At 50.2% G+C, this 116,659-nt stretch overlaps 6 protein-coding genes and 1 long non-coding RNA gene across 7 annotated transcripts; all 7 read right to left on the bottom strand.

Moving 5' to 3' along the window:
• Positions 1 to 3,102: 3,102 nt before the first annotated feature.
• On the bottom strand, positions 3,103 to 13,589 carry LOC310634699 (DLA class II histocompatibility antigen, DR-1 beta chain-like; the record flags this gene model as incomplete). Its single annotated transcript, XM_083353233.1, has 6 exons — positions 3,103 to 3,116; positions 3,626 to 3,649; positions 10,025 to 10,108; positions 10,277 to 10,558; positions 12,575 to 12,847; positions 13,505 to 13,589. 6 exons carry the CDS (start codon positions 13,587 to 13,589, stop codon positions 3,103 to 3,105), a joined length of 762 nt encoding a protein of 253 aa, XP_083209359.1.
• Positions 13,590 to 17,718: 4,129 nt separating this feature from the next.
• Positions 17,719 to 42,210, bottom strand: LOC310634132 (rano class II histocompatibility antigen, A beta chain-like). The gene is made up of 6 exons (XM_083352208.1): positions 42,098 to 42,210; positions 39,654 to 39,926; positions 19,079 to 19,360; positions 18,813 to 18,926; positions 18,558 to 18,581; positions 17,719 to 18,106 (listed from the first exon to the last, which is right to left on the bottom strand). Exons 1-6 carry the CDS (start codon positions 42,180 to 42,182, stop codon positions 18,093 to 18,095), a joined length of 792 nt encoding a protein of 263 aa, XP_083208334.1. The 5' UTR covers positions 42,183 to 42,210; the 3' UTR covers positions 17,719 to 18,092.
• A 9,001-nt stretch (positions 42,211 to 51,211) lies between these two features.
• Positions 51,212 to 62,338, bottom strand: LOC310634698 (H-2 class II histocompatibility antigen, E-S beta chain-like; the record flags this gene model as incomplete). The annotated part of the gene is made up of 6 exons (XM_083353232.1): positions 51,212 to 51,225; positions 51,733 to 51,756; positions 52,290 to 52,403; positions 52,575 to 52,856; positions 61,318 to 61,590; positions 62,254 to 62,338. 6 exons carry the CDS (start codon positions 62,336 to 62,338, stop codon positions 51,212 to 51,214), a joined length of 792 nt encoding a protein of 263 aa, XP_083209358.1.
• A 5,982-nt stretch (positions 62,339 to 68,320) lies between these two features.
• On the bottom strand, positions 68,321 to 83,835 carry LOC310634697 (DLA class II histocompatibility antigen, DR-1 beta chain-like; the record flags this gene model as incomplete). The annotated part of the gene is made up of 6 exons (XM_083353231.1): positions 83,741 to 83,835; positions 81,335 to 81,607; positions 79,078 to 79,359; positions 78,798 to 78,911; positions 78,536 to 78,559; positions 68,321 to 68,535 (listed from the first exon to the last, which is right to left on the bottom strand). The coding sequence occupies exons 1-6, from the start codon at positions 83,823 to 83,825 to the stop codon at positions 68,321 to 68,323; spliced, it is 993 nt and encodes a 330-aa protein (XP_083209357.1). The 5' UTR covers positions 83,826 to 83,835.
• A 4,396-nt stretch (positions 83,836 to 88,231) lies between these two features.
• Positions 88,232 to 98,720, bottom strand: LOC310634696 (DLA class II histocompatibility antigen, DR-1 beta chain-like; the record flags this gene model as incomplete). Its single annotated transcript, XM_083353230.1, has 6 exons — positions 88,232 to 88,245; positions 88,755 to 88,778; positions 95,155 to 95,238; positions 95,407 to 95,688; positions 97,705 to 97,977; positions 98,636 to 98,720. The coding sequence occupies 6 exons, from the start codon at positions 98,718 to 98,720 to the stop codon at positions 88,232 to 88,234; spliced, it is 762 nt and encodes a 253-aa protein (XP_083209356.1).
• A 4,440-nt stretch (positions 98,721 to 103,160) lies between these two features.
• On the bottom strand, positions 103,161 to 104,350 carry LOC310634133. The gene is made up of 3 exons (XR_014491158.1): positions 104,242 to 104,350; positions 103,989 to 104,012; positions 103,161 to 103,537 (listed from the first exon to the last, which is right to left on the bottom strand). It is a non-coding gene; the product is annotated as an uncharacterized lncRNA (long non-coding RNA).
• Positions 104,351 to 104,462: 112 nt separating this feature from the next.
• On the bottom strand, positions 104,463 to 113,550 carry LOC310634695 (H-2 class II histocompatibility antigen, E-S beta chain-like; the record flags this gene model as incomplete). The annotated part of the gene is made up of 3 exons (XM_083353229.1): positions 104,463 to 104,788; positions 109,507 to 109,779; positions 113,286 to 113,550. 3 exons carry the CDS (start codon positions 113,548 to 113,550, stop codon positions 104,463 to 104,465), a joined length of 864 nt encoding a protein of 287 aa, XP_083209355.1.
• Positions 113,551 to 116,659: the final 3,109 nt, after the last annotated feature.

Raw genomic sequence — 116,659 nt, 5'->3', positions numbered from 1 at the left:
TTTGAGGAAAGAGAAGGTGGATTATTCAAGGCCGGTGAAAGGATTTCAGCTCAATCAATTTTGCCAATAATTTACATTGTGAGCAGGATAGAGGCTCAGTTCCTGCCCTTGGCTGCGTGCCAATGAATTCAACCTTTTGACTGGCAGGAAGGGAATTTTGGGGGAAAAGGAATCAGCCCCGGGACTCGGTCCTCAGGATCAAGAGACTCGGAAGTTAACTCCGTTCTTCCGGATGGGAGTGGAAGGAAACGTTTTGCCCAAAGAGGAGAAGAAAAAAATCCACCCCCGTGGACGTGGACAGGATGGATGAGAGGATCTGATCGGAGTTTCTTCCTTGGAAAAGTTCTCAGCGTTGAAGGAGGAGGGATGGACGGGGAGTTTATTGCAGGAAACGATGAATTTGGAATTTATAACGTCCTGCAATTTGAATAGAAATTCTGTGGACTTCGGGAATCCCTCGCCTTCAAGTATTGGATTACAGGCTTCACCATTAATGTCTGAAAACCTTTCTCTGCCCCCCCACAACTATCCCCCCCCAAATAAAAGACTTCCTGTTTCTTCTCTTTCCTTACATCAATAGAAAACATTTTTTTTCTAGTCTTCTGCGGAGATTCGGGTTGTGGCGAGTTACGCAAAGGCGGGTCAGGCAGATCCTCAATTCCCGACTCTCTTCAAAAGAGCTTTGGGGGGGGGGGGGTCCAGAGGGGCCCTGAATCCTTTCCTGGAATGGGGGGAGGGGGCTGGAGGGGGTCAAACTCTCCCCCCCCCGGCCCAGCACCAGCCCCGGCAGGCCAGAGCCGGGTTCCTCCCCCCCCCCCCGCAGCCGAAGGAGGCGGCAGAGTCCGAATCTGCCCCCCCCCAGTTGTGTATCTGGACACAGCCAGTCGCACAAAGTCTGTCCCGGATCCAGGCAGCCTCTGGGGGGGGCATCGCTCATCTGACCCAGGCAGAACCTCTGGGCTCCTTTCATGCTTCCCCCCCCCCCAGCAAATATTGTGAATTTCCCAGAGTTCTCCCTGCCACTCCCAGCCCCCCACAAACACGCACACACAAACACAGCAACTCCTTTCCACAAACTCCGAAGAGGCGCTTGAGTGCCGCTTCCTCCCCCCCCCCCGCCCCCGGCCTGAAGCGCTGGGCTCCCCCGAAGCGGACCCGAGAAAGCGACCCTGATCCAGCAGGCAACAAGCCCGGGGCAGCTGTCCTGCTCCACCCCATGGCTGAGTCTCCGGGTGGGGCGGCCCCCTCGGTCCCCTGCCTTTCCCCCCCAGGAAGAGGCTGGGGGGACCCTCCCGACCCCCAAGGAGACCCCGGACAGCCCAGGGAAGAAACGATGGAGGGCTGGAGAAACGTCCCCGGAGGCCCAAAGGACCCAAAGGCTCCGATTCTCCCCTTCAGACGTTACAGGGAGACTCAGCTCTGGGGGGGGGCACTGATGGGTGGGAGAGGAAAAGGAGGACCAGGATGGAAGGGGAGGGGCTCAGTTGCAGTGGGGGGGATCCTGAGGGCAGACTTGGAGGAGGGGGATGGGGAGGGTCCCCCCCTCAGAGCAGGAGGGGGAACTATGGCAACTTTACCTCCTCTGGAGTCAGGATTGAGTCTTCCGCCCTGGACATGAAGGGGGCCTGGGGGGCCCTCAAACTGTGGAAGAAACCTTGTTCTCTGGGTCTCCCCTGCCCAGAGGGAGGGGGCTTCAGGCCCAAAGGCAGGAAGGGCTGTGGGGCAGCAGTGGGGCCAGGTGGGCAGTCCTCGAAAAGTCCTATGGGGTGACTGAAGCCCCCCCACACCTACTTCCACCTCCTCTGCTGCTTCTTTGAGGGGGGTCTGTGTGTGTGTGTGTGTGTGTTGTGGGTGCAGGTGTGTGCTGAGACACCAATATTTTGGGAGAGTTGAGTTTGCCCCATTTTCCCCTCGCCCCCCCCCCCGCCCACCAGACGGGAAGCTCTCTGCCCTCCCCACATCTGTGAAATCACCCCTTTTCACCGTCCTTCCCTAAGAGGAGGAGCCATTTATTTGGGGGGAAAGAGGCTATTGAAAGGCTGTGACAGAAGCTGCTGACTGGGGGGGTTCCCCACAACTCCCAAAGCCCCCCAGAGCCAACAGCCTCCCACAGGGGAGTTCTAGTCCTCGCCCTACCCAGCAGCTGGATGGGTTGGACTTCATCTGGAGGCGGCTGTTCATACAGAGTTGATAGAATGTGAAAGAAGTTGGAAGGGACCTTGGAGGTCATGTAGTCCAACCCCCTGCTTGAGCAGGTGAAACCCTTTACCATTTATACCATCATGCAGGAGAGTCTGTACCATGAGAGCCCCAAAAAGGGAGGGGGGAAGGGAGGGAGGCGTTGGGAGGCAAAATGGGGCAGGACCCTCCAGTGCTGAAGAAATGGCTGAAATGGCTTGGGGAGTGTAGGGGGAGTCTCAGATGCCCCCCGAATGGCTCCCCACAAGAGCTTGGGGAGGACCGTGGCTGATGGCATCCTAGTCCTCAAAATTGGGCTTGAGGGGAAGCAGAGCAAGGGGGGGTCCGAGTAGGAGGGGGGTCCTGCCCCTTCCCCTCCCTGAATCTGGCCACCCTCCTCCCAAACCAGTTCTGGCTTCAGACCCAAAGCTGCTGGGGTGGTCCATGCAGAGGCAGTGGAGACCTCAATCTGGAGAGAGGGAGGGGAGAAGGGAGGACCCACCTGGAGGGGGAGGAAATAGGAGGAGGAAGAGGAAGAAAGGAGGAATTCCAGAGTTTTCCTACAATGTTTATTCTTTTACATCAAAGCAAAGGGAAGGGAAGGGATTCGGAGGAAGAGTGATGCAGATGAAGCTGCTGTGGATTCAAAGCAGGGAGAGATTTGGGTGTCTGGAATGACAGGCAGGCCCAGAGTCCCCAGAGTCAGTCTACATGGTCTGCACCCCTACCTCCCAAGAAAGGGAGGCCCTGAATGAAAGATGGGGGGGGGCTCTCAGCAGGAAAAGCTCCAGGCTGCCCTTCTCCTCTTCTCCCTAATCTAAAATCTTGAGACTCCATTTTTCAGAGGTTGCAAAAAAGCCAGAAATTCATCAGCTACTGAAAAAAAAATTCCTTTTCCATCAGGAAGCAGGAATGACGGCAGGATTAATTCATGAGGGCTGTAGAGAAAAAAAGATGGGGAGAAAATGAGAATATAAAGTTAAACCTTCAGTGTAAATAACTTATTATTCCTCCCTATCAGCCCCCCCCCAGACAGACCCACACTGCAGGGGGGTGGTTGATAGGCAGGGGCGGAATGAGGGAAAATCTCCCACCCCCACCCCCATTTCAGGGAGGAAAGGGATGCAAAGGACCAGCAATTCATTTCCCCAAAGAAAATTCATTCTTATGGAATTTTCCCCAAACGACATAATTGCAGCACTTAATCAAAAGATTAAGTGCTCCCCGCCCACCACGTTGGAAAAAACCTGGTCAATATTTTACTATTTGTGGTGTGTCTGTATTTGTTTTTGATTCCAATGCATTTTCAGGTCTCTGTAAGGAAAAGCTGCCCAAAATTTCAAAACTTTCTTTTATCCACAGAAAGGAAGTTTTCTTCAGATACATTTTTTTAAAGGAACAATTAACGAATGTTGAAGTAACATCTACAACTTGAGGAGAAACTCACCTGCAGGAGGCTGGATGGGAATTGCTGGAAGGAGAAAAAGAGCCAATCAGAATTCTTCATGGGCTGGAGGATTCAGGGGGTCTCCCTCCCCATCAATAGCCCATAATACAGAGCCTTGGTGGAGCAGTGGGCTAACGCCTCCTTAAGTAACACCAGCTGCCTGCAATTAGTGCAGGTTCGAGTCCCACCAGGCTCAAGGTTGACTCAGCCTTCCGTCCTTCCCAGGTAGGTAAAATGAGGACCCAGATTTTTGGGGGCAATTAAGCTGACTTTGTAATAATGCCACTTGGGGGGGGGGTGAAAGCCCTAATAAGCAGGCATATACATAGAATGAAGGCTACTGCTAAGCTTGTAAGCCGCCCTGAGTCTTCGGAGAAGGGCGGGATATAAATGGATTTTTTAAAAAAAAAAGGTTGCAGGATGCTCACTTATACAGCAGACTCTCAAAGAACAGAATTTCCCATGCAAATTTCCAAGGGAGCCTTCTTGCCATCTGAGAGGTCCCCCCCCCGGATGGTCCCCTCCCCACAACCTCTTATCCAGCCCCCAGACTCACCTTTCTTGCTCTTCAGGTAGAGGGAGAGCCCCGTTGTCAGGACCCACCTCAATCCACATCTTAGGAAATAAGAACTCTTGGATGCAAGTTTAGTCCAAAAGGAAAATGTTTACTAGGAAGGAATTGATTGTGGGAATACAAGACGGAATCTGAGAAAAGTTACATTTCAATCCTATATAAACCATTCCCATTCCAGCCCCTCCCCTCATCCATTTGGTCAGGCTGTCGTCAGTTGCTAGGTGTCAGGTTCTTCCATGGGAAAGGGAACTCTCCTTGGTTTTATGGTTATTGCTTCCCTTTTTTCAGTTGTAAATGAAGACACAAACCATATCTGTCTGTCCCCCTCCCTTCCCCCGTTAAAACATCCCCTGTTGTTTGAAAATCGCTTTAGTAACCATCCTCTCCCCCCCCCTCGGAGAGATGGCAGAATCCCCAGTAATAGCACGTTGTTCTACCTATACAATTATGAAATGTGATATAAATGGATTCTGACATTCGGCTCTCCTTTCAGAAAAAAGATGAGTCCATCTGTGGGGAAAGAAAACATATAACTGTTAGCCTGGTTTGTTTGGATATTCTGTATGAAACCTCTTAAGCAACTTAGGTGCTTTAACATGGAGTTTGTTAACCCATTCGTTTTCTGAGGAGGGGAGGTGTTTCCATGCCACTAAATATTGTATCGTTCCATGGTGTTTTCTGGAATCTAAGATTTCTTTCACTTCAAAATGTTGTTCTCCTTCCACCATGATGGGGGGTGGTGGTGGTGGGATTTTTTCTCGTAGTGGAGATTGTTGTTCTCTCTTTAATAGACTGCAGTGGAAGGTTGGGTGTATTCGTCTAAGATTTTTGGGTAGTTCTAATTCAACTGTTACTGGGTTTATGATTCTTTTAATTGGAAAGGGTCCAATATATTTTGGTCCTAGTTTTTTACAGGGTTGGAGTGATTTCAGGTATTTTGTGGATAAATATACCATCTCTCCTACCCTAAATGGTGTGGGATCGGTTCTTTTTTTGTCTGCCTGTGTCTTGTATGCTTTTCTGGCATCTTCCAACGCTTTCCTAACGATTGGCCATGTATTTTGTAATTGAGCAATCCATTCCTTCAGGTCAGGGATAACCGGTTCTTTTGGGGTTAGTTCTGGTATTGGGTTGAAACTCTGGCCTGTAGCTACTTGAAAAGGAGTGTAACCTGTGCTTGAGTGGACTGCATTATTATATGCTACTTCTGCAAAAGGCAGTAGGTCCGTCCAGTCGGACTGCTGAAAATTAATATAGCATCTCAGATATTGTTCAAGTATATTATTAAGTCTTTCAGAAGCTCCGTCTGTCTGAGGATGGTGACTAGATGACAGTCCTTGGGTGGTTCCTAAGAGGGATAAAAATTCTTTCCAAAATGCCGACGTAAATTGCACCCCTCTGTCAGATATGATGCGTTGTGGTACCCCGTGCAATCTGTAAATATGCTGTACAAAAAGTTTTGCTAATGCTTTTGCAGTCGGGATTTTTTGGCAAGGTATGAAGTGTACTTGCTTAGAGAACAGATCTGTGACAGTCCAGACTACGGTGTTTCCATTACTTTCAGGCAGTTCTACGATAAAATCCATGGCTATTTCTTTCCATGGGGCTGAGGGGTTTGCCACCGGTTGTAACAGACCTGGCGGTTTCCCTTGCAGTCTTTTGGCCATCGCGCAAATTTGACAGCTACCCACATAGCTTTCTATGTCCTTTTTCATAGATGGCCACCAAAATTGCCTTTTAGTTAAGTGTAAGGTTTTTACAAAGCCAAAGTGTCCTGCTGATTTTGTATCATGGCACAGTTGCATGAAATTGATTCTCTGTGTGGCAGGTATATATAGCTTCTCCCCCACCCACGGTAGTCCATCTTTAATTGTGCACACATGTTTATTTTTCTGGAACCATTCATCACTTTCCAAAGATTTCCTGAATTCTATTCCAGTTTGGCTATCTACCTTCGGCTTCATTTTTTCTTGTGCCCTGGTGGTGACTGGTGCTGCCAGTTGTTGTTCCGGTACAAGTGGTTTAAAGTCAGTAACTCTTGTGCTGTTATATTGGGGCATGCGGGATAATGCATCTGCAAGGAAGTTCTTTCCCCCCGGTAAGTGTTTGAGAGTGAAATTGAATCGGTGAAAATGTTGGGACCAGCGGGCTTGCTTAGGAGTGAGCTTCCTGGGCGTTTTTAGTGCTTCCAAATTTTTGTGGTCTGTCCAGACCTGGAAAGGTATTTTATTTCCTTCTAAAAATTGGCGCCATGTTAGTAATGCCCACCTCAGCGAGAATGCCTCTTTTTCCCATATTGGCCAGCGTTGTTCTGTTTCTGTGAGTTTTCTGGATGTGTATGCGCATGGTTGCAATGTCCCCCCATCATTTTCTTGTAATAGTACGGCTCCTACCGCTACATCACTCGCATCTGCCTGTATTACAAAAGGTTTGTCGGGATCTGGGTGTTTTAGGACAGGTTCAGCAGAAAAAAGTCTCTTTAGCCTCTCAAATGCTGCTTGACATTCCATTGACCATTTCAGAGGCTGGCTGGGTTTCACGGGTGACCCCCCCTTCGTTTTCAACAAATTTGTGAGGGGCATGGCTATTTGGCCAAATGCGGGGATGAATTGGCGGTAGAAGTTTGCAAACCCCAGGAAACTTTGCAATTGCTTCCGTGTGCGGGGGGGTGCCCACTCTAGTACTGCTCTGACCTTCTCAGGGTCCATTTCGATGCCCTCTGGAGATATGCGATATCCCAGGTAGTCGATTTTTTCCTGATGGAATTCACACTTCGATAATTTAGCATATAAGTGGGCAGCTCGCAACTTCTTCAGGACTGCTCTGACTAGTTTGATATGTTCCTCTTTAGTTTCTGTGAAGATAAGGATGTCATCGAGGTAAACCAGGACCCCCTTATATAGGTGCTCTCTCAGCACGTCATTAATTAATTGCATAAAGACTGCGGGTGCCCCTTGCAGTCCGAATGGCAATACTTTGAATTGATAGCACCCCATTGGGCAGTTGAATGCAGTCTTCCATTCGTCTCCTTCCTTAATCCTAATTCGGTAGTATGCTTCCCTCAGGTCTAGTTTGGTAAAAATCTTTCCTTTCGATAGGTGGGATAACATATCCTTCATTAGGGGAAGGGGGTACAGATTACATTCACTAATTGTGTTCAAATTTCTATAGTCCACAACCAAACGAAAGGATCCATCCTTCTTCTCCCTGAACAGAACCGGGGCGGCCACTTTGGGTTTGGCAGGCTCAATAAATCCTCTTTCTAAGTTTTTCTTTATGAATCTCTCCATTTCTGCCATTTCCCTTGGGCTCATGGCATACATCCTGGGTTTTGGGAGTTTTGCCCCAGGTTTGAATTCTATGGTGCAGTCTGTGGGGCGGTGGGGGGGAAGCTCATCTGCTCTTTCCTCACTGAAAACCTCAGCCAGGTCCCTGTATTCCTCTGGTATCTCTGGTAATCCCTTCTCTTTCCCCACTGCTGCTGTCTCCTCCCTCTGGGTTGGGGGGGTGCTTTTGGAGTCTACGTTCTTCTGCCCCCCCTTTGGGAAGTTGAGTTCTGCTGTCCTCCAGTTTATCCCGGGGTTCCATTTCTTCAGCCATTCCAGTCCTAGGATCATTGGGCATTCCATGCCTGGGGCCACTATAAACGTTATGTCCTCCTCATGGGGCCCCAGTGATAGGTGGATTGGTAAAGTGGCTAGGGTGGCTGGTCCTCCCCCTGCTATTGTCCCATCTAATTGACTAAAAGAGATTGGATGTTTTAGCCTCCTCACTGGGATGCTCAATCTCTCCACCAGCGTTGGGCTGATAAGGCAGCGGATGCACCCAGAGTCTATCAGAGCTTTTATTTTGGCTGCTTCAGGCATAGGGGAAGCTAATATAGTCACTGTCTTAAGCATGGGTGGAAGGGGTCCACTTACCAATGGTTCTCCCTCTGAGCTGTCTTCCGAGTTGTCCACCGTCCCTGCGGTGCAGGCCGGAGTCCAGTCCCAGTTCCTGGCAGGAATTGTGGACTCTACAGCCTCTGTCCCCTTCATGGAAGATTCTTTTGTGTTGCCTTGGGGCTTCCCCGGCTTCTTGGAGGATGATGCCTCTGGTTTTCGGGGGGGGGGGGCTTTTGAACGACATTCTGCAGCACGGTGGCCCTCTCTCCCGCAGTTGAAACAACTTGTTGATTTTTTGGCTGTGGCTGGTGGTTTTTCCCCCTCGCGTGTTTGCTCGGGTGGCAGGCGGCCCCATGGTTTTCCTCTGCGGTGTCTCTTCAGTAGGTCTATTTCCACTTCCTCCGCCAGGATGTACCAGTCGTCGAGGTGGGGTGGGTCTCCTCGAGGCAGGCAAGCATCATACAGGTCGTAGTTCAGACCGTCTTTGAAATGGCTAAGGAGGATGTCTTCTGGCCAGTTCAGCTTGCTGGCAATGGCTCGGAATTCTTGGGTATAATCAGCCACTGTTCGCCTGCCCTGCCTCACCGTTTTGATTCTCTCCCGGGCCTTACGGTCAGCCAAAGGATCCTCGAACCGTCGCCTCAAAGATGACATGAATCGGTTGAAGTCGTTGAGTTCTGGGGCGTTGGAGTCATGCAAGTTCACCACCCAGTCTGCAGCCATCCCGTCCAGGGCAGATTGCACAATTCGGATGCGTGTTTTGTCACTGGGGATGTCCCGTCCGTACTCTTCCATGTAGCTGAGGACTTGGGTTAGGAAAAATCCCAGTCGTGATGGCTCCCCCTTGAATTTGACTTCCAGGGGCGGGAGTCTTTGGCTGGAGCGTTGTCTGCGCCGTGGCCGGTATCGCTCCTCATCCTGGTCCCCATCTGTGGTTCTGGGGGGGTGGGTGGGTACTGCTGAGGCAGCAATTCCTGTTCCATTGGATGGCCCCGGGGTTTCAGGTGTTGGATCCCCTCCGTTACCTTTCCAGTTGCGTCCCCAGGCGCTGCCTCGGTTGCGATTTTCAGCTCTCTCCTCCCTCAGTGAACTCAGGGTTGCTTTCATCAGATCAATGGCCTTTTCCAGGATCCGCTCCTCCTCGCTGGCGTGCAGGGAACTCTCCATCTCTTGCCTCCATTCCGGTTGGTGGTTACTACGCCTCAGGGTCTTTTCTCCCGAAGCCTTTTCCCACTCACTTTTCCTTCCAACGCCCATCGACCACCGGGGTTTTCGGTCGTACTGCTCCACCGCTTCTTCCCCGGGGGAATATGCTGCTTCAGTTTCCCATTGTCTCTGGGATTCCATTTGGGGGGAAGACTCCCCCTCCATGGGGCTTCCCTCCTCTCTTGCTTCGTCGCCAGACATTTGTATTTGTTGCAAAGTCCCCCGGTAAGGTTTTCCCTTCCAGGTTGACTCTTAAAGCAGATTCCGTCTACTGTCAGGACCCACCTCAATCCACATCTTAGGAAATAAGAACTCTTGGATGCAAGTTTAGTCCAAAAGGAAAATGTTTACTAGGAAGGAATTGATTGTGGGAATACAAGACGGAATCTGAGAAAAGTTACATTTCAATCCTATATAAACCATTCCCATTCCAGCCCCTCCCCTCATCCATTTGGTCAGGCTGTCGTCAGTTGCTAGGTGTCAGGTTCTTCCATGGGAAAGGGAACTCTCCTTGGTTTTATGGTTATTGCTTCCCTTTTTTCAGTTGTAAATGAAGACACAAACCATATCTGTCTGTCCCCCTCCCTTCCCCCGTTAAAACATCCCCTGTTGTTTGAAAATCGCTTTAGTAACCATCCTCTCCCCCCCCCCCTCGGAGAGATGGCAGAATCCCCAGTAATAGCACGTTGTTCTACCTATACAATTATGAAATGTGATATAAATGGATTCTGACACCCGTGGCAAAGAAGATCACCCCGATCAGGGCCCCCATAATCCCCGTCCAGAGCTTGCTCCTGGCCGAGTTGGAGGATCGGGGCTCTGGGGAAGGAGAAGGAGCCTCCCCTGAGCAGGAGGATCAGGGCCAGCTTCCCCCCCCAGGAGGGTCCTTCCTGGCTCCCCCCACAGGGAGGGCCTCTCTCCCCCCTCAGGACAGGAGGGTGTCCCCAGAGCAGGAGGGGAGGAAGGGGATGGAGGGGAGGGGCTCACCCCACTGGATGGTGATGGGGGCCTCCAGGCTGGCGTGCTCCACCTGGCAGGTGTAGACGTCCCCCCGCTGGGGCTGGGTCTCCAGCATCACCTGGAGCTGGTAGGTCCAGTCTCCGTTCTGGAGCTCCTCCGTGAAGGCCACGCCCTCCTCCTCCGGCCGCCCGTTCTTCAGCCAGCGGACCTCGATCTCCACGGGGTAGAAGCCCCTCGCGGTGCAGAGGAGGATGGTGTGGGGGGAAGCGGGGTCCAGCTTGGTGGAGGAGATGGAGACGGTGGGCTTGGCTGGAGGGGAGGAGGGGGAGGAGGGACACAGGGGAGACACAAAGACGGCCAAGAAAGGGAGACCAAGTTGGTTAGTTCAGACCAAGATCCCTTTTCACTCCTGAAAATATTATTTGTTTCACGTCATTTCCAAAGCAAATTGCAGCAAAAAATTAAAGGGGATCCTGGAAGATGGAAAAACATAAATCCTTTTAGGGCCTCCCTTTTTCCTTGCTTTTGAGGCGCTGACTTTTAAAACTCCACAAAAATTAAAAGCATCATTAGGCTAGAATGATTAGAAATAAAAAGCATTTTTATTATTATTATTTCACAGCTCCCCAAAGTAGGGCTTGTTTGCCAAATGCAGAGGCCTCTGTTCATTATTTACTTTATTTAGCTTATTCCGTTTGTTTTGAATGTCGATAGAATTAGTCTAGGGTGAAGCTAATCACGTACCCAGAGGCTTGACTGCCTTGATTTATTGATGGGGTTCGGTTCAAGACGCCTTATCTGGAAATAGGGCGGTGACTTCCACATAGGGCCATGATCTGTTGACGTGATCAACACCACGTGGGTTTGTTTACTTTGATGACGTCACTGATCAAAAGGGCTGATAATTTTCATTAAAAAAAGGTATACACTATAACTACTTTCATAGATCCACTCCAGCTCAGAGACCTTTTGCTAACCACGTTTTTCTCCCTTGAGGGATTCTCTTACGAACAGCTAATTATATCATGTTTAAGAACATGCAATTTTTAAAGGTTTGCTTATTTGCAATTCAATCCTGGGATCTGGTCGGGATTTTTTTTTATGAACAGTGAATTATCCTCCTGGGTTTGCAGGGAAGAATTTAGGTGTAAGAATGAATTCCAGACTGAACATGCAGAGAACAAAATCTGCCTCACTTCCTCTTACATTAGTAAGAAGAATGACATGTATTGACTAACTGATAGTTTTTTATTATCGTTTATTACATTCTCTACAGATATCTATTACTATATTAACTATTGTTAATTGAACGTATGTACCAGGACAACAGCCTGTTTGCTAAAGATAGAAAATGTAATTTGGGGAACATCCCAATGTTGACCCCAACCCCACCCTAAACCCTAATCCCTATCCCGATCCTATTTTATCCCTAACCCTATAAAATTCAATAAAATCCTTTATTTAAAAAGTGGATAAGTCAATCAATAAATATTATTGATTTATTCATATAAAATATATTGAAATATTATATAGGATACAGATTATATTGAAATCTATCTGCGTACCTCGCAAGAGAGAGACCTTGCTGGATTCCTCCTCCCCCAGAAAAATATAATATTTTGTATAATATTCTGGAAAGAAGTTTTTTGGACCTGGGGAAGAGAAGGAAGATCGTGGGACGAAAGGGAAGGAGAGAAATATATTTCTTCCCTTTTGCATGTTTAATTGTCATAAGTTGTAGAATTTCTAACATTTTAAGGGTAATTTTTCCCCCCACATTTTTATTTTAGGGGGATGTTATAATGGTACCCCCTCCAGATCCGCGCTTTGAGGGAGGGAGGGGGGTGGCTTAGGAGGATCAGTAAATATCAATAAATACCAATGAGTAAATTTCTTAGATTGGAGAGCAAAGAATAAATAAGGGGCAAATCTTTATCTGGGAAATTTTTTTTAATTTTAATTCCATTTATATCCCGCCCTTCTCCGAAGACTCAGGGCGGCTTACAAACTTAGCAGTAGCCTTCATTCTATGTATGTGCCTGCTTATTAGGGCTTTCACACACACCCCAAGCGGCATTATTACAAAGTCAGCTTAATTGCCCCCAACAATCTGGGTCCTCATTTTACCTACCTCGGAAGGATGGAAGGCTGAGTCAACCTTGAGCCTGGTGGGACTCGAACCTGGACTAATGGCAGGCAGCTGGTGTTACTTAAGGAGGTATTAGCCCACTGCTCCACCAAATCAATTCCCTAATCAATGAAATAAAAGGGGGGGGAGTCCCCGCATTCACACACACCCCATGGAACTCCCCCTCCCCCACTCACCTCTCCGGCCAACCACGGAATTGCTCTGGGAAACCTCGTAGTTGTTTCGGCAGCCGGAATCCACTCGGGCCTTCTGGTACTGCAGGAGCTGCTTATTCCTGTTCCAATACTCCGCATCCACCTTCCCGAACTCCGTGACGGCCTCGAACTCCCCGCGGTCGCTGTCGAAGCGGGCGAACTCCTGACGGTCGTAGAACTGGCTGTACAGGTATCTCACCTGCTGCGTCCCGTTGAGGAAGCGGCACTCGACCTTCTCCTGGACCAGGAAATGGGCTGCGGGAAGGAGGAGGGGGGGCGTCAGGAGAGACTCCGGGACCCATGGTCCCCAGCGGGTACTGGAGGAGAGGCCCACGTGGGGAGGGGGAGAGGCGGGAGACCTGCTGCGAGGGACTGACGGAAGGCGCCCCCTGGAGGAGGGAGGGGGAACCGTCGGTCCCAGCGGGACTCCCCCTTGGTGGGGGGGTCTGGAGGGGGGGAAATGGGGGAGGGGGAAAGAGCTTCCATCTCCCCAGGGTGGGAAAAGGCAGGCAGAAGTTCAGCCGGTCCAGACCTCCCTCTGTCTGCAGGGAACGCTGGATCCGGGGGGGGGGCCTCTTTGCCCCCCCCCAAACCGGCAGGAAGTATAGGGGGAGAGAAGAGACTCCCCCCCCCCCGGCTGAGGGAAAATAATATCCAAACTTCTCTCTCCCTCTTCCTTTTGGGAGCACAGTAAGGATACCCACACCCATGCTCCTGCGCTCTCCCCTCCCTTCCAGCCCCACTTTCTCTCCCCCTCCCATCTTAAGCCCCACCACGCGGAGATCGAGGCTCCTGCAGTCTCCCGCCTCTCTTGCCCTCCACCCCTTTCCCCACTTCTGGGGTCCCAGCCCCATTCTTCGCCCCCAGAAACACTGAGGGCCCCTCCCCTCCCCCGCCGAGCCCCCTCCTTACCGGGGGTCTCCTTCCCCGCTTCTCTCCCGGGGATCCGGGCCAGCGCCCCCACCAGCAACAAAAGGGGGACCCCAACGGAGCCCATGGATGCTCTCCACAAGCGCCCCCAAAGGGAGGGGAGAGAGACGCGGAGGCTCCCAGCCCAGAGGCGGAATCGGGGGGTCTGGCTTGGGGGGAGGGGCGGTTTCCTCGGACTTCGGGATTGGGAGGGGCCAGGAAAGCGGAGCGACCAATGGGAATTCTCCCTTCCTCATCGTCATCGGTCTCCGGGCAGAGTCTGCCTGAGTTCATCCACAAGAGGAGATAGTGCCGAGAGAGAAGCGGAGAAAGTTGGGGGAGGGGAATCCCTTCAGTCTGGGGGGACTGCATTTTAGGGGGGCGTTTCCTGCTAGATCCGGAGGGACCCCCCCTCTGGGATGGAAGGAAAGTAATATCCATGCTTCTCTCTCCCTCTTCCTTTTGGGAGCACAATAAGGATACCCACACCCATGCTCCTGGGCTCTCCCCCCTTCCAGCCCCCCCTTCCCTTTTCCTCCCCTCGCTCCCATCTTCAGCCCCACAAGCTGCCTCTGGATGCTTTTCGAGGCCTCTTTCCTGTCCCCCCCCCCGCCCAAGTAGAGCCCCTGCAGCCCCCCAAGACCGTCTGAAAGGGAGGGGCTCCAGACCCCCTCGCTAAAGGGAGGGTTTTGGGGAGCCAATCTAGGGGAGCAATTCAGACCCCCCATATCCTTCCACCACCTTCTTTTTGAAGAGCTCCAGGGATGGAGAACCCCCCCCCCCAAATTCCAGGTTCCATTGGTTCTCACGGCTAGGAGATCCCTCCCGATCCCTTCCAGGTCGGATCCCCTTCGGAGGCTCCGGACGGTCCCATCTTCCCTCCCAGGCTGACCGACCTTCTCCGGGCTTCGCCTTCGGTCAGCGGGGGGGCGATCCCTAGCGAGGCTGCCCCCCCCTCCGGGATCTGTCGGTGAGATCCTAAAGGCAGCGAGGGAGATCCCAAGAGCGGGTCTCCACTCGGTCTCCTCCTCCAGGAAGGGCCGCGACTGGATCTGCGCCCCCCAAGAAAGCCACCCGGGACCCCCGTTCCCCCCCCCCCCCGCTCCTCTCCCGGCAGAAGCCCGGAATCCGGGAATCTCCCCCGGTGGATCCGCGGCTCTTCCTGGCTCAGCCCGGCCCGATCCTCCGCTTCAGGCGCAGCTTTTCCTCCCGAGGGGAAGTTCTGAGTGGGTTTTCCTCCACAACCCTCTCCGGCTTCCGTGTGTGTGTTCGTGCAAAGCTTCTTTTGAACAGAAATATCTCAGCTTTTCCCGCCTTCCCAGATTTCTCCTCTTAATTCGGAATAAACATTAACGAACTCCCTGACACGAAGACTTTGAGGAAAGAGAAGGTGGATTATTCAAGGCCGGTGAAAGGATTTCAGCTCAATCAATTTTGCCAATAATTTACATTATGAGTAGGATAGAGGCTCAATTCCTGCCCTTGGCTGCGTGCCAATGAATTCAACCTTTTGACTGGCAGGAAGGGAATTTTGGGGGAAAAGGAATCAGCCCCGGGACTCGGTCCTCAGGATCAAGAGACTCGGAGGTTAACTCCGTTCTTCCGGATGGGAGTGGAAGGAAACGTTTTGCCCAAAGAGAAGAAGAAAAAAATCCACCCCCGTGGACGTGGACAGGATGGATGAGAGGATCTGATCGGAGTTTCTTCCTTGGAAAAGTTCTCAGCGTTGAAGGAGGAGGGATGGACGGGGAGTTTATTGCAGGAAACGATGAATTTGGGATTTATAACGTCATGCAATTTTAATAGAAATTCTGTGGACTTCGGTGATCCCTCGCCTTCAAGTATTGGATTACAGGCTTCACCATCAATGTCTGAAAACCTTTCTCTGCCCCCCCCCACAACTATCCCCCCCCAAAAAAAAAGACTTCCTGTTTCTTCTCTTTCCTTACATCAATAGAAAACATTTTTTTTTCTTCTGCGGAGATTCGGGTTGTGGCGAGTTACGCAAAGGCGGGTCAGGCAGATCCTCAATTCCCGACTCTCTTCAAAAGAGCTTTGGGGGGGTCCAGAGGGGGCCTGAATCCTTTCCGGGAATGGGGAGGGGGCTGGAGGGGGTCAAACTCTCCCCCCCCCGGCCCAGCACCAGCCCCGGAAGGCCAGAGCCGGGTTCCTCCCCCCCCCGCAGCCGAAGGAGGCGGCAGAGTCCGAATCTGCCCCCCAGTTGTGTATCTGGACACAGCCAGTCGCACAAAGTCTGTCCCGGATCCAGGCAGCCTCGGGGGGGGGCATCGCTCATCTGACCCAGGCAGAACCTCTGGGCTCCTTTCATGCTTCCCCCCCCCCCAGCAAATATTGTGAATTTCCCAGAGTTCTCCCTGCCACTCCCAGCCCCCCACAAACACGCACAAACACAGCAACTCCTTTCCACAACCTCCGAAGAGGCGCTTGAGTGCCGCTTCCTTCCCCCCATCCCCGGCCTGAAGCGCTGGGCTCCCCCGAAGCGGAACCGAGAAACAGGCCCTGATCCAGCAGGCAACAAGCCCGGATTCTTCCCCGGGGCAGCTGTCCTGCTCCACCCCATGGCTGAGTCTCCGGGTGGGGCGGCCCCCTCGGTCCTCTGCCTTTCCCCTCCCCAGAAAGAGGCTGGGGGGGCCCTCCCGACCCCCGAGGAGACCCCGGACAGCCCAGGGGAGAAACGAGGGAGGGCTGGAGAAACGTCCCCGGAGGCCCAAAGGACCCAAAGGCTCCAATTCTCCCCCTTCAGACGTTATGGGGAGACTCGGCTCTCTAAGGGGGGGGCTCTGATGGGTGGGAAAGAGAGGAAAAGGGGGACCAGCATGGAAGGGGAGGGGCTCACCTGCAGTGGGGGGGGGGACCCTGAGGGCAGACTTGGAGGAGGGGGATGGGGAGGGTCCCCCCCTCAGAGCAGGAGGGGGAACTATGGCAACTTTACCTCCTCTGGAGTCAGGATTGAGTCTTCCGCCCTGGACATGAAGGGGGCCTGGGGGGCCCTCAAACTGTGGAAGAAACCTTGTTCTCCGGGTCTCCCCTGCCCAGAGGGAGGGGGCTTCAGGCCCAAAGGCAGGAAGGGCCGTGGGGAAGCAGTGGGGCCAGGTGGGCAGTCCTCGAAAAGTCCTATGGGGTGACTGAAGCCCCCCCACACCTACTTCCACCTCCTCTGCTGCTTCTTTGAGGGGGGTCTGTGTGTGTGTGTGTGTGTGTTGTGGGTGCAGGTGTGTGCTGAGACACCAATATTTTGGGAGAGTTGAGTTTGCCCCCATTTTCCCCTCGCCCCCCCCGCCCACCAGACGGGAAGCTCTCTGCCCTCCCCACATCTGTGAAATCACCCCTTTTCACCGTCCTTCCCTAAGAGGAGGAGCCATTTATTTGGGGGGAAGGAGGCCATTGAAAGGCTGTGACAGAAGCTGTTGACCGGGAGGTACCCCACAACTCCCGAAGCCCCCCAGAGCCAACAGCCTCCCACAGGGGCCCTCAAGCGGCGGGTGAAGGCGGCTTTCCCCTGGTCTGAATGCAGCTGAGGTCAGACGTCAGGAGGGCCCTTCCCTGGTCACGCGTGTTGTCTGAATGTAGCCACATCTTGACACCCCTCCCCCTACTTCCTAGAGATAAGGGGAGTTCTAGTCCTCGCCCTGCCCAGCAGCTGGATGGGTTGGACTTCATCTGGAGGGGGCTGTTCATACAGAGTTGATAGAATGTGAAAGAAGTTGGAAGGGACCTTGGAGGTCATGTAGGTCATATACCATTTATACCATCATGCAGGAGAGTCTGTACCATGAGAGCCCCAAAAAGGGAGGGGGGAAGGGAGGGAGGCGTTGGGAGGCAAAATGGGGCAGGACCCTCCAGTGCTGAAGAAATGGCTGAAATGGCTTGGGGAGTGTAGGGGGAGTCACAGATGCCCCCCGAATGGCTCCCCACAAGTGCTTGAGGAGGACTGTGGCCGATGGCATCCTGGTCCTCAAAATTGGGCTTGAAAGGAAGCAGAGCAAGGGGGGCTCTGAGTAGGAGGGGGGGTCCTGCCCCTTCCCCTTCATGGATCTCCCCACCCTCCTCCCAAACCATTCTGGCTTTGGACCCAAAGCTGCCGGGATGGTCAATCCAGACGCAGTGGAGGCCTCAATCTGAGGAGGGGGAGGGGAGAAGGGTGACCACCCTGGAGGGGGAGAAAAGAGGAGGAGGAAGGAAGGAGGAATTCCAGGGTTTTCCTACAATGTTTATTCTTTTACATCAAAGCAAAGTGAAGGGAAGGGATTTGGAGGAAGAGTAATGCAGATGAAGCTGCTGTGGATTCAAAGCAGGGAGAGATTTGGGTGTCTGGAATGACAGGCAGGCCCAGAGTCCCCAGGGTCAGTCTAGATGGTCTCCACCCCTCCCTCCCAAGAAAGGGAGGCCCTGAAAGAAAGATGGGGGGGGCTCTCAGCAGGAAAAGCTCCAGGCTGCCCTTCTCCTCCTCTTCCTAATCTAAAATCTTGAGCCTCCATTTTTCAGAGGTTGCAAAAAAGCCAGAAATTCATCAGCTACTGAGGAAAAAAAGAATTTCCTTTCCCATCAGGAAGCAGGAAGGACGGCAGGATTAATTCATGAGGGCTGTAGAGAAAAAGAGAAGGGGAGAAAATGAGAATATAAAGAGACCCACACTGCAGGGGGGTGGTTGATAGGTAGGGGCAGAATGAGGGAGAATCTCCCACCCACACCCACACCCATTTCAGGGAGGAAAAGGATGCAAAGGACCAGCAATTCATTTCCCGGGACTTATGGAATTTTCCCCAAATGACATAATTGGGGCAGTTAATCAAAAGAGGAGTCCTCCCCACCCACCACGATGGAAAAAACCTGGTCAATATTTTACTATTTGTGGTGTGTTTGTATTTGTTTTTGATTCCAATGCATTTTCAGGTCTCTGTAAGGAAACGCTGCCCAAAATTTCAAAAATTTGTGTTATCCACAGCAAGCAGGTTTTGTTCAGATACATATTTTTTTAAAAAAGGAAATATTAACGAATATTAAAGTAAAATCTACAACTTGAGGAGAAACTCACCTGCAGGAGGCTGGATGGGAATTGCTGCAAGGAGAAAAAGAGCCAATCAGAACCTCTCATGGGCTGGAGGAATCTGGGCCCCCCCCTCCCCATCGATAGCCCATAATAGGTTGCAGGATGCTCACTTATACAGCAGACCCTCAAAGAACAGAATTTCCCATGCAAATTTCCAAGGAAGCCTTCTTGCCATCTGAGAGGTCCCCCCCCCCCCGATGGTCCCCTCCCCACAACCTCTCATCCAGCCCCCAGACTCACCTTTCTTGCTCTTCAGGTAGAGGGAGAGCCCCGTGGCAAAGAAGATCACCCCGATCAGGGCCCCCATAATCCCCGTCCAGAGTTTGCTCCTGGCCGAGTTGGAGGATCGGGGCTCTGGGGAAGGAGAAGGAGCCTCCCCTGAGCAGGAGGATCAGGGCCACCTTCCCCCCACCAGGAGGCTCCATCCCGGCTCCCCCCACAGGGAGGGTCTCTCCCCCTCTCTCAGGGTAGGAGGGGGTCCCCAGAGAAGGAGGGGAGGGGCTCACCCCACTGGACGGTGATGGGGGCCTCCAGGCTGGCGTGCCCCACCTGGCAGGCGTAGACGTCCCCCCGCTGGGGCTGGGTCTCCAGCATCACCTGGAGCTGGTAGGTCCAGTCTCCGTTCTGGAGCTCCTCCCCGAAGGCCACACCCTCCTCCTCCAGCCGCCCGTTCTTCAGCCAGCGGACCTGGATCTCCACGGGGTAGAAGCCCCTCGCGGTGCAGAGGAGGATGGTGTGGGGGGAACCCGGGTCCAGCTTGGTGGAGGAGATGGAGACGGTGGGCTTGGCTGGAGGGGAGGAGGGGGAGGAGGGACACGGGGGAGACACAAAGAGGGCCGAGAAAGGGAGACCAAGTTGGTTAGTTCAGACCAAGATCCCTTTTCACTCCTGAAAATATAATTTGTTTGAAATCATTTCCAAAGCAAATTGCAGCAAGAAATTAAAGGGGATCCTGGAAGATGGAAAAACATAAATCCTTTTAGGGCCTCCCTTTTTCCCTGCTTTTGAGGCGCTGACTTTTAAAACTCCACAAAAATTAAAAGCATCATTAGGCTAGAATGATTAGAAATAAAAAGCATTTATTATTATTATTATTTCACAGCTCCCCAAAGTAGGGCTTGTTTCCCAAAAGCAGAGGCCTCTGTTCATTATTTACTTTATTTAGCTTATTCCGTTTGTTTTGAATGTCGATAGAATTAGTCTAGGGCGAAGCTAATCACGTACCCAGAGGCTTGACTGCCTTGACTTATTGATGGGGTTCGGTTCAAGACGCCTAATCTGGAAATAGGGCGGTGACTTCCGCGTAGGGCCATGATCTGCTGACGTGATCAACACCACGTGGGTTTGTTTACTTTGATGACGTCACTGATCAAAAGGGCTGATAATTTGCATTAAAAAAGGTATACACTATAACTACTTTCATAGATCCACTCCAGCTCAGAGACCTTTTGCTAACCACGTTTTTCTCCCTTTAGGGATTCTCTTACTGTAGGAAACCTGTGATATTTCCACCTTAGGCTCACATAAAATGGCGCAGGTCTGGCTCAGGGCAGAGACAGGTTTCGTTTCTGTTCATAAGTTGCAGTTTACCAGAAATGAGATGACCTTGCTATGTGCAGATGGACAATCCCGTTGGAACACGTACAAGAAAGTAACACATACAAGAAAGTTACAGGAACAAAGACATTCCATACAGGGCTATAGCTGAAATGTAACCATTAGATAATTGCTTGTTGCTTGTGCGTTGCTGGTATCTCAATAAAAGAGAGCTTGGGACTTCCGTCTTGGCCCTCATCCCGAGAACGCTCAGAGAGACGTGTCCTCATTTATTGGCAAGTTCATGAGGAGCCCGCCGGGTGCGAAAAACCCACACTTACGAACAGCTAATTATATCATGTTTAAGAACATGCAATTTTTAAAGGTTTGGTTATTTGCAATTCAATCCTGGGATCTGGTCAGGATTTTTTTAAATGAACAGTGAATTATCCTCCTGGGTTTGCAGGGAAGAATTTAGGTGTAAGAATGAATTCCAGACTGAATATGCAGAGAACAAAATCTGCGTCACTTCCCCTTAAATATTCCATAATTTCCGGAAGGAGCAAATTCCCAGCATCTCCCCGTAAAATGCGTTTTTCTCTTGGGATCTGGCGGTTTTCCTCTTGTGGAACAAAGATCTTATTTAATTCTTTGGTAGCGTATTATTTTTGCAGACACCAGCAACAACAAATGGCAACAACTGCAGATGAAACATTGGTTTTGCACAATGAAACCTTATCGGTTGATAGAAATATATAAGGTTTTTTCAAAATATAAGCAAATAAAACTAGAACAACAAATGTAGGCAATTTGCCAGGAATCTGGAAGAGGGAACTAAACAATCCGAGGCTTCCAAGCTGAAGGAATCCCCGAAATTCAGTTTTAATATTTGTGGGTGTTTTTTGAATCTTTGCCCCCAAACGAGGAACCTTCCCAGGTAGGAAATGAGAAGCGATTCGGCTGCAGGTGAAGCCGAGTCTGTGACCGAAAAGGGGGTCTCAAGGGGGGCTTTTCTCCCAGACCCCCAAAACTGGATGAACAAACGACTCTGAATAAAGAATAAAAAGGACTAAAAGATGGACGGGGCACAGCAGACAAAACTTCCCTAATTCCCTTTTCCAGACCTTTGGAAGTTCACTTTTTATCCTAAAATCCCAAATGCCCCAGAGGGGAAGGGAGCCCCTCCCCCACTCCTGGCCTTCTGGAAATGGTGGGGGGGAAATGGTGTCTGGGGCTTCGCTTGGGGGGCGTAGAGGAGGAGGCAGAAGTGGGGCCAGTCAGCATCTCGAAGCCCTCCCCCTTTTAATAATATTTTTATCACTGGAGTTTAATCATCCTTGCCTTTTAAATCTTAAATTGTACATAGACTATTTTGGTGGTTTTATATTTTACGTCTATGCCATCCAAAGTCCCTCTGTGTGAGAGAGAGAGATGGTTTTAAAAGTTGATACGGGAAGAATAAAACGCAGAGATACTTTCAAAGCCACCTTACAAGGAATCTACTTCTTTGAGATGGGAAAGAATAAAGAAGAAAATCTATACGAAGCTACCTGAATGGCTTTCAACAATGGAAGCTTTTGCTTACCCAAATTTAATTCATTATGACAAAGTCGTTGACTTAGAAAGATATCTTGGATAACGAAGGGAAATTGAAAGATAGAGAAGATTTACAGCGACAAGGTATTGATTTAGCATGGTGACCATATTTGCACATTCAAAAGAGATAAAGAGAACAGGATTCCATAAAGAACAGACAGAATTCAATCAAAGATTGTTAAGAACAGTTGAAAACTTGATTAGGAAAATCTATAGATTTCTGCTCAATTTAAAGATGGAAGAAGAACAAGTAAAAGAAACAATGATAACATGGACAAAAAACTTTGGATATTCTACAGACTTGGAAGACTGGCAGAAACTATGGGATAGAAATATCAGATCGACTAAAGCAGTCTCATATAAAGAAAACTTGTATAAAATGTTTTAGAAATGGCATATGACACCAGTAAGATTACCGAAAATCTTTAAAAACACTTCAAATAATTTCTGGAAATGTAAACAAAGGCCAGGTACTTACTATCACATCTTGTGGACAGGCCTTAAAGCAAAAAAGTTTGGGGTTAAAATACAGACATGGTTGGAAAAGATGAGTAAAGACAGAATTTAAGCCAGAATTGGTTTTGTTAGGAATATGAGGATCTAATTATGAGAAGGATAATGAATATTTAATATTGCACGTACTGACAGCAGCGAGAATAGCATTTGCCCAATGCTGGAAAAATGAAAACTTATCAACTGAAGAGGTTTTAATTAAGAAAATCTTAGAATGTGGAGAAATGGATAGATTGACGTTAGAGATTAAAGAGAAAGAAGATTCAGTTTATTATAGAACATGGGATAATTTTTACCAACGGTTAGGAAAATGAACTAGCGAGAAATGAATGTGATACGTTATCTTGAATATATACTGCTCAAAAAAATAAAGGGAACAGAAAATAAGATATCCTACTATTAAATGTGATGGGAGCACCCCGATACTCCCATATTACACCCCTCCTGCGTGAGCTGCATTGGTGACCGGTTGTCCTCCGGGTGAGATTTAAGGTGCTGGTACTTACCTTTAAAGCCCTACATGGCTTAGGCCCGGGATACTTGCAGGACCATCTGCTGCCGGGAACGAATTCCCATCGCCCAGTGCGCTCACACAGAGAAGGCCTCCTCAGGGTACCATCGGCTAGACAATGTCGGCTGACGACCCCCGGGGGGAGGGCCTTCTCTGTGGGAGCTCCAGCCCTGTAGAACCAGCTCCCCCCTGAGCTTCGGATGGCCCCGGGTCTCCGGTCCTTTCGCCGCGGCCTCAAAACACTCCTTTTCCATCAGGCTGACCTGATTTTTAATTATGTTTTAAATTTTTTAACTCTAATTTTTAATTTATTTTAATTTTAATTTATTGTACAGAGGCCTTTAATTTTAATTTTACCTTAACTTCTGTATTTATTGTATGTTATTGTTGTTAGCCGCCCTGAGTCCTTCGGGAGATAGTGCGGCATATAAGTCCCAATAATAAAATAAATAAATAAATACAGTACATTGTGTTGTTTAAGTGTTCCCTTTATTTTTTTGAGCAGTATATATCAGTAGGAAGAATGAAATGTATTGACTAACTGATACTGTTTTTGATTTATCGTTTATTACATTCTCTACAGATATCTATTACTATATTAACTATTGTTAATTGAACATATTTATCCGGACAATAGCCTGTTTGCTAAAGATAGAAAATGTTATTGGGGGATAACCCCAATGTTGATCCCAACCGTGTCCTAAACCCTAATCCCTAACCTGATCCTATTTTATCCCTAACCCTATAAAATTCAATAAAATCCTTTATTAAAAAAGTTGATAAGTCAATCAATAAATATTATTGATTTATTCATATAAAATATATTGAAATATTATACAGCATACAGATTATATTGAAATCTATCTACATACTAGGCAAGAGAGAGACCTTGCTGGATTCCTCCCCCCCCCCCAGAAAAATATAATATTTTGTATAATATTCTGGAAAGAATTTTTTTGGACCTGGGGAAGAGAAGGAAGATCGTGGGACGAAAGGAGAGGAATATATTTCTTCCCTTTTGCTTGTTTCATTGTCATCGTTGTAGAATTTCTAACATTTTAAGGGTCATTTATTTTTTACACATTTTTATTTAGGGGTGATGTTACAATCCTACCCCCTCCAGACCCCCGCTTTGAGGGAGGGAGGGGGGCGGCTTAGGAGGATCCGTAAATAGCAATAAAAACCAGAGTAAATTTCAATAGATCGGAGAGCAGAGAATAAATAATGGGCAAATCTTTATCTGGGAGATCCCTAATCAATGAAATGAAACGGGGGGAGTCCCCGCATTCCCCCCCCATTGGAACCCCCCCTCCCCCACTCACCTCTCCGGCCAATCGCGTGGCCCCTCTGGAGAACCCCGTAGTTGTTTCGGCAGAAGTAATCCACGGCGGCCTTCCTGTCCTCCAGGAGCTGCTTATCCCTGTTCCGAGCCTCCGCATCCACCTTCCCGAACTCCGTGACGGCCTCGACCTCCCCGCGGGCGCTGTCAAAACGGACGAACTCCTCCCGGTCGTAGAACTGGCTGTACAGGAACCGCACCTGCTGCGTCCCGTTGAGGAAGCGGCACTCGGCCTTGGTCTGGTGGAGGAAATGGGCTGCGGGGAGGAGGAGCAGGTCAGGAGGGACTCCGGGGCCCATGGTTCCCAGCGGCTACCGGAGGGGAGACCCACGTGGGGAGGGGGAGGGACTGCCGGAAGGCGCCCCCTGGAGGAGGGAGGGGGAACCGTCGATCCCAGCGGGATTCCCCCTTGGTGGGGGGTCTGGAGGGGGGAGGAAAAGGAGGGAGGGGGGAAAGAGCTTCCATCTCCCCAGGGTGGGAAAAGGCAGGCAGAAGTTCAGCCGGTGCAGCCCTCCCTCTGTCTGCAGGGAACGCTGGATCCCGGGGTGGGGGGGGCGGCGGAGGAAGTATAAGGGGAGGGAAGAGACACCCCCCCCGCTCTGGGCTTGAGGGAAGATAATATACAAGCTTCTCTCTCCCTATTCCTTTTAAAAGCACAACAAGGACACCCACACCCATGCTCCTGGGCTCTCCCCTCCCTTCAAGCCCCACTTTCCCTTCCCCACCCTCACCCCCATCTTCAGCCCCACAAGCTGCCTTTGAATGCTTTTCGAGGGCTCTTTTCTCTCCCCCTCCCAAAAGACCCCCCTGCAGCCACCTGAAAGGGAGGGGCTCCAGCCCCCTTCACTAAAGGGGGGGTTGGGAGGAGCAACTCAGACCCCCCCAATATCCCTTCCAAGAGAAGCAGAGAAGGCGAGGGAGGGGAAGATTTTCACTCTTGGGGGCTGCAACTTCAGGGGGGTCTTCAGGATGTGTGTGGACTTCATTTTGTGCCCCCCCATGACTCTCCACCGCAGTCTCCCTTTCTCTTTCTGCCTGCAGGGGTGGACTAGATGCCCCTTTAAGCTCCCTTAAGACCCCCCATCAAGAGTCCAGGCTGCACTCAAGGAGATTTTCCTCTTTGTTCTCTTGCGTTTCCATAGCGGTCTGGTTATTTTTAATATCTATTGTGCAACTGCACCTCCTCTTTCATTAGGTCTGTTTCCATCTTATTCGTTTGTTTAATATATAAAAAACAAAGAAAAACAGAAATGGGAAATTAGGGGAAGGAGAAAGAGAAGGGAAAAGAAAGTGTGAGATGCAAGAGAAAAAAAGAGAAAAAAGGCGTTGACATCTGACTCCTTTTAGCACAGTACAAGACTAATTAAATAAACAATCCAACCTCAACTTTTTGCTTTTATACATTACTGTATAACTAGCCATTTCTGTAATGACAGATTTAGGTAATCGACAAAACCAAAGTCATATCAGGTCTGTTTCTTTTGAACACTTTAAATGTTAAAATATTAAATTTAATAGCTGGAAGAGGAAAGTGTACAATGGTCCAGAACACAGCCTTGTAGTTGAGTGAGGGCGGGCTCCTGCCTGAGGCAATCTGTGCTTTGATTGGTTGCTGCGGCTGTAAAGGGGGCGTTTCCCTTTTCTCCCGCCTTTTTCTTCTGTGTGCTCTGTCTGCTCTTTTGTGATTTACCTCAGGATTTACCTCACGATGGAGTGATAGGCCTGACTATTTTATCTGCTGTAAATATAGATGTTAAACATACTTATTGAATTAAAACTGCAAATTTGGGTCAGCGTCTCCCACTTCATCTGGACAGCCGCTGCTCAATTCCTCCACATTAAATCTTTTTAGTTCTGCCTTCCAGTCCTGGGTTTCATCCCACTAAGTTTCAGGAATTGCAACAAGGAAAGACCTGCCTTTGGCTTTCGAGTTCTCCCTGCTTATTCCTCGTACTTTGAGCGTTGGTGTGTAGAGGCATCTGAGTCCCTTTTGGCTGACCCTCTATTGGGTTTCCACATCCCAGTGTGGAAGAGCTCACTTCTTTTGTGCCCAAATTCTTTTTGGCCCAAAATTTCAGAAATCTGTTGTATCCACAGCAAGGAGGTTTTGTTCAGGCACATTTCTTTTAAAGGAACAATTAACCAATATTAAAAGAGACATCTATCACTTGAGGAGAAACTCTCAAGGCAGGAGAGGGTCCCAGGCAAGGAGGGGGGAGGGGAGGGACTCCCCCCACCACACCACAGTTGTGTATACACAGCCAGTCGAACAAAGTGGGCCCCAGATCCAGGCAGCCTCTGATCAGAGCAGAACTCCTGCCCTCTTTTCATGTCTCCCCAGAGAAATTTTGATTTTCTCTTGAGTTCTTCCTACCTCCCACCAGCCCTCAACACAACCCCACACAAACACACAGAGGAACCTTGTTTGTTTCTGCAACCCCCAACAGCTGGAGAAGTGCTGGACTTTCTCTTCCTTCCCCTCCCCGCCCCCAGCCTCAAGCGTTGCGCTCCCCCGAAGCGGAACCGAGAAACTGGGCCTGATCCAGCAGGCAACAAGCCCAGATTCTTCCCCAGGGCAGCTCAGGGACTATCTGGCTCCGCCCCGTTGCTGAGTCTCTCAGTGGGGCGACCCCTCGGTCCTCTGCTACCCCGAGGAATAGGCTGACGGGCCCCTCCCGACCCCCGAGGAGACCCCAGACAGCCCAGGGAAGAAACGACGGAGGGCTGGAGAAACATCCCTGGAGGCCCAAAGGTCGCAAAGGCTCTGATGCTCCTCCTTCACACGGGGAGACTCAGCTCTCTAAGGGGCGGGCTCTGATGGGTGGATAAGAGGGAAGGGAAGAGAGGAAAAGGGGGACCAGCATGGAAGGGGAGGGGCTCAGTTGCATTGGGAGAAAGACCCTGATGGGAGACTTGGAGGAGAGGGATGGGGAGAGTCTTCCCCTCAGAACAGGAGGGGGGAATTATGGTAACATAAGTCCTGTGGACTCAGGATCGAGTCTTCCACCCAGGACATGAAGTGGCGGGGCCCCCTCAAACTGTGGAAGAAACCTTGTTCTCCGCGTCTCTCCTGCCCAGAGGGAGGGAGGGCTTTGGGCCCAAAGGCACGAAGGGCTGTGGGGGCAGCAGTTGGGCCACGTGGGCAGTCCTGGAAAAGGCCTCTGGGGTGATTGAAGCCCCCCACCTCCTCCCCAGCCCCCCACGGCCTCCTCTGCTGCTTCTTGGGGAGGGTTCTCTGTGTGTGTCTGTGTGTTGTGGGTGCAGGTGTGTCCTGAGACACCAATATTTTGGGAGAGTTCAGTTTGCCCCATTTTCTCCTTAATGCCCCCCCTGCTCCGAAGCTCCCTGGATCTCTCCATCCTCCTTCCGAGCCCGTTCTGGCTTGGGACCCAAAGCTGTTGGGCTGGCCAATGCAGAGGCAGTGGAGGCCTCAATCTGGGGAGGGGGAGGGAGAATGGTGGACCCCCTTAGAGGGGCAGGAAAGAGAAGGAGGAAGAGGAAGGAAGGAGGAATTCCGGGGTTTTCCTACAATGTTTATTCGTTTACAGCAAAGGGAAGGGATTCGGAGGAAGAGTGATGCAGATGAAGCTTCTGTGGATTCAAAGCAGGGAGAGATTTGGGTGTCTGGAATGACAGGCAGGCCCAGAGTCCCCGGGGTCAGTCTAGATGGTCTCCACCCCTCCCTCCCAAGAAAGGGAGGCCCTGAAAGAAAGATGGGGGGGCCTCTCAGCAGGAGAATCTCCAGGCTGCCATTCTCCTCCTCTCCCTAATCTAAAATCTTGAGACTCCATTTTTCAGAGGTTGCAAAAAAGCCAGAAATTCATCAGCTACTGAAAAAAAATTCCTTTCCCATCAGGAAGCAGGAAAGATGGCAGGATTAATTCATGAGGGCTGTAGAGAAAAAGAGAAAAGGAGAAAATGAGAATATAAAGTGAAACCTTCAGTGTAAATAACTTATTATTCCTCTCTATCAGCCCCCCCCCAGACAGACCCACACTGCAGGGGGGTGGTTGATAGGCAGGGGCAGAATGAGGGAAAATCTCCCACCCACCCCCATTTCAGGGAGGAAAAGGATGCAAAGGACCAGCAATTCATTTCCCGGGACTTATGGAATTTCCCCCAAATGACTTAATTGTGGCACTTAATCAAAAGAGGAGTCCTCCCCGCCCACCACGTTGGAAAAAACCTGGTCAATATTTTACTATTTGTGGTGTGTTTGTATTTGTTTTTGATTCCAATGCATTTTCAGGTCTCTGTAAGGAAAAGCTGCCCAAAATTTCAAAAATTTCTTTTATCCACAGCAAGGAGGTTTTCTTCAGATACATTTTTTTTTAAAAAAGGAACAATTAACGAATGTTAAAGTAACATCTGTAACTTGAGGAGAAACTCACCTGCAGGAGGCTGGATGGGAATTGCTGGAAGGAGAAAAAGAGCCAATCAGAACTCTTCATGGGGAGGGGGACTGGACTCAGGGGGTCCCTCTCCCCATCGATAGCCCATAATAGGTTGCAGGATGCTCACTTATACTGCAGACCCTCAAAGAACAGAATTTCCCAAGCAAATTTCCAAGGGGGCCTCCTTGCCCTCTGCTAAGCTTGCTGAGAGCCCCCCCGGATTGTCCCCTCCCCACAACCTCTCCTCCAGCCCCCAGACTCACCTTTCTTGCTCTTCAGGTAGAGGGAGAGCCCCGTGGCAAAGAAGATCACCCCGATCAGGGCTCCCATAATCCCCGTCCAGAGTTTGCTCCTGGCCGAGTTGGAGGATCGGGGCTCTGGGGAAGGAGAAGGAGCCTCCCTGAGCAGGAGAATCAGGGCCAGTTTCTCCCCCCAGGAGGGTCCATCCCGGCTCCCCCCACTGGGAGGATCTCTCTCCCCCCTTCTCAGGGTAGGAGGGGGTCCCCAGAGAAGGAGGGGAGGGGCTCACCCCACTGGACGGTGATGGGGGCTTCCAGGCTGGCGTGTTCCACCTGGCAGGTGTAGACGTCCCCCCGCTGAGGCTGGGTCTCCAGCATCACCTGGAGCTGGTAGGTCCAGTCTCCGTTCTGGAGCTCCTCTCCAAAGGCCACGCCCTCCTCCTCCGGCCGCCCGTTCTTCAGCCAGCGGACCTCGATCTCCACGGGGTAGAAGCCCCTCGCGGTGCAGAGGAGGATGGTGTGGGGGGAACCCGGGTCCAGCTTGGTGGAGGAGATGGAGACGGTGGGCTTGGCTGGAGGGGAGGAGGGGGAGGGGGGACACGGGGGAGACACAAGATGGCCGAGAAAGGGAGACCAAGTTGGTTAGTTCAGGCCAAGATCCCTTTTCACTCATGAAAATATTATTTGTTTGAAGTCATTTCCAAAGCAAATTGCAGCAAGAAATTAAAGGGGATCCTGGAAGATGGAAAAACATAAATCCTTTTAGGGCCTCCCTTTTTCCCTGATTTTGAGGCGCTGACTTTTAAAACTCCACAAAAATTAAAAGCATCATTAGGCTAGAATGATTAGAAATAAAAGCATTTTTTATTATTATTATTTCACAGCTCCCCAAAGTAGGGCTTGTTTCCCAAAAGCAGAGGCCTCTGTTCATTATTTACTTTATTTAGCTTATTCCGTTTGTTTTGAATGTCGATAGAATTAGTCTAGGGTGAAGTTAATCACCTACCCAGAGGCTTGACTGCCTTGACTTATTGATGGGGTTCGGTTCAAGACGCCTTATCTGAAAATAGGGCGGTTACTTCCGCGTAGGGCCATGATCTGCTGACGTGATCAACACCACATGGGTTTGTTTACTTTGATGACATCACTGATCAAAAGGGCTGATAATTTTCATTAAAAAAAGGTATACACTATAACTACTTTCATAGATCCACTCCAGCTCAGAGACCTTTTGCTAACCACGTTTTTCTCCCTTGAGGGATTCTCTTACGAACAGCTAATTATATCATGTTTAAGAATATGCAATTTTTAAAGGTTTGGTTATTAAATTTGTAATTTAAATCTGGGATCTGGTCGGGATTTTTTTTTATGAACATTGGGTTTGCAGGGAAGAATTTAGGTGTACGAATGAATTCCAGACTGAATATGCAGAGAAAAAAAATCTGTGTCGCTTCCCCTTAAATATTTCATAATTTCCGGAAGTAGCAAATTCCCAGCGTCTCCCCGTAAAATGCCTTTTTCTCTTGGGATCTGGCGGTTTTCCTCTTGTGGAACAAAGATCTTATTTAATTCTTTGGTAGCGTATTATTATTGCAGACCCCAACAACAACAAATGGCAACAACTGCAGATGAAACACTCGTTTTGCACAATGAAACCTTATCGGTTGATAGAAATATATAAGGGTTTTTTTCAAAATATAAACAAATAAAAGTAGAACAACAAACGTAGGCAATTTGCCAGGAATCTGGAACAGGGAACTAAACAATCTGAGGCTTCAGGGCCGAAGGAATCCCCGAAATTCAGTTTTAATATTTGTGGGTGTTTTTTGGATCTTTGCCCCCAAAAGAGGAACCTTCCCAGGTAGGAAGAGAGAAGCGATTCGGCTGCAGGTGAAGCCGAGTCTGTGACCAAACAGGGGGTCTCAAGGGGGGATTTTCCCCCAGAGCCCCAAAACTGGATGAACAAATGACTCTGAATAAAGAATAAAAAGGACTAAAAGATGGACAGGGCAGAGCAGACGAAATTCCTTTTTCCAGACCTTTGGAAGTTCATTTTTTATCCTAAAATCCAAAAGGCCCCAGAGGGGAAGGGAGCCCCCCCATTCCAGAATTTGGTGAAAATGGGATATGGGGCTTCGCTTGGGGGGTGCAGAGGAGGAGGCAGCCATGGGGCCGGTCAGCATCCCGAAGCCCTCCCCACTTTTAATGATTTTTTTTATCACTGGATTTTAATCATCCTTGCCTTTTAAATCTTAAATTGTACATAAACTAGTTTGGTGGTTTTATATTTTATGTGTGTGCCATGCAAAGTCCCTCTGGGAGAGAGAGAGACGGTTTTAAAAGTTGATACGGGAGGAATAAAACACTCAGATACTTTCAAAGCCACCTTACAAGGAATCTACTTCTTTGAGATGGGAAAGAATAAAGAAGAAAATCTATACGAAGCTACCTGAATGGCTTTCAACAATGGAAGCTTTTGCTTACCCAAATTTAATTCATTATGACAAAGTCGTTGACTTATAAAGATCTCTTGGATAAGGAAGGGAAATTGAAAGATAGAGAAGATTTACAATGACAAGGTATTGATTTAGCATGGTGGCCATATTTGCAAATTCAAAAGAGATAAAGAGAACAGGATTCTATAAAGAACAGACAGGATTCAATCAAAGATTGTTAAAAACAGATGAAAACTTGATTAGGAAACTATAGATTTCTGCTCAATTTAAAGATGGAAGAAGAACAAGTAAAAGAAACAATGATAACGTGGGCAAAAAAAACTTTGGATATTCTACAGACTTGGAAGACTGGCAGAAACTCTGGGATAGAAATATCAGATCGACTAAACCAGCCTCATATAAAGAAAACTTGTATAAAATGTTTTATAGATGGCATATGACACCAGTAAGATTACCTAAAATGTTTAAAAACACTTCAAATAATTTCTGGAAATGTAAACAAAGGCCAGGTACTTACTATCACATCTGGTGGACAGGCCTTAAAGCAAAAAGGTTTGGGGTTAAAACACATACATGGTTGGAAAAGATGATTAAAGACAGATAAAATTTAAGCCAGAATTGGTTTTGTTAGGAATATTAGGACCTGACTTCTGCTAGCGCTGCCGCGCCGAATAGCGGCGTTCTGAAGCCGCCCGATCCTGGGAAGCGTCAAAGCGCTCAGAGGCAGCGAAAATCAGCTGTTCTGCGGCGCTGGAGCTTCTCCCTGGGAGAAGAGGGAGAGGCGAGCCTGCCTGGGTAGAGGTAGAGCTCCCCTGCGATTCTCCCATGTAGTTTGGGGGATAACAGGGTGAGCCCCCTCGGAGCCCAGGCTTTCTCCGCTCTCAGGACGTCTTCGCTCCGAAAGGAGTGGAACAAGACGCGACAACTGCACCTGCTGCTTAGAGGGGACTGTGAGTATTTTGTTTCTTTGAGAAGCAGGCAGAGCAAAGCAGGAAGATCTGAATTTTCAAGTTGGATTTTAACTTTAACTCAGTTTCATTATCTTCTTCAAGTTTCAAGTTTGAAATGGAGTAAAATGGCGCTGGAATGTTTCTCTCCTGTGTGAAGTGACTGCATTGGAAAACTGTTATATTTTGCTACATAGCAAGAGATACAATTTGCAACTGACTTCACCCAGTACCGGATTTTGTTTATTTGAAAGCCTGTTCTCTTTTTTCCTATTGAAGGTTAAGAACTTTGGGAGAATTTTTATTTTATTTTTTTCCTTCCCCTTCCTTTCCCCCCCCCTTTTTTCTGAACTTTGATTCTGCTGGGTGAAAGAGGAAATCGAAACCTAAGAGATGGCTGCGAGACGTGGGGGAGGGCCTCCAATTTCCAAGAATGTTATTTCCTCACCTATACCACAAGCTGCAGGGCAGACCTCGATGAAACCTACAGTACAACCACCCTCCCCCCCACCTCCTGCATTTACACTGACAGACATTCAGCGAGTTGTGATGCAGTCAACACAAGTTTTGCAGCAAGAAATAAAGGAAACAAGGGAAGAATTTGTTAACCAAAACAACCAGATGAGGGAAGATATAGTGCTTGCACTCCAGGGTTTGGCTGCACATATAGAACGCCTGGATGTTCGTGTGGACTCAGTTATGGAGTATGTGGAGAATTTGGAAAATAAAATCATTGATGCTGAACAGAAGATTGATAGAGCAGAGGCCAAGATTGACAGAACAGAGGACGAGGTTACTATATCACAATATAAGAACATGGAGTTTGCTTTGCGTATCAGAGGCCTCAAAGAAAATCCTAAAGAAGATTTGGAATGGGAAATAGCACAAGCAGTGGCTCCTGTTTTGAAATGTGAACCTGAAGAACTACTTAAAGAAATGGATAAGACATTTAGGGTTAACTCCTGGATTGCAAGGCAAAAAAATTTACCTAGAGATGTAGTGATTTATTTTTCCAGGAGATTAACCAGAAATTCTATTATCCAGGCTTTTTATCGGGAAAAATTTCAAATTGCAGGCCAAGACATTATGATTTTAAAGGAGATACCTCCAAAAATTCTTAGAAAAAGGAAAGATTTTGCCTTTCTGTCCGATGAGCTTAAAAAGTGACAAATCCAGTTCAGATGGGAAATACCTAATGGAATTGTGGTAAATTATGCAGGGACCAGATACAGATTGGATACAATTTTAAAAGCAAAAGATTTCTACACTAAGGTCCTGAAAGCAGGCTCACCACCATCTCCTCGAATCAAAAGAACAGAAGCGAGACAAGAAGATAAACAATTGAGTGAAGGGGCAATATCATTGCCTCTTGAGGAGATGAGGAAGGCAGAGGCTACGGAGCAGAGTTTGGCATTAAAGGAAGACCCAAAAGAACAGAGGATGACAAGAGCTGCATGTAAGCGTATGGAAAAAGAGCAAAAACAAAAGCCTGTATCTGGTCCAGCTACGCAAGATGTGGCTGTCTCAGAGCCTGTGGGAGGAGCACGTCCTAAGAGAGCAACAGCTGATCTTCAGGCCATGTTCCAAAGGCTCATGGTCACCAGAGATGGTGAAGTTCCTGACATGGAATGTTAATGGCTTAAATTCACCACAGAAAAGAAAGAAAGTATTTTTTATTTGAAACAACATAAAAATGACATTGTTTGCTTACAAGAGACACATATTGTCTTAAAAGACCAAAAGTATCTGATTAATTCCCGATTGGGAACACATTTTGCATCTTTTGCTCCGGACAAGAAGGCTGGAGTGGCCATTTATCTAAGAAAAGACTTTTCGGTAAGATTGATTGAATCAGATAAACAAGGGAGATATGTTAGTATTGAATTAATACTACAAGGAAAGAAAGTTCTTCTTATTGGATTATATGCTCCAAATCAACAACAGCAAAAATTCTTCAAATTTTTACATCAGAGACTAATTGAACTGGATTATAAATCTGTTATTATGATGGGGGACTGGAATGGAGTTTTGGTGCCATCTGAAGACAAGAAGGGATCCTCCAAAAACTTTTTTAATTCGAAATTGCCTAAAGCTTTTTTTGATTTGAAGGAAGATCTGGAATTAAGAGATGTATGGCGGGAAAGGAATATGAGAGACAGAGATTTTACCTTTTTTTCGGATAGACATAAATCTTTCTCCAGGATTGACTTTATTTTGATTACTACTGATCTTTTTTCTTCGGTTAAGAACGTTAAGATTTTTCCTAGGACAATGTCTGACCATAGTCCTGTTTGGTTGGAGTTTTTTGCTGAAGATGGTAGTAGAAGATCCTGGAGGCTGAATGAGAATTTATTTACAAATGACTTGTTCTTGCAGAAATGTAGAGAACATATGAAAGAATTTTTTTGTTACAAATATGCATAAAGGTACACCAATGGAAATGGTTTGGGATGCTAGTAAAGCTTATATGAGAGGGGTTTTGATTTATATGAACAATGCTTATAGGCGTAAGCAAATGCAAAAACATTTAGATATTGAGGAAGAGATTAAATCTAAGGAGAAAAAGCTTATTTTGAATCCATTGGATAATAATTTAAGGATATCAATACATTTATTGAAAGAACAATTTAACATGCTACTGGCTGATCAAGTAGCAACTAATTTGCGCTATGCTAAACACAATACTTTTTGCAACGCTAATAAGCCTGGTAGATGGTTGGCTTATCAATTAAGGAAGAAACAGAAATCACGTACTATAGATAAAATAGAATATAAAGGAAAAGAAGTCTACCAACAAAATTTGATTAAGAGGAGTTTTTTAGATTTTTATTCAAAATTATATTCTAAAGAAAATATACAAGCTTTAGATATAGACAAGTATTTACAGGGAGCTCATTTTCTGAGACTCTCAAAAGAACAACAACTTGAGATGAATTGCCCAATTACATCAGAAGAAATTTCTTTAGCTATTAAACAGTTGAAATTGGGCAAGGCTCCGGGAACAGTTGGATTAACAGCAATTTACTATAAAAAGGTGTTGCTCGAAATGATTGAACCCTTAAAGATTTTGTTTAATGAAATTCAGACTGGAGGCGCAGTTCCTCCATCATGGAGGACAGCTTTTGTATCATTGATTCCAAAGGAGGATCAAGACCTTACTCAACCTAAAAATTATAGACCTATATCGCTTTTAAATACAGATTATAAGATTTTTGCTAAAGTATTGGCTAATAGATTAATGCAAGTTTTGAAACAAATGATTCATAGTGATCAATCGGGATTTATATCTGGAAGGTATATGAAATATAATGTAAGACAAATTGTAAACTTGCTTGAATATTTGGATAAGAACAACCAAGTCTCCGCAGCATTGATATTTTTGGATGCAGAGAAAGCCTTTGACCAATTGAATTGGCAGTTTTTATTAAGAGTTGTTGAGGAGATGAATTTTGGAGAAGGTTTTTTACATGTTATTAAAGCTATATATCAACAACAAACTGCACAAATTATAGTTAATGGGGGGCTAATAGAGACTAGATGAATCAAAAGTTGGAATTAAGGGCTAGATGAATCAAAAGTTGGAATTAAGATTGCCGGAAGAAATATCAACAATCTAAGATACGCAGATGATACCACTCTAATGGCAGAAAGTGAAGAAGAACTAAAGAGCCTCTTGTTGCAGGTGAAGAAGGAGAGTGCAAAACTTGGGTTGAAACTTAACATTAAGAAAACCAAGATCATGGCATCTGGCCCTCTCAATTCCTGGCAAATAGATGGGGAAGAAATGGAGGTAGTGACAGATTTTATTTTCCTGGGCTCCAAGATCACTGCAGATGGGGACTGTAGCCAAGAAATTAAAAGACGCTTGCTCCTGGGGAGGAAAGCCATGGCAAATCTAGACAGCACACTAAAAAGCAGAGACATCACCCTGTCAACAAAAGTGCGTATAGTCAAGGCTATGGTCTTTCCAGTTGCAATGTATGGTAGTGAAAGTTGGACCATAACAAAGGCTGAGCGCCAAAGAATTGAGGCCTTTGAACTGTGGTGCTGGAGAAGACTCCTGCGAGTCCCTTGGACTGCAAGGCGATCAAACCGGTCAGTCCTAGAGGAGATCAATCCTGACTGCTCTTTAGAAGGCCAGATCCTGAAGCTAAAACTCAAGTACTTTGGCCACCTAATGAGAAGGAAGGACTCCCTGGAGAAGAGCCTAATGCTGGGGAAGATCGAGGGCAATAGAAGAAGGGGACGACAGAGAATGAGGTGGCTGGATGGAGTCACTGAAGCAGTAGGCGTGAGCTTAAATGGACTCCAGAAGATGGTAGAGGACAGGAAGGCCTGGAGGAATGTTGTCCATAGGGTCGCGATGGGTCGGACACGACTTCGCAGCTAACAACAACAACAATAGAGACCTTTAAAATTGAAAAAGGTACAAGACAGGGTTGCCCCCTATCACCATTATTGTTTGTTTTAACATTAGAGATTTTATTAATTAAAATTCGAGAGTCCTCTATGATAAAGGGAATTAAAATAAAACAGAATGATTATAGATTGAGAGCTTTTGCTGATGACTTGGTTGTGACAGTATCTCAACAGTTACAGTCGGTTATAGACTTGATGGAAATTATAACTCAGTATGGTAAAGTTTCTGGGTTCAAGATGAATAGTAATAAGACTAAGATATTATCTAAGAATTTATCTATGAGTGAAAGGGATATGTTATCTAAATTAACAGGTTTTGAAATAGTGAGAAAGGTTAAATATTTAGGAGTATATATTGCAGCTTCAAATGTAAAATTGTATAAGAATAATTATGAAACACTGTGGTTGAAGGTACAAAGGGATTTAAATAATTGGAAAAAATTACAATTATCATTACTGGGAAGAATTGCAGTTGTTAAAATGAATGTTCTGCCAAAGTTTCTCTTTTTGTTTCAAATGATACCTATATTGAAAAAGGATGCCAACCTTGATCAATGGCAGAAGGGTATTAATAAATTTATTTGGGCGGGGAAAAAACCAAGAGTTAAATTTAAGATTTTACAAGATGCTAGGGAAAGAGGGGGACTCAAGGTGCCGAATTTGAAATTGTATTATGATGCGGTTGCCTTGACGTGGGTTAGTGATTGGATTAATTTAACTAATAAGAGAATACTTCATCTTGAGGGATGGGATTTGGTATATGGATGGCATGCATATTTGCTTTACGATAAGAAGGTGGACAGGGCTTTTAAATCCCATATTCTTAGAAGTGCTTTATTGCGTGTCTGGAAAAAGTATTATTATAAGTTAAATTATAAAATACCGATTTGGGGAATTCCTGGACATGCGATAGAGGGCGTATCTATGGGAGTGAGTATGGATATAGTTTCTTATAAGGAACTACTTAGATTGCAAGGGAATGATTGGCAACTTAAATCATTAGAGGAGTTAAGACAAGAAAACATAAGTTACTCTTGGTTTCAATATACCCAACTGAAAGCTAGGTGGAAGTTAGACCAAAAGGTTGGCATCACAATTACAGATCAAAATTTAGTAAAACAAATTAGAGATTTAAATTGTGCACATATAAAGAGGATATATATAATGCTTTAATTGAATTGGATTCGGAAACGGAATTAGTTAAAGATTGTATGATAAAGTGGGCACAAAATATTCAGGAACCAATTTTGTTGGACACTTGGGAGATAATTTGGGTCAGAAATGTTAAATTTACTCAGGCTCAAAACTTAAGAGAAAATTTTTATAAAATGTTTTATAGATGGCATCTGGATCCCAAGAAGTTGTCTAACATGTATCCTAATGTACAGTCTAAATGTTGGAGATGTGGTAGTTTAGAGGGCACCTATTTTCATATGTGGTGGACTTGTAGAACTATAAAAGCTTTTTGGATTAAAATTTGGTGGAACATTCAAAAGATTTTTAAGAGGAAGATAAAGTTTTCTCCGCAAATGTTTTTATTGAGCATTGTTGTAGATTGTGATGTTAAAGAAACTAATTTGATGTTGAATATGATAACAGCAGCACGGTTACTGGTGGGACAATATTGGAAGAAGGATAGTTTGCCTACTATAGAAGAATGGGTGTTTAAAGTTTTGAATCTTGCAGAAATGTCTAAGATTTCTGCTTACTTGAAAGATCATTCACAGGAAAGATATATTTCAGTTTGGAGCAGATGGATAGATTATATTCAGAACAAATATGGGACTAAAAAGTACCATTTAGCTTATGAGTAGATTTTAGTGGGATATTGTTATTGGTACGTTGTTGGTAGTTATGTTAAAAGAGAGTTAAAGGGCATTATGAATTTGGTTAATTGTATATTATGCATAATTTTTTATTTAGAATATGATTATTATAACTATAATCCTGTATTTAGCTCTGGGAAGTGGGGGGGGGGAAAGTGGGCGGGTTTGGGGTGGGGGGGATCTGGGGATATATTGTAAAATTTTGTTTTTGTAAAACTCTTTAATAAAAAAAAGGAATATTAGGATCTGATTATGGGAAGGAGAATGAATATTTAATATTGCATGTACTGACAGCAGCGAGAATAGCATTTGCCCAATGCTGGAAAAATGAAAACTTATCAACTGAAGAGGTTTTAACTAAGAAAATCTTAGAATGTGGAGAAATGGATAGATTGACGTTAGAGATTAAAGAGAAAGAACATTCAGTTTATTATAGAACATGGGATAATTTTTACCAACGGTTAGGAAAAGGAACTAGTGAGAAATGTTATCTTGAATATATATTAGTAGAAAGAATGACATGTATTGACTAACTGATACTGTTTTTGATTATCGTTTATTATATTCTCTACAGTATTATTATATTTACTATTGTTAATTGAACATATGTACCCAGACAATAGCCTGTTTGCCAAAGATAGAAAATGTTATTGGGGGATAACCCCAATGTTGATCCCAACCCCACCCTAAACCCTAATCACTAACATGATCCTATTTTATCCCTAACCCTGTAAAATCCAATAAAATCCTTTAGAAAAAAAAGTTGATAAGTCAATCAATAAATATTATGGATTTATTCATATAAAATATATTGAAATATTATACAGCATACAGATTATATTGAAATCTATCTACCTACTGGGCAATAGAGAGACCTTGCTGGATTCCTCCCCCCCCCAAAATATAATGTTTTGTATAATATTCCAGAAAGAAGTTTTTTGGACCTCGGGAAGAGAAGGAAGATCGTGGGACAAAAGTAGAGGAATATATTTCTTCCCGCCTTTTGCATTTTCATTGTCATCCTTGTAGAATTCCTAACATTTTAAGGGTAATTTCTTTTTTACACATTTTTATTTAGGGGTGATGTTACAATCTTACCCCATGCAGACACCCCCTTTGAGGGAGGGAGGGGGGCGCCTTAGGAGGATCAAGAAATAGCAATAAATACCAAAGAATAAATTTCCTAGATCGGAGAGCAGAGAATAAATAATGGGCAAATCTTTATCTGGGAGAGTCCCAATCAATGAAATAAAAGGGGGGAGTCTCCGCATTCCCCCCGCATGGAACTCCCCCTCCCCCACTCACCTCTCCGGCCAACCACGGAAATTCTCTGGGCAACCCCGTAGTTGTTTCGGCAGTAGGAATCCACTTGGGCCTTCTTGTACTGCAACTCGCTCTTATCCCTGTTCCAATCCTCCGCATCCACCTTCCCCAACGCCGTGACGGCCTCGAACTCCCCGCGGGCGCTGTCGAAGCGGGCGAACTCCTGCCGGTCGTAGAAGTAGCGATCCAGGTATCGCACCTGCTGCGTCCCGTTGAGGAAGCGGCACTCATGCTTACTCTGGTAGAGGAAATGGGCTGCGGGGAGGAGGAGGGGGGGAGAGGGGCGTCAGGAGGGACTCCGTGGCCCATGGTCCCCAGCGGCTACTGGAGGAGTGGCCCACGTGGGGAGGGGGAGGGACTGCCGGAAGACGCCCCCTGGAGGAGGGAGGGGGAACCGTCGGTCCCAGCGGGATTCCCCCTTGGTGGGGGGGGGGTCTGGAGGGGAGGGGGAAATGAGGGAGAGGGGAAAAGCTTCCATCTGCCCAGGGTGGGAAACGGCAGGCAGAAGTTCAGCCGGTCCAGCCCTCCCTCTGTCTGCAGGGAACGCTGGATCCCAGGGGCCTCTTTGCCCCCCAAAACCTGCAGGAAATATGGGGGGGAAGAGACGCCCCCTCTGGGCTTGAGGGAAAATAATACCCATGCTTCTCTCTTCCTTTTCGGAACACAAGGGAAGGGTGGGGGGTTCACAACAAGGATACCCACACCCATGCTCCTGGGCTCTCCCCCCCCACCTTCAAGCCCCGACATCCCTTTCCCCACCCTCACCCCCATCTTCAGCCCCACAAGCTGCCTTTGGATGCTTTTCCAGGCCTCTTTTCTCTCCCCCTCCCAAATAGACCCCCCTGCAGCCCCCCAAGGCCACCTGAAAGGGAGGGGCTCCAGCCCCCTTCACTTAAGGGGGGGTTGGAGGAGCAACTCAGACCCCCCCCAATATCCCTCCCAAGAGAAGCGGAGAAGGGGAGGGAGGGGAAGATTTTCAGTCTTGGGGGCTGCAACTTCAGGGGGGTCTTCAGGATGTGTGTGGAATTCATTTTTCTCCCCCCCCCATGACTCTCCACCGCAGTCTCCCTTTCTCTTTCTGCCTGCAGGGGTGGACTAGATGCCCCTTTAAGCTCCCTTAAGACCCCCATCAGGAGTCCAGGCTGGGTCTGGGGAGACTTCGGAAGGGCCGAGGGGAGCCGGGGGTCTCTCCGGAGAGTCTCCCCCTCCGGGTCTCGCTTGGCCCAAAGGGGCTTTTCCCAAAGGGAGCAGGAATTTCCTGGGTTTTCCCTTGAAGACGTTTCGCTTCTCATCCCAGAAGCTTCTTCAGTTCTGACTGAATGTTGGAGGACGGGAAGACTGATATTCTTTGGGGTCCTTTTGAAAGTCGGTCCCTGGTTCTCTGAGGGGCCTCGAGGAGCCCCAGGGATTTATCTGGGCCCTCTGGGTCCCCTGAATTGGGGGGACAAAGGGGTGGGGAGCCTTCCTGGGGCTGCTGAAAGGACCCTGTTGGAGGCAGGAGATGGGGGGTCCTTTCCCTCCCCCCTCTGTTGAAGGGGGGCTGCTCAGGTGTGACCTAGATGGCCTGGGGGGGCTGGGGATCCTGGGGAGAAGGGAACCCCCAAATTCCCTAGATATCCCCCAAATTTTCTCCCCCCTCGCAACTTCACTCCTACTGGCTGCCTTTGCCTGATTTGGGGGTTGAGCCCTCTTTCCTGTCCCCCTGCAGTCCCCCCAAAACTATCTGAAAGGGAGGGGCTCCAGCCCCCTTCACTAAAGGGAGAGTTTTGGGGAGCCAATTTAGGGGAGCTATTCAGACGCCCCCCCGAATATCCTCCCTCAGTTCCCCCCTCCCCTCCAGGTCCCGATTCAGCAATGGGGGATTATGGGGTGGGGGGTTCTGGGTCTCCTCCCCAAATTCAGAGTCTCCCCCCAGAAGGAATCCAAGCTCAACTCTTCCTCCGCCTTAAAAAAATGGAGATTCAGAAGAAAAACTGAGGTTGCCAAAAAGCGTCTTTTTGTTATACATTTGCTGATCTTTGTGGATTCGGCTCTGAAAATGCCTCAGTTTCCCCCTTTCGCTTTCGCTTTCCGTCTCCTTCCTCTTTCGGTGCCAGAAACTTCGGGGCTCAGGCGCTAATTAGGGATCCGCAAGGTCCCCCTCCCACCCAGCCACGGGGGGGGGGGCGAGAGAGGGGCCCCGGCTGCCTCTTATCCCACCTCGGCTGCCTTCCCGCGACCCCCACCCACCTCGCCCGCAAGCAGGGAAGGGGGGGCTCCGTCTCCGTCCTACGGGGGAAAATGCTGAGAGGGAGGGGTGGAGACCACGCGGAGATCCCGCCTCTCTTGCCCTAGACCCCTTTCCCCACTTCTGGGGTCCCAGCCCCATTCATCGCCCCCAGAAACACTGAGGGCCCCTCCCCTCCCCCGCCGAGCCCCCTCCTTACCGGGGGTCTCCTTCCCCGCTTCGCCTCCGGGGATCCGGGCCAGCGCCCCCACCAGCAACAAAAGGGGGACCCCAACGGAGCCCATGGATGCTCCCCACAAGCGCCCCCAAAGGGAGGGGAGAGAGACGCGGAGAAAGTTGGGGGAGGGGAATCCCTTCAGTCTGGGGGGGCTGCATTTTAGGGGGGCGTTTCCTGCCAGCTCCGGAGGGACCCCCCCCCTCTGGGCTGGGAGGAAAGTAATATCCATGGTTCTCTCTTCCTTTTGGGAGCACTATAAGGATACCCACACCCATGCTCCTGGGCTCTCCCCCCCTTCCAGCCCCCCTTCCCTTTTCCTCCCCTCGCTCCCATATTCAGCCCCACAAGCTGCCTCTGGATGCTTTTCGATGCCTCTGTCCTGTTCCCCCCGCCCAAATAGAGCCCCCTGCAGCCCCCCAAGACCGTCTCAAAGGGAGGGGCTACAGACCCCCTCACTAAAGGGAGAGTTTTGGGGAGCCAATTTAGGGGAGCAATTCAGACACCCCCGAATATCCTTCTCCCTCAGTTGCCCCCTCCCTCGCCAGGTCCCGATTCAGCAACGGGGGGATATGGGGTGGGGGGTTCTGGGTCTCCTCCCCAAGTTCAGAGTCTCCCCCCAGAAGGAATCCAAGCTCAACTCTTCCCTCCCCTTTAAAAAAATGGAGATTCGGAAGAAAAACTGAGGTTGCAAAAACCCTTTTGCCAAAAAGCGTCTTTTTTCTTATACTCTTTGCTGGCCTTTGTGGATTCAGCTCTGAAAATGCCTCAGTTTCCCCCTTTCGCTTTCCGTCTCCTTCCTCTTTCGGTGCCAGAAACCTTCTATGGGGGGACTGCGGACACACGTACACACACACACACACACACACACACACACACACAAAGAGTCCCAAACCCCTCAGGCAGCCGATACCAGATGTTGTATCAGAAGCGTTGCACCGCATCCCCCACAAATCCTGGATCAGCGGGGAAGTTCCCGAGGATGGGAAAGGGCTGATGTGGTCCCCACCTTCAAGAAAAGGGGGGGGGGGGAACGGACCCAGGAAACTCCAGAGCGATCAGTTTCACCTCAATACCTGGGAAGATCCTGGAAAAGATCCTCAAAAAACAGATCTGCCAACAACTAGAGGCAAACAAAGTCATAACCAGCAGCCAGGAAGGGTTTCTTAAAAACAGATATTGCCAAACCAATTTCATTTCCTTCTTGGATAGAGTGACTGAACTAGTAGCTCAGCGAAATGCTGAGGACGGAGCAAACTTAGACTTCCCTAAGGCTTTGGATGAAACAGACCACGACCATTTCATTCCATTCTATTTTCTATTCCATTGCATTTTATTCTCTGTTCTGTTCTGTTCCGTTCTGTTCCCTTTCATTCCATTCCATTCCTTATTCCATTCTGTTCCGTTCCATTTCGGTCTGTTCCCTATAAACTGACCCCAGGGACTCTGGGCCTGCCTGTCAGTGCTGAACCCCAAATCTCTCCCAGCTTTGACCCCCACAGCAGCTTCATCTCCATTACTCTTCCTCCGAATTCCTTCCCTTCCCTTTACAATTAAAGAATAAAATTTAGAGAAACCTTGGAATGAATTCTTCCTTCCTTCCTTCCTTCCTTCCTTCCTTCCTTCCTTCCTTCCTTCCTTCCTTCCTTCCTTCCTTCCTTCTTTCCTTCCCTCCTTCCTTCCTTCCTTCCTTCCTTCCTTCCTTCCTTCCTTCCTTCCTTCCTTCCTTCGTGCCGCGGGTGCTCGAGGACCGGGCTGGACGTTTGACCTCTGCTGCCCAGGGCTCCGGCCACCCCGCGCCACCATCCAGCCCCCCCTTGCATGGCCTGAGAGGACCAGTGAGGCTCCCCCAGTGGACCAGGCCTTGGCACTTGCCCCGTCCCACCCCCTTCTGCCAGAGACCCTCTGCTCTGCCCCACTCCTGCCCAGGCCCCCACAGGCCCCCTGGGCGCCAACGATGTAGCTTTCCACGCCCACCCAATAGGTGACGCCCACCCTGGCCTCACCCACTCGCCCACCCCACCCCCCCCAGGGCCATTGCAACGCTGATGCGTCCCTCAATGAAATTGACACCCCTGGCATAGGAGGATTCCCGCTCTCCCCCCCCCCCACTGATTTCCTCCCCACGGAGATCCACAAGAGCCATTCCTGAACCAAAACCGACCTTCTATTTCCGGCGGGTCAGAAAACCCCACTGTGCTGGGGGCCAAACCTCCCCCCCCGTCCGCCCCTTCGCCAGGGACGAAAAGGGTCCAAGCCGAGGCTTTTTGGAGGGGGGGACACTGACCCCAGACGGGTGCGGGGTGGGCAGTCCCACCCAGGACGGAGATCTGGCCTCTTCTTTAATGCGGGCCAGAGAACGCGTGTCTGTGTGTCTGAAGGCGCCCGAGGGCTCCCCAGTCAGCCCGCTCAGAGACACCCCCCCAAGCGCCCCCCCCTGCCTTCCCCTGCAGCCCCACTCCCCGCCAGATCAAGGGGGAGGGCAAGCGGAAGTCCAGAGACTCCCCTGCAGGGCTGGCCTGAAACCCCCCCCCCCGCCCTTGAGCTGCAGCCCCCCAAGACTGAAGGGATTCCCCCCCACTTTCTCCGCTTCTCTCTCTGGGCCCAACTATCTTCCTCCGTCGGGTGAAGTCAAGGCAGGCTCTGCCCGGAGACCGATGACGCTGCAGAAGAGAGAATTCCCATTGGTCCCGCCGCTTTTCTGGACCATCCCAATTGTAAACTTGGAGGAAAACGCCCCCGCCTCCTAATCCACACACACACACACACACACACACACACACAGAAACAAAGACACATACATACACACACACACACACACGGATTCCGCCTCTGGGGGTGGTCGCGTTTCTCTCCCCTCTCTTTGGGGGCGTTTGTGGGGCAGCATCCATGGGCTCTGTTGGGGTCCCTCTTTTGGTGCTGGTGGGGGCGCTGGCCCGGATCCCCGGAAGCGAAGGGGGGGAGGAGACCCCCACCGGAAGGAAGGAGGGGGGTCTCACCCTGCAGGTGAGTTTCTCCTCTTCTTCCCTCGTCTCAAGCCCCCACCCCACCCCAAAACAGCACCAGCGGTGAGCTCCACGCGCAGCTTTTCCTCCCGAGGGGAAGTTCTGAGTGGGTTTGTCTCCCCAACCCTCTCCGGCTTTCGTGTGTGTGTGTGTGTGTGTGTGTGTGTGTGTGTGTGTGTTCGTATAAAACTTCTTTTGAACAGAAATATCGCTTCCCAATACAGGCAGCTTTTCACGCCTTCCCAAATTTCTCCTCTTAATTCGAAATAAACATGAACCAACTCCCTGACATTGAAAAGACGTTGAGGAAAGAAAAGGTGGATGATTAGATTCAAGGTCGGTGAAAGGATTGAAGCTCAATCAGTCTTACCGATAATTTACATTGTGAGCAGGATAGAGGCTCAGTTCCTGCCATTGGCTGCGTGCCAATGAATTCAACACTTTGACTGCCAGGATCGTGGCAGAAAGGGAATTTCATGGGGAGAAGAATCCCCCCCCCCGTAGTGATTACGGGTGGAGTTGAAACAGCCTACAGGGGGGAGGGGCAAAAACTATCCCTGTGGTGTTTAGAGAACAACTTGCACCTGAACATCGGCAAGACGAAAGAGATGGTGCTAGACTTCCGGAGGAAAAGAGAGGAACCTGCCCCACTTTACATGGGGGGAGGGGCTGTGTGGAGAGAGTTTCCTCCTTTAAATTCCTGGGAGTCTGTGAAGATCTTACCCGGAAAGTCAATGCAACCAGGTGGCCAGAAAGGCCCAACAGAGACTCCACTTCCTCAGGGTCTTGCGGAAGAACAGGGTAGAACAATGGCTTATGACCCTCTTTTACCGGCCTACTATAAAGAGGAAGATATTACAGAGGGTGGTGAGCCCAGCACAAAACATCGTGGGCTGTCCCCTGACACCACTGGATGACCTCGCCAGGGCCCGCTGCCTTGGAAGAGTGAGGAAAGTCCTCAGGGGCGACTTACACCCTGGTCGGGACCTCTTTACTTTCCCACCGTCGGGGAGGAGATACAGGAGTATCACCAGCCGCTTCCCTCCATGGGCTGTCAGTCTCCTGAAGGGGTGGGGGAAATAACTCTATGTATGACTGACTTGCGAGGCCGGAGTGTTGTGCAATTAGCTCACATGGTGTAACAAGGTGGTGGGTTTGTTGTCACCGTGAGTTGTGTGTGTGTGTGTGGGGGGGGAAACGAAAGGGGGCTCAGCCAATCTCAATGTATACATGTTGTCCTTTGATAATAAAGGTTCATTCATTCATTCATCCGTCCTAAGGATCAATAGACTCGGAGGTTAACTCCGTTCTTCCGGATGGGAGTTGAAGGAAACGTTTTGCCCAAACAGAAGAAGAAAAAAACCACACCCATGGACGTGGACAGGATGGATAAGAGGATCTGATCGGATTTTCTTCCTTGTAAAAGTTCTCAATACTGAAGTAGGAGAGATGGATGGACAGTATATTGGCTCAGATAGAGAGAGAGAGAGAGAGAGAGAGAGAGAGAGAGAGAGAGAGAGAGAGAGAGAGAGAGAGAGAGAGAGAGAGAGAGAGAGAGAGATGCTGAGATCAGAGCCTTGGAGAGGGAGGGATTTTCACCTGCTGACAGGGAGCCTTTCCTCTCTAGATAATGCGAAAAATTCTCTTCAAAAGTTCTTGAAAACAGCCTATCCGTAACAAGACTACAAAGAAGGAGCTGCTTCTTCTTTACTCCTCCTAGTATAAAGTGTGGATTTCACCTTCCAAAATACGTTTTTCTTGTGGCTCACCGATCAAAACGAGTGAAATAATCCATCCCTCTTTTAAGGCAGCCTGGGACTCTGAGGGAGGTTGAAGTCCAGCGGGGATGATCCTCGAGGTCCCTTCTCCACTTTGGGGGAGAGAAAGTTCTCTGCGAGGTCCGTCAGGATCCTGCTTGATCCCCCATTAGACGCAGAGCTTCTCCCCCAGTTGAGCTCAGGGCAGTCAGAGTCCCCCATTGCTATCGTGGTCTGCTTCCTCCATGCCCTGGCTAGCTAATTAAGAAAAAGTTCATCTGTTTTCTCCGTTTAGTTTTGGGGTTACCATATATGCACCCCTGGCTCTGTCCGTCTTTCCCCCTTTCACGTTAACCCAAATGCACTCAAGGAGATTTTCCTCTTTGCTCTCTTGCATTTCCATAGCGGTGTGGTTATTTTTAATATCTATTGTGCAACTGCACCTCCTCTTTAATTAGGTCTGTTTCTTTCTTATTGGTTTGTTTGTTTAATATATAAAATACAAAGAAAAACAGAAATGGGAAATTAGGGGAAGGAGAAAGAGAAGGGAAAAGAAAGTGTGAGCTGCAAGGGAAAAAGAGAGAAAAAAGGCGTTGACATCTGACTCTTTTTAGCACAGTACAAGACTAATTAAATAAACACTCCAACCTCAACTTTTTACTTTTATATATTACTGTATAACTAGCCATTTATACAATGACAAGTTTAGCTAATCGACAAAACCAAAGTCATATCAGGTCTGTTTCTTTTGAACACTTTAAATGTTAAAATATTAAATTTAATAGCTGGAAGAGGAAAGTGTACAATAGTCCAGAACACAGCCTGCTAGTTGAGTGAGGGCGGGGTCCTGCCTGAGGCAATCTGTGCTCTGATTGGTCGCTGCGGCTGTAAAGGGGGTGTTTCCCTTTTCTCCTGCCTTTTTCTTCTGTGTTTTGTCTGCTCTTTTGTGATTTACCTCAGGATTTACCTCACGATGGAGTGATAGGCCTGACTATCTTATCTGGTGTAAATATAGATGCTAAATATACTTATTGATGTAAAATTGCAAATTTGGGTCAGCGTCTCCCACTTCATCTGGACAGCCGCTGCTCAATTCCTCCACATTAAATCGTTTTAGTTCTGCCTTCCAGTCCTGGGTTTCATCCCACTAAGTTTCAGGAATTGCAACAAGGAAAGACCTGCCTTTGGCTTTCGAGTTCTCCCTGCTTATTCCTCGTACTTTGAGTGCTGTGTAGAGGCATCTGAGTCCCTTTCGGCTGACATAATAATAATAATAATAATAATAATAATAATAATAATAATAATAATAATAACAACAACAACAAGAACAACAACAACAACAATAATAATAACAATAATAATAACAACAACAACAACAACAACAATAACAACAACAACAATAACAACAACAACAATAACAACAACAATAACAAGAAGAAGAAGAAGAAGAAGAAGAAGAAGAAGTAGTTGGAAGGGACCTTGGAGGTCATCTAGTCCAACCCCCTGCTCAGGCAGGAAACCCTATACCATTTCAGGCAAATGGCTGTCCAGTCTCTTCTTAAAAACCTCCAGTGTTGGAGCATTCACCACTTCTGGAGGCAGGTTGTTCCACTGCTTAGTTGTTCTAACTGTCAGGAAGTTTCTCCTTAGTTCTAGGTTGCTTCTCTCCTTGACTAGTTTCCATCCGTTGCTTCTTGTCCTGCTTTCAGGCGCTTTGGAGAATAGCTTGACTCCCTCTTCTTTGGGGCAGCCCCTGAGATCTTGGAAGACTGCTATCATGTCACCCCTCACCCTTCTCTTCGTTAAACTACACATACCCAATTCCAGCAACCCAGTGTGGAAGAAGTCACTTCTTTTGTGCCCGAATTCTTTTTGGCCCAAAATTTCAGAAATCTGTTGTATGCACAGCAAGGAGGTTTTGTTCAGGCACCTTTTTTTAAAAAAAGGAACAATTAACGAATATAAAGAGAGACATCTATCAGTTGAGGAGAAACTCTCAGGGCAGGAGGGGCTCCCCCCACCACACCACAGTTGTGTCTACACAGCCAGTCGCACAAAGGGGGTCCCAGATCCAGGCAGCCTCTGATCAGAGCAGAACTCCTCTCCTCTTTTCGTGTCTCCCCAGCGAGGTTTGGATTTTCTCTTGGGTTCTCCCTGCCCCCCCAGCCCTCAACACCCACCCACCCACACACACACACACACACACACAAACACAGAGAGGACCTTTGTGTGTTTCCCCAACACACAACAGCTGGAGAAGTGCTGGAGTTTCGCTTCCTTCCCCACCCCCGGACAGAAGCGCTGGGCTCCCCCGAAGCAGAACCGAGGAACCGGCCCTGATCCAGCAGGCAACAAGCCCGGATTCTTCCCCAGAAGAGGCTGGGGGGCCCCTCCCGACCCCCGAGGAGACCCCGGACAGCCCAGGGGAGAAACGAGGGAGGGCTGGAGAAACGTCCCCGGAGGCCCAAAGGACCCAAAGGCTCCGATTCTCCCCCCTTCAGACGTTATGGGGAGACTCGGCTCTCTAAGGGGGAGGGGAGAGGGGAGAGGGGAAAGGGGGGACCAGCATGGAAGGGGAAGGGCTCAGTTGCAGGGGGGGGGAGACCCTGATGGAACACTTGGAGGAGGGGGACAGGGAAGGTCTCCCCCCCCAAGAGCAGGAGGAGGAACTATGGCAACTTTACCTCCTCTGGAGTCAGGATTGAGTCTTCCGCCCAGGACATGGGGGTGGGAGGGGGGCCCTCAAACTGTGGAAGAAACCTTGTTCTCCGGGTCTCCCCTGCCCAGAGGGAGGGGGCTTCAGGCCCAAAGGCAGGAAGGGCTATGGGGGGCAGTGGGGCCAGGTGGGCAGTCCTGGAAAAGACCTCTGGGGTCTCTGGTGACTGAACCCCCCCTCCTCTGCTGCTTCTTTGATGGGGGGCTGTGTGTGTCTGTGTGTTGTGGGTGCAAGTGTATTCTGAGACACCAATATTTTGGGAGAGCTGAGTTTGCCCCATTTCCCCCTTAAAGGCCCCCCCTGCCCTCCAGGAGGGAAGCTCTCTGCCCTCCCATCTCTGAAATGACCCAATTTCAGGTTCCTTCCCTAAGAGGGGGAGCCATTTTTTTGGTGGGGGGGGAAGCCATTGAAAGGCTGTGAATGAAGCTGCTGGAGAGGGGGGTCCCCCACAACTCCCGAAGCCCACCAGAGCCGACAGCCTCCCACAGGTGCCCTCGAGGGGTGGGTGAAGGCGGCTTTCCCCTGGTCTGAATGCAGCTGAGGTCAGAGGTCAGGAGGGCCCTTCCCTGGTCACGCAAGTTGTCTGATTGTGGCCACATCTTGACACCCCTCCCCCTGCTGCCTAGAGATAAGGGGAGTTCTAGTCCTTGCCGTGCCCAGCAGCTGGATGGGTTGGAGTTCATCTGGAGGGGGCTATTCGTACAGAGTTGATAGAATGTGAAAGAAGTTGGAAGGGACCTTGGAGGTCATGTAGTCCAACCCACTGCTTGAGCAGGGGAAACCCTTTACCATTTATACCATCATGCAGGAGAGTCTGTACCATGAGAGCCCCAAAAAGGGAGGGGGGAAGGGAGGGAGGCGTTGGGAGGCAAAATGGGGCAGGACCCTCCAGTGCTGAAGAAATGGCTGAAATGGCTTGGGGAGTGTAGGGGGAGTCTCAGATGCCCCCCGAATGGCTCCCCACAAGAGCTTGGGGAGGACCGTGGCTGATGGCATCCTAGTCCTCAAAATTGGGCTTGAGGGGAAGCAGAGCAAGGGGGGGTCCGAGTAGGAGGGGGGTCCTGCCCCTTCCCCTCCCTGAATCTGGCCACCCTCCTCCCAAACCAGTTCTGGCTTCAGACCCAAAGCTGTTGGGGTGGTCCATGCAGAGGCAGTGGAGACCTCAATCTGGAGAGAGGGAGGGGAGAAGGGAGGACCCACCTGGAGGGGGAGGAAATAGGAGGAGGAAGAGGAAGAAAGGAGGAATTCCAGAGTTTTCCTACAATGTTTATTCTTTTACATCAAAGCAAAGGGAAGGGAAGGGATTCGGAGGAAGAGTGATGCAGATGAAGCTGCTGTGGATTCAAAGCAGGGAGAGATTTGGGTGTCTGGAATGACAGGCAGGCCCAGAGTCCCCAGAGTCAGTCTACATGGTCTGCACCCCTACCTCCCAAGAAAGGGAGGCCCTGAAAGAAAGATGGGGGGGGCTCTCAGCAGGAAAAGCTCCAGGCTGCCCTTCTCCTCTTCTCCCTAATCTAAAATCTTGAGACTCCATTTTTCAGAGGTTGCAAAAAAGCCAGAAATTCATCAGCTACTGAAAAAAAAATTCCTTTTCCATCAGGAAGCAGGAATGACGGCAGGATTAATTCATGAGGGCTGTAGAGAAAAAAAGATGGGGAGAAAATGAGAATATAAAGTTAAACCTTCAGTGTAAATAACTTATTATTCCTCCCTATCAGCCCCCCCCAGACAGACCCACACTGCAGGGGGGTGGTTGATAGGCAGGGGTGGAATGAGGGAAAATCTCCCACCCCCACCCCCATTTCAGGGAGGAAAGGGATGCAAAGGACCAGCAATTCATTTCCCCAAAGAAAATTCATTCTTATGGAATTTTCCCCAAACGACATAATTGCAGCACTTAATCAAAAGAGGAGTCCTCCCCGCCCACCACGTTGGAAAAAACCTGGTCAATATTTTACTATTTGTGGTGTGTCTGTATTTGTTTTTGATTCCAATGCATTTTCAGGTCTCTGTAAGGAAAAGCTGCCCAAAATTTCAAAACTTTCTTTTATCCACAGAAAGGAAGTTTTCTTCAGATACATTTTTTTAAAGGAACAATTAACGAATGTTGAAGTAACATCTACAACTTGAGGAGAAACTCACCTGCAGGAGGCTGGATGGGAATTGCTGGAAGGAGAAAAAGAGCCAATCAGAATTCTTCATGGGCTGGAGGATTCAGGGGGTCTCCCTCCCCATCAATAGCCCATAATACAGAGCCTTGGTGGAGCAGTGGGCTAACGCCTCCTTAAGTAACACCAGCTGCCTGCAATTAGTGCAGGTTCGAGTCCCACCAGGCTCAAGGTTGACTCAGCCTTCCATCCTTCCAAGGTAGGTAAAATGAGGACCCAGATTTTTGGGGGCAATTAAGCTGACTTTGTAATAATGCCACTTGGGGGGGGGGTGAAAGCCCTAATAAGCAGGCATATACATAGAATGAAGGCTACTGCTAAGCTTGTAAGCCGCCCTGAGTCTTCGGAGAAGGGCGGGATATAAATGGATTTTTTTTAAAAAAAAAGGTTGCAGGATGCTCACTTATACAGCAGACTCTCAAAGAACAGAATTTCCCATGCAAATTTCCAAGGGAGCCTTCTTGCCATCTGAGAGGTCCCCCCCCCGGATGGTCCCCTCCCCACAACCTCTTATCCAGCCCCCAGACTCACCTTTCTTGCTCTTCAGGTAGAGGGAGAGCCCCGTGGCAAAGAAGATCACCCCGATCAGGGCCCCCATAATCCCCGTCCAGAGCTTGCTCCTGGCCGAGTTGGAGGATCGGGGCTCTGGGGAAGGAGAAGGAGCCTCCCCTGAGCAGGAGGATCAGGGCCAGCTTCCCCCCCCCCCAGGAGGGTCCTTCCTGGCTCCCCCCACAGGGAGGGCCTCTCTCCCCCCTCAGGACAGGAGGGTGTCCCCAGAGCAGGAGGGGAGGAAGGGGAGGAAGGGGAGGGGCTCACCCCACTGGATGGTGATGGGGGCCTCCAGGCTGGCGTGCTCCACCTGGCAGGTGTAGACGTCCCCCCGCTGGGGCTGGGTCTCCAGCATCACCTGGAGCTGGTAGGTCCAGTCTCCGTTCTGGAGCTCCTCCCCGAAGGCCACGCCCTCCTCCTCCGGCCGCCCGTTCTTCAGCCAGCGGACCTCGATCTCCACGGGGTAGAAGCCCCTCGCGGTGCAGAGGAGGATGGTGTGGGGGGAAGCCGGGTCCAGCTTGGTGGAGGATATGGAGACGGTGGGCTTGGCTGGAGGGGAGGAGGGGGAGGAGGGACACGGGGGGGACACAAAGAGGGCCGAGAAAGGGAGACCAAGTTGGTTAGTTCAGACCAAGATCCCTTTTCACTCCTGAAAATATTATTTGTTTGAAGTCATTTCCAAAGCAAATTGCAGAAAGAAATTAAAGGGGATCCTGGAAGATGGAAAAACATAAATCCTTTTAGGGCCTCCCTTTTTCCCTGCTTTTGAGGCGCTGACTTTTAAAACTCCACAACAATTAAAAGCATAATTAGGCTAGAATGATTAGAAATAAAAAGCGTTTTTTATTATTTCACAGCTCCCCAAAGTAGGGCTTGTTTCCCAAAAGCAGAGGCCTCTGTTCATTATTTACTTTATTTAGCTTATTCCGTTTGTTTTGAATGTCGATAGAATTAGTCTAGGGTGAAGCTAATCACGTACCCAGAGGCTTGACTGCCTTGACTTATTGATGGGGTTCGGTTCAAGACGCCTTATCTGAAAATAGGGCAGTTACTTCCGCGTAGGGCCATGATCTGCTGACGTAATCAACACCACGTGGGTTTGTTTACTTTGATGACGTCACTGATCAAAAGGGCTGATAATTTTCATTAAAAAAAGGTATACACTATAACTACTTTCATAGATCCACTCCAGCTCAGAGACCTTTTGCTAACCACGTTTTTCTCCCTCGAGAGATTCTCTTAGGAACAGCTAATTATATCATGTTTAAGAACATGCAATTTTTCAAGGTTTGGTTATTTGCAATTCAATCCTGGGATCTGGTCGGGATTTGTTTTTATGAACAGTGAATTATCCTCCTGGGTTTGCAGGGAAGAATTTAGGCGTAAGAATGAATTTCAGACTGAATATGGAGAGAAAAAAATCTGCGTTGCTTCCCCTTAAATATTCCATAATTTCCGGAAGGAGCAAATTCCCAGCGTCTCCCTGTAAAATGCCCTTTTCTCTTGGGATCTGGTGGTTTTCCTCTTGTGGAAGAAAGATATTATTTAATTCTTTGTTAGCGTATTATTTTTGGACACCCCGGCAACAACAAATGGCAACAACTGCAGATGAAACATTGGTTTTGCACAATGAAACCTTATCGGTTGATAGAAATAAAGAAGGGTTTTTTTTAATATAAGCAAATAAAGCTAGAACAACAAATGTAGCCAATTTGCCAGGAATCTGGAACAGGGAACTAAACAATCCGAGGCTTCAGGGCCGAAGGAATCCCCGAAATTCAGTTCTGATGTTTGTGGGTGTTTTTTGAATCTTTGCCTCCAAACGAGGAACCTTCCCAGGTAGGAAGTGAGAAGCGATTCGGCTGCAGGTGAAGCCGAGTCTGTGACCAAACAGGGGGTCTCAAGGGGGAATTTTCTCCCAGACCCCCAAAACTGGATGAGGAAACGACTCTGAATAAAGAATAAAAAGGACTAAAAGATGGACAGGGCAGAGCAGACGAAATTCCCTTTTCCAGACCTTTGGAAGTTCATTTTTTATCCTAAAATCCAAAAGGCCCCAGAGGGGAAGGGAGCCCCTCCCCCACTCCTGGCCTTCTGGAAAGGGGGGAAATGGGGATATGGGGCTTCGCTTGGGGGGCGCAGAGGAGGAGGGAGCCGTGGGGCCGGTCAGCATCCCGAAGCCCTCCCCACTTTTAATGATTTTTTTATCACTGGATTTTAATCATCCTTGCCTTTTAAATCTTAAATTGTACATAAACTAGTTTGGTGGTTTTATATTTTATGTGTGTGCCATGCAAAGTCCCTCTGTGTGAGAGAGAGATGGTTTTAAAAGTTGATACGGGAAGAATAAAACACAGAGATACTTTCAAAGCCACCTTACAAGGAATCTACTTCTTTGAGATGGGAAAGAATAAAGAAGAAAATCTATAGGAAGCTACCTGAATGGCTTTCAACAATGGAAGCTTTTGCTTACCCAAATTTAATTCATTATGACAAAGTCGTTGACTTAGAAAGATATCTTGGATAAGGAAGGGAAATTGAAAGATAGAGAAGATTTACAATGACAAGGTATTGATTTAGCATGGTGGCCTTATTTGCACATTCAAAAGAGATAAAGAGAACAGGATTCCATAAAGAACAGACAGGATTCAATCAAACATTGTTAAAAACAAATGAAAACTTGATTAGGAAACTCTATAGATTTCTGCTCAATTTAAAGATGGAAGAAGAACAAGTAAAAGAAACAATGATAACATGGGCAAAAAACTTTGGATATTCTACAGACTTGGAAGACTTTTTTTTTGACCACGCCTCCAGAAAAGATGGCTGCTCGCAGCTGATCGCGGAGATCAAGGGGAGCGAGTTTGGCATGGGGCCCTGCATGGGGCGTTCCCTGGCCCGGATGGGTGACAGGACCCTCCGAGGCTTCGGTGGACCCCGTAATGAGTGCTGGCGATGACGGCAGGGCGGTGCTGGAGAGGGCGGCGGGGCAGCGAGGCGGCAGGGCTCCCAGACATCAAATAGCCGAGCAGAACGGCTCTATCGGGCAGATGGACAGGTTACAATGGCCGGCGGCAGCCGATGGCACCCCACGGCAGCCTGTAAAGCGGCCGGCGATGGGCTGGCTGCAACATACGGCGTGCGGCTTTTGCTGGTTCATTCGGACCGGCAGAGAACATACAATGGCCAGCGGCGGCCAGTGGCATCTTGTGGCGGCCTCCAAATCAGCTGATAGGCGGCCTACTGTGAAGCGCGACGTGCGAAAGCCTGCAATGGACCTGCAACGACCTGAACGATCTTTCTTCAACAAACAAATGGTCCGGTCCTGCAGCCGCCTACGGTGGAGCTGTAACGACCTAGGGCTGCCTAGAAAGGTAGTCCGGATGGCGAGGCTCCAGAATTTGTGGCTGCTGACCCCATCTACCCTTCTGTTAGAGCAGCGAGCTTGCCCCCCGATGGAGATCCTTGGGATGATGGCCGCCGTCCGATGGTCTGAGCGCCATTTAAAACCCTCCTGGACTGGTCTGGAGGGTGGAATCACCAGGGACCACTTGAAGCTAAAAATGGAGACTTATTACAGCCCCTGGGTCGTGATGATATCTAGGACATGGAGATAGATGAACTACCACCATTCATCACTGGAGCTGCGAAGCTCACCACCAACAGACTATTCTAGCAACCCCTGGACTTTCTCTCCTCCTGCGACCTACCCAGGGCTGGATAGTGGTTCCCTGAGATCCTGGTCACTGTGAGAGGGTGACCATGTTTTCAAGAGCCACTATTTCAGCTCTGTGGATTTAATATGCAGTTTGTTCCAGCCAACTCATCCTTTGTTCCTAATTCCATCTTCTAATGACTTACACCAGAAACGAGCTACTTGCCCTAAGAGCTTCCCCCCTCTCTCAGATATGGCCATCAAACCTGCGCCGCCGTTTCCTTAATGACGGGTCCTGGGACCCCGAGAGGTGGCATGGCGCCAAAAAGAGGCTTTTGGGTTTTCTTTTAAAATTTTTTGAAGGGTTAGGGAGGGGGAAGGGTAAGGCCCGGGAGAATGAGAGGAAGATCCTACCGGACCTGTCTCAGTCTAGGTTGGCCAACGGCCGCGGCAATATGAGGGCCGGGGAGAGTCTTGGGACCCAGGGGGATGGGATAGGGATACCAATCCCCACGGTAATTGGGAATGGCAGCAGATGGATGAGCAGAGGGCCATATCATAATCTGAGATCACGCCCCCGCTATCTTCTTGCTGTGGCGCGCTCCGACCCTCTGGCTCTCACCTGCTGTCCTGGGGAAGAGGGAGGGCAGACACCTGAGCTCAGGCTGATCTATTTTAATGCCAGGTCTGTTGTGAATAAAGCTCCCCTCATCCATGATTTGATCGAGGAGGAAGACGCAGACCTGGCATGCATCACGGAAACCTGGTTGGGCCTAGAGGGAGGGGTCCCTCTGACTGATTTATCCCCTCCAGGTTTCCGTGTGCTACATCAACCTCGAGCTCAGGGTAGGGGAGGTGGTGTGGCGGTCATTATCAGAGAAACCCTCCATCCGCGGGAGGCCACTGCCCCTCAGATAGATGGATGTGAATTCCTCCTCCTAAGATGCGGTCCTGGTGGTCAGTTGGGCCTACTTCTGGTATACCTGTCTCCAAGCTGCGCAGCAACAGTTCTACCCAGGCTACTTGACGCCATCTCAGGATTGGCGGTTGAATTTCCAAGACTTATGGTTCTGGGAGACTTTAATCTACCTTCCCTGGGCAGTGCATCAGAGGTGGCCTGAGAGTTCATGGCTTCCATGACGGCCATGGACCTGACCCAAATTACTCAGGACCCGACTCACGAGGGAGGAAACATGCCTGATCTTATTTTTATCTCTGGGCAATGGCTTAATGGACTGGGTGGGGTTACTCCAACATCGCAACCCCTTTCATGGACAGACCATTATCTCCTGCGGTTGGGCCTCCGTCACGTCACCCCCTGCTGTCAGGAGGCGGAACCGACCAGATGGTTCCGCCCCAGGCGCCTGATGGACCCAGATAAATTCCAGATGGCGCTTGGACTGATTCCCACCTCCCTCTCCCACAGCCCGGTCGAGTCCTTAGTTAATGCCTGGCAACAAGCTGCTTCGGAGGCTCTCGACCGCGTTGTCCCTTTGCGGCCTCTGACCCGGCGCAAGTCCCGACTCGCTCCTTGGTTCTCCAAGGACCTGCGGGAGATGAAACGCCAAAGAAGGGGCCTAGAGAGCATTGGGAGAACCAGTCGGTCCGAGTCTGACCGAACACAGTTAAGATCCTTTTCTAGATCTTATCTTGTGGCAATGAAGGTGGCAAAGCGCGCTTACTTCACCACCCTCACTGCGTCTGCAGATAACCGCCCGGCTGCCCTATTTAGAGTGGTCCGCTCCCTTTTAAATCAAGGGACGGGAGAGGACCCCCTACATGGACGGGCTCAGGAATTTAGTAAATATCTGGTGGACAAAATTGCTCAGATTCGGGCTGGTCTGGACTCTGACTGGGCAGTATCTGACGAGAGGAAAACGATGAATTTGGCCGAGTACATTTGGGAAGAGTTTGATCCTGTGACTCCGGATGAAGTGGACAAGATCATGGGGAAACTAAGTGCCGCCACATGTTTGTTGGACCCGTGTCCCTCCTGGCTAGTCTATGCATCTCGGGAGGTTACACGAGGCTGGCTCCTAGCAGTTATCAATGCCTCACTGAGTGAAGGGTACTTCCCTGCCGCCTTGAAAGAGGCGGTGGTGAGGCCCCTCCTCAAGAAACCAGCATTGGACCCAGCTATTTTAAACAACTTCCGTCCTGTCTCCAACCTTCGCTGTCTTGCGAAGGTCGTTGAGAGCGTGGTGGCACGACAGCTCCCTTTGATCCTGGAGGAAGCTGAGTATCTGGATCCATACCAATCGGGTTTCAGACCCGGGTATAGCACGGAGACGGCATTGGTCGCACTGGTGAATGATCTCTGGCGGGCCCGAGATAGAGGTTATTCCTCTGTCCTGGTCCTATTAGATCTCTCAGCGGCCTTTGATACCATCGACCACGGTATCTTACTGTGTCGTCTTGAGGGGTTGGGAGTGGGAGGCACTGTTCTGCGGTGGTTCTCCTCCTACCTCTCGGACCGTTCGCAGACGGTGTTAGCAGGGGGGCAGAGGTCAAGCCCTAGGCCCCTTAGTTGTGGAGTGCCTCAGGGATCGGTGCTGTCACCCCTCCTGTTCAACATCTATATGAAGCCGCTGGGAGAGATCATCTGTGGCTTCGGGGTGAAATATCATCAATATGCTGATGATACCCAGCTATTCATCTCCACCCCGAACCAACCCAGTGATGCCCTCGATGTGATGTCCCGTTGCCTGGAAGCGGTACAGATTTGGATGGGAAAGAACAGGCTTCGACTCAACCCGGCCAAGACTGAGTGGCTCTACATACCGTCATCTCGTTTAGTCCAAGAGGTTCCATCTTTGGCTATAGGAGGAGAGATGCTACCTCCCATTGATAGAGCACGCAATCTGGGCGTCCTCCTAGATTCACGACTCAGTTTTGAAGATCATATTGGAGTCGTGGCTAGGGGGGCATTTGCCCAGATTCGCCTAATATACCAATTGCGCCCCTTTCTGGACCAATACACCCTACGTACAGTCACCCACGCACTCGTTACCTCCCGTATTGACTACTGTAATGCTCTCTACATGGGGCTGCCCTTGAAGACCACCCGGAGGCTTCAGCTGGTGCAGAGTGCAGCTGCACGGGTAGTGATGGGAGCACCCCGATACTCCCATATTACACCCCTCCTGCGTGAGCTGCATTGGCTACCGGTTGCCCTTCGGGTGAGATTTAAGGTGCTGGTACTTACCTTTAAAGCCCTACATGGCTTAGGCCCGGGATACTTGCAGGACCATCTGCTGCCGGGAACGAATTCCCATCGCCCAGTACGCTCACACAGAGAAGGCCTCCTCAGGGTACCGTCAGCTAGGCAATGTTGGCTGGCGACCGCCAGGGGGAGGGCCTTCTCTGTGGGAGCGCCAGTCCTATGGAATCAGCTCCCCCCTGAGCTTCGGATGGCCCAAAATCTCCAATCCTTTCGCCGCGGCCTCAAAACACTCCTATTCCACCAGGCTGACCTGGACTGAAAGGCATTTTAATTATATTTACAATTTTTAATTTATTTTTAGTTTTTAATTTTAATTTATTGCACAGATGATTTTAAATTTAATTTTTATCTTAATTTCTGTACTTATTATATGTTTTGTTGTTAGCCACCCTGAGTACTTCGGGAGATAGGGCGGGATATAAATCCCATTAATAAATAAATAAATAAATAAAGACTGGCAGAAACTATGGGATAGAAATATCAGATAGACTAAAGCAGTCTCATATAAAGAAAACTTGTATAAAATGTTTTACAGATGGCATATGACACCAGTAAGATTACCGAAAATGTTTAAAAACACTTCAAATAATTTCTGGAAATGTAAACAAAGGCCAGGTACTTACTATCACATCTGGTGGACAGGCCTTAAAGCAAAAAGGTTTGGGGTTAAAAGACATACATGGTTGGAAAAGATGAGTAAAGACAGAATTTAAGCCAGAATTGGTTTTGTTAGGAATATTAGGATCTAATTATGAGAAGGAGAATGAATATTTAATATTGCATGTACTGACAGCAGCGAGAATAGCATTTGCCCATTGCTGGAAAAATGAAAAGTTATCAACCGAAGAGGTTTTAATTAAGAAAATCTTAGAATGTGGAGAAATGGATAGATTGACGTTAGAGATTAAAGAGAAAAAAGATTCAGTTTATTATAGAACATGGGATAATTTTTACCAACAGTTAGGAAAATGAACTAGCGAGAAATGAATGTGATATGTTATCTTGAATATACATTAGTAAGAAGAATGACATGTATTGACTAACCGATACTGTTTTTTATTATCGTTTATTACATTCTCTACAGATATCTATTACTATATTAACTATTGTTAATTGAACGTATGTACCAGGACAACAGCCTGTTTGCTAAAGATAGAAAATGTAATTTGGGGAACATCCCAATGTTGACCCCAACCCCACCCTAAACCCTAATCCCTATCCCGATCCTATTTTATCCCTAACCCTATAAAATTCAATAAAATCCTTTATTTAAAAAGTGGATAAGTCAATCAATAAATATTATTGATTTATTCATATAAAATATATTGAAATATTATACAGCATACAGATTATATTGAAATGTATCTACCTACTGGGCAAGAGACGGACCTTGCTGGATTCCTCTCCCCCAGAAAAATATAATATTTTGTATAATATTCTGGAAAGAAGTTTTTTGGACCTGGGGAAGAGAAGGAAGATCGTGGGACGAAAGGGAAGGAGAGAAATATATTTCTTCCCTTTTGCATGTTTAATTGTCATAAGTTGTAGAATTTCTAACATTTTAAGGGTAATTTTTTCCCCCACATTTTTATTTTAGGAGGATGTTATAATGGTACCCCCTCCAGATCTGCGCTTTGAGGGAGGGAGGGGGGTGGCTTAGGAGGATCAGTAAATATCAATAAATACCAATGAGTAAATTTCTTAGATTGGAGAGCAAAGAATAAATAAGGGGCAAATCTTTATCTGGGAAATTTTTTTTTATTTTAATTCCATTTATATCCCGCCCTTCTCCGAAGACTCAGGGCGGCTTACAAACTTAGCAGTAGCCTTCATTCTATGTATATGCCTGCTTATTAGGGCTTTCACACACACCCCAAGCGGCATTATTACAAAGTCAGCTTAATTGCCCCCAACAATCTGGGTCCTCATTTTACCTACCTCGGAAGGATGGAAGGCTGAGTCAACCTTGAGCCTGGTGGGACTCGAACCTGCACTAATAGCAGGCAGCTGGTGTTACTTAAGGAGGTATTAGCCCACTGCTCCACCAAATCAATTCCCTAATCAATGAAATAAAAGGGGGGGGAGTCCCCGCATTCACACACACCCCATGGAACTCCCCCTCCCCCACTCACCTCTCCGGCCAACCACGGAATTGCTCTGGAGAGCCTCGTAGTTGTTTCGGCAGCCGGAATCCACTCGGGCCTTCTGGTACTGCAGGAGCTGCTTATTCCTGTTCCAATACTCCGCATCCACCTTCCCGAACTCCGTGACGGCCTCGAACTCCCCGAGGTCGCTGTCGAAGCGGGCGAACTCCTGACGGTCGTAGAACTGGCTGTACAGGTATCTCACCTGCTGCGTCCCGTTGAGGAAGCGGCACTCGACCTTCTCCTGGACCAGGAAATGGGCTGCGGGAAGGAGGAGGGGGGGCGTCAGGAGAGACTCCGGGGCCCATGGTCCCCAGCGGGTACTGGAGGAGAGGCCCACGTGGGGAGGGGGAGAGGCGGGAGACCTGCTGCGAGGGACTGATGGAAGACGCCCCCTGGAGGAGGGAGGGGGAACCGTCGGTCCCAGCGGGACTCCCCCTTGGTGGGGGGGTCTGGAGGGGGGGAAATGAGGGAGGGGGAAAGAGCTTCCATCTCCCCAGGGTGGGAAAAGGCAGGCAGAAGTTCAGTCGGCCCAGGCCTCCCCCTGTCTGCAGGGAACGCTGGATCCCGGGGGGGCTCTTCCCCCCCCCAAAACCGGCAGGAAGTATAGGGGCAGAGAAGAGACCCCCCCCCCGGCTGAGGGAAAATAATATCCAAACTTCTCTCTCCCTCTTCCTTTTGGGAGCACAGTAAGGATACCCACACCCATGCTCCTGGGCTCTCCCCTCCCTTCCAGCCCCACTTTCTCTCCCCCTCCCATCTTAAGCCCCACCACGCGGAGATCGAGGCTCCTGCAGTCTCCCGCCTCTCTTGCCCTCCACCCCTTTCCCCACTTCTGGGGTTCCCCCCTTTCTTTCTCTCCCCTCCCAGGAGCACTAACGGCCCCTCTCATCCTCCTACCCCCCCGCCCAGCCTCCTCCTTACCGGGGGTCTCCTTCCCCGCTTCGCTTCCGGGGATCCGGGCCAGCGCCCCCACCAGCAACAAAAGAGGGACCCCAACGGAGCCCATGGATGCTCCCCACAAGCGCCCCCAAAGGGAGGGGAGAGAGACGCGGCCCAGAGGCGGAATCGTGGGGTCTGGCTTGGGGGGAGGGGGCGGTTTCATCGGACTTCGGAATTGGGAGGGGCCAGGAAAGCGGAGGGACCAATGGGAATTCTCCCTTCTGCAGCGTCATCGGTCTCCGGGCAGAGTCTGCCTGAGTTCATCCACAAGAGGAGATAGTGCGAAGCCGAGAGAGAAGCGGAGAAAGTTGGGGGAGGGGAATCCCTTCAGTCTGGGGGGGGGGGCTGCATTTTAGGGGGGCGCTTCCTGCTAGATCCGGAGGGGAGAGGAAGCGGCAATCGATCTTCCTCTGCTGCAGGAAATGGGTTGTGGGGAGGGGGAGGGGGAGGGGGAGAAAGAGGGGCAGAAGGGACTCCGGGTGTCAGAATCCATTGATATCACATTCATTAATGTATGGTTAGATATTGTGCCTACCGGGATTCTGCCATACTTGTAGAAGGAGGGAGGGATTGTTTATTCAGTCTATCTGTGGCTGCTTTCAAAGATCTGGGGAAAAGTGATCTGTCTGTTTGGGGCTGTAGGAAGAAGGCGATCTACCAAGGAAGGCAGGAAGTTCCTTCTTCCCAGGGAAGGACCTGACAAGCAGGAATTGAGGGGATCCTAACCAAATGGAGTTTTGAGGGGAGGGGGTTGAACCGGGAAGGCTTATATAGATTTGAAATGCGACTCAAGACCAGATCCTGTCTCATTTCTCCACAACCAATCCTATCCTTAGTAAACGTTTTCCTTTTGGACAACTCGGCTCCAAGGGTCCTTATTTCCTAAGATGTGGATTGGACTGGGTCCTGACGCGGGGGCCCATGGTTCCCAGCCTCTCCCAGAGAAGGGACACAGGCTTGTCAGAGGAGGGGAGGGAAACCTGCCGCAAGAGGCTACCGGAAGACGCCCCCTGGAGGAGGTATGGGGAACTGTCAGTCCCAAGGGCTAATCCTCCTTGGTGGGGGTGGGGGGGGGAGGGGAGGAAAATGAGGGAGAGGAAGAGACTCCTGAGGGACCCCCTCCATCTTCCCAGGGTGGAAAAAGGCAGGCAGAAGTTCAGCTGGTCCAGCACTGGGTCTACCTGTCTGCAAGGAATGTTGGATCCTGGTGGGGCCTCTTTGTCCCCCCCAAAATGGCAAGAAATATGGGGGGAGGTAAGAGACGCCCCCCTCTGGGCTGGAAGGGAAGTAATATCCGTGCTTCTCTCTCCCTCTCCCTTTCGGGGGACATAAGGGCTGGAGGGTCACAATAAGGATACCCACACCCATGCTCCTGGGCTCTCCCCCCTTCCAGCCCCCCCTTCCCTTTTCCTCTTCCTCCCCTCGCTCCCCTCTTCAGCCCCACAAGCTGCCTTTGGATGCTTTTCGAGGCCTCTTTCCTGTCCCCCACCCAAATAGAGCGCCCTGCAGCCCCCCAAGATGGTCTGAAAGGGAGGGGCTGCAGCCCCCTTCACTAAAGGGAGAGTTTTGGGGAGCCAATTTAGGGGAGCAATTCGGACCCCCCCGAATATCCTTCTCCCTCAGTTCCCCCTCCCTTCCAGATCCCGATTCAGCAATTGGGGAATATGGGGTGGGGGTTCTGGATCTCCTCCCCAAATTCAGTGTCTCCCCCCAGAAGGAATCCAAGCTCAACTCTTCCCTCCCCTTTAAAAAAAATTCAGAAGAAAAACTGAGGTTGCAAAAACCCTTTTGCCAAAAAGCGTCTTTTTCTTATACATTTGATGGCATTTGTGGATTCAGCTCTGAAAGTGCCTCAGTTTCCCCCTTTCGCTTTCCGTCTCCTTCCTCTTTCGGTGCAATAAACTTCGGGGCTCAGGAGCTAATCCGGGGTCCGCAAGGTCCCCCTCCCACACAGCCACGGAGGGGACGAGAGAGGGGGTACCTCTGCCTCTTATCCCACCTCGGCTGCCTTCCCGCGACCCCCGCCCACCTCGCCCGCAAGCAGGGAAGGGGGGGCTCCCTCTCCGTCTTGCGGGGAGAAATGCTGCGAGGGAGGGGTGGAGACCACGCGGAGATCCAGGGTCCTGCAGTCTCCCGCCTCTCTTGCCCTAGACCCCTTTCCCCACTTCTGGAGTCCCAGCCCCATTCTTCGCCCCCAGAAACACTGAGGGCCCCTCCCCTCTCCTCCCCCCGCCCAGCCCCCTCCTTACCGGGGGTCTCCTTCCCCCCTTCGCCTCCGGGGATCCGGGCCAGCGCCCCCACCAGCAACAAAAGGGGGACCCCAACGGAGCCCATGGATGCTCCCCACAAGCGCCCCCAAAGGGAGGGGAGAGAGACGCGGAGGCTCCCAGCCCAGAGGCGGAATCGGGGGGGTCTGGCTTGGGGGGAGGGGCGGTTTCCTCGGACTTCGGGATTGGGAGGGGCCAGGAAAGCGGAGGGACCAATGGGGATTCTCCCTTCTGCAGCGTCATCGGTCTCCGGGCAGAGTCTGCCTGAGTTCATCCACAAGAGGAGATAGTGCGAAGCCGAGAGAGAAGCGGAGAAAGTTGGGGGAGGGGAATCCCTTCAGTCTGGTGGGGCTGCATTTTAGGGGGGCGTTTCCTGCCAGCTCCGGAGGGACCCCCCCCTCTGGGATGGAAGGAAAGTAATATCCATGCTTCTCTCTCCCTCTTCCTTTTGGGAGCACAATAAGGATACCCACACCCATGCTCCTGGGCTCTCCCCCCCTTCCAGCCCCCCTTCCCTTTTCCTCCCCTCGCTCCCATCTTCAGCCCCACAAGCTGCCTCTGGATGCTTTTCGAGGCCTCTTTCCTGTCCCCCCCCGCCCAAGTAGAGCCCCCTGCAGCCCCCCAAGACCGTCTGAAAGGGAGGGGCTCCAGACCCCTTCGCTAAAGGGAGAGTTTTGGGGAGCCAATCTAGGGGAGCAATTCAGACCCCCCCATATCCTTCTCTCTCAGTTCACCCCTCCCCCCGTACCGAATCAGCAATGGGGGGATATGGGGTGGGGGGTTCTGGGTCTCCTCCCCAAATTCAGAGTCTCCTCTTCCCTCCCCTTAAAAAAAATGGAGATTCGGAAGAAAAACTGAGGTTGCAAAAACCCTTTTGCCAAAAAACGTCTTTTTTCTTAGACTCTTTGCTGGCCTTTGTGGATTCAGCTCTGAAAGTGCCTCAGTTTCCCCTTTCGCTTTCCGTCTCCTTCCTCTTTCGGTGCCAGAAACTTCGGGGCTCAGGCGCTAATTCGGGGTCCGCAAGGTCCCCCTCCCACCCAGCCAAGGGGGGGGCGAGAGAGGGGGTCCAGCTGCCTCTTATCCCACCTCGGCTGCCTTCCCGCGACCCCTCTGCGTCCTTCTGAGGGAGGGGTGGAGACCACGCGGAGATCGAGGCTCCTGCAGGCTCCCGCCTCTCTTGCCCTCGACCCTTTTCCCCACTGCTGGGGTCCCCCCTTTTCTTTCTCTCCCCTCCCAGGAGCACTGACGGCCCCTCTCATCCTCCTACCCCCCCCCCGCCCAGCCCCCTCCTTACCGGGGGTCTCCTTCCCCGCTTCGCTTCCGGGGATCCGGGCCAGCGCCCCCACCAGCAACAAAAGGGGGACCCCAACGGAGCCCATGGATGCTCCCCACAAGCGCCCCCAAAGGGAGGGGAGAGAGACGCGGAGGCTCCCAGCCCAGAGGCGGAATCGGGGGGTCTCGCTTGGGGGGAGGGGGCGGTTTCCTCGGACTTCGGGATTGGGAGGGGCCAGGAAAGCGGAGGGACCAATGGGAATTCTCCCTTCTGCAGCGTCATCGGTCTCCGGGCAGAGTCTGCCCTGACTTCGTCCATGGAGGAGATAGTTCGGCGCAGAGAGAGAAGCGGAGAAAGTGGGGTGGGGGGTTTAATCCCTTCAGTCTGGGGGGGCTGCATTTTAGGGGGGCGTTTTATGCCAGCTCCGGAGGGGAGGGCGGACTTCCATTTTCACCCCATCCACCCCCATGATTCCCAACCAGAGCCTCCTTTTCTCTGTGTGTCTGGAGGGGTGGACTAGATGCCCTCTCAGTTCCCACAGGGAGCCTAGTGGAGGGCTTTTGAACTTTTTCACCCACTTTTAGGATGTGGCGACATCCGAGGACCACCAGTCGCCTAGCAAGGTGTCCAGAACTTGATGACCAAAAAGAAAAACAAAAGGAAAAAAGTGATGAAGAGCAGGTAGTTTGAGCCCCCCCACTCCCCCCCCACTCCCCCCCCCCATGTCCTGGGCGGAAGACTCGATCCTGACTCCAGAGGAGGTAAAGTTGCCATAGGTTTTTTTATTATTTTAATCCCATTTATATCCCGCCCTTCTCCGAAGACTCAGGACGGCTTACAAACTTAGCAGTAGCCTTCATTCCATGTATATGTCTGCTTATTAGGGCTTTCACACACACACCCCAAGCGGCATTATTACAAAGTCAGCTTAATTGCCCCCAACAATCTGGGTCCTCATTTTACCTACCTCGGAAGGACGGAAGGCTGAGTCAACCTTGAGCCTGGTGGGACTCGAACCTGCACTCATGGCAGGCAGCTGGTGTTACTTAGGGAGGCATCAGCCCACTGCTCCACCAAGGCTCCCCCTCCTGTTCTCGGGTGGGGGGACCCTCCCCATCCCCCTCCTCCAAGTCTTCCCTCGGGGTCACCCCCACTGCAAGTGAGCCCCTCCCCTTCCATGCTGGTCCCCCTTTTCCCCCCTCCCCTCTTTCCCGGCCATCAGAGCCCCCCCCCCTTAGAGAGCCGAGTCTCCCCGTAACGTCTGAAGGGGGAGAATCGGAGCCTTTGGGTCCTTTGGGCCTCCGGGGACATTTCTTCAACCCTCCGTCGGTTTCTTCTCTGGGCTGTCCGGGGGTCGGGAGGTGCCCCTCAGCCTCTTCCAGGGGGGGAAAGGCAGGGGACCGAGGGGGCCGCCCCACCCGGAGACTTAGCCATGGGGTGGAGCAGGACAGCTGACCCGGGGAAGAATCCTGGCTTGTTGCCTGCTGGATCAGGGCCGGTTCCTCGGTTCCGCTTCGGGGGAGCCCAGCGCTTCTGTCCGGGGGGGGAAGGGAAGCGAAACTCCAGCCCTTCTCCAGCTGTTGGGGGTTGGGGAAACACACAAAGGTCCTCTCTGTGTTTGTGTGTGTGTGTGTGTTTCTGTGTGTGTGTGTGGGGGGGGGTGTTGAGGGCTGGGGGGGCAGGGAGAACCCAAGAGAAAATCCAAACCTCGCTGGGGAGACACGAAAAGAGGAGAGGAGTTCTGCTCTGATCAGAGGCTGCCTGGATCTGGGACCCCCTTTGTGCGACTGGCTGTGTAGACACAACTGTGGTGCGGTGGGGGGAGCCCCTCCCCTCCCTCCCCCCTCCTGCTCTGGGGACCCCCTCCTGCCCGGAGAGTTTCTCCTCGAGTGATAGACAGACGTCTAGACCGTGCTTGCCATTACACGCGCAGGCGCACACACGGCTCCCTCCTCCTCAGCGGAGACCCCCATTCACAGCAGCCGCTGCAACCATCCAGTCGCTTATCCGGAATAGCGTCGGTTCTGCTTGGGGTGGGGAGGGGGGTGGGGAGGGGCTGGACTAGAAGACCTCCGAGGTCCCTTCCGTCTCTATTCCCTTCTCAAAAAAAATCTGCTTAACTCCAAATCCTCCTCCGCCCTCAGCCAAGGCCACCAGATCCGGGAAGATCCCCAGACGCCCCAGATCTAGCAGCCCCCCCACAACCATATTTGTGTCTTCAGCTGAGGCTCTGCTGAACAGGCATGCAGGTGTACAAACACACACACACACACACACACACACAAAGAGAAACTCTTCTTAAAGGGGCAGCAGCGAAGGAGTCACCTGAGGCCGTTTCCAGGACTGCCTGCTCAGCCCCACAGCCGCCCCACACTCCGAAGCCCCCTCCCTCTGGGACAGCGGAGACCCCAGACTCTTGCAGGGCCCGGGATGCTGCTGAGGACCCCCACTTTGTGTCCAGGGTGGGGGGCCCGGTCCTGGCCCCTCAAAGCGCCATGCGTGGCCCCCCCTATAGAGTTCCCCCCCTGCTCAGAAAAGGGTTCGAGCGATTCTGCGGCCGGTGGCTTTGATCTTTGGGAAGGGGGCGCAGATGTCCGTCTCTCTGGGCCGGGGGCTCCTGGGCGGGGGGCCCGGGGGGGCGTCTTCCTGGGGGCCCCTTGGGCCGGAGCAGGAAGTCCAGGCTGAAACCGTTCCTGGCATAGAAGACGTTGGCTAAGACCAGCTCTGCGGGAGAGAGGGGGGGAATCAATGGGGGGAGCCCCCCCAGGAAGGCCCTGCCCTCCTCCCCCAAACCCCTTTTGTTTTATTCTATTCTTCAATCTATTTATTCTATTCTGTTCTTCAATCTATTATATTCTATCCTATCCTACCCAATCTTATCCTATCCTATATTCTATTCTATTCTATTCTACTTTCTACTCTAGTCTATTCTTCAATCAATTTATTCTATTCTATTCTATCTGTCAATCAATCAATTTGTTCTATTCTATTTTTCAATCAATTTATCCTATCCTATCCTGTCCTATCCTATCCTATCCTATCCTATCCTATCCTATCCTATCCTATCCTATCCTATCCTATCCTATCCTATCCTACCCTATCCTGGATTCTATTCTATTCTATTCTATTCTATTCTATTCTATTCTATTCTATTCTATTCTATTCTATTCTATTCTATTCTACAGTATTCTATTCTATTCTATTCTATTCTATTCTATTCTATTCTATTCTATTCTATTCTATTCTATTCTATTATAATATTATTTAATTCTATTCCATTCTATCTATTCTATTCTTCAATCTATTCTATCCTATCCTATTCTATTCTTCAATCAATTTATCCTATCCTATCCTATCCTATCCTGAAAGGGACGTGGTGGCTCAGTGGGTTAGAACGCTGAGCTTGTCGATCAGAAGATCGGCAGTTTGGCGGGTCGAATCCAGAGTGCCGCGTAGCAGAGTGAGCGCCTGTTAGTCCTCCCAGCTTCTGCCAACCTAGCAGTTCGAAAGCACGTAAAAACGCAAGTAGAAAAATAGGGACCACTCCGGTGGGAAGGTAACAGCGTTCCGTGCGCCTTTGGCGTCTAGTCATGCCGGCCACATGACCACGGAGACGTCCTCGGACAAGCGCTGGCTCTTTGGCTTTTCAGTCAATCAATTTGTTCTATTCTATTCTTCAATCAATTTATCCTATCCTATCCTATCCTAGATTCGATTCTATTATTCTATTCTATTCTATTCTATTCTATTCTATTCTATTCTATTCTATTCTATTCTATTCTATTCTATTCTATTCTATTCTATTCTATTCTATATTCTATTCTATATTCTATTCTATATTCTATTCTATATTCTATTCTATTCTATCCTATCCTATCCTATTCTATCCTATCCTATCCTATCCTATCCTATCCTATCCTATCCTATCCTATCCTATCCTATCCTATCCTATCCTATCCTATCCTATCCTAGTTCATACAAATAGCCCTCAATTTACAACCTCAATGGAACCCAACATTTCGGTCGCTAGTTAAGTGAATTTAAGTCCCATTTTATGATCTTTTCGGCCACAGTCGTTAAGTGAACCTGTGCCATCGTTAAGTGAGTAACATTGTTGTTAAGTGAATCCGGCTTCCCCAGGGAGGTTTGCTTGTCAGAAGGTGGCAAATGGGGGTCAGACGAAGCCCCCGGGACTCTGCCACCGTCATAAATACCAGTCAGTTGCCAGGCGTCTGAATTTTGATCATGCGCTGACCACGGGGAGGCTGCGACGGTCGTTAAGTGTGAAAAACGGTTGTAAGTCACTTCTTTTGTGCCCGAGTTCTTTTTGGCCCCAAATTTCAAAAATCTGTGGTATGCACAGCAAGGAGGTTTTGTTCAGGCACATTTTTTTTTAAAAAAAGGAGCAATTAACGAATATTAAAAGAGACATTTATCACTTGAGGAGAAACTCTCAGGGCAGGAGGGGTCCCCCCACCGCACCACAGTTGTGTACACACAAATCCACACAAAGGGGGTCCCAGATCCAGGCAGCCTCTGATCAGAGCAGAACTCCTCTCCTCTTTTCATGTCTCCCCAGCGAGGTTTGGATTTTCTCTTGAGTTCTTCCTGCCCCCCCAGCCCTCAACAACCCCACACACACACACAAACACAGAGAGGACCTTTGTGTGTTTCCCCAACCCCCAACAGCTGGAGAAGTGCTGGAGTTTCGCTTCCCTTCCCCCCCCGGACAGAAGCGCTGGGCTCCCCCGAAGCAGAACCGAGGAACCGGCCCTGATCCAGCAGACAACAAGCCCGGATTCTTCCCCGGGGCAGCTGTCCTGCTCCACCCCATGGCTGAGTCTCCGGGTGGGGCGGCCCCCTCGGTCCCCTGCCTTTCCCCCCCCGAAAGAGGCTGGGGGGCCCCTCCCGACCCCCGAGGAGACCCCGGACAGCCCAGGGGAGAAACGAGGGAGGGCTGGAGAAACGTCCCCGGAGGCCCAAAGGACCCAAAGGCTCCGATTCTCCCCCTTCAGACGTTACGGGGAGACTCGGCTCTCTAAGGGGGGGGCTCTGATGAGTGGGAAAGAGAGGAAAAGGGGGACCAGCACGGAAGGGGAGGGGCTCACTTGCAGTGGGGGGGGACCCTGAGGGCAGACTTGGAGGATGGGTATGGGGAGGGTCTCCCCCCAGAACAGGAGGGGGAATTATGGCAACTTAAGTCCTCTGGAGTCAGGATTGAGTCTTCTGCCCAGGACATGGGGGTGGGAGTGGGGGGGTCCTCAAACTGTGGAAGAAACCTTGTTCAGGTCTTCCCTGCCCAGAGGGAGGGGGCTTCGGGCCCCAAGGCAGGAAGGGCTGTGGGGGGGGCAGTGGGGCCAGGTGGGCAGTCCTGGAAAAGGCCTCTGGGGTGACTGAAGCCCCCCCACCTCCACCCCGGCCTCCAACCGTCTCCTCTGCTGCTTCTTTGAGGGGGGTTCTGTGTGTTTGTGTGTTGTGGGTGCATGTGTGTCCTGAGACAACAATATTTTGGGAGGACCGAGTTTGCCCCATTTTCCCCTCAATGGCCCCCCTGCCCCCCAGGTGGGAAGCTCTCTGCCCTCCCCATATCTCTCAAATGACCCCTTTTCAGGGTCCTTCCCTAAGAGGGGGAGCCATTTTGGGGGGGAGGCCATTTAAAGGCTGTGATGGAACCTGTTGACCGGGGGGGGTCCCCAACTCCCACCAGAGCTTACAGCCTCCCACAGGGGCCCTCGAGGGGCGGGTGAAGGCGGCTTTCCCCTGGTCTGAATGCAGCTGAGGTCAGAGGTCAGGAGGGCCCTTCCCTGGTCATGCGTGTGGTCTGAATGGGGCCACATCTTGACCCCCCCATGTCCTAGAGATAAGGGGAATTGTAGTCCTCACCCTCCCCAATGGAACTCCCCAAAGTTTACCCCTCACCAACCATGGTAACTTGGAGGAGGCAGCTGGATGGGCTGGAGTTCGTCTGGAGGGGGCTTTTCATAGATAGTTGATAGAATGTGAAAGAAGTTGAAAGGGACCTTGGAGATCATCTAGTCCACCCCTTTACCATTTATACCATCAAGCAGGGGAGTCTACACTTCCGGTGGCAACGCCATATATCAACAACAATCGGCTCAAATTATAATTAATGGGGGATTAACAGATGCATTTAAAATTGAAAAAGGTACAAGACGGGGGTGTCCCCTGTCACCGTTACTGTTTGTCTTAACATTGGAGATTTTATTGATTAAAATTCGGGAATCAACTAAAATAAAGGGAATAAAAATAAAGCAGAATGACTATAGGTTAAGAGCATTTGCGGATGACTTGGTTGTTACAGTATCCCAACCGATTCAATCGGTTATAGATTTGACGGAAATCATAATTCAATATGGGAAAGTTTCGGGTTTTAAGGTAAATAATAAGACTAACATATTATCTAAAAATATGACTATGAATGAAAAGGAAATGTTAGAACTGACAGGTTTTGAAATAGTGAAAAAGTTAAAAAGGTTAAGAGCCTTGGTGGAGCAGTGGGCTAATGCCTCCTTAAGTAACACCAGCTGCCTGCAATTAGTGCAGGTTCGAGTCCCACCAGGCTCAAGGTTGACTCAGCCTTCCATCCTTCCCAGGTAGGTAAAATGAGGACCCAGATTGTTGGGGGCAATTAAGCTGACTTTGTAATAATTCCGCTTGGGGTGTGTGTGTGAAAGCCCTAACAAGCAGGCATATACATAGAATGAAGGCTATTGCTAAGCACATTGATTTGTGCTTTAAATTGTAAGCCGCCCTGAGTCTTCGGAGAAGGGCGGGATATAAATGGGATTAAAATAAATAAATAAAAATAAAAAATAAATATTTGGGAGTATATATTACAGCTTCTAATGTGAAATTATATAAGAATAATTATGAGATGTTATGGTTAAAAGTACAAAAGGATTTAAAAATTGGAAAAAATTACAATTATCTTTGTTGGGAAAAATTGCAGCTGTTAAAATGAATGTTTTACCAAAGTTTCTCTTTTTGTTTCAAATGATACCTATTTTGAAAAAGGATGCTAATTTGGATGATTGGCAGAAGGGTATTAATAAATTTATTTGGGCGGGGGAAAAACCGAGAGTTAAACTTAAGATTTTACAAGACGCTCAGGAAAGAGGGGGACTTAAGGTGCCTAATCTGAAACTATATTATGATGCGGTGGTTTTAACACTGGTTAGTGATTGGCTCAATTTAACAAATAAAAGTATACTTTATCTTGAGGGGTGGGACTTATTATATGGGTGGCATGCATATTTGATTTATGATCAAAAAGTTGACAAGGCTTTTAAATCTCATATTTTAAGAAGTGCTTTATTGCGTGTCTGGAAAAAGTATTATTATAAGTTGAATTATAAAATACCAATTTGGGGGATTCCTGGACACGCAATAGAGGGGGTATCTATGGGTGTGAATTTAGATATGATTTCTTATAAGCAATTACTTAGACTGGTAGGGAATGATTGGCAATTAAGGTCGGTAGCTGAGTTAAAACAAGAAAATATCGTACAGTCTTGGTTTCAGTATACCCAATTGCAAGCTAGGTGGAAGTTAGATCAGAAGGTTGGTTTGACACTGATGGATGAAAATTTGGTAAAACAGATTAAAGATCAAACTCGAGCACATATAAAGAGTATTTATAATGCTTTAATTGAATTAGATTCGGAAACGGAATTGGTGAAAGATTGCATGGTAAAGTGGGCTCAAAATATTCAAGAATTGATCCCATTGGATGTTTGGGAGGTAATTTGGGTTAGAAATGTAAGATTTACTCAGGCCCGAAACTTAAGAGAAAATTTTTATAAAATGTTTTATAGATGGCATTTGGATCCTAAAAAGTTGTCTTGTATGTATTCCAACTTACAGTCCAAATGTTGGAGATGTGGTAGTTTGGATGCTACTTACTTTCATATTTGGTGGACTTGTAGAAATATAAAAGCTTTTTGGATTAAAATTTGGTGGAACATCCAAAAGATTTTCAAGAGAAAGATAAAGTTTACTCCACAATTATTTTTATTGGGTGTTATTACAGATGGTGATACTAAAGAAATTAATTTGATGTTGAATTTTATAACAGCTGCGAGGTTATTGGTAGGGCAATATTGGAAGAAGGACTGCCTGCCTACTATAGAGGAGTGGACGCTTAAAGTGTCAAATCTAGTAGAAATGGCTAAGATTTCTGCTTACTTGAAGCATCATTCACAAGAAAGATACATTTCGGTTTGGAGAAGATGGATAGATTATATTCAGAAAAAATATGGGACTAAAAAGTTCCATTTAGCTTATGAGTAAACTTTAGATTGTTATAATTTTTTTTAAGTTCGATATTTTTAGAGTGTTTGTAATCATGTTATAGGCGGGTTAAAGTGTATTATGTATTTGGATACGTAGATAGTTGATCAATGTTAGTTAGTTTATGATTATTATATATTTGTAACCCTGTAATCGGCTTTGGGAAGTGGGGGAGGGGAGGGGGGTTTAGGGGTGGGTTGGGGATGGGATAATATTGTTACTTTTATAAAACTCTTTAATAAAAAAAGCAGGGGAGTCTATACGATGAGAATCTCAGCCCCAAAGAGGGAGGGGGGAGGGAGGGAGGCATTGGAGGGCAAAATGGTGCAGGACCCTCCAGTTGTGAAGGAGAGAAATGGTACAAAGGGCTGGGGGAGTGTAGGAAGAGTCCCCCAATGGCTCCCCACAAGTTTTTAGGGAGGACCGTGGCCAATGGCATCCTGGTCCTCAAAAGGGGGCTTGAGGGGAAGCAGAGGAAAGGGGGCTCTGAGTAGGAGGGGGGTCCTGCCTCAGAGATCAGCTGCTTTAAGTCTTCTTTAGGATTCTCTTTTAAGCCCCTGATTCTAATAGCATACTGCATCTGATGGTACTGGACAAGGCTCAATTCTCCGTCCATTTTATCCCTTATATTTTCATTCTTTAGTACCTTTACTTCTAATATAGAGTTCTTTTGACTAAGATCCTCCACTTTTTCATCCAAACGTTGCACACATTCAGCCACACTTTCGATTGTAGACAAAATGTCTACCCTCATTGCACTAAACATCTCTTCCATCTTCTCCTCCAATTTCTCCAATTTCTCCTCCAGCTTTGCCATCTTATCATCCATCATATCTGACATTACTTGCGATTGCTTTGCAAAGGCATCTTGTAAGTCCTTAAGCATCAATGCCAGAGGAGGTGCAGGAGGAAGCAAAGCTTGCAACGAAGTCTGTTGCACCGGGGAAGTTCCTGCACTCTGAAGAGCTTTAGAAGATTTAGCCGCCATCTTTCCCCACTTTCACTTGTTGCGTACTTTCACTTTAAAGCTATAAAGTCTTGGAGCTGGCTGTGACTGTCTTTGAGCTGCTATTCCACCCTGGCCAGCAGGAGGCGCTGGTGCTGGTGCATTAGCATAACCTGCAGATGACACTGGCCTCCGCATATAAGAACCCGGTGGCAATTGCATGTGGGTTAAATATGGCTGTGTTCTGCCAGGTAGAGGGACTTGCATAGAAGCAATATTAACAGGAGAAGCAATAGTAACAGGAATCCTGGCACCATCAGGGGCTGGAACCTCAGATAATGGCAGAAATCTTGTATCTCTGAGCAAAGACTCCTCCATGGACAGTTGCGAGAGTTCATGTCTTAATGCAGCTTCACCAGTAGATGGTGCTATAACATTTGCTTCAGGCATCACTGTGGCTCTGTATGGCTTTTGGGACAGCCCATAATCATGTGACATAGGAGCCTCCGGTTCCCATTCGTCTTGCATGACACTCAATGATGGGCGTGACTTTGGCTCTGGGGAAGAAGGAGGCAATATGGCTTCTCCTTGTGGGTGTGGCAATATGGCCGGTTCATGCTCATAATTCCTCTCATATTGCTGAACCATTGACACATATTCCTTTGCCTGCTGCAAATGCTTTTCAAAAACCCCAATTTGTTCACAGTAGCCTTGCATAGCCCTATCTCGCATAGTTTGCTTGGGGCTTGAAGGAGCAGAAGGAATTTTCTTCGGCTGAACTTTAGGTTTCGCTCCAAGCCTTTGAAATTCATCTTGAGCCCCTGGAGTGTGAACATTTTCAAAAGCAGCTGCCAGGGAGCTTGGAAAAGTAGAAAAAAGGAGTGACTGACCTTCCATCCTCGACAGGAGCAGGTGCGTCTTCTCCAAGGCATGTGGCTGAAGCTATCGGAGTTCTTAAAGTTGAAGGGAGCTGCCCCACAGAAAGACTCCTTTTCAGCCGTGGCTTCCTTCCTGACATGTTTCAGCAGTTAATCACCGCTGCCTCGCTAGCACTAACTAACTGATAACAGCCGCAGAAACATGCATCTCTAAAAACATAAATCAAACCATCCTCTGCTACCAAAATGTCAAGGTATAAATCACCTTTGTAGAGGGCGAAGGACCGTGCTTCAGAGAATGCATGATATGCATGCAGGAAGGTAATAAAAACACGACGCATAATCTTACTAAATACCTTTTACTTACAAAAATATAAAAACTAAATATATATTATAAAGAGAGCTAGCTGACTACATCCTAACGTAATGGACAGTAACAGCAAAGTGAATAAAACAATAAAGATAAACATTGTGAGAACCTCTTCTACACATGCGCACTAAACAGACTGAAACCATAACATAACTAGTCATATGGGATTCACTATGGTTACCAGATAAATTATCACAACAGGTGCAGAGAGCAGGGGAAATGTACAGTTAGAAATGAACTTTCTGATGAACAAAAAAAAGTGCAGTGACACACACAAAGGAACCTTGTTTGTTTCTGCAACCCCAACAGCTGGAGAAGTGCTGGAGTTTCACTTCCTTCCCCTCCCCATCCCCAGCCTGAAGCGTTGAGCTCCCACGAAGCGAAACCGAGAAACTGGCCCTGATCCAGCAGGCAACAAGCCCAGATTCTTCCCCAGGGCAGCTCAGGGACTATCTGGCTCCGCCCCGTTGCTGAGTCTCTGAGTGGGGCGATGCCTCGGTCCTCTGCCACCCTGAGGGGCTGAGGGGCCCTTCCCGACCCCCGAGGAGACCCCGGACAGCCCAGGGAAGAAACGACGGAGGTCTGGAGAAACATCCCTGGAGGCCCAAAGAATGCAAAGGCTCTGATGCTCCTCCTTCACACGTTACGGGGAGACTCAGCTCTCTAAGGGGTGGGCTCTGATGGGTGGAAAAGAGGGAAGGGAAGAGAGGAAAAGGGGGACCAGCATGGAAGGGGAGGGGCTCAGTTGCATTGGGAGAAAGACCCTGATGGGAGACTTGGAGGAGGGGGATGGGGAGAGTCTTCCCCTCAGAACAGGAGGGGGGAATTATGGACTCAGGATCGAGTCTTCCACCCAGGACATGAAGCGGTGGGGGCCCCTCAAACTGTGGAAGAAACCTTGTTCTCCGGGTCTCTCCTGCCCAGAGGGAGGGGACTTTGGGCCCAAACGCACGAAGGGCTGTGGGGGCAGCAGTGGGGCCAGGTGGGCAGTCCTGGAAAAGGCCTCTGGGGTGATTGAAGCCCCCCACCTCCTCCCCAGCCCCCCACCACCTCCTCTGCTGCTTCTTGGGGAGGGTTCTCTGTGTGTGTCTGTGTGATGTGGGTGCAGGTGTGTCCTGAGACACCAATATTTTGGGAGAGTTGAGTTTGCCCCATTTTCCCCTTAATGCCCCCCCTGCCCCGAAGCTCCCTGGATCTCCCCATCCTCCTCCCAAGCCCGTTCTGGCTTGGGACCCAAAGCTGTTGGGCTGGCCAATGCAGAGGCAGTGGAGGCCTCAATCTGGGGAGGGGGAGGGGAGAATGGTGGACCCCCTTAAGAGGGGCAGGAAAGAGAAGGAGGAAGAGGAAGGAAGGAGGAATTCCAGGGTTTTCCTACAATGTTTATTCGTTTACAGCAAAGGGAAGGGATTCGGAGAAAGAGTGATGCAGATGAAGCTGCTCTGGATTCAAAGCAGGGAGAGATTTGGGTGTCTGGAATGACAGGCAGGCCCAGAGTCCCCGGGGTCAGTCTAGATTGTCTCCACCCCTCCCTCCCAAGAAAGGGAGGCCCTGAAAGAAAGATGGGGGGCCTCTCAGCAGGAGAAACTCCAGGCTGCCATTGTCCTCCTCTCCCTAATCTAAAATCTTGAGACTCCATTTTTCAGAGGTTGCAAAAAAGCCAGAAATTCATCAGCTACTGAAAAAAAAATTCCTTTTCCATCAAGAAGCAGGAAAGATGGCAGGATTAATTCATGAGGGCTGTAGAGAAAAAGAGAAAAGGAGAAAATGAGAATATAAAGTGAAAATAACTTATTATTCCTCTCTTTTACCAACCCCCCCCGACAGACCCACACTGAGGGGGGTGGTTGATAGGCAGGGGCAGAATGAGGGAAAATCTCCCACCCCCACTTCAGGGAGGAAAAGGATGCAAAGGACCAGCAATTCATTTCCCGGGACTTATGGAATTTTCCCCAAATGACTTAATTGCGGCACTTAATCAAAAGAGGAGTCCTCCCCGCCCACCACGTTGGAAAAAACCTGGTCAATATTTTACTATTTGTGGTGTGTTTGTATTTGTTTTTGATTCCAATGCATTTTCAGGTCTCTGTAAGGAAAAGCTGCCCAAAATTTCAACAATTTCTGTTATCCATAGCAAGGAGGTTTTGTTCAGGCACATTTTTTTTAAAAAAGGAACAATTAATGAATGTTAAAGAAACATCTGTAACTTGAGGAGAAACTCACCTGCAGGAGGCTGGATGGGAATTGCTGGAAGGAGAAAAAGAGCCAATCAGAACTCTTCATGGGCTGGAGGACTCAGGGGCTCCCCCTCCCCATCAATAGCCCATAATAGGTTGCAGCATGCTCGCTTATACAGCAGACCCTCAAAGAACAGAATTTCCCAAGCAAATGTCCAAGGGGGGCTCCTTGATTTCTGCTAAGCTTGCTGAGAGCCCCCCCTGGATGGTCCCCTCCCCACAACCTCTCATCCAGCCCCCAGACTCACCTTTCTTGCTCTTCAGGTAGAGGGAGAGCCCCGTGGCAAAGAAGATCACCCCGATCAGGGCCCCCATAATCCCCGTCCAGAGTTTGCTCCTGGCCGAGTTGGAGGATCGGGGCTCTGGGGAAGGAGAAGGAGCCTCCCCTGAGCAGGAGGATCAGGGCCAGCTTCCCACCCCCAGGAAGGTCCAACCTGGCTTCCCCCACAGGGAGGGCCTCTCTCCCCCTCTCAGGGAAGGAGGGGGTCCCCAGAGCAGGAGGGGAGGGAGGGGAGGGGAGGGGCTCACCCCACTGGACGGTGATGGGGGCCTCCAGGCTGGCGTGCCCCACCTGGCAGGTGTAGACGTCCCCCCACTGGGGCTGGGTCTCCAGCATCACCTGGAGCTGGTAGGTCCAGTCTCCGTTCTGGAGCTCCTCCCCGAAGGCCACGCCCTCCTCCTCCGGCCGCCCGTTCTTCAGCCATTGGACCTCGATCTCCATGGGGTAGAAGCCCCTCGCGGTGCAGAGGAGGATGGTGTGGGGGGAAGCCGTGTCCAGCTTGGTGGAGGAGATGGAGACTGTGGGCTTGGCTGGAGGGGAGGAGGGGGAGGAGGGAGGGGGGGGAGACACAGGAGGGAACAGAACAAAGCAAATTGCAGCAAGAAATTAATTAAATTATCACTTGATTTTACTGATTCCTGCCTTTTAAATATTAAATTATATATACTCTTTTGGTGGTTTTATATTTTATGTGTGTGCCATGCAAAGTCCCTCTGTGTGTGAGAGAGATGGTTTTAAAACTTGATACGGGAGGAATAAAACACTCAGATATTTTCAAAGCCACCTTACAAGGAATCTACTTCTTTCAGATGGGAAAGAATAAAGAAGAAAATCTATAGGAAGCTACCTGAATGGCTTTCAACAATGGAAGCTTTTGCTTACCCAAATTTAATTCATTATGACAAAGCCGTTGACTTAGAAAGATATCTTGGATAACGGAGGGAAATTGAAAGATAGAGAAGATTTACAACGAGAAGGTATTGATTTAGCATGGGGGCCATATTTGCACATTCAAAAGAGATAAAGAGAACAGGATTCCATAAAGAACAGACAGAATTCAATCAAACATTGTTAAAAAGAAATGAAAACTTGATTAGGAAACTCTATAGATTTCTGCTCAATTTAAAGATGGAAGAAGAACAAGTAAAAGAAACAATGATAACATGGACAAAAAACTTTGGATATTCTACAGACTTGGAAGACTGGCAGAAACTATGGGATAGAAATATCAGATCGACTAAAGCAATCTCAGATAAAGAAAACTTGCATAAAATGTTTTACAGATGGCATATGACACCAGTAAGATTACCGAAAATGTTTAAAAACACAGTTTGGGGTTAAAACACAGACATGGTTGGAAAAGATGACTAAAGACAGAATTTAAGCCAGAATTGGTTTTGTTAGGAATATTAGGACCTAATTATGAGAAGGAGAATGAATATTTAATATTGCATGTTCTGACAGCAGTGAGAATAGCATTTGCCCAATGCTGGAAAAATGAAAACTTATCAACTGAAGAGGTTTTAACTAAGAAAATCTTAGAATGTGGAGAAATGGATAGATTGACGTTAGACATTAAAGAGAAAGAAGATTCAGTTTATTATAGAACATGGGATCATTTTTACCAACGGTTAGGAAAATGAACTAGCGAGAAATGAATGTGATATGTTATTTTGAATATATATTAGTAGGAAGAATGAAATGTATTGGGTAACTGATACTGTTTTTGATTTATTATTTATTACATTCTCTACAGATATCTATTACTGTATTAACTATTTTTAATTGAACGTATGTACCAGGACAACAGCCTGTTTGCTAAAGATAGAAAATGTTATTGGGGGATAATCCCAATGTTGATTGCAACCCCTCCCTAAACCCTAATCCCTAACCCCATCCTATTTTATCCCTAACCCTATAAAATTCAATAAAATCCTTTATAAAAAATGTTATTAAGTCAATCAATAAATATTATGGATTTATTCATATAAAATATATTGAAATATTATATAGCATACAGATTATATTGAAATCTATCTACCTACTGGGCAAGAGAGAGACCTTGCTGGATTACTCCCCCCCCCAGAAAAATATAATATTTGGTATAATATTCCGGAAAGAAGTTTTTTGGACCTGGGGAAGAGAAGGAAGATTGTGGGACGATAGGGAAGGAGAGGAATATATTTCTTCCCTCCTTTTGCATGTTTCATTGTCATCCTTGTAGAATTTCTAACATTTAAAGGGTAATTTATTTTTTACACATTTTTATTTAGGGGTGATGTTATAATCCTACCCCCTCCAGACCCCCGCTTTGAGGGAGGGAGGGGGTTAAATTAGGAGGATCAACAAACAGCGATAAATACCAAAGAATAAATTTCCTAGATCGGAGAGCAGAGAATAAATAATGGGCAAATCTTTATCTGGGAGATCCCTAATCAATGAAATGAAACGGGGGGGGGGGAGTCCCTGCATTCCCCCCCATGGAACCCCCCCTCCCCCCCTCACCTCTCCGGCCAATCGCGTGGCCTCTCTGGAGAACCCCGTAGTTGTTTCGGCAGAAGCGATTCACGTGGGCCTTCGCTAATTGCAGGAGATGCTTATCCCTGTTCGCAGCCTCCGCAACCCCCTTCCCGAACTCCGTGACGGCCTCGAACTCCCCGCGGACGCTGTCGAAACGGACGATCTCCTCCCGGTCGTAGATGTACCTGTAGAGGAGCCTCACCTGCTGCGTCCCGTTGAGGAAGCGGCACTCGTACTTGTCCTGCAACAGGAAATGGGCTGCGGGGAGGAGGAGGAGGGGGGTCAGGAGGGACTCCGGCGCCCATGGTCCCCAGCGGCTACTGGAGGAGGGGCCCACGTGGGGAGGGGGAGGGACTGCCGGAAGGCGCCCCCTGGAGGAGGGAGGGGGAACCGTCGGTCCCAGCGAAATTCCCCCTTGGTGGGGGGTCTGGAGGGGGGGGAAATGAGGGAGGGGAGGGAAGAGCTTCCATCTCCCCAGGGTGGGAAAAGGCAGGCAGAAGTTCAGCCGGTCCAGCCCTCCCTCTGTCTGCAGGGAACGCTGGATCCCGGGGGGGGGGCTCTTTCCCCCCCCAACCGGCAGGAAGTATAGAGGGAGGGAAGAGACACCCCCCCCCGCTGAGGGAAAATAATATCCAAACTTCTCTCTCCCTCTTCCTTTTGGGAGCACAGTAAGGATACCCACACCCATGCTCCTGGGCTCTCCCCTCCCTTCCAGCCCCACTTTCTCTCCCCCTCCCATCTTAAGCCCCACAAGCTGCCTTTGGATGCTTTTCTAGGCCTCCTTTCTGTCCCCCTCACAAATAGACCCCCCCTGCAGCCCCCCAAGGCCACCTGAAAGGGAGGGGCTCCAGCCCCCTTCACTTAAGGGGGGGTTGGAGGAGCAACTCAGACCCCCCCAATATCCCTCCCAAGAGAAGCGGAGAAGGGGAGGGAGGGGAAGATTTTCAGTCTTGGGGGCTGCAACTTCAGGGGGGTCTTCAGGATGTGTGTGGACTTCATTTTGTGCCCCCCCCATGACTCTCCACCGCAGTCTCCCTTTCTCTTTCTGCCTGCAGGGGTGGACTAGATGCCCCTTTAAGCTCCCTTAAGACCCCCATCAGGAGTCCAGGCTGGGTCTGGGGAGACTTCGGAAGGGCCGAGGGGAGCCGGGGGTCTCTCCGGAGAGTCTCCCCCTCCGGGTCTCGCTTGGCCCAAAGGGGCTTTTCCCAAAGGGAGCAGGAATTTCCTGGTTTTTCCCTTGAAGACGTTTCGCTTCTCATCCCAGAAGCTTCTTCAGTTCTGACTGAATGTTGGAGGATGGGAAGACTGATATTCTTTGGGGTCCTTTTGAAAGTCGGTCCCTGGTTCTCTGAGGGGCCTCGAGGAGCCCCAGGGATTTATCTGGGCCCTCTGGGTCCCCTGAATTGGGGGGACAAAGGGGTGGGGAGCCTTCCTGGGGCTGCTGAAAGGACCCTGTTGGAGGCAGGAGATGGGGGGTCCTTTCCCTCCCCCCTGTTGAAGGGAGGGCTGCTCAGGTGTGACCTAGATGGCCTGGGGGGGCTGGGGATCCTGGGGAGAAGGGAACCCCCAAATTCCCTAGATATCCCCCAAATTTTCTCCCCCCTCGCAACTTCCCTCCTACTGGCTGCCTTTGCCTGATTTGGGGGTTCAGCCCTCTTTCCTGTCCCCCTGCAGTCCCCCCAAAACTATCTGAAAGGGAGGGGCTCCAGCCCCCTTCCCTAAAGGGATAGTTTTGGGGAGCCAATTTAGGGGAGCTATTCAGACGCCCCCCCGAATATCCTCCCTCAGTTCCCCCCTCCCCTCCAGGTCCCGATTCAGCAATGGGGGATTATGGGGTGGGGGGTTCTGGGTCTCCTCCCCAAATTCAGAGTCTCCCCCCAGAAGGAATCCAAGCTCAACTCTTCCTCCGCCTTAAAAAAATGGAGATTCAGAAGAAAAACTGAGGTTGCCAAAAAGCGTCTTTTTGTTATACATTTGCTGATCTTTGTGGATTCGGCTCTGAAAATGCCTCAGTTTCCCCCTTTCGCTTTCGCTTTCCGTCTCCTTCCTCTTTCGGTGCCAGAAACTTCGGGGCTCAGGCGCTAATTAGGGATCCGCAAGGTCCCCCTCCAACCCAGCCACGGGGGGGGGCGAGAGAGGGGCCCCGGCTGCCTCTTATCCCACCTCGGCTGCCTTCCCGCGACCCCCACCCACCTCGCCCGCAAGCAGGGAAGGGGGGCCTCCGTCTCCGTCCTACGGGGGAAAATGCTGAGAGGGAGGGGTGGAGACCACGCGGAGATCCCGCCTCTCTTGCCCTAGACCCCTTTCCCCACTTCTGGGGTCCCAGCCCCATTCATCGCCCCCAGAAACACTGAGGGCCCCTCCCCTCCCCCCGCCGAGCCCCCTCCTTACCGGGGGTCTCCTTCCCCGCTTCGCCTCCGGGGATCCGGGCCAGCGCCCCCACCAGCAACAAAAGGGGGACCCCAACGGAGCCCATGGATGCTCCCCACAAGCGCCCCCAAAGGGAGGGGAGAGAGACGCGGAGGCTCCCAGCCCAGAGGCGGAATCGGGGGGGTCTGGCTTGGGGGGAGGGGCGGTTTCCTCGGACTTCGGGATTGGGAGGGGCCAGGAAAGCGGAGGGACCAATGGGAATTCTCCCTTCTGCAGCGTCATCGGTCTCCGGGCAGAGTCTGCCTGAGTTCATCCACAAGAGGAGATAGTGCGAAGCCGAGAGAGAAGCGGAGAAAGTTGGGGGAGGGGAATCCCTTCAGTCTGGGGGGGCTGCATTTTAGGGGGGCGTTTCCTGCCAGCTCCGGAGGGACCCCCCCTCTGGGATGGAAGGAAAGTAATATCCATGCTTCTCTCTCCCTTTTGGGAGCACAATAAGGATACCCACACCCATGCTCCTGGGCTCTCCCCCCCTTCCAGCCCGTCCTTCCCTTTTCCTCCCCTCGCTCCCATCTTCAGCCCCACAAGCTGCCTCTGGATGCTTTTCGAGGCCTCTTTCCTGTTTCCCCCCCCCCCGCCCAAATAGAGCCCCCTGCAGCCCCCCAAGACCGTCTGAAAGGGAGGGGCTCCAGACCCCCTCGCTAAAGGGAGGGTTTTGGGGAGCCAATTTAGGGGAGCTATTCAGACCGCCCCAATATCCTTCCACAACCTTCTTTTTGAAGAGCTCCAGGGATGGAGAACCCCCCCCCCAAATTCCAGGTTCCATTGGTTCTCACGGCTAGGAGATCCCTCCCGATCCCTTCCAGGTCGGATCCCCTTCGGAGGCTCCGGACGGTCCCAACTTCCCTCCCAGGCTGACCGTCACCGACCTTCTCCGGGCTTCGCCTTCGGTCAGCTGCCAGATGATCCCTAGCGAGGCTGCCTCCCCTCCGGGATCTGCCTGTGAGATCCTAAAGGCAGCGAGGAAGATCCCAAGAGCGGGAGTGGGTCTCCACTCGGTCTCCTCCTCCAGGAAGGGCCGCGACTGGATCTGCTTTCCCCCCAAGAAAGCCAGCCGGGACCCCCCTTCCCCCCCCCCCGCTCCTTTCCCAGCAGAAGCCCGGAATCCGGGAATCTCCCCCGATGGATCCGCGGCTCTTCCTGGCTCAGCCCGGCCCGATCCTCCGCTTCAGGCGCAGCTTTTCCTCCCGAGGGGAAGTTCTGAGTGGGTTTTCCTCCTCAACCCTCTCCGGCTTCCGTGTGTGTGTTCGTGCAAAGCTTCTTTTGAACAGAAATATCTCAGCTTTTCCCGCCTTCCCAGATTTCTCCTCTTAATTCGGAATAAACATTAACGAACTCCCTGACACGAAGACTTTGAGGAAAGAGAAGGTGGATTATTCAAGGCCGGTGAAAGGATTTCAGCTCAATCAATTTTGCCAATAATTTACATTGTGAGCAGGATAGAGGCTCAGTTCCTGCCCTTGGCTGCGTGCCAATGAATTCAACCTTTTGACTGGCAGGAAGGGAATTTTAGGGGAAAAGGAATCAGCCCCGGGACTCGGTCCTCAGGATCAAGAGACTCGGAAGTTAACTCCGTTCTTCCGGATGGGAGTGGAAGGAAACGTTTTGCCCAAAGAGGAGAAGAAAAAAATCCACCCCCGTGGACGTGGACAGGATGGATGAGAGGATCTGATCGGAGTTTCTTCCTTGGAAAAGTTCTCAGCGTTGAAGGAGGAGGGATGGACGGGGAGTTTATTGCAGGAAACGATGAATTTGGAATTTATAACGTCCTGCAATTTGAATAGAAATTCTGTGGACTTCGGGAATCCCTCGCCTTCAAGTATTGGATTACAGGCTTCACCATTAATGTCTGAAAACCTTTCTCTGCCCCCCCACAACTATCCCCCCCCAAATAAAAGACTTCCTGTTTCTTCTCTTTCCTTACATCAATAGAAAACATTTTTTTTCTAGTCTTCTGCGGAGATTCGGGTTGTGGCGAGTTACGCAAAGGCGGGTCAGGCAGATCCTCAATTCCCGACTCTCTTCAAAAGAGCTTTGGGGGGGGGGGGGTCCAGAGGGGCCCTGAATCCTTTCCTGGAATGGGGGGAGGGGGCTGGAGGGGGTCAAACTCTCCCCCCCCCGGCCCAGCACCAGCCCCGGCAGGCCAGAGCCGGGTTCCTCCCCCCCCCCCCGCAGCCGAAGGAGGCGGCAGAGTCCGAATCTGCCCCCCCCCAGTTGTGTATCTGGACACAGCCAGTCGCACAAAGTCTGTCCCGGATCCAGGCAGCCTCTGGGGGGGGCATCGCTCATCTGACCCAGGCAGAACCTCTGGGCTCCTTTCATGCTTCCCCCCCCCCCAGCAAATATTGTGAATTTCCCAGAGTTCTCCCTGCCACTCCCAGCCCCCCACAAACACGCACACACAAACACAGCAACTCCTTTCCACAAACTCCGAAGAGGCGCTTGAGTGCCGCTTCCTCCCCCCCCCCGCCCCCGGCCTGAAGCGCTGGGCTCCCCCGAAACGGACCCGAGAAAGCGACCCTGATCCAGCAGGCAACAAGCCCGGGGCAGCTGTCCTGCTCCACCCCATGGCTGAGTCTCCGGGTGGGGCGGCCCCCTCGGTCCCCTGCCTTTCCCCCCCAGGAAGAGGCTGGGGGGACCCTCCCGACCCCCAAGGAGACCCCGGACAGCCCAGGGAAGAAACGATGGAGGGCTGGAGAAACGTCCCCGGAGGCCCAAAGGACCCAAAGGCTCCGATTCTCCCCTTCAGACGTTACAGGGAGACTCAGCTCTGGGGGGGGGGCACTGATGGGTGGGAGAGGAAAAGGAGGACCAGGATGGAAGGGGAGGGGCTCAGTTGCAGTGGGGGGGATCCTGAGGGCAGACTTGGAGGAGGGGGATGGGGAGGGTCCCCCCCTCAGAGCAGGAGGGGGAACTATGGCAACTTTACCTCCTCTGGAGTCAGGATTGAGTCTTCCGCCCTGGACATGAAGGGGGCCTGGGGGGCCCTCAAACTGTGGAAGAAACCTTGTTCTCTGGGTCTCCCCTGCCCAGAGGGAGGGGGCTTCAGGCCCAAAGGCAGGAAGGGCTGTGGGGCAGCAGTGGGGCCAGGTGGGCAGTCCTCGAAAAGTCCTATGGGGTGACTGAAGCCCCCCCACACCTACTTCCACCTCCTCTGCTGCTTCTTTGAGGGGGGTCTGTGTGTGTGTGTGTGTGTGTTGTGGGTGCAGGTGTGTGCTGAGACACCAATATTTTGGGAGAGTTGAGTTTGCCCCATTTTCCCCTCGCCCCCCCCCCCCGCCCACCAGACGGGAAGCTCTCTGCCCTCCCCACATCTGTGAAATCACCCCTTTTCACCGTCCTTCCCTAAGAGGAGGAGCCATTTATTTGGGGGGAAAGAGGCTATTGAAAGGCTGTGACAGAAGCTGCTGACTGGGGGGGTTCCCCACAACTCCCAAAGCCCCCCAGAGCCAACAGCCTCCCACAGGGGAGTTCTAGTCCTCGCCCTGCCCAGCAGCTGGATGGGTTGGACTTCATCTGGAGGCGGCTGTTCATACAGAGTTGATAGAATGTGAAAGAAGTTGGAAGGGACCTTGGAGGTCATGTAGTCCAACCCCCTGCTTGAGCAGGTGAAACCCTTTACCATTTATACCATCATGCAGGAGAGTCTGTACCATGAGAGCCCCAAAAAGGGAGGGGGGAAGGGAGGGAGGCGTTGGGAGGCAAAATGGGGCAGGACCCTCCAGTGCTGAAGAAATGGCTGAAATGGCTTGGGGAGTGTAGGGGGAGTCTCAGATGCCCCCCGAATGGCTCCCCACAAGAGCTTGGGGAGGACCGTGGCTGATGGCATCCTAGTCCTCAAAATTGGGCTTGAGGGGAAGCAGAGCAAGGGGGGGTCCGAGTAGGAGGGGGGTCCTGCCCCTTCCCCTCCCTGAATCTGGCCACCCTCCTCCCAAACCAGTTCTGGCTTCAGACCCAAAGCTGCTGGGGTGGTCCATGCAGAGGCAGTGGAGACCTCAATCTGGAGAGAGGGAGGGGAGAAGGGAGGACCCACCTGGAGGGGGAGGAAATAGGAGGAGGAAGAGGAAGAAAGGAGGAATTCCAGAGTTTTCCTACAATGTTTATTCTTTTACATCAAAGCAAAGGGAAGGGAAGGGATTCGGAGGAAGAGTGATGCAGATGAAGCTGCTGTGGATTCAAAGCAGGGAGAGATTTGGGTGTCTGGAATGACAGGCAGGCCCAGAGTCCCCAGAGTCAGTCTACATGGTCTGCACCCCTACCTCCCAAGAAAGGGAGGCCCTGAATGAAAGATGGGGGGGGGCTCTCAGCAGGAAAAGCTCCAGGCTGCCCTTCTCCTCTTCTCCCTAATCTAAAATCTTGAGACTCCATTTTTCAGAGGTTGCAAAAAAGCCAGAAATTCATCAGCTACTGAAAAAAAAATTCCTTTTCCATCAGGAAGCAGGAATGACGGCAGGATTAATTCATGAGGGCTGTAGAGAAAAAAAGATGGGGAGAAAATGAGAATATAAAGTTAAACCTTCAGTGTAAATAACTTATTATTCCTCCCTATCAGCCCCCCCCCAGACAGACCCACACTGCAGGGGGGTGGTTGATAGGCAGGGGCGGAATGAGGGAAAATCTCCCACCCCCACCCCCATTTCAGGGAGGAAAGGGATGCAAAGGACCAGCAATTCATTTCCCCAAAGAAAATTCATTCTTATGGAATTTTCCCCAAACGACATAATTGCAGCACTTAATCAAAAGATTAAGTGCTCCCCGCCCACCACGTTGGAAAAAACCTGGTCAATATTTTACTATTTGTGGTGTGTCTGTATTTGTTTTTGATTCCAATGCATTTTCAGGTCTCTGTAAGGAAAAGCTGCCCAAAATTTCAAAACTTTCTTTTATCCACAGAAAGGAAGTTTTCTTCAGATACATTTTTTTAAAGGAACAATTAACGAATGTTGAAGTAACATCTACAACTTGAGGAGAAACTCACCTGCAGGAGGCTGGATGGGAATTGCTGGAAGGAGAAAAAGAGCCAATCAGAATTCTTCATGGGCTGGAGGATTCAGGGGGTCTCCCTCCCCATCAATAGCCCATAATACAGAGCCTTGGTGGAGCAGTGGGCTAACGCCTCCTTAAGTAACACCAGCTGCCTGCAATTAGTGCAGGTTCGAGTCCCACCAGGCTCAAGGTTGACTCAGCCTTCCGTCCTTCCCAGGTAGGTAAAATGAGGACCCAGATTTTTGGGGGCAATTAAGCTGACTTTGTAATAATGCCACTTGGGGGGGGGGGGTGAAAGCCCTAATAAGCAGGCATATACATAGAATGAAGGCTACTGCTAAGCTTGTAAGCCGCCCTGAGTCTTCGGAGAAGGGCGGGATATAAATGGATTTTTTAAAAAAAAAAGGTTGCAGGATGCTCACTTATACAGCAGACTCTCAAAGAACAGAATTTCCCATGCAAATTTCCAAGGGAGCCTTCTTGCCATCTGAGAGGTCCCCCCCCCGGATGGTCCCCTCCCCACAACCTCTTATCCAGCCCCCAGACTCACCTTTCTTGCTCTTCAGGTAGAGGGAGAGCCCCGTTGTCAGGACCCACCTCAATCCACATCTTAGGAAATAAGAACTCTTGGATGCAAGTTTAGTCCAAAAGGAAAATGTTTACTAGGAAGGAATTGATTGTGGGAATACAAGACGGAATCTGAGAAAAGTTACATTTCAATCCTATATAAACCATTCCCATTCCAGCCCCTCCCCTCATCCATTTGGTCAGGCTGTCGTCAGTTGCTAGGTGTCAGGTTCTTCCATGGGAAAGGGAACTCTCCTTGGTTTTATGGTTATTGCTTCCCTTTTTTCAGTTGTAAATGAAGACACAAACCATATCTGTCTGTCCCCCTCCCTTCCCCCGTTAAAACATCCCCTGTTGTTTGAAAATCGCTTTAGTAACCATCCTCTCCCCCCCCTCGGAGAGATGGCAGAATCCCCAGTAATAGCACGTTGTTCTACCTATACAATTATGAAATGTGATATAAATGGATTCTGACATTCGGCTCTCCTTTCAGAAAAAAGATGAGTCCATCTGTGGGGAAAGAAAACATATAACTGTTAGCCTGGTTTGTTTGGATATTCTGTATGAAACCTCTTAAGCAACTTAGGTGCTTTAACATGGAGTTTGTTAACCCATTCGTTTTCTGAGGAGGGGAGGTGTTTCCATGCCACTAAATATTGTATCGTTCCATGGTGTTTTCTGGAATCTAAGATTTCTTTCACTTCAAAATGTTGTTCTCCTTCCACCATGATGGGGGGTGGTGGTGGTGGGATTTTTTCTCGTAGTGGAGATTGTTGTTCTCTCTTTAATAGACTGCAGTGGAAGGTTGGGTGTATTCGTCTAAGATTTTTGGGTAGTTCTAATTCAACTGTTACTGGGTTTATGATTCTTTTAATTGGAAAGGGTCCAATATATTTTGGTCCTAGTTTTTTACAGGGTTGGAGTGATTTCAGGTATTTTGTGGATAAATATACCATCTCTCCTACCCTAAATGGTGTGGGATCGGTTCTTTTTTTGTCTGCCTGTGTCTTGTATGCTTTTCTGGCATCTTCCAACGCTTTCCTAACGATTGGCCATGTATTTTGTAATTGAGCAATCCATTCCTTCAGGTCAGGGATAACCGGTTCTTTTGGGGTTAGTTCTGGTATTGGGTTGAAACTCTGGCCTGTAGCTACTTGAAAAGGAGTGTAACCTGTGCTTGAGTGGACTGCATTATTATATGCTACTTCTGCAAAAGGCAGTAGGTCCGTCCAGTCGGACTGCTGAAAATTAATATAGCATCTCAGATATTGTTCAAGTATATTATTAAGTCTTTCAGAAGCTCCGTCTGTCTGAGGATGGTGACTAGATGACAGTCCTTGGGTGGTTCCTAAGAGGGATAAAAATTCTTTCCAAAATGCCGACGTAAATTGCACCCCTCTGTCAGATATGATGCGTTGTGGTACCCCGTGCAATCTGTAAATATGCTGTACAAAAAGTTTTGCTAATGCTTTTGCAGTCGGGATTTTTTGGCAAGGTATGAAGTGTACTTGCTTAGAGAACAGATCTGTGACAGTCCAGACTACGGTGTTTCCATTACTTTCAGGCAGTTCTACGATAAAATCCATGGCTATTTCTTTCCATGGGGCTGAGGGGTTTGCCACCGGTTGTAACAGACCTGGCGGTTTCCCTTGCAGTCTTTTGGCCATCGCGCAAATTTGACAGCTACCCACATAGCTTTCTATGTCCTTTTTCATAGATGGCCACCAAAATTGCCTTTTAGTTAAGTGTAAGGTTTTTACAAAGCCAAAGTGTCCTGCTGATTTTGTATCATGGCACAGTTGCATGAAATTGATTCTCTGTGTGGCAGGTATATATAGCTTCTCCCCCACCCACGGTAGTCCATCTTTAATTGTGCACACATGTTTATTTTTCTGGAACCATTCATCACTTTCCAAAGATTTCCTGAATTCTATTCCAGTTTGGCTATCTACCTTCGGCTTCATTTTTTCTTGTGCCCTGGTGGTGACTGGTGCTGCCAGTTGTTGTTCCGGTACAAGTGGTTTAAAGTCAGTAACTCTTGTGCTGTTATATTGGGGCATGCGGGATAATGCATCTGCAAGGAAGTTCTTTCCCCCCGGTAAGTGTTTGAGAGTGAAATTGAATCGGTGAAAATGTTGGGACCAGCGGGCTTGCTTAGGAGTGAGCTTCCTGGGCGTTTTTAGTGCTTCCAAATTTTTGTGGTCTGTCCAGACCTGGAAAGGTATTTTATTTCCTTCTAAAAATTGGCGCCATGTTAGTAATGCCCACCTCAGCGAGAATGCCTCTTTTTCCCATATTGGCCAGCGTTGTTCTGTTTCTGTGAGTTTTCTGGATGTGTATGCGCATGGTTGCAATGTCCCCCCATCATTTTCTTGTAATAGTACGGCTCCTACCGCTACATCACTCGCATCTGCCTGTATTACAAAAGGTTTGTCGGGATCTGGGTGTTTTAGGACAGGTTCAGCAGAAAAAAGTCTCTTTAGCCTCTCAAATGCTGCTTGACATTCCATTGACCATTTCAGAGGCTGGCTGGGTTTCACGGGTGACCCCCCCTTCGTTTTCAACAAATTTGTGAGGGGCATGGCTATTTGGCCAAATGCGGGGATGAATTGGCGGTAGAAGTTTGCAAACCCCAGGAAACTTTGCAATTGCTTCCGTGTGCGGGGGGGTGCCCACTCTAGTACTGCTCTGACCTTCTCAGGGTCCATTTCGATGCCCTCTGGAGATATGCGATATCCCAGGTAGTCGATTTTTTCCTGATGGAATTCACACTTCGATAATTTAGCATATAAGTGGGCAGCTCGCAACTTCTTCAGGACTGCTCTGACTAGTTTGATATGTTCCTCTTTAGTTTCTGTGAAGATAAGGATGTCATCGAGGTAAACCAGGACCCCCTTATATAGGTGCTCTCTCAGCACGTCATTAATTAATTGCATAAAGACTGCGGGTGCCCCTTGCAGTCCGAATGGCAATACTTTGAATTGATAGCACCCCATTGGGCAGTTGAATGCAGTCTTCCATTCGTCTCCTTCCTTAATCCTAATTCGGTAGTATGCTTCCCTCAGGTCTAGTTTGGTAAAAATCTTTCCTTTCGATAGGTGGGATAACATATCCTTCATTAGGGGAAGGGGGTACAGATTACATTCACTAATTGTGTTCAAATTTCTATAGTCCACAACCAAACGAAAGGATCCATCCTTCTTCTCCCTGAACAGAACCGGGGCGGCCACTTTGGGTTTGGCAGGCTCAATAAATCCTCTTTCTAAGTTTTTCTTTATGAATCTCTCCATTTCTGCCATTTCCCTTGGGCTCATGGCATACATCCTGGGTTTTGGGAGTTTTGCCCCAGGTTTGAATTCTATGGTGCAGTCTGTGGGGCGGTGGGGGGGAAGCTCATCTGCTCTTTCCTCACTGAAAACCTCAGCCAGGTCCCTGTATTCCTCTGGTATCTCTGGTAATCCCTTCTCTTTCCCCACTGCTGCTGTCTCCTCCCTCTGGGTTGGGGGGGTGCTTTTGGAGTCTACGTTCTTCTGCCCCCCCTTTGGGAAGTTGAGTTCTGCTGTCCTCCAGTTTATCCCGGGGTTCCATTTCTTCAGCCATTCCAGTCCTAGGATCATTGGGCATTCCATGCCTGGGGCCACTATAAACGTTATGTCCTCCTCATGGGGCCCCAGTGATAGGTGGATTGGTAAAGTGGCTAGGGTGGCTGGTCCTCCCCCTGCTATTGTCCCATCTAATTGACTAAAAGAGATTGGATGTTTTAGCCTCCTCACTGGGATGCTCAATCTCTCCACCAGCGTTGGGCTGATAAGGCAGCGGATGCACCCAGAGTCTATCAGAGCTTTTATTTTGGCTGCTTCAGGCATAGGGGAAGCTAATATAGTCACTGTCTTAAGCATGGGTGGAAGGGGTCCACTTACCAATGGTTCTCCCTCTGAGCTGTCTTCCGAGTTGTCCACCGTCCCTGCGGTGCAGGCCGGAGTCCAGTCCCAGTTCCTGGCAGGAATTGTGGACTCTACAGCCTCTGTCCCCTTCATGGAAGATTCTTTTGTGTTGCCTTGGGGCTTCCCCGGCTTCTTGGAGGATGATGCCTCTGGTTTTCGGGGGGGGGGGGCTTTTGAACGACATTCTGCAGCACGGTGGCCCTCTCTCCCGCAGTTGAAACAACTTGTTGATTTTTTGGCTGTGGCTGGTGGTTTTTCCCCCTCGCGTGTTTGCTCGGGTGGCAGGCGGCCCCATGGTTTTCCTCTGCGGTGTCTCTTCAGTAGGTCTATTTCCACTTCCTCCGCCAGGATGTACCAGTCGTCGAGGTGGGGTGGGTCTCCTCGAGGCAGGCAAGCATCATACAGGTCGTAGTTCAGACCGTCTTTGAAATGGCTAAGGAGGATGTCTTCTGGCCAGTTCAGCTTGCTGGCAATGGCTCGGAATTCTTGGGTATAATCAGCCACTGTTCGCCTGCCCTGCCTCACCGTTTTGATTCTCTCCCGGGCCTTACGGTCAGCCAAAGGATCCTCGAACCGTCGCCTCAAAGATGACATGAATCGGTTGAAGTCGTTGAGTTCTGGGGCGTTGGAGTCATGCAAGTTCACCACCCAGTCTGCAGCCATCCCGTCCAGGGCAGATTGCACAATTCGGATGCGTGTTTTGTCACTGGGGATGTCCCGTCCGTACTCTTCCATGTAGCTGAGGACTTGGGTTAGGAAAAATCCCAGTCGTGATGGCTCCCCCTTGAATTTGACTTCCAGGGGCGGGAGTCTTTGGCTGGAGCGTTGTCTGCGCCGTGGCCGGTATCGCTCCTCATCCTGGTCCCCATCTGTGGTTCTGGGGGGGTGGGTGGGTACTGCTGAGGCAGCAATTCCTGTTCCATTGGATGGCCCCGGGGTTTCAGGTGTTGGATCCCCTCCGTTACCTTTCCAGTTGCGTCCCCAGGCGCTGCCTCGGTTGCGATTTTCAGCTCTCTCCTCCCTCAGTGAACTCAGGGTTGCTTTCATCAGATCAATGGCCTTTTCCAGGATCCGCTCCTCCTCGCTGGCGTGCAGGGAACTCTCCATCTCTTGCCTCCATTCCGGTTGGTGGTTACTACGCCTCAGGGTCTTTTCTCCCGAAGCCTTTTCCCACTCACTTTTCCTTCCAACGCCCATCGACCACCGGGGTTTTCGGTCGTACTGCTCCACCGCTTCTTCCCCGGGGGAATATGCTGCTTCAGTTTCCCATTGTCTCTGGGATTCCATTTGGGGGGAAGACTCCCCCTCCATGGGGCTTCCCTCCTCTCTTGCTTCGTCGCCAGACATTTGTATTTGTTGCAAAGTCCCCCGGTAAGGTTTTCCCTTCCAGGTTGACTCTTAAAGCAGATTCCGTCTACTGTCAGGACCCACCTCAATCCACATCTTAGGAAATAAGAACTCTTGGATGCAAGTTTAGTCCAAAAGGAAAATGTTTACTAGGAAGGAATTGATTGTGGGAATACAAGACGGAATCTGAGAAAAGTTACATTTCAATCCTATATAAACCATTCCCATTCCAGCCCCTCCCCTCATCCATTTGGTCAGGCTGTCGTCAGTTGCTAGGTGTCAGGTTCTTCCATGGGAAAGGGAACTCTCCTTGGTTTTATGGTTATTGCTTCCCTTTTTTCAGTTGTAAATGAAGACACAAACCATATCTGTCTGTCCCCCTCCCTTCCCCCGTTAAAACATCCCCTGTTGTTTGAAAATCGCTTTAGTAACCATCCTCTCCCCCCCCCCCTCGGAGAGATGGCAGAATCCCCAGTAATAGCACGTTGTTCTACCTATACAATTATGAAATGTGATATAAATGGATTCTGACACCCGTGGCAAAGAAGATCACCCCGATCAGGGCCCCCATAATCCCCGTCCAGAGCTTGCTCCTGGCCGAGTTGGAGGATCGGGGCTCTGGGGAAGGAGAAGGAGCCTCCCCTGAGCAGGAGGATCAGGGCCAGCTTCCCCCCCCAGGAGGGTCCTTCCTGGCTCCCCCCACAGGGAGGGCCTCTCTCCCCCCTCAGGACAGGAGGGTGTCCCCAGAGCAGGAGGGGAGGAAGGGGATGGAGGGGAGGGGCTCACCCCACTGGATGGTGATGGGGGCCTCCAGGCTGGCGTGCTCCACCTGGCAGGTGTAGACGTCCCCCCGCTGGGGCTGGGTCTCCAGCATCACCTGGAGCTGGTAGGTCCAGTCTCCGTTCTGGAGCTCCTCCGTGAAGGCCACGCCCTCCTCCTCCGGCCGCCCGTTCTTCAGCCAGCGGACCTCGATCTCCACGGGGTAGAAGCCCCTCGCGGTGCAGAGGAGGATGGTGTGGGGGGAAGCGGGGTCCAGCTTGGTGGAGGAGATGGAGACGGTGGGCTTGGCTGGAGGGGAGGAGGGGGAGGAGGGACACAGGGGAGACACAAAGACGGCCAAGAAAGGGAGACCAAGTTGGTTAGTTCAGACCAAGATCCCTTTTCACTCCTGAAAATATTATTTGTTTCACGTCATTTCCAAAGCAAATTGCAGCAAAAAATTAAAGGGGATCCTGGAAGATGGAAAAACATAAATCCTTTTAGGGCCTCCCTTTTTCCTTGCTTTTGAGGCGCTGACTTTTAAAACTCCACAAAAATTAAAAGCATCATTAGGCTAGAATGATTAGAAATAAAAAGCATTTTTATTATTATTATTTCACAGCTCCCCAAAGTAGGGCTTGTTTGCCAAATGCAGAGGCCTCTGTTCATTATTTACTTTATTTAGCTTATTCCGTTTGTTTTGAATGTCGATAGAATTAGTCTAGGGTGAAGCTAATCACGTACCCAGAGGCTTGACTGCCTTGATTTATTGATGGGGTTCGGTTCAAGACGCCTTATCTGGAAATAGGGCGGTGACTTCCACATAGGGCCATGATCTGTTGACGTGATCAACACCACGTGGGTTTGTTTACTTTGATGACGTCACTGATCAAAAGGGCTGATAATTTTCATTAAAAAAAGGTATACACTATAACTACTTTCATAGATCCACTCCAGCTCAGAGACCTTTTGCTAACCACGTTTTTCTCCCTTGAGGGATTCTCTTACGAACAGCTAATTATATCATGTTTAAGAACATGCAATTTTTAAAGGTTTGCTTATTTGCAATTCAATCCTGGGATCTGGTCGGGATTTTTTTTTATGAACAGTGAATTATCCTCCTGGGTTTGCAGGGAAGAATTTAGGTGTAAGAATGAATTCCAGACTGAACATGCAGAGAACAAAATCTGCCTCACTTCCTCTTACATTAGTAAGAAGAATGACATGTATTGACTAACTGATAGTTTTTTATTATCGTTTATTACATTCTCTACAGATATCTATTACTATATTAACTATTGTTAATTGAACGTATGTACCAGGACAACAGCCTGTTTGCTAAAGATAGAAAATGTAATTTGGGGAACATCCCAATGTTGACCCCAACCCCACCCTAAACCCTAATCCCTATCCCGATCCTATTTTATCCCTAACCCTATAAAATTCAATAAAATCCTTTATTTAAAAAGTGGATAAGTCAATCAATAAATATTATTGATTTATTCATATAAAATATATTGAAATATTATATAGGATACAGATTATATTGAAATCTATCTGCGTACCTCGCAAGAGAGAGACCTTGCTGGATTCCTCCTCCCCCAGAAAAATATAATATTTTGTATAATATTCTGGAAAGAAGTTTTTTGGACCTGGGGAAGAGAAGGAAGATCGTGGGACGAAAGGGAAGGAGAGAAATATATTTCTTCCCTTTTGCATGTTTAATTGTCATAAGTTGTAGAATTTCTAACATTTTAAGGGTAATTTTTCCCCCCACATTTTTATTTTAGGGGGATGTTATAATGGTACCCCCTCCAGATCCGCGCTTTGAGGGAGGGAGGGGGGTGGCTTAGGAGGATCAGTAAATATCAATAAATACCAATGAGTAAATTTCTTAGATTGGAGAGCAAAGAATAAATAAGGGGCAAATCTTTATCTGGGAAATTTTTTTTAATTTTAATTCCATTTATATCCCGCCCTTCTCCGAAGACTCAGGGCGGCTTACAAACTTAGCAGTAGCCTTCATTCTATGTATGTGCCTGCTTATTAGGGCTTTCACACACACCCCAAGCGGCATTATTACAAAGTCAGCTTAATTGCCCCCAACAATCTGGGTCCTCATTTTACCTACCTCGGAAGGATGGAAGGCTGAGTCAACCTTGAGCCTGGTGGGACTCGAACCTGGACTAATGGCAGGCAGCTGGTGTTACTTAAGGAGGTATTAGCCCACTGCTCCACCAAATCAATTCCCTAATCAATGAAATAAAAGGGGGGGGAGTCCCCGCATTCACACACACCCCATGGAACTCCCCCTCCCCCACTCACCTCTCCGGCCAACCACGGAATTGCTCTGGGAAACCTCGTAGTTGTTTCGGCAGCCGGAATCCACTCGGGCCTTCTGGTACTGCAGGAGCTGCTTATTCCTGTTCCAATACTCCGCATCCACCTTCCCGAACTCCGTGACGGCCTCGAACTCCCCGCGGTCGCTGTCGAAGCGGGCGAACTCCTGACGGTCGTAGAACTGGCTGTACAGGTATCTCACCTGCTGCGTCCCGTTGAGGAAGCGGCACTCGACCTTCTCCTGGACCAGGAAATGGGCTGCGGGAAGGAGGAGGGCTGGGCGTCAGGAGAGACTCCGGGGCCCATGGTCCCCAGCGGGTACTGGAGGAGAGGCCCACGTGGGGAGGGGGAGAGGCGGGAGACCTGCTGCGAGGGACTGACGGAAGGCGCCCCCTGGAGGAGGGAGGGGGAACCGTCGGTCCCAGCGGGACTCCCCCTTGGTGGGGGGGTCTGGAGGGGGGGAAATGGGGGAGGGGGAAAGAGCTTCCATCTCCCCAGGGTGGGAAAAGGCAGGCAGAAGTTCAGCCGGTCCAGACCTCCCTCTGTCTGCAGGGAACGCTGGATCCGGGGGGGGGGGCCTCTTTGCCCCCCCCCAAACCGGCAGGAAGTATAGGGGGAGAGAAGAGACTCCCCCCCCCCGGCTGAGGGAAAATAATATCCAAACTTCTCTCTCCCTCTTCCTTTTGGGAGCACAGTAAGGATACCCACACCCATGCTCCTGCGCTCTCCCCTCCCTTCCAGCCCCACTTTCTCTCCCCCTCCCATCTTAAGCCCCACCACGCGGAGATCGAGGCTCCTGCAGTCTCCCGCCTCTCTTGCCCTCCACCCCTTTCCCCACTTCTGGGGTCCCAGCCCCATTCTTCGCCCCCAGAAACACTGAGGGCCCCTCCCCTCCCCCGCCGAGCCCCCTCCTTACCGGGGGTCTCCTTCCCCGCTTCTCTCCCGGGGATCCGGGCCAGCGCCCCCACCAGCAACAAAAGGGGGACCCCAACGGAGCCCATGGATGCTCTCCACAAGCGCCCCCAAAGGGAGGGGAGAGAGACGCGGAGGCTCCCAGCCCAGAGGCGGAATCGGGGGGTCTGGCTTGGGGGGAGGGGCGGTTTCCTCGGACTTCGGGATTGGGAGGGGCCAGGAAAGCGGAGCGACCAATGGGAATTCTCCCTTCCTCATCGTCATCGGTCTCCGGGCAGAGTCTGCCTGAGTTCATCCACAAGAGGAGATAGTGCCGAGAGAGAAGCGGAGAAAGTTGGGGGAGGGGAATCCCTTCAGTCTGGGGGGACTGCATTTTAGGGGGGCGTTTCCTGCTAGATCCGGAGGGACCCCCCCTCTGGGATGGAAGGAAAGTAATATCCATGCTTCTCTCTCCCTCTTCCTTTTGGGAGCACAATAAGGATACCCACACCCATGCTCCTGGGCTCTCCCCCCTTCCAGCCCCCCCTTCCCTTTTCCTCCCCTCGCTCCCATCTTCAGCCCCACAAGCTGCCTCTGGATGCTTTTCGAGGCCTCTTTCCTGTCCCCCCCCCCGCCCAAGTAGAGCCCCTGCAGCCCCCCAAGACCGTCTGAAAGGGAGGGGCTCCAGACCCCTTCGCTAAAGGGAGGGTTTTGGGGAGCCAATCTAGGGGAGCAATTCAGACCCCCCATATCCTTCCACCACCTTCTTTTTGAAGACCTCCAGGGATGGAGAAACCCCCCCCCCCCAAATTCCAGGTTCCATTGGTTCTCACGGCCAGGAGATCCCTCCCGATCCCTTCCAGGTCGGATCCCCTTCGGAGGCTCCGGACGGTCCCATCTTCCCTCCCAGGCTGACCGTCACCGACCTTCTCCGGGCTTCGCCTTCGGTCAGCTGCCAGATGATCCCTGGCGAGGCTGCTCCCCCCTCCGCGATCTGCCGGTGAGATCCTAATGGCAGCGAGGGAGATCCCAAGACCGGGAGTGGGTCTTCACTCGATCTTCTTCTCCAGGAAGGGCCGCGACTGGATCTGCCCCCCCCCCCACAAGAAAGCCAGCCGGGATCCCCCTTCCTCCCCCTCCTCTCCCGGCAGAAGCCCGGAATCCGGGAATCTCCCCCGATGGATCCGCGGCTCTTCCTGGCTCAGCCCGGCCCGATCCTCCGCTTCACGCGCAGCTTTTCCTCCCGAGGGGAAATTCTGAGTGGGTTTTCCTCCACAACCCTCTCCGGCTTCCGTGTGTGTGTTCGTGCAAAGCTTCTTTTGAACAGAAATATCTCAGCTTTTCCCGCCTTCCCAGATTTCTCCTCTTAATTCGGAATAAACATTAACGAACTCCCTGACACGAAGACTTTGAGGAAAGAGAAGGTGGATTATTCAAGGCCGGTGAAAGGATTTCAGCTCAATCAATTTTGCCAATAATTTACATTATGAGTAGGATAGAGGCTCAATTCCTGCCCTTGGCTGCGTGCCAATGAATTCAACCTTTTGACTGGCAGGAAGGGAATTTTGGGGGAAAAGGAATCAGCCCCGGGACTCGGTCCTCAGGATCAAGAGACTCGGAGGTTAACTCCGTTCTTCCGGATGGGAGTGGAAGGAAACGTTTTGCCCAAAGAGAAGAAGAAAAAAATCCACCCCCGTGGACGTGGACAGGATGGATAAGAGGATCTGATCGGAGTTTCTTCCTTGGAAAAGTTCTGAAGTAGGAGAGATGGACGGACAGTATATTGGCTCTATCAGATAGATAGATAGATAGATAGATAGATAGATAGATAGATAGATAGATAGATGATAGATAGATAGATAGATAGATAGATAGATAGATAGATAGATAGATAGATAGATAGATAGATAGATAGATAGATAGATAGATAGGAGTGGAAGGAAACGTTTTGCCCAAAGAGGAGAAGAAAAAAATCCACCCCCGTGGACGTGGACAGGATGGATGAGAGGATCTGATCGGAGTTTCTTCCTTGGAAAAGTTCTCAGCGTTGAAGGAGGAGGGATGGACGGGGAGTTTATTGCAGGAAACGATGAATTTGGGATTTATAACGTCATGCAATTTTAATAGAAATTCTGTGGACTTCGGTGATCCCTCGCCTTCAAGTATTGGATTACAGGCTTCACCATCAATGTCTGAAAACCTTTCTCTGCCCCCCCCCCCACAACTATCCCCCCCCCCAAAAAAAGACTTCCTGTTTCTTCTCTTTCCTTACATCAATAGAAAACATTTTTTTTTCTTCTGCGGAGATTCGGGTTGTGGCGAGTTACGCAAAGGCGGGTCAGGCAGATCCTCAATTCCCGACTCTCTTCAAAAGAGCTTTGGGGGGGTCCAGAGGGGGCCTGAATCCTTTCCGGGAATGGGGAGGGGGCTGGAGGGGGTCAAACTCTCCCCCCCCCCCCGCCCAGCACCAGCCCCGGAAGGCCAGAGCCGGGTTCCTCCCCCCCCCGCAGCCGAAGGAGGCGGCAGAGTCCGAATCTGCCCCCCAGTTGTGTATCTGGACACAGCCAGTCGCACAAAGTCTGTCCCGGATCCAGGCAGCCTCGGGGGGGGGCATCGCTCATCTGACCCAGGCAGAACCTCTGGGCTCCTTTCATGCTTCCCCCCCCCAGCAAATATTGTGAATTTCCCCGAGTTCTCCCTGCCACTCCCAGCCCTCCACAAACACGCACAAACACAGCAACTCCTTTCCACAACCTCCGAAGAGGCGCTTGAGTGCCGCTTCCTTCCCCCCATCCCCGGCCTGAAGCGCTGGGCTCCCCCGAAGCGGAACCGAGAAACAGGCCCTGATCCAGCAGGCAACAAGCCCGGATTCTTCCCCGGGGCAGCTGTCCTGCTCCACCCCATGGCTGAGTCTCCGGGTGGGGCGGCCCCCTCGGTCCTCTGCCTTTCCCCTCCCCAGAAAGAGGCTGGGGGGGCCCTCCCGACCCCCGAGGAGACCCCGGACAGCCCAGGGGAGAAACGAGGGAGGGCTGGAGAAACGTCCCCGGAGGCCCAAAGGACCCAAAGGCTCCAATTCTCCCCCTTCAGACGTTATGGGGAGACTCGGCTCTCTAAGGGGGGGGCTCTGATGGGTGGGAAAGAGAGGAAAAGGGGGACCAGCATGGAAGGGGAGGGGCTCACCTGCAGTGGGGGGGGGACCCTGAGGGCAGACTTGGAGGAGGGGGATGGGGAGGGTCCCCCCCTCAGAGCAGGAGGGGGAACTATGGCAACTTTACCTCCTCTGGAGTCAGGATTGAGTCTTCCGCCCTGGACATGAAGGGGGCCTGGGGGGCCCTCAAACTGTGGAAGAAACCTTGTTCTCCGGGTCTCCCCTGCCCAGAGGGAGGGGGCTTCAGGCCCAAAGGCAGGAAGGGCCGTGGGGAAGCAGTGGGGCCAGGTGGGCAGTCCTCGAAAAGTCCTATGGGGTGACTGAAGCCCCCCCACACCTACTTCCACCTCCTCTGCTGCTTCTTTGAGGGGGGTCTGTGTGTGTGTGTGTGTGTGTTGTGGGTGCAGGTGTGTGCTGAGACACCAATATTTTGGGAGAGTTGAGTTTGCCCCCATTTTCCCCTCGCCCCCCCCGCCCACCAGACGGGAAGCTCTCTGCCCTCCCCACATCTGTGAAATCACCCCTTTTCACCGTCCTTCCCTAAGAGGAGGAGCCATTTATTTGGGGGGAAGGAGGCCATTGAAAGGCTGTGACAGAAGCTGTTGACCGGGAGGTACCCCACAACTCCCGAAGCCCCCCAGAGCCAACAGCCTCCCACAGGGGCCCTCAAGCGGCGGGTGAAGGCGGCTTTCCCCTGGTCTGAATGCAGCTGAGGTCAGACGTCAGGAGGGCCCTTCCCTGGTCACGCGTGTTGTCTGAATGTAGCCACATCTTGACACCCCTCCCCCTACTTCCTAGAGATAAGGGGAGTTCTAGTCCTCGCCCTGCCCAGCAGCTGGATGGGTTGGACTTCATCTGGAGGGGGCTGTTCATACAGAGTTGATAGAATGTGAAAGAAGTTGGAAGGGACCTTGGAGGTCATGTAGGTCATATACCATTTATACCATCATGCAGGAGAGTCTGTACCATGAGAGCCCCAAAAAGGGAGGGGGGAAGGGAGGGAGGCGTTGGGAGGCAAAATGGGGCAGGACCCTCCAGTGCTGAAGAAATGGCTGAAATGGCTTGGGGAGTGTAGGGGGAGTCACAGATGCCCCCCGAATGGCTCCCCACAAGTGCTTGAGGAGGACCGTGGCCGATGGCATCCTGGTCCTCAAAATTGGGCTTGAAAGGAAGCAGAGCAAGGGGGGCTCTGAGTAGGAGGGGGGGTCCTGCCCCTTCCCCTTCATGGATCTCCCCACCCTCCTCCCAAACCATTCTGGCTTTGGACCCAAAGCTGCCGGGATGGTCAATCCAGACGCAGTGGAGGCCTCAATCTGAGGAGGGGGAGGGGAGAAGGGTGACCACCCTGGAGGGGGAGAAAAGAGGAGGAGGAAGGAAGGAGGAATTCCAGGGTTTTCCTACAATGTTTATTCTTTTACATCAAAGCAAAGTGAAGGGAAGGGATTTGGAGGAAGAGTAATGCAGATGAAGCTGCTGTGGATTCAAAGCAGGGAGAGATTTGGGTGTCTGGAATGACAGGCAGGCCCAGAGTCCCCAGGGTCAGTCTAGATGGTCTCCACCCCTCCCTCCCAAGAAAGGGAGGCCCTGAAAGAAAGATGGAGGGGGCTCTCAGCAGGAAAAGCTCCAGGCTGCCCTTCTCCTCCTCTTCCTAATCTAAAATCTTGAGCCTCCATTTTTCAGAGGTTGCAAAAAAGCCAGAAATTCATCAGCTACTGAGGAAAAAAAGAATTTCCTTTCCCATCAGGAAGCAGGAAGGACGGCAGGATTAATTCATGAGGGCTGTAGAGAAAAAGAGAAGGGGAGAAAATGAGAATATAAAGAGACCCACACTGCAGGGGGGTGGTTGATAGGTAGGGGCAGAATGAGGGAGAATCTCCCACCCACACCCACACCCATTTCAGGGAGGAAAAGGATGCAAAGGACCAGCAATTCATTTCCCGGGACTTATGGAATTTTCCCCAAATGACATAATTGGGGCAGTTAATCAAAAGAGGAGTCCTCCCCACCCACCACGATGGAAAAAACCTGGTCAATATTTTACTATTTGTGGTGTGTTTGTATTTGTTTTTGATTCCAATGCATTTTCAGGTCTCTGTAAGGAAACGCTGCCCAAAATTTCAAAAATTTGTGTTATCCACAGCAAGCAGGTTTTGTTCAGATACATATTTTTTTAAAAAAGGAAATATTAACGAATATTAAAGTAAAATCTACAACTTGAGGAGAAACTCACCTGCAGGAGGCTGGATGGGAATTGCTGCAAGGAGAAAAAGAGCCAATCAGAACCTCTCATGGGCTGGAGGAATCAGGGCCCCCCCCTCCCCATCGATAGCCCATAATAGGTTGCAGGATGCTCACTTATACAGCAGACCCTCAAAGAACAGAATTTCCCATGCAAATTTCCAAGGAAGCCTTCTTGCCATCTGAGAGGTCCCCCCCCCCGATGGTCCCCTCACCACAACCTCTCATCCAGCCCCCAGACTCACCTTTCTTGCTCTTCAGGTAGAGGGAGAGCCCCGTGGCAAAGAAGATCACCCCGATCAGGGCCCCCATAATCCCCGTCCAGAGTTTGCTCCTGGCCGAGTTGGAGGATCGGGGCTCTGGGGAAGGAGAAGGAGCCTCCCCTGAGCAGGAGGATCAGGGCCAGCTTCCCCACCCAGGAGGGTCCATCCTGGCTCTCCCCACAGGGAGGGTCTCTCCCCCTCTCTCAGGGTAGGAGGGGGTCCCCAGAGAAGGAGGGGAGGGGCTCACCCCACTGGACGGTGATGGGGGCTTCCAGGCTGGTGTGCTCCACCTGGCAGGTGTAGACGTCCCCCCGCTGGGGCTGAGTCTCCAGCATCACCTGGAGCTGGTAGGTCCAGTCTCCGTTCTGGAGCTCCTCCCCGAAGGCCACACCCTCCTCCTCCAGCCGCCCGTTCTTCAGCCAGCGGACCTGGATCTCCACGGGGTAGAAGCCCCTCGCGGTGCAGAGGAGGATGGTGTGGGGGGAACCCGGGTCCAGCTTGGTGGAGGAGATGGAGACGGTGGGCTTGGCTGGAGGGGAGGAGGGGGAGGAGGGACACGGGGGAGACACAAAGAGGGCCGAGAAAGGGAGACCAAGTTGGTTAGTTCAGACCAAGATCCCTTTTCACTCCTGAAAATATAATTTGTTTGAAATCATTTCCAAAGCAAATTGCAGCAAGAAATTAAAGGGGATCCTGGAAGATGGAAAAACATAAATCCTTTTAGGGCCTCCCTTTTTCCCTGCTTTTGAGGCGCTGACTTTTAAAACTCCACAAAAATTAAAAGCATCATTAGGCTAGAATGATTAGAAATAAAAAGCATTTATTATTATTATTATTTCACAGCTCCCCAAAGTAGGGCTTGTTTCCCAAAAGCAGAGGCCTCTGTTCATTATTTACTTTATTTAGCTTATTCCGTTTGTTTTGAATGTCGATAGAATTAGTCTAGGGCGAAGCTAATCACGTACCCAGAGGCTTGACTGCCTTGACTTATTGATGGGGTTCGGTTCAAGACGCCTAATCTGGAAATAGGGCGGTGACTTCCGCGTAGGGCCATGATCTGCTGACGTGATCAACACCACGTGGGTTTGTTTACTTTGATGACGTCACTGATCAAAAGGGCTGATAATTTGCATTAAAAAAAGGTACACCCTCTAACTACTTTCATAGATCCACTCCAGCTCAGAGACCTTTTGCTAACCACGTTTTTCTCCCTCAAGGGATTCTCTTACTGTAGGAAACCTGTGATATTTCCACCTTAGGCTCACATAAAATGGCGCAGGTCTGGCTCAGGGCAGAGACAGGTTTCGTTTCTGTTCATAAGTTGCAGTTTACCAGAAATGAGATGACCTTGCTATGTGCAGATGGACAATCCCGTTGGAACACGTACAAGAAAGTAACACATACAAGAAAGTTACAGGAACAAAGACATTCCATACAGGGCTATAGCTGAAATGTAACCATTAGATAATTGCTTGTTGCTTGTGCGTTGCTGGTATCTCAATAAAAGAGAGCTTGGGACTTCCGTCTTGGCCCTCATCCCGAGAACGCTCAGAGAGACGTGTCCTCATTTATTGGCAAGTTCATGAGGAGCCCGCCGGGTGCGAAAAACCCACACTTACGAACAGCTAATTATATCATGTTTAAGAACATGCAATTTTTAAAGGTTTGGTTATTTGCAATTCAATCCTGGGATCTGGTCAGGATTTTTTTAAATGAACAGTGAATTATCCTCCTGGGTTTGCAGGGAAGAATTTAGGTGTAAGAATGAATTCCAGACTGAACATGCAGAGAACAAAATCTCTGTCGCTTCCCTTAAATATTCCATAATTTCCGGAAGGAGCAAATTCCCAGCATCTCCCCGTAAAATGCGTTTTTCTCTTGGGATCTGGCGGTTTTCCTCTTGTGGAACAAAGATCTTATTTAATTCTTTGGTAGCGTATTATTTTTGCAGACACCAGCAACAACAAATGGCAACAACTGCAGATGAAACATTGGTTTTGCACAATGAAACCTTATCGGTTGATAGAAATATATAAGGTTTTTTCAAAATATAAGCAAATAAAACTAGAACAACAAATGTAGGCAATTTGCCAGGAATCTGGAAGAGGGAACTAAACAATCCGAGGCTTCCAAGCTGAAGGAATCCCCGAAATTCAGTTTTAATATTTGTGGGTGTTTTTTGAATCTTTGCCCCCAAACGAGGAACCTTCCCAGGTAGGAAATGAGAAGCGATTCGGCTGCAGGTGAAGCCGAGTCTGTGACCGAAAAGGGGGTCTCAAGGGGGGCTTTTCTCCCAGACCCCCAAAACTGGATGAACAAACGACTCTGAATAAAGAATAAAAAGGACTAAAAGATGGACGGGGCACAGCAGACAAAACTTCCCTAATTCCCTTTTCCAGACCTTTGGAAGTTCACTTTTTATCCTAAAATCCCAAATGCCCCAGAGGGGAAGGGAGCCCCTCCCCCACTCCTGGCCTTCTGGAAATGGTGGGGGGGAAATGGTGTCTGGGGCTTCGCTTGGGGGGCGTAGAGGAGGAGGCAGAAGTGGGGCCAGTCAGCATCTCGAAGCCCTCCCCCTTTTAATAATATTTTTATCACTGGAGTTTAATCATCCTTGCCTTTTAAATCTTAAATTGTACATAGACTATTTTGGTGGTTTTATATTTTATGTGTGTGCCATCCAAAGTCCCTCTGTGTGTGAGAGAGAGATGGTTTTAAAAGTTGATACGGGAAGAATAAAACGCAGAGATACTTTCAAAGCCACTTTACAAGGAATGTATTTCTTTGAGATGGGAAAGAATAAAGAAGAAAATCTATACGAAGCTACCTTGAATGGCTTTCAACAATGGAAGCTTTTGCTTACCCAAATTTAATTCATTATGACAAAGTCGTTGACTTATAAAGATATCTTGGATAACGGAGGGAAATTGAAAGATAGAGAAGATTTACAATGACAAGGTATTGATTTAGCATGGTGACCATATTTGCAAATTCAAAAGAGATAAAGAGAACAGGATTCCATAAAGAACAGACAGAATTCAATCAAACATTGTTAAAAACAGATGAAAACTTGATTAGGAAACTCTATAGATTTCTGCTCAATTTAAAGATGGAAGAAGAACACATAAAAGAAACAATGATAACGTGGGCAAAAAGCTTTGGATATTCTACAGACTTGGAAGACTGGCAGAAACTATGGGATAGAAATATCAGATCGACTAAAGCAGTCTCATACTGTATAAAGAAAACTTGTATAAAATGTTTTAGAAATGGCATATGACACCAGTAAGATTACCGAAAATCTTTAAAAACACTTCAAATAATTTCTGGAAATGTAAACAAAGGCCAGGTACTTACTATCATACATGGTGGACAGGCCTTAAAGCAAAAAAGTTTGGGGTTAAAATACAGACATGGTTGGAAAAGATGAGTAAAGACAGAATTTAAGGCAGAATTGGTTTTGTTAGGAATATGAGGACCTAATTATGAGAAGGAGAATGAATATTTAATATTGCATGTACTGACAGCAGCGAGAATAGCATTTGCCCAATGCTGGAAAAATGAAAACTTATCAACTGAAGAGGTTTTAATTAAGAAGATCTTAGAATGTGGAGAAATGGATAGATTGACGTTAGAGATTAAAGAGAAAGAAGATTCAGTTTATTATAGAACATGGGATCATTTTTACCAACGGTTAGGAAAATGAACTAGCAAGAAATGAATGTGATATGTTATCTTGAATATATACTGCTCAAAAAAATAAAGGGAACAGAAAATAAGACATCCTAGTATTAAATGTGATGGGAGCACCCCAATATTCCCACATTACACCCCTCCTGCGTGAGCTGCATTGGTTACCGGTTGTCCTCCGGGTGAGATTTAAGGTGCTGGTACTTACCTTTAAAGCCCTACATGGCTTAGGCCCGGGATACTTGCAGGACCATCTGCTGCCGGGAACGAATTCCCATCGCCCAGTGCGCTCACACAGAGAGGGTCTCCTCAGGGTACCGTCGGCTAGACAATGTCGGCTGGCGACCCCCAGGGGGAGGGCCTTCTCTGTGGGAGCGCCAGCCCTATGAAACCAACTTCCCCTTGAGCTCCGAATGGCCCCGGATCTCCGGTCCTTTCGCCTCAGCCTCAAAACACTCCTTTTCCACCTGGCTGACCTGGACTGACAGGGATTTTAATTATGTTTTTAATTTTTTAACTCTTATTTTTAATTTATTTTAATTTTAATTTATTGTACAGAGGCCTTTAATTTTAATTTTACCTTAACTTCTGTATTTATTGTATGTTATTGTTGTTAGCCGCCCTGAGTCCTTCGGGAGATACGGCGGCATATAAGTCCCAATAATAAAATAAATAAATAAATACAGTACATTGTGTTGTTTAAGTGTTCCCTTTATTTTTTTGAGCAGTATATATCAGTAGGAAGAATGAAATGTATTGACTAACTGATACTGTTTTTGATTATCGTTTATTACATTCTCTACAGATATCTATTACTATATTAACTATTGTTAATTGAACGTATGTAGCCGGACAATTGCCTGTTTGCTAAAGATAGAAAATGTTATTGGGGGATAATCCCAATGTTGATCCCATCCCCACCCTAAACCCTAATCCCTAACCCCATCCTATTTTATCCCTAACCGTATAAAATTCAATAAAATCCTTTTTAAAAAAAGTTGATAAGTCAATTAATAAATATTATTGATTTATTCATATGAAATATATTGAAATATTATACAGCATACAGATTATATTGAAATCTATCGACCTACTGGGCAAGAGAGAGACCTTGCTGGATTCCTCCCCCCCCCAGAAAAATATAATATTTTGTATAATATTCCGGAAAGAAGTTTTTTGGATCTTGGGAAGAGAAGGAAGATCGTGGGACGAAAGGGAAGTAGAGGAATACATATATTTCTTCCCTCCTTTTGCATGTTTAATTGTCATCGTTATAGAATTTCTGACATTTTAAGGGTAATTTATTTTTTACACATTTTTATTTAGGGGTGATGTTATAATCCTACCCCCTCCAGACCCCCGCTTTGAGGGAGGGAGGGGGCGGTTTAGGAGGATCAGTAAATATCAATAAATACCAATGAATAAATTTCCTAGATCGGAGAGCAGAGAATAAATAATGGGTAAATCTTTATCTGGGAGATCCCTAATCAATGAAATGAAACGGGGGGAGTCCCCGCATTCCCCCCCCCCCCGTGGAACTCCCCCTCCCCCACTCACCTCTCCGGCCAACCACGGGGCCGCCCTGGAGAGCCTCGTAGTTGTTTCGGCAGAAGCGATCCACGGAGGCCTTCTTGTACTGCAGTTTGAGCTTATCCCTGTTCCAACCCTCCGCAGTCTCCTTCCCCAACGCCGTGACGGCCTCGAACTCCCCGCGGGCGCTGTCGAAGCAGAGGATCTCCTGCCGGTCGTAGATGTACCTGTACAGGTATCTCACCTGCTGCGTCCCGTTGAGGAAGCGGCACTCGTCCTTGTCCTGGGCCAGGAAATGGGCTGCGGGGAGGAGGAGGGGGAGGGGGGTCAGGAGGGACTCCGGCACCCATGGTTCCCAGCGGCTACTGGAGGAGAGGCCCACGTGGGGAGGGGGAGGGACTGCCGGAAGGCGCCCCCTGGAGGAGGGAGGGGGAACCGTCGGTCCCAGCGGGATTCCCCCTTGGTGGGGGGGTCTGGAGGGGGGGGAAATGAGGGAGGGGGGAAAGAGCTTCCATCTCCCCAGGGTGGGAAAAGGCAGGCAGAGGTTCAGCCGGTCCAGCCCTCCCTCCGTCTGCAGGGAACGCTGGATCCCGGGGGGGGGGGCTCTTTGCCCCCCCAAAAACCTGCAGGAAATATGGGGGGGGGAAAGACACGCCCCCTCTGGGCTGGAGGGAAAATAATACCCAAACTTCTCTCTCCCTCTTCCTTTTGGGAGCACAATAAGGATACCCAGACCCATGCTCCTGGGCTCTCCCCTCCTTTCCAGCCCCACCTTCCCTTCCCCCCCCTCCACCCCATCTTCAGCCCCACAAGCTGCCTTTGGATGCTTTTCTAGGCCTCTTTTCTCTCCCCCTCCCAAAAGACCCCCTGCAGCCCCCCCCAGGCCACCTGAAAGGGAGGGGGCTTCACTAAAGGGGGGGTTTGGAGGAGCAACTCAGACCCCCCCATATCCCTCCCAAGAGAGGCGGATAATGGGAGGGAGGGGAAGATTTTCAGTCTTGGGGGCTGCAACTTCAGGGCGGTCTTCATTGTGTGCCCCCCATGACTCTCCACCGCAGTCTCCCTTTCTCTTTCTGCCTGCCCTTTTGCCAAAAAGCTTCTTTTTTGTTAGACTCTTTGCTGGTCTTTGCGGATTCAGCTCTGAAAGTGCCTCAGTTTCCCCCTTTCGCTTTCGCTTTCCGTCTCCTTCCTCTTTCGGTGCCAGAAACTTCGGGGCTCAGGCGCTAATTCGGGGTCTGCAAGGTCCCCCTCCCACCCAGCCACGGGGGGGGCGACAGAGAGAGGGGCCCGGCGGCCTCTTATCCCACCCGCGACCCCCGCCCACCTCGGCCGCAAGCAGGGAAGGGGGGGCTCCCTCTCTTGCGGAGAGAAATGCTGTGAGGGAGGGGTGGAGACCACGCGGAGATCCAGGCTCCTGCAGTCTCCCGCCTCTCTTGCCCTCGACCCCTTCTCCCACCTCTGGGGTCCCAGCCCCATTCTTCACCCCCAGAAACACTGAGGGCCCCTCCCCCCACCCAGCCCCTCCTTACTGGGGGTCTCCTTCCCCCCTCCGCTTCCGGGGATCCGGGCCAGCGCCCCCACCAGCAACAAAAGGGGGACCCCGACGGAGCCCATGGATGCTCCCCACAAGCGCCCCCAAAGGGAGGGGAGAGAGACGCGGAGGCTCCCAGCCCAGAGGCGGAATCGGGGGGGGGGGGTCTCGCTTGGGGGGGAGGGGGCGGTTTCATCGGAGTTCAGGATTGGGAGGGCCCAGGAAAACGGAGGGACCAATGGGAATTCTCCCTTCTGCAGCGTCATCGGTCTCCGGGCAGAGTCTGCCTGAGTTCATCCACAAGAGGAGATAGTGCGAAGCCGAGAGAGAAGCGGAGAAAGTTGGGGGAGGGGAATCCCTTCAGTCTGGGGGGGCTGCATTTTAGGGGGGCGTTTCCTGCCAGCTCCGGAGGGGAGAGGAAGCGGCACTCGATCTTCCTCTGGTACAGGAAATGGGTTGTGGGGAGGGGGAGGGGGAGGGGGAGGAGAAAGAGGGGCAGAAGGGACTCCGGGTGTCAGAATCCATTGATATCACATTCATTAATGTATGGTTAGATATTGTGCCTACCGGGATTCTGCCATACTTGTAGAAGGAGGGGGGGATTCAGTCTATCTGTGGCTGCTTTCAAAGATCTGGGGAAAAGTGATCTGTCTGTTTGGGGCTGTAGGAAGAAGGCGATCTACCAAGGAAGGCAGGAAGTTCCTTCTTCCCAGGGAAGGACCTGACAAGCAGGAATTGAGGGGATCCTAACCAAATGGAGTTTTGAGGGGAGGGGGTTGAACCGGGAAGGCTTATATAGATTTGAAATGCGACTCAAGACCAGATCCTGTCTCATTTCTCCACAACCAATCCTATCCTTAGTAAACCTTTTCCTTTTGGACAAGTCGGCTCCAAGGGTCCTTATTTCCTAAGATGTGGATTGGGCTGGGTCCTGACGCCGGGGCCCATGGTTCCCAGCCTCTCCCAGAGAAGGGACACAGGCTTGTCAGAGGAGGGGAGGGAAACCTGCCGCAAGAGGCTACCGGAAGGCGCCCCCTGGAGGAGGTATGGGGAACTGTCGTTCCCAACGGCTAATCCTCCTTGGTGGGGGTCGGGGGAGGGGAGGAAAATGAGGGAGAGGAAGAGACTCCTGAGGGACCCCCTCCATCTTCCCAGGGTGGAAAAAGGCAGGCAGAAGTTCAGCTGGTCCAGCACTGGGTCTAACTGTCTGCAAGGAATGTTGGATCCCGGTGGGGCCTCTTTGTCCCCCCCAAAAATGGCAAGAAATATGGGGGGAGGTAAGAGACGCCCCCCTCTGGGCTGGGAGGAAAGTAATATCCGTGCTTCTCTCTCCCTCTCCCTTTCGGGGGACATAAGGGCTGGAGGGTCACAATAAGGATACCCACACCCATGCTCCTGGGCTCTCCCCCCTTCCAGCCCCTCCTTCCCTTTTCCTCTTCCTCCCCTCACTCCCCTCTTCAGCCCCACAAGCTGCCTTTGGATGCTTTTCGAGGCCTTTCCTGTCCCCCACCCAAATAGAGCCCCCTGCAGCCCCCCAAGACGGTCTGAAAGGGAGGGGCTCCAGCCCCCCTCACTAAACGGAGAGTTTTGGGGAGCCAATTTAGGGGAGCAATTCAGACCCCCCCGAATATCCTTCTCCCTCAGTTCCCCCTCCCTTCCAGATCCCGATTCAGCAATGGGGGGATATGGGGTCGGGGGTTCTGGATCTCCTCCCCAAATTCAGAGTCTCCCCCCAGAAGGAATCCAAGCTCAACTCCTCCCTCCCCTTTAAAAAAAATTCAGAAGGAAAACTGAGGTTGCAAAAACCCTTTTGCCAAAAAACGTCTTTTTTCTTAGACTCTTTGCTGGCCTTTGTGGATTCAGCTCTGAAAGTGCCTCAGTTTCCCCCTTTCGCTTTCGCTTTCCGTCTCCTTCCTCTTTCGGTGCCAGAAACTTCGGGGCTCAGGCGCTAATTCGGGGTCCGCAATGTCCCCCTCCCACCCAGCCACGGGGGGGGATAGAGGGGCCCCGGCTGCCTCTTATCCCACCTCGGCTGCCTTCCCGCGACCCCCGCCAACCTCGCCCACCTCGCCCGCAAGCAGGAAAGGGGGGGCTCCGTCTCCGTCCTACGGTGGAAAATGCGGAGAGGGAGGGATGGAGACCACGGGGAGATCCAGGCTCCTGCTGGCTCCCGCCTCTCTTGCCCTCGACCCCTTCTCCCACCTCTGGGGTCCCAGCCCCATTCTTCACCCCCAGAAACACTGAGGGCCCCTCCCCCCACCCAGCCCCTCCTTACTGGGGGTCTCCTTCCCCGCTTCGCTTCCGGGGATCCGGGCCAGCGCCCCCACCAGCAACAAAAGGGGGACCCCGACGGAGCCCATGGATGCTCCCCACAAGCGCCCCCAAAGGGAGGGGAGAGAGACGCGGAGGCTCCCAGCCCAGAGGCGGAATCGGGGGGGGGTCTCGCTTGGGGGGGAGGGGGCGGTTTCATCGGAGTTCAGGATTGGGAGGGCCCAGGAAAACGGAGGGACCAATGGGAATTCTCCCTTCTGCAGCGTCATCGGTCTCCGGGCAGAGTCTGCCTGAGTTCATCCACAAGAGGAGATAGTGCGAAGCCGAGAGAGAAGCGGAGAAAGTTGGGGGAGGGGAACCCCTTCAGTCTGGGGGGGCTGCATTTTAGGGGGGCGTTTCCTGCCAGCTCCGGAGGGGAGAGGAAGCGGCACTCGATCTTCCTCTGGTGCAGGAAATGGGTTGTGGGGAGGGGGAGGGTGAGTGGGAGGAGAAAGAGGGGCAGAAGGGACTCCGGGTGTCAGAATCCATTGATATCACATTCATTAATGTATGGTTAGATATTGTGCCTACCGGGATTCTGCCATACTTGTAGAAGGAGGGGGGGATTCAGTCTATCTGTGGCTGCTTTCAAAGATCTGGGGAAAAGTGATCTGTCTGTTTGGGGCTGTAGGAAGAAGGCGATCTACCAAGGAAGGCAGGAAGTTCCTTCTTCCCAGGGAAGGACCTGACAAGCAGGAATTGAGGGGATCCTAACCAAATGGAGTTTTGAGGGGAGGGGGTTGAACCGGGAACGCTTATATAGATTTGAAATGCGACTCAAGACCAGATCCTGTCTCATTTCTCCACAACCAATCCTATCCTTAGTAAACCTTTTCCTTTTGGACAACTCGGCTCCAAGGGTCCTTATTTCCTAAGATGTGGATTGGGCTGGGTCCTGACGCCGGGGCCCATGGTTCCCAGCCTCTCCCAGAGAAGGGACACAGGCTTGTCAGAGGAGGGGAGGGAAACCTGCCGCAAGAGGCTACCGGAAGGCGCCCCCTGGAGGAGGTATGGGGAACTGTCGGTCCCAACGGCTGATCCTCCTTGGTGGGGGTCGGGGGAGGGGAGGAAAATGAGGGAGAGGAAGAGACTCCTGAGGGACCCCCTCCATCTTCCCAGGGTGGAAAAAGGCAGGCAGAAGTTCAGCTGGTCCAGCACTGAGTCTAACTGTCTGCAAGGAATGTTGGATCCTGGTGGGGCCTCTTTGTCCCCCCCAAAAATGGCAAGAAATATGGGGGGAGGTAAGAGACGCCCCCCTCTGGGCTGGGAGGGAAGTAATATCCGTGCTTCTCTCTCCCTCTCCCTTTCGGGGGACATAAGGCCTGGAGGGTCACAATAAGGATACCCACACCCATGCTCCTGGGCTCTCCCCCCTTCAAGCCTCCCCTTCCCTTTTCCTCTTCCTCCCCTCGCTCCCCTCTTCAGCCCCACAAGCTGCCTTTGGATGCTTTGCGAGGCGTCTTTCCTGTCCCCCCCCAAATAGAGCCCCCTGCAGCCCCCCAAGACGGTCTGAAAGGGAGGGGCTCCAGCCCTCTTCACTAAAGGGAGAGTTTTGGGGAGCCAATTTAGGGGAGCAATTCAGACCCCCCCCCGAATATCCTTCTCCCTCAGTTCCCCCTCCCTTCCAGGTCCTGATTCAGCAATGGGGGGATATGGGGTGGGGGGTTCTGGGTCTCCTCCCCAAATTCAGAGTCTCCCCCCAGAAGGAATCCAGCTCAACTCCGCCCTCCCCTTTAAAAAAAATTCAGAAGAAAAACTGAGGTTGCAAAAACCCTTTTGCCAAAAAGCGTCTTTTTTCTTATACATTTGATGGCCTTTGTGGATTCAGGTCTGAAAGTGCCTCAGTTTCCCCCTTTCGCTTTCCGTCTCCTTCCTCTTTCGGCGCAAGAAACTTCGGGGCTCAGGAGCTAATCCGGGGTCCGCAAGGTCCCCCTGCCACCCAGCCACGGGGGGGGGGGGCGAGAGAGGGGGTCCAGCTGCCTCTTATCCCACTCGGCTGCCTTCCCGCGACCCCCGCCCACCTCGCCCGCAAGCAGGGAAGGGGGGGCTCCCTCTCCGTCTTGCGGGGAGAAATGCTGCGAGGGAGGGGTGGAGACCACGCGGAGATCCAGGGTCCTGCAGTCTCCCGCCTCTCTTGCCCTAGACCCCTTTCCCCACTTCTGGAGTCCCAGCCCCATTCTTCGCCCCCAGAAAGACTGAGGGCCCCTCCCCTCTCCTCCCCCCGCCGAGCCCCCTCCTTACCGGGGGTCTCCTTCCCCGCTTCGCTTCCGGGGATCCGGGCCAGCGCCCCCACCAGCAACAAAAGAGGGACCCCAACGGAGCCCATGGATGCTCCCCACAAGCGCCCCCAAAGGGAGGGGAGAGAGACGCGGAGGCTCCCAGCCCAGAGGCGGAATCGGGGGGTCTGGCTTGGGGGGAGGGGCGGTTTCCTCAAACTTCGGAATTGGGAGGGCCCAGGAAAGCGGAGGGACCAATGGGAACTCTCCCTTCTGCAGCGTCATCGGTCTCCGGGCAGAGTCGGCCTGAGTTCATCCACAAGAGGAGATAGTGCGAAGCCGAGAGAGAAGCGGAGAAAGTTGGGGGAGGGGAATCCCGAGAAGCGGAGAAAGTTGGGGGAGGGGAATCCCTTCAGTCTGGGGGGGGCCTGCAATTTAGGGGGCGTTTTATGCCAGCTCCGGAGGGGAGGGCGGACTTCTATTTTCACCCCACCCCCCCATGATTCCCAACCAGAGCCTCCTTTTCTCTGCGTGTCTGGAGGGGTGGACTAGATGCCCTTTTAGTTCCCACAGGGAGCCTAGTGCAGGGCTTTTCAACTTTTTCACCCACTTTTAGGATGTGGCGACATCCGAGCACCACCAGTCGCCTAGCAAGGAGTCCAGAACTTGATGAGCAAAAAGAAAAACAAAAGGAAAAAAGTGATGAAGAGCAGGTAGTTTGAGCCCCCCCACTCCCCCCCCACTCCCCCCCCCCCATGTCCTGGGCGGAAGACTCGATCCTGACTCCAGAGGAGGTAAAGTTGCCATAGGTTTTTTTATTATTTTAATCCCATTTATATCCCGCCCTTCTCCGAAGACTCAGGACGGCTTACAAACTTAGCAGTAGCCTTCATTCCATGTATATGTCTGCTTATTAGGGCTTTCACACACACACCCCAAGCGGCATTATTACAAAGTCAGCTTAATTGCCCCCAACAATCTGGGTCCTCATTTTACCTACCTCGGAAGGACGGAAGGCTGAGTCAACCTTGAGCCTGGTGGGACTCGAACCTGCACTCATGGCAGGCAGCTGGTGTTACTTAGGGAGGCATCAGCCCACTGCTCCACCAAGGCTCCCCCTCCT

Source organism: Vipera ursinii (assembly GCF_947247035.1).
Source record: "Vipera ursinii genome assembly, chromosome: 2".
NCBI lineage: Eukaryota > Metazoa > Chordata > Lepidosauria > Squamata > Viperidae > Vipera > Vipera ursinii.
This window is presented reverse-complemented; position numbering and strand designations above follow the sequence as displayed.

Coding starts and splice junctions, on each gene's coding strand:
- LOC310634132 (XM_083352208.1), bottom strand. CDS start 42,182: ATGGGCTCCGTTGGGGTCCCCCTTTTGTTGCTGGTGGGGGCGCTGGCC. Junction 39,927..42,097: donor AGCGGGGAAGGAGACCCCCG/GTAAGGAGGGGG, acceptor TCCTCCCCGCAG/CCCATTTCCTCTACCAGAGT. Junction 18,582..18,812: donor CTACCTGAAGAGCAAGAAAG/GTGAGTCTGGGG, acceptor TTCTCCTTGCAG/CAATTCCCATCCAGCCTCCT.